This window comes from Malania oleifera, chromosome 2 (assembly GCF_029873635.1).
Source record: "Malania oleifera isolate guangnan ecotype guangnan chromosome 2, ASM2987363v1, whole genome shotgun sequence".
NCBI classification, from domain to species: Eukaryota; Viridiplantae; Streptophyta; class Magnoliopsida; order Santalales; family Ximeniaceae; genus Malania; species Malania oleifera.
Window position 1 is genome coordinate 116317330 of NC_080418.1, and position 144179 is coordinate 116461508.

The window sequence follows — 144179 nt, forward strand, 5'->3', positions numbered from 1 at the left end:
ATCCTAAAATACATCTTTTTTTCTTGAAGACCCATTTGTAGCCGACAATCTTCTTTCCCTTAGGAGGCTTCCCTAATTAATGTGATTTATGTGTTAAGACTCAAACTCCTCTTGCATAACTACTAACCACTATGTAGAATCAACACAAGAAATTGCTTCTAAATATGTCATGGGCTCTCTAGTTCCATTGGCTTCTTGTGCAAATGCAAAAGTGTAGCTAATAGGATTAGAATGATAAAATTGTACTACATTACTATACCTTGATGGTATTTTGATCTCTCTTCTAGATAAGTGTTTGACAATGCAATAAGATTCTTTGCATGACATTTTTCTACTTCATTAGTATTCTTAACTAGGGGTGTACACGGTTCGGTTCGGTTCGGTTTTTGCCAAAACCGCCAACCGAACCGAACTCCTCGGTTTTCAAAATGACTAAACCGAAACCGAACCGTATACCGTCAGTTTATAAACAAACCAAACCGTGAACTTCCCGGTTCGGTTCGGTTATTTTCGGTTTTACCGAATTTTAAAATATCAAAAAAATATTAATACTCGGGCCTGGGAGCCACAGCCCATCACGACACAAAACTCCTCGGCCAAGGCTTTAGTTGCAAAGCCCAAACCTTAAGACATGTTAAAAGAAGGATCCATATAAAATATATAAGGTGGGATCCTAGTTCATTTCCCATTTCCAAACGATGTGGGATGGGCCGGATGGCTAGCAGGTTCCTGCAGTGTGCCTTCGCAGATCTGCTTGCCCTTTTTGCAGTTCACCGGTGGCCACCGGCCTCTCTCTCTCTCTCTCTCTCTCTCTCTCTCTCTCTCTCTCTCTCTCGCAAACACACACACACAAACAGAGATGGAGGTGCGCACTGTGCACTGCACACCAAGACGGTGAAGAAATCTTCTCGGCAACCGGCAGGTGATCGAGAAATCCTCTCGGCAGTCGCATGACCCTGGATTTCCACACCAAGTTCTGGATCCGTTTCACCAACAAGAAGATCATCCAAGAAGTGGCCATTATCCCCTCCAAGCGCCTCCGAAACAAGATCGCCGGCTTCTCCTGTTCTCCACCCACCTCCGAAAACAAGATCGAAGGCAGAAGGGTTCTGTGTTGATTGTGTTCTGTCCGTCGTGTCCATCGTGTCCGAGGCATCTCTCTTAAGCTCGAAGAAGAGGAGCGCAAGCGTCGCATGGAGCCATGGACTTCGTCCCAGAAATCTCCGCCATCTAGACCGACCAGAGGTGGATTTGGAGGTGGTTTCTCGCCAGCGACTGCCAATCCAACACGGCAACACCAGCAGCATCTATAATATATTAATATATAATTATATAATTATTTTTATTAATTCGGTTTTCGGTTTTTTCGGTTCGGTTTTGGTCCGAAACCGAAACCGAAATTTTTTATATTCCAAAACCGAAACCGAAACCGCAAACCGAAAAACCGAACCGAAATGTGTTTCGGTCCGGTTTCGGTCCGGTTTTCGGTTTTTCGGTAAATTTTGTACACCCCTATTCTTAACTGAGTCAATCTAACTAGAAGCTATGTTCTACAAAGGGGTAGTGCCATCTTTTATCTCCACTTTCTTGATGTTATTCTTGATTTGGTTTACTTCTATAATGGTATCTTTCTCTTTCTTTAGGATAAGCATTATCGTCTCATAAAAAAATAACATCTATGCTAATAATAAACTTAGGTGACTTGGAAAATACTTTCTTGATGTTATTCTTGATTTGGTCTTTCTCTTTCTTTAAGATAAGCAATACCGTCTCATAAAAAAATAACATCTGTAATGCCCCGACCCTCTAGGTGGACCCGGAGTGCTACTATACATACATAATATGCATATCTCTAATACCATACATATACTACCCACCCAAATAAGGGAAAAGGGGTGTTTCATACTGAACTTCACATTCATACACAGCAGAAAACATAAACATACATCATCTAATATAGTTACCAGAGTTTCTAACTGTTTCCTCATATACATCCATACATACTAAAAATCATAACCTACCATTACAGTTCCCCAAAAGAAAACCTGGCCAAAGCCCGATACGCATATACAAGAATTTACATAAACTATCAAAAACACTACGCTTTAGAATCCCTCTAGAATACTAGGACCGGTTTCCTGTAGGACCTAAAATAAGATTTGTATATCGGGGTGCGACACTTCTTAATAAGGTAGATCACATTACATCAGTGTGTGACTACATGAATTTATTCAAGTAGAAACCAATTACTCATTTAAAACATTCATAAAACTGTAATATAGAAGATATATACAAAATTCCTGCATAAGATAATTCGGCTCATTACGAGCGAAAGTACCCAAGGTTGGGATAAGGTACAGGCCCATACACTGTACGATCCCTCGGCTCGGTACTCAAATGTGATGACCCAAAAATATATATATATATGATTAAAGTACAATAATAATAAAATAATAAAAATAGTCATTAAGTTAATATCAATACAGAAGTGTTTTTCTGTAGGATCCTTGATTCCATGTTTGATGCCTAAGAAAGACCTTGTCTTAGCGAGTGCTCAGAGATCATTGCGGCTCAGTCGCTCCCTGGAGGTCGGCCTGGTCAAAATGGAATTTCATAAGATAAACAGGATAGACACTGTTTGTACACGTAAATAAGTATATATACATAAAATAGTGTTTTGACAGACATAATTTGTAGAAATACATAATAAGATGATAATAATATAGGTATCATATGTGGGGCCCACAAGACTATGTGGGGTCCACATGAGTTCCGGAGCCACAAGACACTGTTTATGTACGTAAATAAGTACATAAAATAATGTTTTAACTGATATAATTTGAAGAAATATATGATAAAATAATAATAATATAGGTATCCTATGCGGGGCCCACAAGACTATGTGGGGCCCACATGAGTCCCGAAGCCGTATGGAGGTTTACACAAGTCTCAAAGCTATGTAGGATGCATAAAATCGTATAAGAGTTATTCAAGTTACGTAGGATCCATTCGGGTCTCGAAGTTGTGTGGAGCCCACAAGACCATGTGGGGCCCACATGAGTTTTCAAGATTTAAATTTAATTCTTATTCAAAAATAAATAATAAAATAAATAAATACTAAAAGTAGTTTAAAATTAATAACAATGATAATAATAATGATAATAATGATTAGAAAAAAATATATAATAATAATTAATTAACTAATTGATTAATTAATTAAGTAAGTGATTAATTAAAAATTAGTTTAATGGGAATGGTGGCAAGCACTCCCACATGGCCTCCATCCCCATCCCATACTCAACCCATACATTGCCCATCCCTTGCCCATTCTTTAATTTTTAAAAATTATAATTTCACCCATCTCCCCACACTTTTATAAATTCCATTTTTTTTCCAAAATTTTCCTATAAATAGGGAGCTCTCAACCTTCATTTTTCACAACAATTTTCTAAGAAAGAGAAGGATTAGTGAGTGAAAGAATTTGTGGTGGAGTGAGAATTTTGAGTAAGTTCTCACTCACCTACTCTTTCCGATCTCATATCTTAAAGATAGTTATTGTGTTCGTAGCACACGGTAAAAGAAGAAGGTAAGTAAATTTTGATTATGTTAGTTTCTTTTTATTTTAAATTCATACCCGAGTTTATTTTTTACATAAATTTTAATTATGTTACTTAGTTCCACAAAATTTCTATGAGTTTATTTTTACGCATATTTAATTATACCAGTTCTATCTTTAATATACTTGCATCTATTTTTGGGTTAAGAAATATTCCAGTAAATTTTCAGCATTTCTTTCTATTCAAAAATAAAATTATATATATTTTTAACACAAAAATTGTGTGGTATGAGTTTATTTTTACGTTGCATTTTTATGAAAATATGAGTAAAGATGAGATTTTCACGATATTATTTTTAAATTGCATAAATTATAATAAGATGATTTTAAAACCCCTTATGGCAACGAAAGTTCAAAGTTACAGATGCTCGGTACCGCAGCTTAAAGTTTATACGGATCAGAGTGCACCCACACTGTTTACAGAGTGGTTATTTATGTTAGTGGATTTCTCCTGAGTGCACACCTAGTTCCGGACCAGGACTTAATAAGGAAAATCTCACTTAAAGTTTACGTACGTTGATTTAGTTTGGTCGGCCAGCCAGCTAAGTCCAGTCTTCGGACCGCACAACCCAGTCATGGGGGTAAACATGACTTACGGCAAATAGGCCTAAGGGTGGTTTTTATAATATATGTTTATACATATTTAATTACGTGTACAAAGTTACTGATGATTTGAAGGAAAAGTGTAAGTTTACGTGAAAATGATCATTTTGGTGCTTAAATGACGATCTAAGGAAAACGTATAAGGAAAAGTATATGTATGTTTATCATTAAATATTTTTACAGTTTTAAAGTTAAAAGTTTAATTTAACAGTTATAGTATATGATTATAAAAATAAACTGTTGAAATTGATGACAAAAGTTTTATGCAGGAATTTTTAAATTTATGTTTATTCTAAAAGCAGTCTTGAAGTTATAGTATTAAATATTGTTTTACGAAATTCTTTAAAAGCTCATTTTGGCCACACACTAATAATAATCTTATTTACTTACTGAGCGTCGTCTCACCCCAATCATATTTTATTTCAGATAACTCTGAAGGACATGTCGGAAATCAGGCTTAGCAAGCATGCGGGTGGGGATTAGAAAAATAAAGATTTAATTAGAAATATAGTATGATTTCAGATATTTACGTTTGTGTAATTTTCTTCTTTTGAAATAAGTGATTGTAATATGAAATATTAGCGCTCTGGTTAAATAAGAATTGAGTGTATTTTGCTTCCGCTGTAAATCAGTAGTAAAAAGTTAATATCCCAGGCCCCTCGGGGTCGGGGTGTTACATTTGGTATCAGAGCAATAGGTTATAGGTTCTGTAGACTTTAAAGAAATAATTTTACCAGAGCATAGGATATAGGTTCTGTATAATCTAATATATAAATTTTATCAGAGCATAGGTATAAAATATGATTTAGGTAGGATTGGGTAGTTTAGAATATTTATTTTAGTTTGTTATATTATTATACGTTAATAATAGATTTATGATTTTAAAATAACATTTGATCATTATTTAAGAATGGATCCATAAGATAGTAGCATTTGAGGAAATGAGATTTACGTGAAGGCTTCCAAGGATAGGAAATAATTATAAATTCTCTAAGAAAAATAGTAGTATTATTGAAGACACGTTAATTAATTTAAATATGTTATTTATGTTTGTAGAAACACGTACCCATATTAATGATTTATAATTAATTGTCAAATGCATTAATAATTTAAATTTTTTTTATATATAAATATGATAATAATATCTGAGATTTAATTATTTTTACTGTTGTTATTTTCACTAAATATATAAGAAATAACCCATTAGACCCTACTGAATTTAGAAGTGCTACACATACAAATAGATACGAGCAAACGGTTTATTATGAAATCTGAATTTACCCAAAATATCTTTGCATGTATAAGTTGGATATGAATATGTATTTTTTTGTTTACATCACATATTCAGTTATCAACAGAACATTCAAGCTTAATTTAGGAAAATATATTTTAGCAAAATCTTTAATTTTAATTTTGTATTAATTTATAAGGAATTAAATATAATTTAAATATTATATATATTTAAATTCAATATATATATAATCCCTTAGCATGTGCAAGTTAAATATATCTATTTTTTTTTTCATTACATATTCAATTTCCATCAAGTATCCAAGTTTAATTTAGGAGTACAAATTTTGATGAAACCTTTAATTGTGTATAAATTTATAAAAGTTAATACAACTTAAAATTTTCTATATAAAAATATATATATTTTTTAATGAAAGCAATATAAAAATTTACTAATTTCTTTCAAATAACTAACCAATGTCAAATCATCAATTGGCTAAACATGCCCAACATATATTTGATCTAATAATAATAATAATAATAATAATACTAATGTTAATGGAATATATATAAAAGGGGTACTCTTGTAGTTATAAAAAAAAAAAGGAGCCTCACAGGTGGAAATCATCGGCTATAGCACTTACCCCCGAAGCAAGGTCAGGACATGAGACCACTTGGGCATAATGGGGACTCGAACCCGCGATCACATGGATGCACGGCCGGTTCCTTACCACTAGGCCACCCACCCAAGTGGTGATCTAAGGATGAAATTAATTATAGTTAAAGCATTAATAAAGATGTAAAAACATAAAAAGAACCTAGAGTTTGCAAATTTTGCAATACGTGTCACTCGCTTAATTTCTGCGACACATGTCGCTATCCCTCGATTTGTGCAAAATGCGTTGCTCAATATCCGTGACACGCGTCGCTCTCTCTCGATTCTCGTGACACACGTCGTTCTCCCTCGATTTGTGCAAAACGCGTTAATCGATATCTGTGACACGCGTCACCCCCTCTCGGTTCTCACGACACACATCGTTATCCCTCGATTTGTGCAAATTGCGTTGATTGATATCCATGACACGCGTCGCCCTCTCTTAATTCTCGTGACACATATCGTTCTCTCTCGATTTGTGCAAAACGCGTTGCTCGATATCCGTGACACACGTCGCTCTCTCTCGATTTCCACAACACGCGGTCATCCCCTTATAAAAAGGGTACGCCCTCCTCGAACTCTAAGCATCACAGTTTTCTATCATCTTGAACAATCACATTTCGGTTTGTAGTGATTAGCTCTTCCCAACTTGTCTCTTAGTTGTCTCATTACTCGAAAATGTTGCCAAATCACCCAACTCCCGAAGTTGCTGAGAGCAGCACTAGATCGTCGATTCAAAGATGGAAACCCGGTAAGGCACAGCTGGAGATTCTAGAGGAGGTCTTCCACAACAGTCAAGGGGAACTCCCTTCAGTGGAGCAGACTATCTTGCTTGCAGCACAACTCCGACGGTATGGTCCAATCGAGCCGAAAAATATACGCTTTTGGTTTGAGAACCGTAGGCGTAGGCGGGGATCAGTTGGAGAAGCCACTATCTCAACTACTACCCCAACAATTCTCCATATTACCTCCTCCGCCACTACCGACCCGAGCAGTGCCCCTGCCATTCTTCTAACCCTCTTCCCTATCGAGAATATTCCGACTGTGAAACTTACAACTAATATCTCACCAATGAGCCATATCCCTTACAATGGCAATATCGCAGTCACCACACTAAGGGTTTCGGATAATGCTGGCCTACTTCACCATTTCAAGGAAACCCAATTCGCAATGAGACTCATATATGGGCCACCAATAACTCGGGAAGAGAGCAGCTCTTCCTCCTTCGCCGAACAAATGGGCGTCCTCTCCCTTTTTCCGACCCAAGCCGACGACATTATAAGAGGTCAACTCTGCCAAGAAAGAACCCAAGCGGTTAGTAGTGACACCGCTAGTACTGCGATAGATGTTGACGTTGATCTAAGGCTCTAAAGGCCAGATCTCGTATATTTTTTTATTTATTTATAGGACATGTATAATATATATACATATATATAACTATCCTTTTCCACATCTTCTGAATTTCTTTTCCATTTCAACCACTATTAGACCGACGATTCACACTTCAATTCCCAAAATAAAATACTTAGTCAAATTGACCCTCAATCTATTCTAAGACTTAATTAAATTATTAATCAATTTACTCTTTCTAATAGCGCAAACCAATTATACAGTACTCATTTTAAATTAGCAAATTTCGAGGACGAAATTTTTATAAGGAGGGGAGATTGTGATGACCCAAAAATATATATATATGATTAAAGTACAATAATAATAAAATAATAAAAATAGTCATTAAGTTAATATCAATACAGAAGTGTTTTTCTGTAGGATCCTTGATTCCATGTTTGATGCCTAAGAAAGACCTTGTCTTAGCGAGTGCTCAGAGACCATTGCGGCTTAGTCGCTCCCTGGAGGTCGGCCTGGTCAAAATGGAATTTCATAAGATAAACAGGATAGACACTGTTTGTACACGTAAATAAGTATATATATATAAAATAGTGTTTTGACAGACATAATTTGTAGAAATACATAATAAGATGATAATAATATAGGTATCATATGTGGGGCCCACAAGACTATGTGGGGTCCACATGAGTCCCGGAGCCACAAGACACTGTTTATGTAGGTAAATAAGTACATAAAATAATGTTTTAATTGATATAATTTGAAGAAATATATGATAAAATAATAATAATATAGGTATCCTATGCGGGGCCCACAAGACTGTGTGGGGCCCACATGAGTCCCGAAGCCGTATGGAGGTTTACACAAGTCTCAAAATTATGTAGGATGCATAAAATCGTATAAGAGTTATTCAAGTTACGTAGGATGCATTCGGGTCTCGAAGTTGTGTGGGGCTCACAAGACCATGTGGGGCCCACATGAGTTTTCAAAATTTAAATTTAATTCTTATTCAAAAATAAATAATAAAATAAATAAATACTAAAAGTAGTTTAAAATTAATAACAATGATAATAATAATGATAATAATGATTAGAAAAAAATATATAATAATAATTAATTAACTAATTGATTAATTAATTAGGTAAGTGATTAATTAAAAATTAGTTTAATGGGAATGGTGGCAAGCACTCCCACATGGCCTCCATCCCCATCCCATACTCAACCCATACCTTGCCCATCCCTTGCCCATTCTTTAATTTTTAAAAATTATAATTTCACCCATCTCCCCACACTTTTATAAATTCCATTTTTTTCCCAAAATTTTCCTATAAATAGGGAGCTCTCAACCTTCATTTTTCACAACAATTTTCTAAGGAAGAGAAGGATTAGTGAGTGAAAGAATTTGTGGTGGAGTGAGAATTTTGAGTAAGTTCTCACTCACCCACTCTTTCCGATCTCATATCTTAAAGATAGTTATTGTGTTTGTAGCACACGGTAAAAGAAGAAGGTAAGTAAATTTTGATTATGTTAGTTTCTTTTTATTTTAAATTCATACCCGAGTTTATTTTTTACATAAATTTTAATTATGTTACTTAGTTCCACAAAATTTCTATGAGTTTATTTTTACGCATATTTAATTATACCAGTTCTATCTTTAATATACTTGCATCTATTTTTGGGTTAAGAAATATTCCAGTAAATTTTCAGCATTTCTTTCTATTCAAAAATAAAATTATATATATTTTTAACACAAAAATTGTGTGGTATGAGTTTATTTTTACGTTGCATTTTTATGAAAATATGAGTAAAGATGAGATTTTCACGATATTATTTTTAAATTGCATAAATTATAATAAGATGATTTTAAAACCCCTTATGGCAACGAAAGTTCAAAGTTACAGATGCTCGGTACCGCAGCTTAAAGTTTATACGGATCAGAGTGCACCCACACTGTTTACAGAGTGGTTATTTATGTTAGTGGATTTCTCCTGAGTGCACACCTAGTTCCGGACCAGGACTTAATAAGGAAAATCTCACTTAAAGTTTACGTACGTTGATTTAGTTTGGTCGGCCAGCCAGCTAAGTCCAGTCTTCGGACCGCACAACCCAGTCATGGGGGTAAACATGACTTACGGCAAATAGGCCTAAGGGTGGTTTTTATAATATATGTTTATACATATTTAATTACGTGTACAAAGTTACTGATGATTTGAAGGAAAAGTGTAAGTTTACGTGAAAATGATCATTTTGGTGCTTAAATGACGATCTAAGGAAAACGTATAAGGAAAAGTATATGTATGTTTATCATTAAATATTTTTACAGTTTTAAAGTTAAAAGTTTAATTTAACAGTTATAGTATATGATTATAAAAATAAACTGTTGAAATTGATGACAAAAGTTTTATGCAGGAATTTTTAAATTTATGTTTATTCTAAAAGCAGTCTTGAAGTTATAGTATTAAATATTATTTTACGAAATTCTTTAAAAGCTCATTTTGGCCACACACTAATAATAATCTTATTTACTTACTGAGCGTCGTCTCACCCCAATCATATTTTATTTCAGATAACTCTGAAAGACATGTCGGAAATCAGGCTTAGCAAGCATGCGGGTGGGGATTAGAAAAATAAAGATTTAATTAGAAATATAGTAGGATTTCAGATATTTACGTTTGTGTAATTTTCTTCTTTTGAAATAAGTGATTGTAATATGAAATATTAGCGCTCTGGTTAAATAAGAATTGAGTGTATTTTGCTTCCGCTGTAAATCAGTAGTAAAAAGTTAATATCCCAGGCCCCTCGGGGTCGGGGTGTTACATCAAAGCTATGACTTTGCCTATTTTATTTTCAAATCATTTATATGCATAATGAACTCATCTTAACTTTAAAACATCATAACTACACCATTTACTTCTCCCATGGCACGGGTTGTACGTTCATAATGCTTTGATCTAGACCTAGGGGCACCAAGCTAGTCACGCTACTTTCTCTAGCCCGACTTGGCCCACACCGCCCTGGTCAATGATCAACCAGTGGCCTTTCTTAGCAACTCAACTAGTACAATACCCACACTCAAGAATAACGTGTGGTTGCACTGTACCTTTCATGCTCGCAACAGTACCATGCATTCCTAGTAACAAGCTTTCTCAAGCGGTTCATATGTCATATATACAATTTATATTGAAAGCACAGTAACTTGTTTTCATTCATAAAGCATTTAAGCAGTTCCAGTATTTTTCACATTTCATTCATTCATTCTTTCATTCATTCATTGGTATAAATCGACACACACAGCTCTCGGTTTAACCTTGGTACATACATAGCTCGATATTTAACCGACATCTTTTTCTACATTTCTTGATAAACATTTTGGAACTCTAGTTCCCATATCTCATAATCATATTTCTCAGTTCATTATATTTCCATTTAACACCTCATGTCAAACTCATTTGGTTTAAAAAGCATTAACACAGTATATGATAGTAAATGGTTCGTAAAATATCATTTAAATTGAAAACAAGGGTTTCAAGCATCTCCTACTTTAAATTTAATACAAAGAAAGGAGTTTTAAGAAGATTGGAGACCATACCCCAAAACCCTAGTTTTTACCAAAATCGTAAAACCAAAAAATCGGCAATTCTACCCGGTGAAATTTTCCAAATAAATAGTCATATAGTACATAATATCATAACCTACAGTTCTAGTGGATTAGATTCCAAAAATAACTTATGTAAACAAATCCCCTTACCTTTTTTCTTGAAAAACGAATTCGAATGGCTCGAAATGGCAAAATCCTAGAACTTCTAACCGGTGAAAACACGCATACTTGCTCGACTAAAGGTGAGAGAGGCATCCGAGAAGCAAAGAAGAGCTCGGAAAGGCTTTTTGGTGAAAAGTTTTGAAACCCTAGGATAGAGGAGAGAGAATTGAAATTCTCAAAAAAAAAAAAAAAAAAGAAGAGCTCAAACCTATCTATAGGTGAGCAAGCCCAGAGGAAAACCGGTGTCGATTTCCCCTGTATCCACAAAACCGTCGCCGATTTTGTGGTTGACTGGGCCAGCTGACCCAAAATCGTGGCTGGTTTTCTTTTGGCTCACAAAACCGTTGCCGGTTTGGGTCCCCACTTTCCAAATTCCTCCTTTTTTTTTATTTTCCTTTATTTCTCTCTTTTATATTCATTTTCTTTTATTTTTTGAGTTTGGGTTCCTACAACATCTATGCTAATAATAAACTTAGGTGACTTGGAAAATACATTTCTTAGCTCTAATTTCCCTTCACTAACATATATATAGGTAGGACGCCAAAAATATTTTAGATTAGAATAATCAATAAATCTACCAAACCATACGTTTTTCGAGGTCTTGAACTCTAAAGTTGAGGCTGGAGAATGATTTTTTATTAGAAAGCAATAGAAATAATCTTTGCCTAAAAATCCCTCAACAAATCAGCATTGAGAGCATACAACAAGTGTAGAGACCCGAAAAATAGAAATAATAAGAAAAACATTTAAAAGAGGAAATCTGGTTTGGCACAAGCCAAACCATCGACGGTTTTGGTGGACCTCAGAAAACCATCGACAGTTTTGAGTTACCGCGGCTAGGTAAGGGTAAAACAATGAAAATAGGTTTGGTTAAAAACCAAACCATTGACAATTTCAAGAAAACCGTCTACGGTTTTGCTTTGGGTCTGTGGCCTATATAAAGCATTCAAGTCATTTTTTGGGATAAAAATTAAATCCTCTCCCTCTCTCTATTTAAAACTGCGGCCATCCCTCCTTCTCTCTTTGATTTTTTGCCGAACTTAAGCCTGAATTGAAGGATAAACAGAATTTCACGATCCCGACAACGTTTCTCCACAATTTCATCAGAGCAGTTTCGCTTATTAGGCTTTCCAAGCACCACTCCAAAACTAGGGTAAGTAAGATGTTTTAAAGTTTAATCGGTCATTGGGAATATGTGGGTTTAGAAAATATTAAAATGATAAATATTCTAGGGTTGAGTTGATTGAGTTAGGATATATGGATACATGGTTTGTGCGAGCGCCACAGATATAGTTATGGGATCCCTGCAGGCACATTTCCAAGAAACAAGTAAGAGGAATAGGTTATGTCAGGCGTTTTTAGAAATTATTACTGATTAAATTATAATATGTGATTTCTGAGTATATATATATATTTTCCTGGGTATACAGATTTGTGAAAATGCGAACTCTGGAAATGATATATGCATGTTTTGAAAAAATTGGGTTATTGAGTTGAGTAAAACCCTAGAGATAGTTATATCAATATTTTCAGCGGAAAAGTATAGTATAAAGTATCACTCAATCTGTGTGGCATGAGTTTGAATGTATGTATAAATAAATATTTCAGGTTTTATGGAGAAGTATATGCATACAGAGATATGATTTTATATAGTACAATTTTTATAGAGAATTATAACATCCTATAAAGGACTATAGTATAGATTTTATACAGCAATACAGCATCCTATAAAGGACTACAACGTTCTATATAGAACTACAGTACAACTTTTCTACAGTATTACAGCGTCCTATAAAGGACTACAACGTTCTATATAGAACTACAGTACAACATTTGATACAGAATTACAGAATGATAGTGTTCTATACAGAACTACAGTATGATAATATTTTATATAGAATTATAGTATTTCAGTGATTTTATACAAATTTATAGTATGACAGTTTATACTGATTTGTGAAATGAAATCATGTTACTATATTGATATAGAAATCGCATATGGTTTAAGAACCCTGATGGACCATAACTAAGCACGGTATCGTAACTTCACTGATACGAGTACAACCACAAATCTTAGATAGAGTGTTGGTGGTATACAGTCGATTGTGCCAGGGAAGTGTAGAGATTATCCCCTAGAGTCTGGACCAGCTGGGTAGCCCAATCATACTTATAGTTATAGTTACAGATACAGATACAGTTGACTTAGCCTAGTTAGGCCAACCATGGTTAGGTCCAACCTATGGGCTACACAACCCGGATCATGCGGGGTTAATACATGACGTTGTTGTTTATCCATCCAGGGTAGTTCTTCTATGCATATATGTGCATTTACTTATACAGATGATAACCTATTCCCACTTACTAAGTGGTGCCTCACCCCAAGATTTTTAAACATTTCAAGAAATACAAGAAATCAAGGTTAGAGTGCTCCAGGGCGAGATTTAGATAATTTTGTTGGAAGTAAGTGTCTGTGAGTTCTGATATTTATATAGTGATGTTTCATATATTATGGGTTGTAAATATGTGTATGGGAAGATACTTAAGTGTTGATGGTTGGTATTAGAACTCTAGTATTGTAGTTGGATGTATATATATAGTTAGATGCTTCCACTGAGTAGTGTGATATGTTTGAGAACTGTTGTTGTAGTCATCCAAAAGAAAAAATAAATAAATTAATAAAAATAAAAAATAAAAATTAATTAATTAATTATTATTAATTCAATTATATAATATATTATATTAATATATTAATATAATATATTATATAGGTTAACTAAAAGTATCCTAAAGCTTCAAAAGAAGCTTCAGGCAATTGGAATTGAAAAATTTGAGAAGCCCTGCACCAAGTCTTTGTTTCTCTTTCAGTGTCCCTCCATCACTCTCACTCCTTCGTCTCCATCTCTCTCTCTCTCTCTCTCTCTCTCTCTCTCTCTCTCTCTCTCTCTCTCTCTCTCTCTCTCTCTCTCTCCTTATTTTCTCGGTCAATATTCGACCGATCGTAAAACGAAAGATACCTCTAGATTCCTAGCTCCGTCACCAATATTCCTACCGGAGCAAATTTGTCATAGGAGTTGCTTAGGCACCACTTTTGGGATAAGGTAACATTTCCTTATTTTCTCAATTTCTCCTTAAATCTGCCGCTAAATCAACGATCAGGCACCGCCACAGGGTCCTAGTCTCAATCGTCATCATTTTGGCCGGAGTAAATTTTCAATTTGGGTTTCTTAGGCACTACTCCAAAACGAGAATGAGATTTGGGGAATTAAGTAAATTAGTTATATTTGAGAGTATAATTATTTATTTAGAATTTATGGGCCTAGAAAATGTTAAAATAGTATTTTATTTAGGGTTGATTTAACTGAACTAGGATTATTGAATCAGGGTTCGGGTGAGCGCTAGCAGGCATCTTTTTGGGGTCCCTATTGGCGTAGTTCAAGAAATCAGGTAAAGGGAAATATAAATTAAACCAGAATTTTATAAATTAAACAGATAAAAAAAATGGATAATTTATGTATATGTATAAGTTTTCTTATGGGTTAAAAATGTCAACTCTTAAATTATGATTTTTGAGCCTAGGGTTGTTTTATTAGTTATGTATATGTGGAAATGGATTGATGAAAGTAAAATATTTTTTAGAATAATTATATAAGAAATTAAAGGTATATTTCCAGTATGTGGACGTTAAATGTATGTTGGCTTATTTTGTAGGGAATATATATGAATTTTACTGTTAAATAATGTGACATGAGTAATAGAATTCTGTGTGGAATTATGTTATAACTACGAGATGCATGTTATACAGGAAATGCGATGAAATGAAAATGTTATATGAAATATGCTGCATGTGAGTGTTAATGCAACAAAGGAAAGAAAAACAGCTGAAAGATGCTGGGACTAATACAAAAACAATTGAAAGATGCTGAGACTAACTCAAAACAGCTGAAAGATGGTGTGTAGCAGACTAGCGCATTTCTATGTGGACTAACACAAAAATAGCTAAAAGATGCTGCGACTAATACAAAAACAACTTAAAGATGCTAGGTATATTATGAAATGAAATGAAAAATGAATGAAATGGAAATGAAAAAAGTGAACGATGTGAAATGGGAAAGAGCCACGTAAAGTGAAATGTTATGAAATGTCAAAGCTGAGAACATGAATAGATGAGAATTACAGAATAATGACAGACAAAATAATGTATTATGGTAGTTTCATTATTTATACTTGTAGAACATTTTACGTTTGGGCGGGGCAAACTCTTCGCCTGAGGGCTTGCTAAGAAAGGCAAGTGCCTTGGTTAGTATCAGGTGTAGTAGTAAGCTGCATAACGTACTAGGGCAGAGGGAAACTACTTGTATAGGCGGGTAGATTTCCCTATTCTCGGGAGCCTTCGTTGGTAAACCTTTGGATGAACTGTGTGAGTACGAGATTACTTCTTCACCTGAGGGCTTACTGAGTAAGATGAGTGTCCTGGTATGCTTCAGTTGTGACCTTCAGGTTGCCTAAAGTATCAGAGTAGAGGGGCGCTACTTGTATGGGCGGATAATCACCCCTATCCTTATGTTTTTCTCGTGGATAAAATATCTTGCATGTGATTGATCAGGTTCAAAAAATGATTTCAGAAATTATGTTAAAGATCTAAAAATGTTGAATATTATGTTGATTATAATCTCATGTTGGCCACACGCTGATTTAATATATTGTTTCTTCCCTTACTGAGATGGGTCTCACCCAAATACAAATTTATCTTTTTTAGGACCTCCACGAGATCGAGCTTAGAGAACTCGAGGTTATTACAGCATTTTTGGGTTATAGAAAAAGGAAAGAGTACAATTTTGATGATATTTTTGGGATGTAAATATTTTATTATTTATGATTTATGTTTTAAGTCTTCTAAGAATTGGATGGTTATGAATACTGGATGTTGGAGATATGCAAATATGTGAATACAGGTGGATGAAAAGTTAAGTTTGGTATATAGATAGAAGTAGAAAATTCTGGTATTATATTGTTAAAAGATTATATTCATATTTTCCATTGCATAAATGATATTAGAAAGTTGGTTAGCAGGTAAATGAATGGATTAGTAGCACTCCGGACCCACTTAGAGGGTTGGGGAATTACAGATGGTATCTGAGCAATGTCCAACCGGAAGTGTAATGAGATTCACATCACCTGGTTATGGAAATGTCAAAGTATTAGGTTTTGAGATTCTGAAAACCTAGGGATGATTTATACTAGAGTATAGGAATCAGTTAGGATAAGGATACTAGATGGATAGGTTAGGTTGGGTGTTGAGAAGTATAGGATTTTGTTTTGTAATTTAGAGGTGGACATGCGTCGACGATTTCCTGTGATTTTTCTGAAGTAGTTGACGGCCTCAAAAAAGCCACGGTAAACCTTAGATGATTTCATTTATGAGTTGTGAGACTAATCCTTATATGGAGAACTTGGATGTATATTGGATTTAAATTTAATGATTGTGTTGTTAAAGTTATGATATGAGATTCTTAATTCTTTGTTGTTCTATTTTCAGGATGGATCCTAGGGATAAGAATGTAGGGGCTGAAGGAAGAGATGACTCAGAGAGTTCGAGTGAAGAGGATATTGATACCTCTGTGATGCTAAGAGGAATAGCCTGACAGGTCAGGGTAGAAATGAGAAAGGATTCTAGAGAACAGAACTACCCAACTGCAAATAAGGGCAGTAGTATCAAGGAGTTTATGAGGTTGAACCCTCCTGCTTTTTAGGGAGGACCTGATCTAGTGACTGTAGAAAATTGGGTTCATCAAATAGAAGAGATACTGGAGGTACTCGGCTACACAGACTAGCAGAAGGTCCGTTATGCCGCATTTAGAATGACTGGTGATGCAAAATGCTGGTAGCTTTCTATGAAGCTCTAGAGGAACAGAGATTGGTAAAGATAGTTGTGGCCTGGGAGAGATTTAAGGAGCTATTCTTTGATAGGTATTTTCCTTCATTTGTCATAGAGGAAAAGATTGAAGAGTTCACTAACCTGACCCAAGGAAATATGACAGTCGAAGAATATGCGACCAAGTTTGTTGAATTGTCGCGTTTTGCTCTGTTCCTGATTCCGAATGAGGTAAGGAAGTCTAGGAAATTTGAAAAAGGTCTGAGACACAGAATCTACAAGCTGGTAGTGGGATTCTAGGTCCAAAATTTCTCATACTTGGTTGATAAGGTTTCGGTGTTGGAGAAAAGAATCTAAAGCAACACAGAGCCTGTAGAGCAGAAGAAGAGGTCTGCACCATCCAGTTTTCAGGTTGAGGTTAGTTAAGGATCAGGAAAGAAAAGGAAAGATCCGCTCGAGGCAGGAGGCAGGAGCTTGAGGTTATCCTGATTATCAGAATAGCCAGTCTTACCTCATATGCCAGACATGTAATAAGAGGCATAGGGGTGAATTCTAGTTTCAGGCTCCTAACTATTTCAGGTGCGGTAAACTAGGGCATGTCAAGAAGAATTGTAGAGAATCGTTGCCTGTTGTACCTGTACCGAACCAGGACAGGGGGAAACAGTAGATACCACTTGGCAGAGGTGGTCCAACACGAATTTATTCGTTGATTCAGCCTGAGCCAGATAATGTCAGGGGCACAGGTATGGGTTTATGATTAAGATAATAATGATTTAATTTGGTTATGGATGATTGAGAAGTTTATATGATGATTTTATTTCATTGTGGATAATGTACGAATTCTTTTGATATAAATATTGGGATATAGTGAGTTAATGAATGTCTGAAATGAGGAAATGATTGATTATTAAAGAAATTTTGAGAATGAAATTTTCTAGAGGGGAGAATGTAGTGATCCAAAAGAAAAAAAATAAAAAAATAAAAAATTAATTAATTAAAAATAAATAAATAAATTATTATTATTATTAATTAAATTATATAATATAATATATCAATATATTAATATAATATATTATATAGGTTAACCAAAAGCATCCTAAAGCTTCAAAAGAAGCTTCAAGCAATTGGAATTGAAAAAGCTGAGAAGCCTTGCACCAAGTCTTTGTTTCTTTTTCAACATCCCTCTGTCACTCTTACTCCTTCGTCTTCATCTCTTTCTCTCCTTATTTTCTCAACCAATATTCATCCGATCGTAAAACGGAAGGTATCGCTGGATTCCTAACTCCGTCACCGACATTCCTACCAGAGCAGATTTGTCGTAGGAGCGGCTTAGGCACCACTCCTGGGGTAAGGTAACATTTTCCTATTTTCTTAATTTCTCCTTAAATTTGCCGCTAAATTGATGATCGGGCACCACCATGGGGTCCTAATCTCAATCGTCATCATTTTGGCAGGTGTAAATTTTAAATTTGGGTTTCCTAAGCACCACTCTAAAACGAGAGTGGGATTTGAGGAATTAAGTAAATTGGTTATATTTGAGAGTACAATTATTTATTTGGAATTTATGGGCCTATAAAATGTTAAAATAGTATTTTATTTAGGGTTGATTTAATTGAATTAGGATTATTGAATTAGGGTTCGGGTGAGCGCTGTGAGCATCTTTTTGGGGTCCCTGTTGGCATAGTTCAAGAAATCAGATAAGGGGGAATATATATTAAACCAGAATTTTATGAATTAAACAGATAAAAAAATGGATAATTTATGTATTTGTATATGTTTTCTTATGGGTTAAAAATGTCAACCGTTAAATTATGATTTTTGAGCTTAGGGCTATTTTATTAGTTTTATATATATATATATATATATATATATATATATATATATATGTGTGTGTGTGAAAATGGACTGATGAAAGTGGAATATTTTTCAGAATAATTATGTAAAAAATTAAAGGTATATTTTCAGTATGTGGACGTTAAATGTAGGTTGACTTATTTTGTAGGGAATATATATGAATTTTACTGCTAAATAGTGTGACATGAGTAATAGAATTCTGTGTGGAATTATGTTATAAGTATGAGATGCATGTTATACAGGAAATGTGATGAAATGAAAATGTTATATGAAATATGTTGCATGTGATTGTTAATGTAACCATGGAAACAAAAACAGCTGAAAGAAGCTGGGACTAACACAAAAACAACTGAAAGATGTTGGGACTAATACAAAAACAGCTGAAAGATGCTGAGACTAATACAAAAACAGCTGAAAGATACTGAGTAGCAGACTAGCGCATTTCTATGTGGATTAACACAGAAATAGCTGAAAGATGCTGAGACTAATACAAAAACAATTGAAAGATATTGGGTATATTATGAAATGAAATGAAAATGAGAATGAAATGAAAATGAATGAAATGGAAATGAAATGTGAAATGTGAACGATGTGAAATGGGAAAGAGTCACGTAAAGTGAAATGTTATGAAATGTCAAAGCTGAAAACATGAATAGATGAGAATTACAGAATAATGACAAACAAAATAAGACATTATGGTAGTATCATTATTTATGCTTGTAGAATATTTTTTGTTTGGGCGGGGCAACCTCTTCACCCGAGGGCTTGTTGAGAAAGGCGAGTGCTCTAGTTAGTATTAGATGTAGCAGTAGGCTGCATAACGTACTAGGGTAGAGGGAAACTACTTGTATGAGTGGGTAGATTTTCCTATTCTCGGCAGCCTTCGCTTGTAACCTTTGGATGAATTGTGTGAGTACAAGATTACTTCTTCACTTGAGGGCTTACTGAGTAAGGTGAGTACTCTGGTATGCTTCAGTTATGACCTTCGGGTTACCTAAAGTATCGGAGCAGAAAGGTGCTACTTGTATGGGTGGGTAATCACCCCTATCCTTAGGTTTTTCTCGTGGATAAAATATCTTGCATGTGATTGATTAGGTTCAGAAAATGATTTTAGAAATTATGTTAAAATTTGCAAATGTTGAATATTATGTTGATTATAATCTTATATTGGTCACATGCTGATCTAATATATTGTTTCTTCCCTTACTGAGATGTGTCTCACTCGAATACAAATTTATCTTTTTCAGAACCTCCACGAGATCGAGCTTAAAGGGTTCGAGGTTATTACAACATTTTTGCATTATAGAAAAGGGAAATGGTATAATTTTGATGATATTTTTGGGATGTAAATATTTTACAATTTATGTTTTATGTTTTAAGTTTTTTGAGAATTTGATGGTTGTGAATACTGGATGTTGGAGATATGTAAATATGTGAATATAGGTGGATGAAAAGTTGAGTTTGGTATATAGATAGAAGTAGAAAACTCTAGTATTATATTGTTGGAAGATTATATTTATGTTTTCCACTACATAAATAATATTAGAATGTCGGTTAGCTGGTAAATGAATGGATTAGTAGCACTCCGGGCCCACTTAGAGGGTCGGAGCGTTACAATTGTACCTAGTGCCACTCAGGGCATCACACGGTACTATAGTGTATTTTATACAGAGGTTTTGTATGGAGTTTTACACAGGGTATTACAAGTTGGTATCAGAGCAAACTTATTTTATAAATAAATAAATAAATAAATAAATATATATATATATATATAGAGTAGAACTTTCGGGTCGTGACAACAAGCTCTCTCCAAGAGGGTTATTTTCATGCACTTAGCTATCCTTTGTGGTGTATATCTAATCGTCTTATGTTTGATAATGCCGTTATTTTTTCAAAATTCTTCAAAATTGATTGAGCAAAATTCCAAACCATTATCAACTCTGAAACACTTGACCTTCTTTTTAGTTTATCTCAATCATTGTTTCCACTACTTAAAATATCTTAACTCTTTGTTCTTATGCTTCAAGAAGAATAATCAAGTCTTTCTTAAGTGGTCATTAATGAAGGTAAGCATGTATCAAGCTCCACCTTTAGAAGGAACATGAGAGGATCCCTAAAGGTCGGAATGTATATAGTCCAGAGTACCTTTGGTTCTATCCATTCTAGTGTTGAAAGTGACTCTCTTTTGCTTTTTAATCACATAATGTTTGTAGAATTTCATTTTACATATACTTTGGTTGCAAAGAAGACCTCTTTTGCTAAGTAATGTTAGCCCTCTCTTGCTAATATGTCCCAACCTCATATATTGAATTTGGTAATATCAAAACTTGGTATATAGGATTGAGAATATTAGGATGTAATTTCTTTGATTTTTGAATAAAAGGACACCTTTGCTGATTTTCATAACTCCACCTTTAGTGGAGTACTTGTGCCTTTTTGAATCAAATTCTCTAAAAGAAACAATTTTTTTCTTCAAATCTAGAATATGTCGAAATTCAGTAAGTGTTCTTACAACACCATCGTGCATTTTGTTCCATAGTATTCCAACCCTAGCAATTTTACAAGCCGCATTGTTGCCCATCAACAAAATCCCACTAGAGATTGATTCATAAGGAAAATTAGTCTCTATTGGGACATATAGATAAAATGAGCATGCTAGATCAATCACCCAATGATTTTTAAAGCATGCATCACTGGTAGTGGAAAGAATAAATTCAGCACCTTCAAATTTGTTATCGACAACATATCTTTTGGCCTCTTTCTCATTCTTTCTTTGATTTAAGCCTTATTTGTTCTCTTTAGGCTTATTCTTCAACTTCTAACAGTAATGTAATGACCCAAAAATTATTCCATTTTTTTTATATCTAAATATTACTTAATATCCCTGCTATAGTCTCTCAGGCCTCAAATAGGCACTGAAGTATTTTTATGAGTAATGGGCACACCTATGCAGCGGAAAAACATAAATCACATAACCATATACATACATACAATACCAAAATTCAGTATTTTGCCCATGTCATAATTACATATACCAGTACCATCTCCCCAAAAACTCAACTTCCCTACACAACTTACCCTATTTACGGGACAGTCAAAGGGGTGTCTCTATCCGCGAGCCTGATTTGCTCGCCTAACTGGTTCACTTGAAAAATATTATAATATTGGAATGAGTTGACGTTCAGTGAGTGGAAATATGCTATTACTAGTGTGTGGCAACCAAGTTACATAACTATAATAATAACACTTGGAAACTGCATAAACTGGCAAATCAGTAAAAGTATATTTTACATTTATCGTAGCTTAAAATATAACTGTATCATCTGAACTTTCTATCTTTCATACTGCTAATATGATATTATATTTATCAAATGCTGTAAAACTGTATATATATACATAACTGTGTTTTTCCCTGAAAATCTGTATGTTATGATTTGACCTCTCATGATAGGGTTGTAGGGCCCGTAGGTGGGACTTAATTCTGGTTGGCCTACCAGGTAAGTCACTGTACACTACACTACCTCAGTCTAGCCAAATTGCATCCACTCCTATGCACGGAACTAGAAAAACTACCTCGTCAAATCGGACCTCAACCCAGAAACTAGGGAGCTGTATCCACTCCGAGCGCGATTGACGGTACCCTCACATTATCTGAGATATGTGGTTGCACTCTATTCTATAAATAGCAACGGTACCATGCTCTGTAAACTTTATCTGTCTATGATATTTTTATCAGGGATCTAATACTGTATAAATTCATATACTATAATTATCTTTACTATTTTCATCATGTTTCTAAAATAACCATAACACTATAATTTTGTACTGTAAATACTGTAATATCTGAAAAATATAACTGTAGCATCTGGATTCTATAATTGTATAATTTGTCTATATAAACTGTTTGTATAACTGTCTATATAATATGAGTGTTAGGGCATTAGGAAAACATGACATTCTGTAAATACTGTAATATACTGAACTGAATAAAACCTGTATAAATTTGTCTGTTAAATATCTATGAATATCTGTATATATACCGTATAACATGATATGCTGAAACACTGTATAAATTCTACATATCTACTTAGGCCACACATTCATTAAAAACTCTTATTCTATAAAAACTGAATAACAAACTGGTATACATATATATACATAAAATCTCTGACAATATGATTAAAACTCCTAGCATAGCATATTTCCCTTACTCGATTTTTAAAAGCCCCCTACTGAGCCTGGTCTACTCCCGCAAGGTTCCCCACTCAACACCCTGAAAACAACATTTTCCAGAATAAAATATCCTTATTTTTCTACGTATAACATTTTATATAATTATGGGAAAGACAAATTTCGAATAAAATGTCTTACCTTGAAATCGGGATGGAATTCAAACCACTCCCACCAACGATCCACTCAGTCGGACTTGTAAAGAACTTTCTCAAGAGCATCGTGGTGGCCTCAGATCATCGATCTGACGAGAAACAAAGTCAAGATCAAAGAGAGAAAGAGAGAGGTACGTTTAGAGAGAGAGAGAGAGAGAGAGAGAGAGAGAGAGAGAGAGTTTTGTGCCAATCTTTAGTGAGAAAATCCGAGATTTAGCTATTTATAGCCCCGAGTTCGTCGACGAGACACGTCATCTTATCGACGAGTCCCTGAAGAAGTTCGTTGACGAACCTTCACCCCTCGTCGATGAATTTCAGACTGCCCCAAACCCCTTCTCGGTATCTTCTCGTCGATGAGACGTGTCCTTGTCAACGAGACCCTCATGTATTTTCGTCGACGAATTCCCTGTGTTCGTCGACGAGACCCTGATTAATTTTCTTGGGTCATTACAAGTCAAACTTGATGTATCCTTTCTTCTCATAGTAATTGAAAAATTTTATTTATAAGTCTTGATCTTGATTTGAATCTGTGAGCTAAATTTCTTTCCATGGTCCTCCCTTGGCTATCAAAACATCTCCTTATCTTTCACTATTATTTCTTGTAATATGTTTCTCAAACAACTCTTTAAAGAATACTAAAACTTTAACATCCTTTAAAGAAAGTGTTTCTACTAAATAAGAAAGTTTCTATAAAATGCTTGTAAGAAAGGGCAAGAAACATAACAATAGAAGGGTTTGATCTTCTTCTTCAATTTTGACATCAATTGAATTCAAATCTATAATAATAGAATTTGAATTCATCAACATGGGCTTTCATAAACATACCTTTTATCATTTATAGCATATATAAGTGGTCTTACAAATATGATTTGTTGGTGCGGAACTTTTTCAAATACATACAATGACTCTAATTTAAACCATAAATTGGTAGTAGTGTTTTCCAAGAGGACTTCTCTCACACCGAAAGGAATAATTGGATTCTTGTCAAAGCTTTTTCATCCATCTCGTCTGTCTAATCATTTATCAAAGTACTCAACATTTTCTCTCTTCTCAGCAATGATTTCACTAAACCCTTTTGAATTGCAACAGTACAATTTTTACTTGCCAAAGATTAAAACTATTGGAACCATCAAATTTCTCATTGTCGTACAATGTCAAAGCCATTGGAAGCCTTGCTTTGATATCACTTGTTAGGATTGGTAAGTTTGACAATTAAGAAAACAAATGAATAATATAAGAATAATGCAAGAAAATAGACACAAAATTTATGTGGTTCGGCTTGTAGCTTGCATCCATAGGCGAAGATGGCAAGAGAAACTTCACTATTAGGAAAAGATAAAATACAAATTATCTAAGATGTTATACTTTTCACACACTTTCTAAAGACCTATAAAGGCACCTACATATAAACCTTGTCAAGAATAACTCTCCCACATCAAATTAATTCTCTGAAATTAGGGATGCAAATAAGTCCCCTTAAGGTCAACTCTTTAATTTTCTTTTTGCCAATACAAAAAAAAAAAAAAATTCTCTTTTTAACAAGATAATAGACTCTCAATTATTACAGGTAACTTCTATCTTGAATGAGAGACTTATTGTGAAGCATGAATACACTAATTAAGGCATAGGAAGACAAGTAACTCCTCTCTTGAATGAGAGCTTAAACTGAAAAATTTATTGTTAAGCATTCATTTTGGGTTGGTCCATCATTAACAATATTATACTAGAATATGGTTTGAAACCCATTAATTTCAAGAAATCTATTCCCAAATTAATATTTTTAGAAAAAAAATAATATATTTTAGAGATATAGCCTAGACATGCACGAAGCCATATACAAAAGTCCTTAATCTCAAAGGTGAAGGTTCAAGAAAGACGGACTTTATATTATAGCACTTAACTCCAAGATCACCATTGGACCACTCTATGCTACTCAAATTTAATTTTGAAAAAAAAAAAAAAAGGAAAAATGAAATTGGATAACTATATACATAACATTTCATTCTCTTTGCCATTATTGTAGCTTAAAAACTTTAGATTTGAGAGGAATTTATCTCACGATTTTCATCACAATGGAAGGTATGGGCTCATCTACAAAAAGTAGTTTTTATTATATTTGATACTTTGGACAAGCAATTCCATAGTTTAAAAACATTGATTTTTAAAATAATAATAACAAAATAAATACCCTAAGAGGCAAAAATAAATAAGTTGAAACATATTAAATTTTAATAAATGTTAGCGTAGTTAAAGAAAGCTAATGGCCTAATGCACATCCCGTTAGTGGCCAATAGTCAATTATTATTTGTATAAACACTTATCAATCAATTATTAACGTAGTACGTCATTAATTGATGTTTTAAGGGGGCACAATATTATGAATTAATGAAACATGTAATAATTAAAGACATTGTTACATGTATATGAAAATACGTGTAGGAGGCTTGTCATTTTGTATGGTACACTACTACATACAATTGCATCCAAATATGACCTTTTTCAATCACTTCACAATCTATTTGGTTTTAAGTATACATATGAATTTCATATGTGGAAGTGTTTGAGTTTGCAAGAGTTCATATAGCCCACTAGTGACTACCACTTTGAATGCATATAGTTTACTCTCAAATAAGAGGATGTTTATTTAGTTCTTCCACTTAGACTGCTATACTCTTGACAAAATGATAAATCGATGGACTAGCATAAGCAACACCCTTATATGAATAGGCAAGGGGAAATGATTCTAAAAAAATTACAATTTGTAAAATATCAAGCACTAATGAAAATGCATGATACACATAAGTAAAATGCTTTTAGAGAATAGCTCAAGGGACAAAGAAAAAGCCTATTTGGCCCAAGCTTTAAAGGGGTTCCAACAAATAAGGAGTAATTTTACTATTGAATCAATTTGCTAAGATGAAAAGGCCTACGCGACAAGGCTTGACTAAATGACCGAATCTAATAGGCTAGATAGGTCTACTTGGTAGAATGACCAATTTTAACAAGTCAAATAATTCCACTTGATAGAATGACCAAGTTTAACAAGTCAGATATGCCCACTTGGTAGAATGGTTAAGTCTGACATTTCAAATAGACCCACTTGGTTGAAGAAAGATAGGCTTGCACGACAAAACAACCAAGTCTAATAGGCTGAATAGGCATTTGGTAGAATGACCAACTCCAACAAACCACATAGGCTCACTTGGTATAATGGCCAAATCTAGCATGCCAAATAGACTCACTTGGGAGAATGCTCAAGAGAATAGATCGAGGAGCCAGCCTCTTTTTGAAATGCTAAGAAAATAAGTCATCTCAATTAAAGAGACAGGGGAGGTAGGTATCCTTTGGGAGAATGTCCAAGAAAAGAATGTGACATCAACCAAATAGACAAATGAGGCAACTTTGGAAGAATGCGCAAGAAAAGAAGGTCATTCAGCTAAATAAACCAAGTAGGTAGCCTTAGGAGAATACGGAAGAAAATTAGGTTATCTTGGCCGAATAGGTCGAGGAGGCCAATAAACAAAGGAGGTAACCTGGGACTTTAAAGAAAAAATGGCCACATTAGCTAAACAGACCAAGGAGGTACAAACTTTTTTTTGGGGGGGGGGGGGGGGGGGAAGGGGGGGGGGGGTTGACCAAGAAAATAAGGCCACTTCAGCAAATAGACCAAGGAAGTAGCCTTAGAAGAATGCCTATGGAAGAAAAAGTACCTAGACTTCGTAAACTAAGGAAGTCATCATGCACAACCTTAGTTAAAAAACAAGGAGCACCTCTGCTAAAAGAATTAAAAAAGAGGACATCTAAGTTTACTCCTTCAGAGAATATCCAAGAAAGAAAAGCACCTTTGGGTAATGTCCAAGGAAAAAAAAGTACCTCAATTCTAAAGGACTAAAGTGGTTACCTTGAACAACCTTTACTAAAATACAAAGAAACACGTTGCTATTGGTGTTAGATGAGAAATTAAAAGGATCTTTAAGAAGTGTAACCAACATAATACATTTATAATAAGAGGGTAATCCCCTATTGACATAGGGCAATTAAACCCCTTGGAGAGGCCAATAAGAAGGAAGTTAGGGTGAGAAGAAATATAGGTAATTGCAATGGTAACAGTATCTATTAGAAAAACGAAAAATCTTCCACGGGCCTTTCCTATTATATTTCCTAATTTCTTGCATTGAGTTAAGCATTGAAGAAAGCCCTTGAAGGTTATTGGGGGTCTATTAATCTATCTTCTTTCTTTTCCCTTAATTGTAGGTGATTGCCAATGTTATGAATATATGGATCAAGGGACAACTTTTAATGTCTAGGATTCCATAGATAGCTACTCTCCCCTCCTGCCTTTCTTTCCTGGTTGGACATTTGTGTGACTAAAGGAGAAGAATATGATTTAACTCTTGAAGTAGTCAAAAGATTGGCTACCCTCTCTAGTTTGCATGTTCCCCCCCCCCCCCCTTTTTTAATCAATCATGGATGGAATCCTTAGGTTTATGTACATATGTAATTTTTTATTTTTCGCCTCGTGTTTATATACGATTATAAAGATATCTTTTTTTATATTGGTCAATTAAACAATAAAATATTATTATGGTTTCCAATCAAGCATTAATTTTTTTTTTACCAACTTATTTTGTTGCACTATTTGTATGTGCGCTCGAGATTGATCACGAGATGGCGGCTCTCTCTCGATCAATCTCAAGTCCTGAGATGTTGTAGAGATTTGGTTTGGTGGGCTCAAAATGAGGTTTGTTAACCCCCTTAACCTTTCCTTAGCTAGCTTAAGTGTCACCAATGATACTTGGCATTTCCATATTGATTTTCGTTCTAGCGATGTGTCACTAATCATTGGATGACTCAAATTGTCTTTCACTCATGGGTCAAAACTTTATATATAACCATAATCCTCCCTCATTATACGATAGCCTCACCCCTAATTAGCACTATAATACCACCTTTCTCACCCCATTTGACAGAAAACTTTTCAACCCTCATTTCTCATTAGAGGCTTTCTCTATTTTAACTCTAGAACTTCACTTTGAAACTTTCATCATCTTGATCACCTTATCCTCCCGCCACACAACACTTGAGTTCCTAAGGATTACCGTTTCTCATCTCTTGGAAACTTCTACTACATCCCATTTTTTGTATGCAAAATTGCCTCCAATCTAGATACAAGAACCATTATTCACAAAGTACACACATGCTTTTTAGTAGCTTTAGAGAGTATACATGTGACTTCAAGAGGATTCTCAGGCCAACTAGAGGTGGAGAGTCATGTAAGAAACCTTGCAAGGAATAGTTCCTACATGTAAGATTTAATTGAAAACCACTAAATGTAAATATAACGTTAGCACTTGGACACATACACATAAAGTATATAGTTTGATGTGGATCCCAAGGGTTCAACATTACTTCAGTGGGTTTCAAATTCTAGTGGAACAATTGTGCCTTATTTCTCTAGTCTTGTTGAACAAAGACTGCATGATATAAAGTGTAACGGCCACTTCGACTCAAAACAAGCCAACCCTATTACAAATGTCAAGAGCTGCCAATTACACAACAATTTAGCTCCCTCAATGAGTAATTATTATGAAGCAACGACCTTCATCCCAATCTTATTCATTGACCACAACAACCAAAAGAGAGTCATTTGACCCCAAATTAGTGTTTTCCTATCTATAAATCCGTGCTTTAGCATCGGATGATTCTTCTAGATGGCCACCTCATTTATTCTACGAAACCCCTAGTGTGCCTCATCAGCACCAAAATCTTTTTCACCAGTTTACACAAAGGGAAGAAAAAATAAAACAATAAAAGGGAATTTTAGCATTGGTGCCGGTGCAAAGATTCAATGCTTAGGCCTTAAAAACTGGAAGTAGAAAAAACATAATGGGCAAAATTTATCCGTTGATGTTGGTTTACTCAATGATTTTTGGTTAAAAAATATTGGGTTTTCCTAGTCATATGACTCAAAAACTACTAAGATTCTTCTTGCTATGCCAAAAAAAAAAAAAAGTCAATTGACCTTCTGGAGTACTTTGAATTTTCTTTGTTAAACTTCAAAAAAGGGTCTATCCAAAACTCTATTCGCGCACTTGAATACTTCATGCACAATGGAAGCACAAATTAACCATGTTGGAATGGCAAAAAAATTGAAGCTACTTGAGAAAAGGGCTTTGTTTTCTTGTTTCTTTTCGGGAGGGTGCAGAGAGGGCAGGGAGAGATTAAACAGGTAAGCATGATGAAGAATTAAAAATATAAATATAAATACATACTTGTGCATGCATGTACAGAGGCATGTTGCCAATTAAAACATATATGCATGTGTGATATGGCAGAGAGAGAGAGAGAGAGAGAGAGAGAGAGAGAGAGAGAGAGAGAGAGTACTGAGATTGTATGCAGATTATTGTAAGCACATTGGGAAATCTGTTTTAGAATTGTTGATGCGCTCACTGAAAATGTTTCAGGACAGTACTTTCAAGGGTTAGAATAATATCACATTCACTGTAAACCATGAGCATATGACCCCATCCAGGCTGATATTGAAGTTGGAAGAATTAAGTTAACAATGGTGAGCCATGGCGAGCAAGCGATTGCAATCAAATACTCACTGCCCTAATATCCCTGTTCATTTTCTTGTCAATATACACTGAAGACAATATTGAACAGTTGAGGCTCAAATTCTCGTAAATGGTTAGGTCCCAGAAGATGAGACTACTCAAAGGGTTAGAAGATAAGACATCATTAAAATAATCACACGTAGGTGACTGTAAAAACAATTAAAGGAAATCTGCATGTCAGGGGAAAAAATAATAAATGCATTGGCTTCCACAGTTAAGGTTGCAACATTTAAGAAAGCTTAAAAGCAAAAAATGAAAAGAGATATGAGTACACTATGAAGTTTTGATCAAAGATATTTGGATCCTAAAGATGTTCTGGTTTGGGAGGGGGGGTGGTGTTCGTGGGCGGATGACTAATTCTCTGTTTTTGGTTTAATTTCACTGGAAAAAATTTCCACTACCGAGAGAAATTTGGAAGCTGGCAATCCCACTCTCAACTCAACCTATCTCCCTATCCTTTTCTTTTTAATTTCCATTTTCATCAATTACAAATGAAATTTACAAGAAGGAAAAACAAAAATCAGGATTCATTTGCTGTTGCTTGGTAGAATTGGAACAAGGAAATAGTACCGCAATGTGTCATCCAGTCATGTCGCTTCCAAAATGTCAAACCGCCTCAATAACTGCATTAAACAAGAGGGGAAACTGTGAGATTTTTCGAGTTGAATACTTGTATGACATAGTGCTTTTTTAAATGACACTCTAATGCAGGAAGTGTTTCAAACTAACTTCCATGGTGAATAATTCCTACATTTAACATGTAGCCAAAAGGGTAGTTCCCTATGAAGATATAAAAAGTAAATAATAAGTATAAATGCGCGCACACACTTTCTATCTTCTCTATATTATTTGTTCCTCCCTCACCCCTCAGAAGTCCAGTATGTTTGCTTTGCACTGGAAATGCAAGACATGCATTGCTTCAAGTTGTTGAGGTGGACATTACCAGAGATGTGCAGAGGAGTTCAATGAAAATGTTTCACATCTAATTTAAGTCAAAACTAGAGGCCACTTGTGCCTCAACTTGCATGCTTTTTTAGCCCTCATTGTCCTATGAATTGGTGCTGATTTTGACACAGGAGAGACAAAGTCCAAACGAAGAGAAATATCTTCCAAGTCAAGAAGCCTCACATACCAATTTGAACTGTAAGCTAAGGAGACAGGCTCTCATCATCTGAACTGGAATTATCTGTTCGCCTTTCTGCAATTGCAGGAAATAGTCGTTGGCGAATATCTGCAAGAGGTGTCTGATGAGGTTCTGAAGAAGGAGGCGCTGCTGCAGCCTCTTTCGTGGAAGTCCTCATTGGCTTGATCGATGAGTTTCTAACCTCTTTACAGGCTTTTTCTAACATTATCAAGAAGTCACGAACGATCATGAACAAACGCAAGCCTTCATCCTTTCCGGCATTCCCATGGAAGTAATCTGCTGTGCTTTTCACCAGAGCCATTATTCTCTTTTCTTCATCCAGCAGTGATGTGATCTCCTCTTCTGCATATGATACAAATCTGGCAAGTTTATGATGAAACTCACTGTTTTCCTCTATACCTTCCATCTCGGAGTTCAGAAAATCTCTAGTTTTCATCAGTGAACTGCCAAGTTTTGACACTGTAGCCGTCAGGCCATCAGCATCTATGACTGACGCCTTCCTTACATTCTCTAGCTCATTGCTTAAGCCTGAGACAACCTGAAGCCCAAGTCCACGATAGTAGTCTTCTGATTCATGAGTACAATCATCAGCAAAATCCTCTGATGTCATGCTGGAGAAGCTGTGGCTTTCTCTTAAGGTACGAGCAGCTCGTTTTCCTTCGGAACGAATTATTTCCTGTACAACAAAGTGCAAGAGGGTGATCTTGCCATCGGCTCCTTTAACATCAGAGAGCTTCAAGAGTGTGTCGAGCTTGAATGCTTGAGCGCCACCACGGAATGTACCAATATTCATGCGGTTACCAGTTTTGAGAACTGCTTCTAAGAGTTTCAGGAATAGCCTGCTGTTTCTGAGTTCCTTGCAAGCTACCTAACATTTGAAATTACAAAGCATGACTAAATGATCACATCCATCTGGCTATTGATCAAAGAAACAAGCCATAGCAACACAACATATTATTTCCAAGGTAAGTGTTTCAATCTCTTTCATCATTCTTGTTTTTTAATGCTTAAACAAATAAAGCCAGCAGCTGCTGTGTAGAAATGTGATATTAGGAAATATAGTCAGATTCAAAGCAATATCTACAATATGATAACATTTCAATGTAACTATGACAAAAGAAGATAGATGAGGGAGAAAACTGCAGGACAAATTATTAAATAAGAGACATGATTCAGATACTGAACATCTAACCTCTAGGGTTTCACAGGACTCTTTAGTGCTAGAGACATCCTCCTGAAGAGAACTCATGAAAAGCAATGATTCCATCCGTTTAAAAGAAAATGGGATATCAACCAATGCTTTGAGGAACCGCTCTGCAGGGCCAAGTTGGGAAAGTTCACCACTGAATAACCTCAGCTTCAGTTCTTCTTCTGCTGTGGGTGCCATCTTCAACAAAGTTTGGAGGAGCTCTGTTGGAAGCTCATTACCTAATCAAAAAGAAAAAAATGACTTCCACATTTATTACAGCCAACAAATAATTGATTCCATAATTCATATGTATCAACGCCGATAACAAAAATGTCAATACAGCATTCAAAACCATTCATGAAGGGTTTTCGTTTCAGCCAGAGCCAGAGGTCTATTGTTATTCTATTGGGGTGCATCTAGGAGCAATAATCACACACGAGCAAAAATACACAAACAAGAATGGAACACCAGATTTACATGGTTCGGTCCAACCTGATCTACGTCCACGGAGCACACACAACTTCACTATAATTTGGGAGAATAATACAAGGAGGAGGAGCCGCACTGCTCAACTCAAATATCTCTCTCTCTCTCTCACCACAACTTTCTATTCCTCACTCTCTGCACACTCTGCGCACAACACACCACACAACACTTTCTGCACACAAGAACTCTGTTCTTGTCACCAACACACACAGCCACACACAATTCTACATCTTGCCCCACTCACGGCACAATTCTTGCAGACACTCTGTTTTGCTCACACACACAGCCACGCCCAATTCTACATCTTGCCCCACTCACAATTACACACACACAAATCTCCTTTATATAGCCTTTAAAGGGGGGTGTAATTCAAACAAGGTGGGCAAGGTTGGTGGCTGCATTTCAACCATGGTAGGCAAGGTTGGTGGAGGGCTGCTGGTCTCCTCTGCAAAATCAACATAAGCTACTGGGGTTGGTGGCTTCCATCTCCACCTATGGCGCACAGCTCAACAATCTTCCACTTGGAGATGGAGACACCATATCAACCAGTGTGTAGATAAATGATGTGCTCACATCTGTCTTCAACCATGAAGACCAACTGAAGTTGAGCATAACTTCAACTTCTCTGCAGTCACCACCTTCGTCAAGGCTGATCTGGTGGTCGTCAACTTCACAACTGGTGCAAAGATGTCGATGTAGTCAACTCCTTCCTTCTACTCGAAGCCTTTGACTACCAACTAGACCTTGTAGTCAATTTCTTCCTTCTGCTCGAAACCTTTGACTACCAACTAGGCCTCGTACCTTCTGGAGCCATCCTGCTCCTCTTTAATCTTGTACACCCACTTGTTGTGAAGAACCTTCTTACCTTTAGGCAACTCAGCTAGTTCCCACATTCTGTTGGAGATGAGGGACTTCATCTCGTTCTTCATCGCAAGCTCCCACTTGCTTGTATCTACCACCAGACATGCTTCATCATAGCATTCAGGCTCTCATCCATTTGTAAGAAGTAAACAATCCATATACCTTTTATCTGGTACATTGGTGTCGTCAAACATCTCGATCTATGAGCTCTTCTCGTTCGAAATCTCTATTCGCCAATCTAGAGATGGAATCAGCTCAAACGGACAACACCGTTGGATCCCGAACGATCGAAAACCTTAGAAATGGTTCAAGTCGTTCGAAAACCGACCAGAAATGGCTTCAAAAAGCACGGTCAAACTTCTGGTCAAAACGGTTAATTTCTGTTAAACTTAACGGAATATTCTCACGCCATTACTGACGACGTTTGCTGACATGGCACTGTAGGGCCCACCTGTTGACTTGGTATCGGGGCCCACCTGCTGACGTGGCTTGCGGACTCGGTGCTGATGTGGTGAGTTGACATCAGCGTCTTCGACCTCCAGACGCTCGCCGGTTGATTGATGGCGTGTGGGAGAGCGTGAGGCCACCTCCCGACGTGTGAGACGTCGCTTGGCCATTAGTGGCGTGTGTAGGCACGTGCGGTCTCGTCTGAGCTCCATTCGAGCTCCAGTTACCGCCGTTGGCTTCATCTCGACGAGAGGAACACGATGGTGGTCTCAAAACGCAATTTTGAGATACTCAAAAGAGGCTCCAATCCAGAGATTTTGCTCCAACCTCGCTCTGATACCAATTATTGGGGTGGATCTAGGAGCAATATTACACACGAGCAAAAATACACAAACAAGAATGGAACACCAGATTTACGTGGTTCGGTCCAACCTGACCTATGTCCACGGAGCACACACAACTTCACTATAAACTAGAAGAATAATATAAGGAGGAGGAGCCACACTGCTCAACTCAAATCTCTCTCTCTCTCTCACCAAAACTCTCTATTCCTCACTCTCTGCACACTCTGCACACAACACACCATACAACACTTTCTGCATACAAGAACTCTCTGTTCTTGCCACCCACACACACAGCCACACACAATTCTACATCTTGCCCCACTCACAACACAATTCTTGCAGACACGGTGTTCTACGCACACACAGAGCTCTGCACACAGCTCTCTGCTGCACACACACACAGCCACGCCCAATTCTACATCTTGCCCCACTCACAATTACACACACACATCTTCTTTATATAGCCTTTAAAGGGGGGTGTATTTCAAATAGGGTGGGCAGGGTTGGTGGCTGCATTTCAACCATGGTAGGCAAGGTTGGTGGAGGGCTGCTGGTCTCCTCTGCAAAATCAACATAAGCTGTTGGGGTTGGTGGCTTCCGTCTCCACCTATGGCGCACAACTCAATATATTCTGAGAAAAAGAGAAATGAGAAAGCATCAAGAATCTAGCCTGCAGCTGGGATTAGCTCTGTGAATAGGAAGAGTGTTGTTCCCAAGAACCCGAGCCAACATTGTTCCAAGATACTTGATTTATTTATTTATTTATTTTACACTCTTGAGGGCATGCTGATTAATAATCAAATAACAGAGGCGCCCATCCTGAAAATCCCTTCCATGGAAGCAATATGACAAGAAAAGAAAAAAACACTCTCTTGGCATTAACTTCATTAGACACTACCAGAGCTTCAAAAATGTTCACCAAATTAATTATCATTTGAGACTAGCTGTATTGATGAATGATCAGTCAATCCAACCCCAGACTAATATAATACATGAGAAGAAAAATCTGGACAATAGTAAGAATATAGATTGTTTTGTGTTTTTATGTTGGGATGTGTGCATGAACTGGGGGCTAGATGTCCATATCATCTAGACACCTATAACTTAAAAAATAAAAAAATAGAAATACGTCTTGAATTATAGAATAACCATTGAAAGGGGTTTCGCATGTAATGAGCACAACCCTTCTTTTCCGTTATGATCAGTCAAAGAAAAAACTTCTTTTCTGCATGCTAAATTCTTCTGTGTGTGTGCATGTGTGTCTGTGTGTGTGTGTTTGTGTGTGTGTGTGTGTGAGAGAGAGAGAGAGAGAGAGACCTTCCAGGAGGGCATCACGGACTTCTTCGATTGTCACATTAAGTGCTCGTAAAAGAATTGATAAATTTTGTGCTTTCTTGGAATCAATTATCTGAATGTACGTCGAAGGTTCAAAGGATTGCAAATCCTTGCGCTCAATCTTATTTTTATCTGCAGCAGGGTAGCCAAATAGACTTTCAATCATCTCTTCATTGAACCTGTAAAATTTTGTATAAAAGTTCAGTGTTCACCAAAGACTGTCGCAATTCTCATTCATCAAATCAAAGTGAATTTTGAAATAAAACTATAGCCTTACTGGAATGACCCAGCACTAATCTCATGCCAGACCATTGACTGATCAGGTTTGGCAAGAACTTTATCCCAGAAGAACGGCTTCAACTTGGGTTTTGGAGCTCCAGATTCGTCCCCTCGATCATCTTCCTCACCAGGAGCAGAATGAGCTCGATTATGTGGTCCTTGACGTGAAGGTTGACTCAATTTTGCCTTTGGCGGAAGAGGTGGAGGATGAGCCCCTTTTGGGGGTGGTGGGGGCCGAGGACCAGGTGGAGGAGGAGGCGGAGCAGGGGATGGAGGAGCTGTTCTTCCAGGGGGAGGTTTTAAGGGAGGAGGCGGCATGGGCGTACTTCTTGGCACATCTGCAGTAGCTGCAGTTGATGCAGCTTCAGCTGGTGAGGATTCAGGAACATCAGCCACCACAGACAAATTGGTAACAAAAGATGGAGTCTGTCCCATTTGGTTAGAGTTAGTTCTTAACTCCTTGTTATTTGAACTTCCTAAACTAATAGACTTCTGTGAAGAACCTGAAAATCAAAGCTAGATTATCAAGACAGCAGAAAAAGAATAAGATTATGATGGCACAACCATAATCGGAATATTACCTGTAGAAAAATCACTCATGCTCAAGGTAAGAAGAGGCCTCTCATCTTTATTTTGCTTAGAACTACCACCTTTAACACAGCAAAAGCAGCATAGTGCAACGAGGACAAGTGCTCCTCCAACAGCAGCGGCAACAAGAACAACCGTTTCCTTTTGATCAGTGTCATGCTTCTTGGGCAGGAGAATTGGTGGAGACTTTTTACCAGCTAGAGGTGGCGGAGGTGAGTGAGCGATTTGTGTTGGGGGAAAGAATGGTTCTGGGGCTTCAGTTGGGGTTTGTGGGTTCAAAGATGGAGAGTTAGCGGGTGCCCGAATAGATGATGCGGGAGCACGAGAAAGTGATTTTACTGCAAGGCTTGGAGGAAAAGCTGGAGACAATGCCGGGGCAGGAGCAGGGCTGGCATCTATCCCTTGAACTGGCCGACCTGCCAAACATCTTCTCGGAACATAAGGCCAACCGAAAAGCAACTCAAGATGCTTCATCAACCAACTCCCAGAGACAGCCCCTCCAACCAAAACACGATGTGGAACTGTTTTCTTTCTCAAGCAATCCAAAAGACTGCGCTGCATTTGTGGAGGCAGAACACGAATAGCATTGTGAATTCTTTTTTTTGCTAATGATATTGAGTGTGGACTGTCATTCGACCCCCATGGAAAATATGGGACTGACTCTCCTTCAAAAATTTCTACCCTCTCCATCAATTCCTGCCTGCAATGAATCCACATCTGCTCGGCCTGCAGTTAGATTATTCTATCAAGTTTTGCTAGTACTTCATTCATTCTATCAATAAGCCATTGAACTAAACCCACAAGTCGATTCTAAATATCTCAACCACATTATATTCATGGTTATCTTTTTTGAGGCTTTGCATTTTCATTGCAGCTCCATAACACATTTACCCCTCAGACAAGATGACAAAACACATACTCAGATCTTAAAAAAATATATAAGTGAAATTAAAATGTGCGTTCGCAATCATTCACCTCAACGCAATCAATTCAAATTTGAAACTGCAAATTGTTTAAGCTTTGCAGATAAAAATCTCCAGTTACCCATGAGCAAACAACAACCCGTTGAGCAACTCATTCAAATTCAAAAAAGGAAAGGAATGTGAAGTACCCTTACCGTGTTCTCATCTATCTCCGGAGTGGCCAATCCACGCCCATTCCCAAAAAACATCTGCTCTGTTCTCCTTGTGCCTTCTGCGCTCCCCACCGCTAATGCGCAAAGAAATATTACAAAAATCATCCCACAACCCACCCTTCTCGCGTCCATTGATTCCCACATTGTTTTCTTGACATTCACGTATTACCCTTCTCATTTCATCAACAGCTGAATCCTTAGAAACTATGCTCACAAAAGCAAATATAATCAGCCTCCAACCCACAAAACAGAGAAGACGCTTATCTTCCAAGAACAACAAAAAAAATCAAATCAAATCGACAACCCAAATTTGAATGCGATATAAAAGAATGAAAATCGCATTCAAATGTTCATGCAAATGCTGATATAATAATGTGGATGGCTTCAACACAGGCATTCCAACGAGCATTTTCCGGACGACTGGATGAACATATCCTGCAGAGCTGTGACCCAATGCGGAAGCATGAACGGAATTAAATTTGAAGTGGGTGTTTAACAGAATTATCCAGGAATTCAAAAAGGATTTTGGCCTTTTCTTTCTCGGATTTTCTTTTTCGCTCTTTCGAATGTTTTCCTGTTTTTCGGGGGCGGAAATGAGATTGTCGGGGAAAGAAGACGTGCGGACAACAACGGGGGATGCTCATGGATATTTGTGCTTTTTCGGTTTTGAGCTCCATTTTATTATATATTTTCGCCTTTCCCCCCTAGAAGTTAATGTTATTTATGCTTAGCCCCGCACCAAGCTTTTTCACCAATGTCTCCTTCATCTATTGTTAAAGCTTGATATACATGATTGCCCACAACCTTTTAGATAAAATAATAATCTAACATGATATCAGAATCAAGTTATCAGGAGGTCCTGAGTTTTAATCTTATCGTCTGTCTTTATTTTGTGACATTATTTGTCATCTGTTTATCTCTCTACGTGCTATCGAGCTGCACGCGGGGGAGTGTTAAAGCTTGATATACATTGTTGGCCCACAACCTAATATCTTAAACTTTTAGGTAAAATGGTAATCTAACATCTATTGTCCTAGGAAGTACAATGGACTTGAACATTACATTGCCTAATGTGCAAAATTCTGTAATGGTAACTTTTGTAGGGGTCCTCCATTTAATCTTCGTTTTGGAAGCTCATCTTTTGGGATGAGTCTTGGTTCATTAATGAAGATCACTATTACTTCAAGGAAAAAAAAAATTATATGCACTTGTAGATGCAAATACCATTGCAAGTACAAATTCAATTATAGGAGTAATGTAATATGCACTTGTAGATGCAAGATTATTTGATTAAATTTGAATCTAAGGAAGTTCTTAATTATTTGTTAGGATAAGTGGGGAAGTATTAAAGATTCAAAGTGTAACATTAATTCTAAATCAGAATTTGAATTGATCTAAACAAATTCAAATTTCCTTAGAAAACTACTAACCTTGTGTTAGATTTGATAGGTTATGGTCACGTGATTGGAAACATAAAATTATATTATTTGTCTTTAATAAGAATTAGTAGTTGTTGAAGATTTGTTTGTTATGGGACGGGCATAGATCGTGGTGTAATGAGCTCTGTGTAAAAATGGTTCATCCAAGCTAAAGGGTTGATAAAAAAATACATACATCTTGGGAGAAGACTCGGTGTTGGTTGATATGTTCATTTCAAAATTCACATTGTATTATCCATTCAAAGTGTGCTCATTGTAATATTCTAGTAGTAAGTAAAGAATTGTGTTCTATATACTTGGAAAATCAGGAAGAGAAAATGTTTTTGAAAATAAGAATGTGAGCTAAAAAGGGATAATCAAGAAGAAGGGAAATTTAAAAAAAAAAAAAAAAGAGAATTGAGTATCTTGAAAATGAAAAAAACCATTTTGAAAAATCAAGTAAATGATATGAACCAAATTGTCAAGAAGTTTACAGATGGGAGTGAAAATTTAAATATTTTTTTAAGAAATCAAAAGTATGTATTCGAAAAGAGTGGTTAGGTTTAATTTCAACATCAAAAGAATATGAAGAATCTTCTACAGAACATTCATCAAACTTCATACAATGCTATTCTTGCAAAATGTTTAGGCATATTGAGAAGGATTGCATTGAGAAACTAAGGAGACTTTGGACTAAAGCAAAACAAATATGGATAGTTATAATGTTGATATTGAACCCAATTACATTGGTTATTATAATCTGATGGTTTATTTTCTTTTATGATTTCAAATAAATAGGAGTAGAATATATCCTTTAATAAAATAGGATAGAATACATTGATATAGAATATCTTGCATGGGAATAATCTGAAACATAGCTATGAGATAAATATATAGTAGAAATTATGTTGAGGATACAATGTGAAAGTTACTAATGATAGTCTACTGTTTAACATAGAGATGATAATGCATAAATATTTGGATTCAATTCTGATCGTTATATGCCTTTGGCACAACAAACTAGGGTGTCTAAATGCATCGAAGCATGGAATTGATTAAGGGTCTACTCTATTTGGTTCTAATATATAATATTATTGAGATATGAATATGGGAAAATTTTGAAAAATTTTGTATCTTCTTGCAAGTGCTTAAAGGAAGAAAACGCAAGGGGAAATGCTTTTAAACAATACTATCACGAGCAAAGCCTATAGAGTATTAATAAAAGAAGTGTTGTATAAATTGTATTTGCACAGCGGGATATTGAATCAATTAAATTCACCAATCAATGATAAACTAAGAGAACAACACAACCACGCAGTATGTATGAAAGTAATAAAAAACAACACAAGGAATTACATGATTTAGCAATGTCTACATCCACGTTAGCAATCGACAAAGAATTTTACTATTTGGTGTCAAAGATACTTACAACACTTGCAACATTACAAATACATCAAGAACAATGTATATATAAAGTTCCTAGAGGGTTTCCCTCCAAACTCCAACCAACTTAACATCCCTATTTCAAAATTGAAAAATTTATGTTGGGTTCCCGAACCAAACCATCGATGATCATAGTCAAACCGTCAATGATTTCCTTGCTGCTCCTCAGCACTATGATTTTTCCATCATGTTTTCTTCTTGTACATGCATCTCATTCAGTATATGAGCCATATATCAAAACAAAAAGTAATAGTAGAAGGTTTTTAATGTTAAAACTATCAAAGATATGCATCGAGGATTGTAAAGAGAATGCAGATAAAGAAAGGCATGAGCAAAATTGGAAAATAGATCATCTGAGAAGGATAAACGGATGCTCAAAAGATGAAGGAACAAATGTAATCAAATATGCAATAGCAGAGGCAACAACATAAGGAAATGCAATGCATTAGTAGGTGCAGGAGTAGACACATGAATAGATACAATCAACAAAAGAAAGAACATTCATTCGAGCAATCATTGACTCAAAAAGTTGCTCCTCAAATCTCAGTAAATATTGTTGGCCTTATAAGGCTTAAAATCCTATTTTGATGCTAACAAACAAGTGGAACTTAACATATTTGATTAAGTGATGATATTTCAGGTCTCACATAAGATAAAGCAAGGTCAAGTGCTTATATTCCAAAGAAAAATAATCATATGATTACTTGAATTTGATATGAGCTTTCAAATCTTTATTGCTTTAAGTTCTAAGTTTTTCCTTTAATATCAATGCTCTCATGATTTTCAAGCTTTAATCCATGCCTTAAGCTTCATATGATCTTCAAGGAGATTAAGAAATGAAGAGAGTCAAATAGGACGCACTTTGTAAGTACTTCAAGTATATCTCATATATGAAATTTCATTTTGAAGCTCATGAGGAATGAAGAGATTTAGAGACCTTAATTTTAAAACTTGGAACATATTTTTCAAAGAGAAAAAAATTGATATTCCAAGAATTAATAAGCAAAGAGAGTGAATACAAAAATATTTTAAAAAAACATATTTTTTACTTGATAGGAGTCTGACTGAACATAGTCAGTAGGCTGCCACCTTATAGGTTTTTAAAATGTACAGATAGAAGGTCGTTAGGCTACTGTCTGGGTCTTGACAGGTGCCTAACGATGCAAAATGAGAAGCCCGACCAGGTTTTATCAGGCTACTGTCACCCTTCTAACCATTTTTTAAAACAAGGAAATTCAGTGACAGGTGCTTGACCCCCAAGTGACAGGTGACTGCCACCCTACTGCCTGTGTATTTTATCTGTGTAATTCATTAACAAGCGACTAATGAGAACCCCTCAGGCTACTACCATGCGGAAGAATTTAAAATTATAACGGACATATTTTTGAAAAATCAATTACTAGGGCTCAAACCTGTTCAAAACTTGGACACTACAAATAAACTTGGGGAACAAGTTAGATACTTTTCTAAATCTATAAATATATCCAAGATTATATAATTCAAAAACCAAGTATCAAATTCAGCATTTATACTCTCTCAATTGCGCTGAACACTCAAAGGCTCTCTCACTCTCATCTTGTGTACGAATTTACTGAGGTTTTGTTGATTCTAAATCACCAATCTTGTGCTACAATTCTAAATTCTTTTATCCATTGAAAGAATCATTCGGTGATATACTCTTGGATCTTCAATTTGAATTTCATATTTGATTTGCTTTGAAGTATATAGCTTTGAATTTGTACTAATCATCTCTTTTGAGAGCAGCTCTTGTACACCTTCTTATACCTTGTCTTACATTAATTTTGACGATTCCAAGGTATTTGAATCGTTGGCTAAGTAAGGGGATATCTCTTAGAGAGGCGGGCTCTAACTTAATTGAAGGAGTGACCGAATGAGGGGATATCACTTGGAGAGGTGAGCTCTAATTACACGCTTAAACTGCATAATTAAGCATTTTAATCTGGACATTATGGCTTATATTTTAAATTAAATGCCTAATTACTCTCAATATTTTAAAAAAGTGTCCTATTTATAAATTCTGAGTTTTATTGAGTAATTTATGAATTTTTGGCATTTTTTTATCGTAGAAAAATTCTCGAGAGCCAAAACTGGCATCAGTTCATAATTCGAGCATAACTTTCCCATCCGAGTTTCGATCGAGAAGATTCGAATTTCTAGAGAAATATGAGAAGATTATCTACAACTTCTATGTTTTGAGTTTTAAGAGAAATGAGTTCTATAAGAGTCAAAACGGGTCGTGTTCGCGAAGAGAAAAATGAGAAAAAAGAAAATTAAAAAAAATATATATATATATATCATACTTGATGTGACTCGGCCATGCAGGCCAGGTCGGGTCGTGTATCTAGGTCATAGGGCAGCCCCTTTCCCCTTCTATTTATTGTATTTTTTCCTTATTCTGTGTGGTGCCCCGCGCACCCTCTCTCCCTCTCTACCCTTCTCTTCTCCTTCCTTACTCTCTCCCTCAGTTTTCTCCCTCAATCTCTCCCTCTATTTTTTGAGTATCTCCTCTCAGTCTCCCTTATTCTCTCTGTAACGACCTGCTTATTTTTCATACATTTTTTTTTTCATAATATAATAAAATCGGTGTAACACATCCAACAAATCATGATCAACCTGAACCTGTGGGTACCAGGGATACATCAAAGATATAATACGGAAGTGTAAGCAGCAGGAAACATAAAATTATAAACATCTCATAGTATCATACACATAATACCATCCATCTTAGTACCAGAGTTACTACATCCATTGTTTTTATATATACATCCCAAAAAGTGTCCCAGAGCCACTTCTCACCAAATCCAACTGACCCTAACAAAATACTTACCCTTCAAAAAGGGCAGGTCAGCTGTATCTGTCTCAGTGGAGCTTTATCCGCTCTCCTATCAGGGGCTCCTAAAAAGTTCATATAATTCAGGGTGAGACACCTTTCAGTAAGGGAAATAAACTAATACTAGTGTGTGACAATATAAGTTTTCTGTTATACATAAACCATATATAAACATATTTAGTAAACAATTGTATCGTATCTGGGAAAACATATATCATCATAGCATGGCAGAACATACTGCATTTTCACAACATAATTCATCGCATATAATAATAATACGAAAACAACCCTGGTAGGTTAGCTGACTGTTGTCATGTATTACCCCTACATGACTGGGTTGTGTGGCCCGAAAGCGGGACCTGACAATGGTTGGCCGGCCACTGCCAAGTCAAAAGTACAGTCTGTAAGTCCGATGGGTCTGCTAGACCTGGTCCGTACACTAGGGGCGCTCACACTTCTTAAAACCACATCGACTATCCATCCTTACGCTACTCCGTACAGCAGCGTTAACACAATATCGTGATGATCACGAACACATAGCATCGGTATCGTGCAAGTGCTGGCCTAAACCAAGCCAACTAGGTTTTGATAACATATACCTTATAATCAAACTGTGATACATAGATATTTCATACTATTAATTGTCAAATCAATATCATCACTTCATTTTGCATATTTATATACATCATAAAATCATCGGCCCGTACGCCGGCATTTCATATTTTACCATAGCTTGGCTCATGCGCATGCAAATCATATCCATAGCTCGGCCCGTACACCGACAAAACATATCCATAGCTTGGCCTATACGCCAGCAAATCATATTCATAGTTTGGCCCATACGCCAGCAAATCATATCCATAGCTTGGCCTGTACGCTGACAAATCATATAAAATTCTCGGCCCGTATGCCGATTTTTTATTTTAAAAATCTATATCTTTATCATATTCTCATAAAACAGTATTTCATTATAAATTCTACTCATGCCACACGAAATAGGTTTCATACATATTTAAACATATCATCTTTTACAACAGTATTTCCCAAACATAAAGCATATATAAATATATTTATTTTCCTGAAATCAGATGTTGTAATAACATACATATATTTTTATAAAATAACTAGTTTAGTTTATCCCCTTACCTGAGTCCTGAAAAACCCCTAAAATAAATAGTCCTGCACCCACAAGGTTTCCTGTTCAACACCCTGAATTCAATAACTCTCAAAACTAAACTTCAGTATTTTTTCATGAATAACATTTTCTAGTAGCTTCAGATGTGGCAGTAGTTGCATAATGTACCAGGGCAGAGGGAACCTATTCGTATGGGCGGATATATTTCCCTATTCTTAGGGCCTTTGTTGGTAAACTATTGTTGAATGCGTGAGTACGAGATTAATCTAACACTTGAAGGCTTACTGAGTAAGGTAAGTGTCATGGTATGCTTTAGTTGTGACCTTAGGGTTACCTAAGTATCAAAGCAGAGGGGTGCTACTTGTATGGACGGGTAATCACCCCTATTCTTGAGTAATCTCGTGGGTAAAACTTTGCATGTGATTGTTTAGGTTCAAAAAACGATTTCAATGTTATGTAATAATTTGCTAAAGTATTAAAATGATATATATATATACCTCATGTTGGCCACACGCTGTTTTAATATGTATGTTTCTTCCCTTAATGAGATGTTTCTCACCCAAATATGAATGTTTCTTTTTCAGGACATCCTCAAGATCGGGCTTAAGGAGCTCGAGGGTATTATTAGCGTTTTTTAGGACTATAGACACATGGTATATGTTGATAATATTTTGGGAATGGAAATGTTTATGTTTATGTTTTATGTTTTTACGTTTTAAGTTTATTGAGAACGAAATGGTTGTGAACATACTGGAATGTTTTAGAAATGTATGTATCTATGGAAAATGCAGGTGATGGATGGATTGTATGGTTTTATAGATATAAAATAGCAAACTATGGTATTATGGAATGTGGTATTATAGAACTATGTTTATGGAGATTATGGTTATGTTTTTCGCTACGAATGTATGTAAGGATTTATGATTGATCTAGTTATTATTAGGCTTAACGCACTGAACTCGGGTTTAGAGGGGTTCGGGGCATTACAATTTCAATACTGTCATATAAAACTACTGCCTTATTTGATTCAGGGGTAACTCATTCTTTTATCGCTTGAGAATTTGTTAAATTTTGTAGGATAGAAACTCAACCGTTAGGTATCAGTTTGTCAGTGTCTACGCTGTTTGGGGTTGTAGTGTTGTGTAGAAAGGTACTCAGGAACTGTTTAGTTTGGATTCAGGGGAGGTCTTTACTAGCTGACTTGGTAATCTTAGATGTGCATAGGTTCGAGTTAATTTTGGGAATGGACTGACTAGCTACTAACTATGCTAGTATAGATTGTTATCAAAGAGAGGTAGTATTCAGACCTCTAGGAGGACATGAGTACAGATTTGTGGGGTCATGTGTGTGCACCCCACTATAGATGTTATCTGCCATTCAGGTGAGGAGATTGTTGTTGGAGGGCTGTCAAGGATGTTTAGCTTGTATGAAGAAAGTATCAGAAGGAGAGTTTAGATTAGAGGATATTCCGATAGTGAGGGATTTTCCTAATGTATTCCCGGAGGATTTTCCGGGACTATCTCCTGATCGTGAGGTAAAATTTTCTACTGATCTGGTTTTAGGAATAACATCAATTTCTAAAGCGCTGTACAAAATGGCACTGGAAAAATTAAAGGAGTTGAAGGAACAGTTGTAGGAATTATTGGATAAGGGGTTTATCAGACACAACATGTCACCCTGGGGAGCGCCGGTATTGTTTGTGAAAAAGAAAGATGGGTTGATAAGAATGTGCATCGACTACATATTTTCATATTTCCATAAGTCAACCAAAATAGTGGGGATAGTTTAATCCAAAAATTTAGATGCCCATAAGAATGTAAGATACTAAGTGGGCAACAATTGGACTCTTATGTTTTGTGGAAATACTTTATTCCCTGGGAAGTGATGATATCACCATAACCTGAAAACAAATGTGAGAACAAGATGTCATGGGCATCACATTGCCAAGTATTCCAAAGGATCCTGTGAACTAAATAACCCCTAACAAAATCATTTTTAGCAACTTACTTAGAAGGAAAAATCATAATGATACTCAGACATTTAACAAAATGCTATCCAGAAGGAAAACCATATATGCTAGGACTTGGAGCTTTATCTTTTCGCGCTATCCAGCGCAAATCCTACTTTGCAATGGGACACCAATTTAACCGCTTAGGCATCGACTCGGTTGGGATTTGATTTGTATATAGCTTAATGTGAAATATTCTATTATTGTTTGCAATTGATTGTGGCTTTTGAAGCCATCTTCAGAATCTAATCCTTCTACTATTAGCAACTTTCTAGTACAAATGAATATCACCCTTTCCTTCTTGGTCCATTTCACACAAGATTTATGCTGTCAGACAATGTCGAATCACTGATCATAGCTGACTAAACAACTTAATTAGTATTGTATTCTATACTAAAAAAGTTAAGACACGTGTTTATTGCATATTTGTCCAGTCACTGGAGCAAGATCATGGTCGACTAGAAGTCAGTATATTAGGACTTAGACTTGCCATAATTACAATTCATGTTTTTCATTGAGGATATTTTCCAACTATGTTTTGATATTTAACGTGTGCCACCATAGGTTAGAAGTTGAGCCTTAAAATTGTTTAAAGCAAGAAAAAAAAAATCTAGTAACCAATTGGTAGGAAAATGTTAGTTTACCTAGATTTAAAAGTATAAGCATGTGCATTAGTTTGGCATTGAAAAGAAATTAGATGATTAGAATTTCAAGGAATGTTTGGAAGTTCATATAATTTTTTCTCAAACGAAATACAAAGTTATGATGAGAGTTTTGAAGTGCCTTTATACATTTAATCTGACAGGCAAATGATTCCACATCTAGGTCTAAGATGTTCCAGCAGGTATGGTTCTTAATGAATATGAGTTATCATTGCAGGTTCTCTGTTTAAAGATGAGGCTAACCATTGGTGGTTATCTATTTATCATACGCCTAGTTGAGTGTTTTCAAAAGAAAGTAGTGCTCAGAGATCCAAATGGAGTGATGATTTCCTTCAAACTAACAAGCTCCCATATTTGGCATCTTGAAAATTTGTGAAAGGATAGAATTTGGGCATATGTTTGGGGTTTGTAGCAGTAATGAAAGAAATATACGAGTTAATGAATCCCAAACTTCTTCACTCATAGGTGACGAATTTTTAGATATTCTTCTCAGATGATTTATCGGGGCTACCTCCAAGAGGAGATTGAATTTAATATTGATTTGGTACTAGGAACAGAGCTTATGTCAACTGCTTCATATATAATGGCATTAATTGAACTAAGGCAACTTAGGGTGCAACTAGAAGATTTTCTCGATAAAGAATTTGTTCAACCTAGTATATCATCATAGGATGCACCTGTGTTATTCACTAAGAAACGTAATGGCACCTTTAGGCTATATATTAATCATTGGGAGTTGAATCACGTTACATTAAGAATTGGTATCAACTTCTAGGGATTGGTGGATTATTTGATTAATTGGTAAAATCCCAAAATTTTTGAAGATTGATTTGCAATTAAATTATCACTAATTAAGATTTGGGAATTACACATCCCAAAGATAGAATTGAGTACACAATATGATTTCTATAAGTTTCTGATGTTATCAATTGAGGTTACCAATGCACCTTGCTTTTTTATAGATAGAATGAATCAAGTTATTCAACCATACTTGGATCAATTTATTATAATTTTTATGGATGATAATCAAAGGATAGTTATCTATTGACTTTTCTAAGGTTATATCAGTGTTAGATCTTTGGAAGACTAAAGATGAAAATTGAAGTTGTTTAGTATTGGCGTTGGAGCAAGGTGTATTAGGACATGGTGTATAATTCATCGATTTATGTTAGTTACAAGTTCTAATGGAGTGGTTTAAAAGATCAATTCAAAACTTGTTAGGTTAATAATGGATTTTACTTGGGGTCGTATTTAACAAATTTCGAGGACAAAATTTTTATAAGGGAGGATGTAACGCCCTAGAAAATGGTATGCTTGAGAGTGTAAAAAAATTAAAAAATAAATAAAAAATAAAAACTAAAATTAAAATTAATTAATTAAATTATTATTTTTACTTATTATTATTAATTAATTAAATAATATAATATAATATATTAATATATTAATATAATATAAGCTTCAAGAGTTAAGTATATAAATATATATATATATATATATATATATATATATATATATATATATGTATATATATATATATACTTAACTCTTGAAGCTTTAGGAAGCTTCAAGAGTAAATTCTTTCGAGGAAGCCGCTCCCCCTGCGCCTGATTTCTTTCTCTCTCTCAGGATCTCTCACTCTCTGTCTATCTCCTCGATTTTCTCGGCCAAACGGGCATCGATCGAAAAATGGAAGATACCCTTGGATTCCATTCTCCGCCACCAACATTCTTACCAAAGTGGATTTGTCATAAGAGCGTTGTTGGTACTACTCCTGAGGTAAGGTAATCTCTGTCTCTGTCTCTCTCTCTCTCTCTCTCTCTCTCTCTCTCTCTCTCTCCTCAATATTTCCTTAAATCTCTAACCAAATTGACGATCCTACACCACTACAGGGTCCTAGGTTCAATCCTTTTCATGTTGGTCGGGGCAGATTTTTAATTTGGGTTTCCTAGGCACCACTCCAAGGTTAGGGTGAGGATAGTGGAATTATATCCGTTATTTATTTTTCCAGTTTAATTAGCTATTGGGAGTGTGTGGACCTATAAAATATTAAAATAATTATTATTCTAGGACTTGAATTGATTGATTTGGGGAAAATGCAAATTTCAAGGTTTTGAGTTTTGTTTGCCGCGGGTGTGGGATTAGGTATTTTAGCAAGCCTCTCAATAAGCCATCTAAGGGAAATTAAATTAGATCAGGAATTTCTAAAAATTAATTTATTAAATTATATATGTGTGCATCAATTTTTTGACTTATCAAGTATAAACATATATATAAAATGGTAGTTTTGGAAATATCCAACGTATTACTAGATAAATTATTATATGGTTGGATATTATTGAAAATCTGTGTGGCATGAGAAATGATTGTGATTACTGAAAAATGAATCTATGAATATTTTATATGATGAATGGGGTTTATGATAGATATGAACAGATATGTTTTAAAAAGTTATGTTGATATGAGATTTAAACAAACATGATTTTTATCAGATATGATATGATGATTTGAGATACACACAGACGCGATAGTTTTATTATTACTGATATGATAAACAGTCATGAGTTACAGACAAGATGTGTTACCTACACATGGATACTCATGAGTTTAAGCGCTATGAGTTACAATTGAGATGTGTTACATATGGATACTTATGAGCATGAACATGTTTATGAGAATCAAAAGTTTTTGGGAAATAGATTTTTATGTATAATGAGTGATGGAAATGAGAACCCAGTTGGTTAATGATATGAGAGTATAGTACCGTTGCTAGCGATTAAATTAGTGCAACCACACAGCTCAAGGAGCGTGTAGGTATTGGAAGTCGATTGGGCCTCGAGAGATGTTGATTGTCCCTGGGTCCGGACCAGGCTACGGTGGGCCAATCGTACTACAGACAAGGTATTATGACTTAGCCTAGTAGGCCAACCAAGGTTAAGTCTCGCCTTCGGGCCGCACAACCCAATCATGTGGGGTTATTACATGACGATGAGATGGATGAGTCTCCTCATTACAGACGCAGTACACTCATATGATAATACTTTGACATATATGATACTCTGTATACTGAAATATTTATTGAGCATGATTATATTTTCAAAAAAAGTATATGGTTACAAATATACATATATGTTATGGATATGAGTACAGATTCCTATGATACCTCAGTTAAATTAATATCTTTATAAACATGATATGATACACTGAAACTCACTGCCACACACTGATAATAATTTATTCTCACTTACTGAGAGGTGTCTCACCCCATAGATCTTAAATATTGCAGGAAAGTCGGAACGTCAAGCGGAGCGAGCTCTGAGATAGAGGATACGTTGCCCTATAGTGCAGGGTATGTGGGTTTATTTTGAAAAACACGATTATGGGGGTATAAACCTTGAATTAGTGGTTAACTTATTTTGGGGGTTATGTGTATATTTTGGAGACATGTAGTACTCAGATGTTGTAAATAAAATTTAAATGTGTTATGTTTTTCGCTGCATAGATATAGTACGTGTGTGAACAAATGTATTCCCAATACCCCATTTTGGGTTCGGGTTGACTCAGTTGTCTTTATTATTATTATTATTATTATTATTATTATTATTATGGTATCAGAGGTAATTGGTTGAAAAAAAACAGGACGTCACATATCTAATAGGGAGATTAAAAGGATCTTGGAAAAACAGTGCATCCAAATAGAAAGGATTGGTCTCTAAGGCTAAATGATGCATTGTGGGCTTATAGGACCACTTTTAAGACCCCTATTGGTATGTATCCTTATAGACTTGTTTATGGAAAAGCTTGCCACCTACCGGTAGAGCTTGAGCATAGGGCATATTGGGCCATCAAGAACTTTAATTTTGAGCTTACACCTGCAGGTGACCTTAGGAAGCTCCAACTCAATGAGTTGGAGGAGATTAGAAATGATGCCTATGATTGTGCTAAAATTTACAAAGTGAGAATGAAACTAGTGCATGACCTTCTGATTCTTAGAAAAACTTTTACCATAGGTCGGCTTGTTCTTCTTTATAAAACTAGGCTTCATCTCTTTCCAAGCAAGCTTAGGTCAAATGGTCAGGCATAGTGAAACATATTTTTCCCCATGGTGCAGTAGAGATTGAGAGTCCTAAAGATGGTTCTGTATTTAAAGTAAATGACCACAAATTGAAACCATTCTTGGAGCAAGAGACGAAGGAGGTTGACTTCTACTTCTCACCGATCTGATCTACTCGAATTGAGTGTCAAGTAGTAGGGATTTTGTATATCAATTAGGTTCTCCTAGGATTTTTTTTTTTTTTTAACCTTCACAAAAGTTGTAGACTATGTATGTAGTACCATAGTCCATGAATGTAGAGGTGACTGATGGACCCATCGAATTTCGGTTAGTGTGTTTTGGTTTAAAGACCCAAGCAATTTGTGAAGGAAAAAAAAAATACTTCACACTTTGTGGGACACTCTCGTGTATGGTAGCCCCATAGCTAAGGATTGCAACAAAAAAAATTTGTTGTACCCTTAGTGTGGATAGGTGGCATCCCCATTTGAAATTGTTTGTGGTCGGGGAGACACGAGTTCTACAACCTAGGTGATGGTTGATTTTCTTAGTTTTTATCTAGTTAGGTTTTTTTTTTTTTTTTTGTCTTCCTTTTATTTTATTTATTTCATTTTATTTATTTCATTTTATTATTTTTCATTTTTTTTTTCATTTTTTCTTCAATATTACACTTGTGTGTTGGTAGTGTGTTTTTGATCTACAGGTTTCAAAGCAAGTTGGGGGGAGTTTGCTATGGGAATTTTTTTTTCCAGAACTGTGTTCATTCATGGATATTAGGTGTGCTCATTCCCTTCTTTATTATAATTGTTTCAATATGCTTTAGCATTATTGAGGACAATAATATTGTTTTAAGTTGGGGGTGAGGTTTGCACTTATTTTTTGCTAACCTAAAATTTCACTTTTGGCCTATTTATTGCATGCACACTAACAAATCAACACATAATTTTTCTTTTAATAAAAGCCTCTTTGGTGTGGTTTCCTAATGAAGAGAATGAATTTCAAGACAAACCCTAAGTTCTTTTATTATTGGAAGCTTTCTCATCATAGATGTAAAAATTGAAACCATATTATAGTAGTTGATGATATGATGGATATTTTATTGTACTCATTATTCTTTCACAATAGAGTTCACATATATTTTTCAGAGGATTTTATCACTTGATTACATGCTAGCATCCTTTTTGTTAATTTAGGTGTAATCCTAAGAGAGGAGGGGGGGGGGGGGGTGAATTGGGTATTTAAAAAAAAATTAAAAATTATTTACCACTTAATCCCTATTTCTCTATTTAACAAATTAATTGCAGGGGTTTGAGATTGATTTAAATTATTATATCAATGAGTATTTTCCTAATTAATTATCAAGTGCGTGCGAGGTTATTCAAACACACATACATGAAATACGAGTAATGAAATGCAGTGTGGAAAATAAAAAAGAGTAAGCGAAGAGAGAAGGCAAACACAATTTTTACGAGGTTCAGCCAATCCAGCCTACGTCCTCGTCTTAAGCAACCCACTCAAGGAATCCACTATATCCTTTCTCCTTTAACTGAGACGGAGCTTCCCTTACATCCGCTACTTACAAGAGGCACAGCTTCCTCCTCACCTGGTTCACAACCCGAACCGTGATTACAATATATAATTTTGAATTTGCAAAATAACTTAAGATTTGCTTCTAACAAAGCTAGTGAGTAAAATTGAAACCTAACACATATCCATATGATGAAACTTGAAGCTCAGTATATATGTAACGATACAATCGTTATATGAATGATATGCTTCAACACACAATTTCCCTTTTTATCAAATCTCCCAAAATAATAATATAAGTAAAAGCTTTGGAGAAATTAGGGTTCTAGTTCAACTTGCTAAATGATCGAATATCAAATGTGAACTTATCAAAAGATTTGTCTTGAATATTATAACGATCAAAATCAATAAACTTTCTTCCAAATATTCAACCACAATCTGATCTTTGTAATATGCAAATATATATATATATGATATGATTTCCAAAGATCAAAATCTAATATAATATTTTTTAGAAAATACCCTCAATAATATATAGAGTTATGAACACTAAGGGTATTCTATCAAGTAGTTTTGTAATATCGAAAATATAAAGTCTTTAAATGAAACCTTACTTGAATAAAAAATATTTAACCAATGGCTAAAGCTTTTCTCAAGTAGTGATCTTATCAAAATGATTTAATATATGCACACTCAAGATTAACATCTCAACAAATATTCAATAATGGATTTTGAGATGAAAATTTCTTTGAAAAATAAATATCAACAAGCAAATCAGCTTAGATGAAAAACTCTATGAGAATAACTATTAACAAGTAGATTGATTTACCAAACCTCAATACCAAAATGATTGTACAACAATCACAAGAAAGTCTTTTGAAGATCAACGTAGCTTTAGTTCAGATTTGAAGTATAAGATTTGAAATCCCAATCAAGAACTCAATAGTGTATTCTCAAAGTTGTGCTAATCTTACAATATGCTCAATAGTTTGCCAAAGGTTCTTTCTCTTCTTTCTCTCACAGGGCACTAGGGTTTATGTTGATTATATAGGTAGTCTTGCCCTTTGAATGAATCTTGACCATTGGATCAAAAAATAACTCGCTTGTTCTCTCATTAAAGATTAAAATTTTAAACTTTCCCATTGGTTCAGATGACTAAGGGTTAAAGCCCAGATGACTAAAGTTTTTTAGAGTTTTGAAAAATTAACCTGGACACAGGGTCAGACGACTGAAGTTGGGGTTCAGTCTTCCGAAGTGTCGGGTTCAGACGAATGAAGTCTGAGTTCAGTCTTTTGATGTGTTTCTACCAGGTTCTATGTTTCACCATTAATTCTTCAGACGATTGAACTTAATCTTCGGTCTTTTGAAGAAATTCTTCAGACAACTGAGTTTAACTTCAGTCTTCTGAAGTTAAATCTTCAGACGACTGAACGTGGAGTTCGGTCTTCTGAATTGTTCATTTCCTGGATTTTTTCTTTTTAGTTTAAAAATTCTACTTTTCTCTCTTTCTTTGCTCTTTTATAAAATATTTTCCAGGGTTTTAAAAATATATCTAAGTCCATAAATATCCCCTAATGATGTTCATGAGATGCATGAGTCTTAAGGTCAGTCTAGGGTATATTTTGAGCCTCAACTTAAATCATATGAAATATGTGAACACATTAGTTCTAAATACCCATTCCCATGACGATCTTGAACTTGCCACTTGCATCTTCATTCTTCAACTCTTTTAGTTCCATGAATTGTACCAAGATGTATATTCTTTAATCTTCATGGTTTCCATGACTTGTTATCCTTCCATGTATGCTAAATATTGTTCCTATTCACAATCTCAATACACATATCAAATATCAAGTGATTTGTCATTATCAAAATAGGATTGGACTCATAGAGTCAATACTTTTAAGTTGCAATGATAGGAATCTTGGTGTTAGTTCTGCATGTATTACTTGGATAGCCTTACAGTTAATATTTTGAGCCTTTAATGTTTTTTGAATATGAGTTCTATGAGTTTTAATATTGTTGTATGAACACTAACATTAATCCTTATTGCAAGGCATTGTACATTTGTTCAAATGACCAATTATAGCTTAGATATTTTCCTTAGTCACCGAGAGCCATTGTAGAGATGATGATGAACCTTGTGAGATTGCTTTTTAGCCTTTCTTGTTTTTTGGAGAGTTCTATATATAAACTTCGAGTTGATGAAACTCAATCTTCATTTCAGTGTACCATATAGTCTAGTCTCATGTATGCCTTTTTTTCTAACCTAAAGGTGACATCAAATGGGCAAATATAAACTTAGATCTTGTAACGTATTCAAAATATAATCACTAGGGTGTGTTTAGAGATGAGTACATATATGTTATGGATATGAGTACAGATTCCTATGATACCTCAATTAAATTAATATTTTTATAAACATGATATGATACACTGAAACTCACTACCACACACTATTAATAATTTATTCCCACTTACTGAGAGGTGTCTCACTCCAAAGATCTTAAATATTTCAGGAAAGTCGGAACGTTAGGCGGAGAGAGCTCCGAGATAGAGGATACGTCGCCCTATAGTGCAGGGTATGTCGATTTATTTTGAAAAACACGATTATGGGTGTATAAACCTTGAATTAATGGTTGACTTATTTTGGGGGTTATGTGTATATTTTGGAGACATGTAGTACTCTGGTGTTGTAAATAAAATTTAAACGTGTTATGTTTTCCGCTGCATAGATAAAATACGTGTGTGGACAAATGTATTCCCGGTACCCCATTTTGGGTTCGGGTTGACTCGGTTGTCTTTATTATTATTATTATTATGGTATCAAAGGTAATCGGTTGAAAAAAAATAGGGCGTCACATATCTAATAAGGAGATTAAAAGGATCTTGGAAAAAACAGTGCATCCAAAGAGAAAAGAACGGTCTCTACGGCTAAATGATGCATTGTGGGCTTATAGAACCGCTTTTAAGACCCCTATTGGTATGTCTCCTTATAGACTTGTTTATGGCAAAGCTTGCCACCTACCAGTAGAGCTTGAGCATAGAGCATATTGGGCCATCAAGAACTTTAATTTTGAGCTTACACCTGCAAGTCACCTTAGGAAGCTCCAACTCAATGAGTTGGAGGAGATTAGAAATGATGCTTATGTTTGTGCTAAAATTTACAAAGTGAGAATGAAATGAGTGCATGACCTTTTGATTCTTAGAAAAACTTTTACGATAGGTCAGTGTGTTCTTCTTTATAATACTAGGCTGCATCTCTTTCCATGCAAGCTTAGGTCTAGATGGTCAGGCATAGTGAAACATATTTTTCCCCATGGTGCAGTAGAGATTAAGAATCCTAAAGATGGTTCTGTATTTAAAGTAAATGGCCACAAATTGAAACCATTCTTGGAGCAAGAGACGAAGGAGGTTGACCTCCTACTTCTCACTGATCTAATCTACTCGGATTGAGTGTCAAGTAGTAGGGATTTTGTATATCAATTAGGTTCTCCTAGGAATTTTTTTTTTCCACCTTCACAAAAGTTGTAGACTATGTATGTAGCACCATAGTCCATGAATGTAGAGGTGACTGATGGACCCATCGAATTTCGGTTAGTGTGTTTTGGTTTAAAGACCCAAGCAATTTGTGAAAAAAAAAAATTACACTTTGTGGGACACTCTTGTGTATGGCAGCCCCATAGCTAGGGATTGCAACAAAAAAAATTTGTTGTACCCTTAGTGTGGATAGGTGGCATCCCCATCTGAAACTGTTCGTGGCTGGGGAGACATCAGTTCTACAACCTAGGTGATGGTTGATTTTCTTAGCTTTTATCTAGTTAGTTTTTTTTTTTTTTTTGTCTTCCTTTTGTTTTATTTATTTTATTTTATTATGTTTCATTTTTTTTATTCTTTTCTTCAAAATTACACTTGTGGTTGGTAGTGTGTTTTTGATCTACAGGTTTCAAAGCAAGTTGGGGGGGAGTTTTCTATGGGAATGTTTTTTATTTTTTTTTTCTAGAAATGTGTTCATTCATGGATATCAAGTGTGCTCGTTCCCTTCTTTATTATAATTGTTTATTATTGAGGACAATAATATTGTTTTAAGTTGGGGGTTGAGATTTGCACCTAAATTTTTGCTCACCTAAATTTTCACTTTTGGCCTATTTATTGCATGCACACTAACAAATCAACACATAATTTTTCTTTTAATAAAAGCCTCTTTGGTTTGGTTTCCTAATGAAGAGAATGAATTTCAAGATAAACCATAAGTTCTTTTACTATTGAAAGCTTTCTCATCATAGGTGTAAAAATTGAAACCATATTATAGTAGTTGATGATATGATGGATATTTTATTATACTCATTGTCCTTTCACAATAGAGTTAACATATGTTGTTCAGAGGATTTTATCCCTTGATTACATGCTAGCATCCTTTTAAGTTGCAATGATAGGAATCTTGGTGTTAGTTCTACATGTATTACTTGGATAGCCTTACAGTTAATATTTTGAGCTTTTGATATTTTTTGAATATAAGTTCTATGAGTTTTCACATTGTTGTATGAACATTGGCATTAATCCTTATTGCAAGGCAATGTACATTTATTCAAATGACCAATTATAGCTTAGATATTTTCTTTAGTCACTGGAAACCATTGTAGAGATGATGATGAACTGTAACGACCTGCTTATATACTCATATAATATAATTAAAATAAATAAAACAGTCAACCTGAACCCATGGGTGACGGGAACACCTGTCATTCATAGCGAAAACCTAAGCAGCAGTAAATATAAATCGCATTTTCAAAACCATAAAATATATAATACCAGAGTCTACTATAATTTCATAATACTGTGTTTATATACAATCTCCAAAAGTGCCAAAATAAACTTAGGATCATACAACAAAAATATCCTGATCCTAATACAAAACTTACCCTCCTAACGGGGGAACTCGATAAACTCAACGGCGGCCACGACCCGCTGGTCTCTCAGGATCTCCTGAAAAAATTATTAAATTCGAGGGTGAGACACTTCACAGTAAGGGAAAATAAACTAAATACAGCTGTGTGGCAACATGAATATTTATTGCAGTTGTAGATATTCAGTATATTTCATATATCTAAAAACATACATCATAACATGGTGGAATAATCATATACTTTCATATTTTCTAATAATTCATACTGATCATGAAATGTCTGTTATAGCTAATAATACTGAAAACACACCTAGGATGAATAGTTAGCTGATGTCATGTATTACCCTCCATGATGGATTGTGCAGCCTGAAGGCGGGTCCCGACAATCGCTAGCCGACCACTACCGAGTCAAAAAATGTCTGTAAGTATGATGGGCCCACCACACCCTGGTCCGGACTGCCAGGTGGACGTCCACACTTTACACTGAAAGCCACATCGACTATCCATCTCTCACCCCCTCGTGGGGTGGTCAGCACCAATCTGATCATAGATATTTGATCTATAAGCTACGGTACCGTGCTTCTGAACTGAACTAAACTAACATCCGGGTTCTGATAACATATAATATATGATATTATAGCATTTTTCATCATTTCATAAATACGGCCTCGCGCTGAAAATCATTTCATAAATACAACTTCGCACCGAAATCATTCCATATATACGGCCTCGTGCCGAACATTTCATAAATATATATATATACGGCCTTGCGTCGAACATTTCATAAATATATATAAACGGCCTCATGCCGAACATTTCATAAATATATATATACGGCCTCGCGCCGAACATTTCATAAATAAATAAATAAATAAATATATATATATATATATATATACGGTCTTGCGCCAAAATCATTTCATATATATCATTCTAAAAATAAATCAATTATCATGTATTTTCAACATCATTTTGTACTATAACATTTCCTATTCCTGAAAACTTGCTTCATTCGTAACAAAGTCATATCGTAATACATTTCACGTAAAATAATATTCATGCCACACATTTGCTGTATAAAGTCATACATTGTATTCTAAAAATCATAATTTATGGCATCTCATACATAGATATACATTTCAACATAATAGCAGTATTTTCCCAAACGTGCATTTCCTTTGTAATATACAGATATAATACATGCTTTCCTGAAAATAAGTTTACTTATACATAATAATAATTTGCATGGAAAATAATTGTTTTAATTTATTCTCTTACCTGACTACTAAGAAAAGCCCCTATAAATTCTGGACTCACTCCCGTAGGATTTCCTGATCAATACCCTAAAAATGAAAACTCTCAGTACTAAATTTCAGTATTTTCACGTGAATATCATTTCCTATAACTACAATAAGACCAAATTCGGCATAAAAAGTCTTACCTCAACTCAGGGATGATCTTCAACGGAGTTCCACCGACGATCCGCTTCGGCAGATATGCAGAGAACTTCTTCAGGAGCGTTGTAGTAGCCTCAGATCGTCGATCCGGCAAAAGACGAAGCCGAAATCGAAGAGAGAGGAGAGAGAAATCAAAGGGGGAGAGAGAGAGTGTGAGAGATTTCTTAATTTCTGCGTAAAATATCCAAGTTTCTACTATTTATAGGGTCAGATTCATCGACAAGACACGTCACCTTGTCGACGAGTCCTGTAAAGAGTTCATCGACGAACCTGCACTTTCGTTGATGAATTTCAAACTTCCCTAAAACCCTCTCTCGGTATCTTCTTGTCGACGAAACTTGGCTTCGTCAATGAGGCCCTTTTATACCCTCATCAACGAGTCCCCTGTGTTCGTCGACGAGGCTCTGATAATTTCCCTCGGTTAATATTCCCAAAGTGTAATGTCGTCGACGAACGCGAAGCCTTCGTCGACGAAGTTGACTACCTCCTTCTGTTACTGTTTCCATTTCCCTTCCTCTTTATTATTTAAATATCATTATTATTATTCGGGTCATCACATGAACCTTGTGAGATTGTTTTTGAGCCTTTCTTGTTTTTTGGAGAGTTCTATATATAAACTCCGAGTTGATGAAACTCAATCTTCATTTCAGGTACCATATAGTCTAGTCTCATGTATGCCTTTTTTCTAACCTAAAGGTGACATCTAATGGAGAAATATAAACCTAGATCTTGTAAGTGCGTCTAGAGATGACAATAAGTCAAAGTGGTGTTAGAAAGAATGCTAAGGATGACTATATAAATTTTTTTAAGCTAAGAGTTGGTGTTATTTTATTTTGTATGGCCACGGGAAAATTATAATAAAAAATAAAATATATTGAGAAAAAAAATAGCATTGTTCGAAAAAAAAATGTGAAAAAAAGAAAAGAGAAATCTTGCTCATTGAATGGCCAAATTTGTCATGTAAAGCACCACTCTAGTTATGTCATTATGGGCGTTGAAGACCCTTAGCTTCTGTTAGAAGCATTTCATTTTTGGACCTTTGACTTACTTGATTTAGATGAGCCTTAGTAGGATGTGGCGAGTAGGTGAGAGTGCGTTAGGGTGAAATACCCGACACCTTAAATATGGTTGGATTCTTTCTCTTAAGACTAGCTTCACTCCTTGCTTAATTTCGCCTTTTGTTTTTATATGCGAGATATTTATTCACATTTTTCCTCACATATGGAGGTAAAATGAACCAAATTTCATGAGTGATTTTGAGTATGTCTGTGAGGCTGAGTTGAGATGATGGTTGTAGGTGATTTGAGAGGTGTCTTAGCTATAAGTGGTCAATCATACACTTTGCTTTGCTACTTTATTCTTATGCTAGCTTTCATATAATGATGTTAACGCATATTATGGAATTGTATTTGAATGACTAAAGGTTATTTATATTCTGCACAATTGTAAGGTTATTGTGGTATGCATGTTTGGGCTACACTTGGTTAACTTTCATTGTATCTTATTCATTATTTTGAGCACATTCTTTTGATGTTTTCTAGACACTATTATTTGTGTGATTAGATATGTGGTAGGAACTTGAGTTGCACTTTATTGGTTGTCCATCATGGTAGGTGTTTGTGGGTATCACTTAGAAGCCCTCACAAGACTATAACTCGTCCACTAGGGCCACCTAGGGGTTTAAAGTCTTATTGCATATGGTAAATGCAATCGTGTTTCCGTAGAAGTGGAAGTAGTTGAGATTTATTTTTTTTTTTATTTTGTTTTGCTTGGGGACTAGCAAAATGTAAGTTTGGGGGTGTGATGTGCACCTAAATATGTATATTTAGGCTCGCTAACTTTGTTTGCTAGGATGAGCTTTATGGTCTATTAATGCATATTTATTATATTTTTGAGTTACTTTTGGTTTATCTTCAATTTTAGGTATCTTTAAGCTTAAACTAAATAATTGGGTGTGAAAACGTTGTTGCAAAAATATTCAATATTGGATTCATTGGATTGCTCGTTGAGCTTATCACAATGGTATCAAGATTGCATCATTACGAGTTCGGTGTTTATGGGTTATGAGAGCTTGACGGTGCATGGAGATTATTAGTTTATGTGGGCCCATAGAATTATTTAATTGGAAGAATTTGGTTTGAAGATTGACTATTATACAAAGTTGCAAAAGAAAATTGGGCTAACACAACCAAAAGGAAAATATGGTAGTGGGGCTCAAAATTAATGATGGCAAAGAAATAAGTTGTATATTCTTGCCTTAAAGTCAAGGTGAAGAAAGAGAAATGAGTCACCTTTATGGAAGTCATGTTTCTTTTTCTCATAGTGGGCTAGCAAGCACGAAACCCAACAACAAGACCTAAACCTACAACACAAACATAAAAAGAATAAAATGGAGAGAGGCCATAAGGAGTAGCAAGGGGCCGCACGAAGCACTACATGGAACAGAGAAAGCTACACATTAGATTTTTTATTCTCTTTTTCTCAATGTTTTCCCTTTCCAAATATATGATGTTTAACCTCATGACTGATGAGCAATTAATTTCATTGTACCTGAATTCGGATGAAGCGTAAATTGGTTCAATCCTAAACTGTTCCTCCATTCAATAAAAATTGATGTATTTATTGTTTAAATTGAATGTCTTGGCATGACTTTGATTTCTTGATTAGTTAGGTTATTTTATTCTGTGTTTACCAGAAGTTTAACAAAGAATCATACTAATTAGGTTGTTCTATTCTTTATATTTACTGAGAGGTCTAATAAAGAATTACTGCAATTCATAACATGTCGCCTAGATATTCATGCTTTTAGTACCTTGAATGAACTTTAATGTCATATATCTCCTAACACTAGATTAGCCTCTAGGTATTATGTGTTAGATTATTGAATGGATAACTATTGGGATTGACTAATTAGGTGGACTCTAAGATTTGAGTGCACATTTATATATTGTTTGTTATTAATTCTACTTGCTTTCCTTGTTTACCGCTTACTTTAAATTCAGAAAAAAAAAAAAAAAAATTTCAAAATTCTTAGACTAGCATTACGTAATTGGCCTATAAAAATTGTTCTCTTAAATCTTCTATCAAATCCCGGTGGAATCGACCTCGTAACCATTAGTCTACTCTAGATTTGTGCACTCCCGAGTTAAAACAAATTCAAAATTTAACAACACCTTTGTCTTGGGCCTACCTAGAGGCAAGACCCAACCGAGCCCTCCTGGGGGGATCCCTCTTTAAAAACAAAAGAGAGGCCTATAGCTTTATTATTTAGACATTGGACTCGTTCTATTAAATGGTCCAAACTTGCTAACAAAGAAGCCCCACCTTTCTCCAAAATGAGAGCCCAACTTTCCTCCCCTCATCTTCCCCGATTGCAACCCAAGCTGTCTGCTCGACACTTGCAGCGACTACCGGAGACCTAAGCAGTGCCTCATCTTGGATAATCTCCTCCAGACGAGCAACGAGAGTTGTTGCTCCAGATTCCTTCAAACACCACTTTCCCCCACACCGAAAACATAAGTTCTCTGATTTTGTACTGCTTACACAGCCTTCACCTACCTTCCCTTCGGAAACCTCCTCCCTCCATGATCTGGGAGCTGATGAGCTTGCAGCGCCTGCTCTGCTCCTTCAAGATTGAAACGAAACTCCTTAGCAAAATCGAAGAACACTCTCGCGAAGCTTGGCCATCCAATACCATTTACACCTCCAGGAATGAACGCCAAAAAATTCTTCCCTTTCCCCCTCACTCTAGCTCCATAAACTTCCCCACCCTCGTCCATCTAATCACCATCCAGCAAAGAAGATTTCCTTTGTGAATGCTTCTCGATCCCCTACCCAGCTGAACGAAAGTTTGCAATCCATCGACAACCCCGCGAAGCTGCCCCCTTCAAAAACTTAATCCACCTATTCCGAAAAATGTTGTTCTCTCAATCACACACAAAAATGGGGTTCCCCCTCCTCCAGACTCGGAGCAAAGGATTTACCTTCCACCTGCATTGAGCGCTTTAACATTGTCTACGGCTGCCACATCCATAGTCAATTTCGTTGCAAGAGTGAGAGTTGTTTCGCGAGAGAGAGACCCGTCGTTGAGAAAAAACCTCATCTTCTTCTCAAGATGTTGTCCAAGACTGAGACACCATATTCTCATGATGCATAAGTTTTGCTACAAAAATGCTATAACGAGGGGATTAGTAGCATTCTCTACTGAAGCTACTTTGTATATACTCGCATCACCTTTTCGAATGATTTCTCTAGAAACATGATAATGCTCTGGTTATGGATGACATGACTATGTAACAGTAGGAGTTGAAGGAATTAGTTCATCTTTAAATACTCTAAAAAGCACATTTGCAATTCCATACTTTTTAGGAATCTATTAAAACTAAAAGATGGAGATATAAAGGTCCCAAGAAAATTATGAAACACTTCAAGAAAGACAGAAATAAAGCTAATTCTAAGAATAACACAAAGTTGATACAGATAAGATCATAAGAGAGACTTGCACCCAACATCAAATACAGTGTGTGTATTATAATACATCCATCATAATCCTAACAGTCTCAAAACATTCAAGCTAAATTAAATATCTGAGAGTTCCCTCTTTAAGTGATTTTGTTTAGCGAGTTTGTTGCTCTGGTTTCCATGACCTTCTCAGATCAAGCTCCGGCGTTGACTTAACACAACTGTCATCAATGCTGACAGCTCGTGTGCGACCACTGAGCACTTTTGACATTCTATAGAACCATGGATTGACATCTCTTCTCGGCCAACTAACAAATTCCTACACCAAACGTACTCCCATTTCCTTCATTTTTTGAATTTTCTTGGAGCTATTCCCAGGGCATGGTCTTACAGTGACAGATTGGAGTCACTTTTGCTGATTGAAATCAACTTAATGTTTTGCTTGGCATCTGAGAAAGCTAAGGAAAAGGAAGGATAATTTTAATACATTGAATAGTACTTGGTACTTTTTAATGGCATTTGCTGCTTAAAATGTGCGAAAAGAAGAAAAAAATGATGAGGTATTTGCAATTAACTGCTGATAGTCACTCTGGACAAAAACTACAGAGCAGATCAAATAAGTTCTGGAACTTAAAACATCTCACTCGTTGATTCTTAATGGCTCAGATGAATTTAATAAAATAAAAATACTCCACAGGGTTCCAGCTCCATTCCATTTCATTCTATTTTCAATACCAAACATTGCTTGCTCAGTCCAAATGCAGAAACATGATTAAACTACAAAACAGAAAGTATTATGCTATATATCATGCACCCAAAAAAAGACCATTCCATTCTGCAGTATGACATAGGCTTCTGAGAGAGAGAGAGAGAGAGAGAGAGAGAAATGCATGAAGCACCTCATATTCAAGAAAATTTGTCAGTCAGATATCCTCATTATGCCAAACAACCTTTTCTAAACAACTCAATACACCATCAAAGGGAAACTAAACACATTCTGTCTTGCACGTTCTGTTGAATAAAGATGGAACAAAAACATTTACATGGGCTTCAACTTGCTGGGCCAACAAGAACTCCCTGTGCAGAACCTTCCTTCCGGCTGCTATCCTCCTTTACCTCATCATCAGATTTTCTCATCTGAATTTTGTATTTAGCCTCAAACTCGGCTATGTCCTTCATCTTCTTCTCTAAGGCCTCATTAAGCCTTCCAACCACTTCTTCGAGGCCCTCTTTATTGTGCTGGACGGCTGGAAGGATTTCCTAAATGTTTCTCTCCACCAGCACACCTCCAATAATCCGATAGCACCGCCGGGATAGATCAAGCAGCTCAATAGCTCCAATAACCAACGAGTGCTCACTCACTCCCATATCTAACTCCGTGATTTTCGAATATATTTGGGTGAGTTCCGCCCTCATAGCACCATATCAGTTGGCCACCATTTGTTCATTCATGGGTTCCTTTCGATCACCTTCACCTTTGCTTGCCATGATTCTGGGGGAAAAAAAAAACAGAAAGTGAATTATCTATGATTCACTCCCAACAGTTTTGCATGAACCTTTTAAGTAGCTTAGTGGATATCAAGACATTCAATTTTAAATACTAAACAACAATTATGTCAGCTGAAATGTTACAAGGTTCAGTCAACCATAAATTTCTTATGAATTATTTTGGGATTTTCATTTTTGTAGGTCTCTTAATGATAAGAAGGTGTTGGAGCTCACCTCTTTATTGTGTTTGTTGGAGGGTAGTTGTCCTACTTTTGGGACGGACTATCAGTCCTGGGGTCTTTGATTTGGGGGAATATTCTTGCACATTTTTTTTTCCCTCTGAGCATTTAGCCCATACAATTGTCTTTCCACTTTATTGTACTATTTGGAAGGCCAAAGTCCCCTCTAAGACTTAAAGATTTAATATGGTTAGTTGCTCTAATTACAGTAAACAATAACAATATGTTGCAGAATATGATGCCTTTTAAAGCTAAACTAAAGATGTTTGATCTTTATGTTTTCAGAATCTGTCTTTGTTCCTTCATTGTTTCCTCTCAAGGGTGTGGAATAATTTATTTGGACTATTTGGAGAAAATTGGATGTGTTGGAGCTGATGGAGGATCTATAGTCTATCCCATTTACAGGTTCTGGGAAGAGTAGAGATGATTTGGCTTTGTATAAGTGTGGGCTTTCGGCTGTATTCTGGGGTTTTGGTTGGAGCAGAGTGCACATATTCATGGGAAAATAATGTTTTTTGTCTATTGCTTTGGGATAGCATCCAGTATATTTGGAAGATTGTCTTTTTCAGAGTTCTGGCATGATGGAGGGCTGCACTGTTTTGGTTTTTTATTCTACTTTATTTTTTTTTTGTTCTTATATACTCTAAGGAGGATTTCATATGTTCTTTTTCTGTAGAAAAACACATATGCATTGTATCTCTTGACATCAGTTCTTAACTCAGGGAAGAAGAATTATAACAAAGGTGTGCGGTGACATGGTGTGTGGTGACCTAGTGTGCCCTCCTCTCTCTCTCTCTCTCCCCATACTCCAAACATGTCAACAGTCCAAGCCAGTTGAGATAAAATCCAGTGTGGGGAAAACCCAGTCCTTGAAATAGTTCTTAAAGCACAAGACACTTTGTTTTAATAACAGTGGACCTACCACAAGAATGAAGTAACCTATGACATAACTCCCAAACCAACCCAAGGAAACAGTACAAGCTAGAAATATAAAATCCTCCCAATGAATCTATGACAAAAAAAACATTTAGCGCACAAAAAATCCTATACCCCTAAAACTACATGAAAGCCTTCACACACTATTTATTACAAATACAAAATCCTCCACAGTATTTATAAGAAACCCGCTAACACATAAAATTACACAAACCCCTAAAACTACATGAAATTTAAAATATGTGCCAAAATTACATAAATATTACAAGAAAGCCCCCAAATACACATAATCCTATACTAGTTAAACTAAACACAAAATAAACAATTAACTAAACTCAACAATCCCTGGACACAATTCTTCTATATTAGTGTCCAACAAGGATCTACCCATGATTATCCTTCTTGTTCTACATCAAATCTTCCCCATCCATAAAAAATTTGGCCTCAAATTTTGAAATGTTGAGGATCAAAAGTAAAAAAGCAAACTTGGACTCTTCAAAAGCCAGTGCTTGAGTGATGCAACAAACCATGTTCCGGTGACAGCACGATAGACTTGAATTGAGAATTGGAATGTATGAAAGACTGATGTTTTCAAGCACAGGCATTTCCTTGCTTGTAGCGTCTTCAAGTTGAGTAACACTGACAGATTGTTTGTCGTAGTTGATTGGGGGGATGGACTTCAAAATTTCTCATTGTTATCGTGAAAGACATGCGTTCTCATGTCCTCGAATCACACCCAAATCATAAAACCAAGGAGAACCAGGGGTACATGACCAATATTCAGGGGTATGATTATATGAAACATTATCAAAATAGTCATTCATTTCGATAGAAGCCAGACATCTTTCACAAGCATGTGAAGTAGTGTTGTCATTCCAAGATATCTTATACAGTTCTAGGTGAGGTTCCAAATGAAGTTGTATACAAGTTGACCCCATTTATATAAACCACATTCATAGGGCATCTTCCATCAATGATGATTTGCAAACATTCTCTCCACATTTGAGAAAGGTGTGAAAATGCTTGAAATTGTACCCTAAGTTTGACAAATGGCATTCCTTTTTCCTATGTTACTGAATCTATATTGCATACATACATATAGACACACACTGCAACTGTACATCACAAAAAGTAACACAAATTGCCCAAAATTCTCAATCTACTTGTGTAAAACCACTAGCTTGATTCTCAATTTGTCAGGAACAATCTTCAATTACTGGCAGCAACATGTCTTGGTGTAATGGTCACAGTGGAAATTCTCAGAGTTGGGAAAAACTGGATAGGGTCCTCTATAATTCAACTCTTATTCAATCTTTGCCAAATATTTATTTTGAGTATGGAAATAGGTGGACTTCAGATCATAACCCATTGATTATTTGGTTTCATAGAAATTTGCATCGGTACGGTCCTTCTCCCTTCAGGTAACAAAATATGTGGAACACTCATCAGTCTTTTAAGTCTTGCGTGGAGGAAGCCTGGAGGGAGGAATCCCACGGCACGGGTTTAGTTAGACTCGCTGCTAAATTGAAGCATACGAAAGTTACAATCCGAAACTGGAACAAGCAGGTATTTGGACATGTGCATCAGAACATTAAAAAACTGAAGGAAAGTATGAAGGTTCTAGAGGCTCAGCTTCAGGAAGGGTATTCGCCAGAAATTGAGGAAGATTTCTTCCTTTCTAAACTCAAGTTGTAAGCTTGGGAAAAGAGGGAGGAGATTCGTATTTCTTAGATAGCCAAAAAGAAGTGGTTGGAGGCGGGGGATAACAATACAAAGTTCTTTCATGCATTTGTGAACTAAAAAAGGAAGAAGGCTATGATTCATTCATTAAAGCTTCCGAATGGAGAAGTGTTGGATTCTATGGAGGCTGTTCATGAGGGTGCAGTAAGGTATTTTCAAACTTTCTTAACAGGTGCAGGACCCAATCGAACAGCTTACCTTGATGATATTATATCTCCTATGGTTTCTGAAGAAGAGAATATTGCTCTTTGTCGTGCTCCGTTGAAAGTGGAGGTAAGGGATGCTATTCTTTCTACCCCGAGAAATAGTAGCCCAAGTCCAGATGGTTTTGGTTCGGCTTTTTTCCATGATTGTTGGGATATTGTAAAAGAAGAGGTGATCGATGCAGGTAGAGATTTTTTTGTTGGGCCTCCTCTTCCTAGATTTTATTCTGCATCTTACTCTCAAAAGTTCAATATTCCCAGAGTTTTGACAAGTTCAGGCTTATTAGTCTTTGTATATCTACAAAAAAATTTCAAAAATTATTGTTGCAAGGATGACAGGTTTATTGTCTGCATTGATTTCTCCAAAGCAGGAAGCTTTCATTCCCAGTAGAAGTATATTTGAAAATATTACATTGGCACAAGAAATGGTTCATTCTCTGCATAAGAAGTCTAATGGTGGAAATGTAATGATTAAAGTAGACATGGCTAAGGCTTTTGATAGGGTCGATTGGGATTTTTTTAACTTGGTTCTAAAAAGCTTTGGATTCTCCCAGAGATTTTGTGGTTTAGTGGCAGAATGTGTTTCCTCTCCTTCGTTCTCCATTATGATGAATGGCACTTATAAAGGTTTCTTTAAACCTTCTCGAGGGCTTCGCCAAGGAGACCCTCTATCTCCTTATCTGTTTATTATTTTACAGGAAGTTCTTTCTCGGCTTCTAAAGAAAAATTTTATGGAGAATAAGATAGGGGCTTGCTATCATCCTTGTGGGGCACCTTTGGTATCTTACCTACTCTATACGGATGACAATCTTTTTTTTGCCAATGGTAAGAGAAGTTCCATTCGAATGCTTATCAAGACTCTTAAGAAATATGAAAATTGGTCTGGCCAAATGATAAATAAAGATAAGTCAAGTATTTTTTTGTCAAAGAGAATTGCTTATGCTCGGAAGCGATCCTTGTTAAGGATGACTGGCTTGGCGAAAGGAGGGTTCCCTGCTACATACTTGGGTGTTTCTTTGATATCGGGTCATCTTACGGCCCGTAGTTTAGAGCCTCCAGTTGCTAAATTGAGGAAAAAGATAGCAGGTTGGAAATTTAAGCTTTTATCTCAAGGGGGCCGCTTAGTTTTAATTAAACATGTATTATCATCAATGACGGTTTATCAATTGGCGGTAATTGACATTCCTAATATTGTCTTCACAAAGTTAAATTCTATGTTATTGAATTTTTTTGGAGTGGAGTAAATGATAAAAGAAAAAGGAAATGGTATTCTTGGCCTAATATATGTAAGCTTGTTTGTGAGGGTGGTTTGGGTATTAGGGATTTTGAGGAAGTAAAAAAGTCATTGCATATGAAGTTTGTGTGGAGATTGTTAACTATGGATAATCTGTGGACTCAATTCTTTAAAGCCAAGTATTTGAATAATAGACACCACTTGAGAGAAATAAAGTCAAATAAAGGAACCAGATTTTGGAGATCGATTGCTCGGGTGATACCTGAAGTATTAGAGCATGTTCCTGTTCAAATTAAAGAAGGTCGGCCTCTTTTTGGTTTGATCGATGGTTAGCCTCCGTTCCCCTTTGTGCTAAGGTTCAGGAAATCAGAAACCATAAGCTACGAACACGAGATTGTTGGTATAGAGATGGGTGGAATGTTGATTAATTAGTGGATCTGTTGGGTGAAGAACAGGCTGAGGAAGTAATGAACTCTGCTCTTTCTTGCAAGGAGAGTCCAGATACAGTAATTTGGGAACCTTCAACGGATGGGAAATTTACCACGGTAAGTGCTTGGGAAATTATAAGGGAGCGTAAAGAGGAATTCTTAGTTTCAAAATGGATCCGGCATCCTATGTTGCCAAAACAGGTGTCAATTTGTATGTAGAAGTCTTGGTTCACTTGTCTTCTAGTTGATACTCATATTCAAGAAGTAGGTGTTCAGATGGCCTCTCGGTGTGATTGTTGTTCAAATGCCAAGATTGAATCTCTAGACCATGTGTTTTGCACGGGATCTTTTGCTCAAGAGGTATGGAAACAAGCAGCAGTGGTGTTGGGTGTTAGTTGTATGGCAACAAATACATGGAAAGCCAGAGTTAATTTCTGATTTAGTTGTGCAAGATGGGCCTCACAGTTAGCCATTTTGGTAGGTCTCATATCTAGTCTCATCATTTAGAGACTTTGGACTCGTCGATGTAGAGCCAGGATGATCAATTCATGATTCAGTGTCAACTGTGTGCGAATTGTGTGGCTTGATATTAAATATTGGCTGAGATCCATTTCGGACAAGTTAACTAAATGTGCACCTGCTTCTTGCACGGATATTACAGTCCTTCATGCTTTGGATATTCAAGTTAAAAATGTGAGGGTTTGCCTTCCTCGTGTAGTCAGATGGTGTAAACCTGGGATAGGTTGGGTTATGTTGAATGTGGATGGAAGTTGTAGAGGTAACCCAAGTAATTGTGGTGGTGGAGTGATAAGAGATGAAAGAGAAGTTTTTTCCTCATTACTGGGCTATGGAACCAATAATATGGCTGAATTGAAAGCGATTATTATATGTATTAATCCGTGCAAAGATCTCGGATTTGATCAAGTGGAGATTGCTTGTGACTCTGCTTTGCCGGTTCAATGGATTAATTCTGGGAAGTGTTCGGATTGGAACTCATGGGAATTGTGGGAGGAGCTTGTGTTGGCATTGAAAGACATACATTACAAAGTGGAACATGTTTATAGGGATGTGAATCAAAGTGCGGATTTCTTTACCAAGTAGGATGAATCTGGTATATCTCGATCATATAGTTGACAGGATGAGCTTCCACAGCTAGTCAGGGGAATGATTCGATTGGATTTGTTGGGATTTCCTTCCTTGCGCTCGTGATGCTTTGTGCTGGTGTTTGTGAAGGTTGGAGGGGTTGGTATATTCCTCAAGATCTTTCAGAGTTTTGTTTGTTTTCCACTTATAGTTGTTTAGTTCTTATTTATTTGTTTGGTTGTGGGTCATTGATTTATTGGTTTTGAATAAGTTGGTTATGTCAGTTTTAGATTCTTGGGGTTTGATTTTGTTTTCCCCAAGTCTCAAGATTGGAAACACGGTATTCCTCTGCCATAAATGAGCGGTTTTCTAATAAATATAGGAGGTTCCGCCCTCTTTTTCTTTAAACAAAAAAACAAAAAAAACAGAAAACAAAAAAGGGCAGAAAATGGCAGCAATTTTGTCTGATCCTTGATGTTGGCAGCAGGTAGATCCTTCAAAGTGTGTACCACAAGTAATCAACTTTTCCATCAAATAACAACAAAATTGCAGGTTTTTGTAGGAAAAAAAAATTCAACTTACAGTGGACGGAAGCAATATTTACAGTTTTGGAAGTTGCAAAACAGAAGGAGAATCTTCCACAAGAACGTTGCCGGCGTGTGGTGCGCGAGTCGCTTGCGGGGAGTCTCCGGGGATGAAACTCCACGCGAAGGTAGATAAGGGGTTGGTGAATGCAATGGTGGTGGTGATGTGATAAGAAAATCACAGGAAGTTAGGGATTCAAGAGGGGCTGATGGCTGGAAACTTTTCGGCGGCATGTGGGGCTTCACCAGTGATCAGATGGTGATGAAATTCAGAGGGTTCTGAAGGGTAATGTTTTCAATGGTATGGGTGGTGTTGCAAGATGACGTCTAGAAATTAAGGTCTCAAAATCAAGGGGAACGACTGTAATTTTTTGAGGAGTTGCAGTAAGCATACTTGTTTCCGTATGGCTGTGTGGGAGAACATTACAGGGAAATTTAAAAGGAAGTTACAGAAAATAAAGAGAATTGAAAAAGAGATTTGAGAAGAGAATCTGAGGAAGAGGAGAAGAAGAATTAAGAAGGAGAAAACTGCTGTAAGTAGAAAAGACAGCAATTATAACAAAGCAGAACAATACGAGAATAAGCAGAACAGAGAGACAGATTGAAAAAGAGTTAGAGACAGAACAGAGAAGAAAAAAGAAAAAAAAGAGGATGACAATTACAGAATTACAAGAGGAGAGACAGAACCAGCAAGGCAGCAGAGATTGCCAGACTGAACAAAGCAAACAGAAGGAGAAAAGAAGGAGAAGAATGGAGGAAGGAAGAAAAGAAGAATGATTGGAAGGAAAATGGGGGACTGAAAATGGAAGAATGGAGATCATTGTTGGGCTCTAATACCAAATTATGCAGATAACTTCAAGGATCTGCAGCCATGAGAGTATGTAGGAGAGTACAAGGAAAGAAAATTATAAAAACAAAGAAAATGCCGGAAGAATGGAGGAAAAAAGGTTAGTACCTTTATGAAAAAAAAAAAAAAAACAAAGGCGATATTCAAAATTGTAATAACTATCGTAGAATTAAGATTATTAGTCATACAATGAAATTATGAGAAAGGGTAATTGAACAAAGATTAAGACTAGAAACAAGGATTTTAGATAATCAATTGGGTTTTATGCTCAAGAGATTGGTAACTGAAGCTATTTATCTTTTAAGAAGATTAATGGAAAACTTTAGGGAAAAGAGGAGGGACTTGCATATGGCTTTTATTGACTTTAAGAAAGGTTAGAAAGCATATGATCGAGTACTTAGGGAAGTTCTTTGGTGGGTTTTACAAAAAAAGGGAGTTTGCAATAGATATATTAAGGTCATTAAGGATATGTATGATACAATAGTGAGTCGAGTTAGGACTAAAAGGGGGGTATCTAGAGATTTTCCACTCACAATAGGTGTACACCAAGGTTCTACTTTGTGTTCTTATCTTTTTACTTTAGTCATTAATGAACTTACTAGGAATATCCAAAACGAGATCCCTTGGTATATGTTGTTTATAGATGATAATGTGTTCACTGATGAAAGTAGGAGCAAAGTGGAATCTAAGTTAGAACTTTGGAGAACTGCATTAGAGTTCAAAGATTTTAGGAAAAGCAGGAATAAGACAAAATATATGAAATGTAATTTCAGTAACGTAAGGAGGAGTAGTGGAGAGAAGATTAAACTTGATAATCAAGAAATTATTAGTACTAATATATTTCGATATCTTGGATCTATTATGCAAGCGGGAGGGATAATTGAAGACGTAATACATAAAATTAAAGCAGGTTGGATAAAATGGAGGAGTGCATCAGGCATGTTATGTGATCATAGAATACCCTTAAAAATGAAAGGGAAGTTTTATAAGATAGTTACTAGGTCGACCATGCTTTGTGAGTCGGAATGTTGGGCAAATAAGAAACAACTGTTAAAATGTGAATATTAAGATGGATGAGTGGTATAACATTAAAAGATAAACTAAGGAACGAGCATATATGCAATAATTTAGGCATAGCACTGGTCACAGACAAGATAAGAGAGGGATGACTTATAGATAATTTGGGCACTTAAAACACAGGTCTAGTAGAGCACCTATGAAGAGAAGTGAGTTAATTATTGTTTCTAACATGAAAAGGGGTAGGGATAGGCCCAAAATAACTTGGAATGAGGTAGTCAAGAAGGATTTAATAGCCCTTAATCTAGTAGAGGAAAATGCTCTCGATCGAATGAATTGGAGGAAAAGAATTCATGTACCCAACCCTAAGTCGGACTTAGGCTTGTTGTTGTTGTCATTGTTGAGAAGGGAAGAAGAATAGTCAACAAGGATTTAATAGCCCTTAATCTAGTAAAGGAAAATGCTCTCGATCAGATGAATTAGAGGAAAAGAAGGAGATACTAGGGGGAATCATGCGTTCACTTTCAATTCAAATTCAACAACCTACTATTACAGTGCTTTCACACATTATTTATAAGAAAGTCAGAACACAATAAATTACACATATACCCCTAGAACTACATGAATTTATAAACATACCCCTAAAATACATAAACATTACTAAAAAGCCCCCCAAATACACATTATTTTATACTAATTAAACAAAACACACAATAAACCATAACTAAACTCAACAATCCCTTGACCCGATCCTTCTAACTTAGTCTCCAACAAGGATCTGCCCATGGTCTTGCTTCTTGTCCTACACTAGAGAACTACAGCAGGACCAAACAGAGAGGAAAGAGAAAGAGGAGAAGGGAAGAAGAAGAAAATGAAGGAGGAGGAAGAAGAGAAGAGAGGGAAACCAGTTCTGAAAATCCGAATTCTAATATGGTAACTGTCTAATATAGCACAATACAAAGAAAGCATTTATACTCAAATATATCTAAAACACATAATGCCTAGCAAAAAAAGAAACTAAAACACATATATGTTAACCGCAACATAAAAGGAAATTATACAACACACAAAAATATAATATAAATTCATAGTTTCCTAAATCTAAATTGAACCATATAGGGAGCTTAAATGATGTAGGCCATCATCATCACACTCACACAGCTGAAAGGAACTCAGCTCCAGAGAGTGTAACTCTGACTATGACCGTTAACAGCTCAGAAACACCTCACAACCAGTATCCTCAATAAGTCATGCAGCATCCAAATTGCGACGACCTCTCCACTGAACCAAGTACCGTCGAAAATCACCCTGAGGAGAAGTCTCGAACTCATCTTCGAGGATAAACTCCACTGTGTCCTGTGGCCAAGAAATGGAAGGAGCCTGAGGAACTGCTGACCCTGCATAAGTATTAGATGACGAAGCAAGAGGTTCAAAGGTGCTCCGGTAATGTGTCAAGTGCTCGACAATAAAAATTGGGCTAATGGTCATATGATTAGGCAAATCAAGTAAATAAGTATTATGTTCAACTTTCTCAAAGATGCAAACAAGGTCAATGGCACAGTCATGGAGCTTTTTAAAGGAATTTCTTGTTAGCATTCAGGTCTAATACAAACCATGACAATATCACACATTAAATTCTCTAACCTTACAATGTACATCTACAACAAGTTTGTAAATCCATATCATTCATGGAAAGTCTTCATCTAACCCTAGCATGCAACTCATGGTCATGGATGAACGAACAAAGACTGCTTTGAAATATGGGTGGCTAATGGTGCCAAAATGCCTAAAGAATTGCAAAAGTAGCTAAATCGTGAAAGCTATGAACCTTAGAAATAGTCCCATGCTTATGCCACTTCCTAATTGCTCAATTCTTTCAAGGATCAGTTGCTGTTCCTAGCAAAAACCACAAAACCAATAAAGAGCACACTGGCCCATTGAAAGTTTCACTGCTTAAGCTTAGCATACAATTTAGCTTCCCTCAAAGTGACAAAAAGCTGATGAAGATGAATCAAGTGATCCTCCCCTTGTATTACTATAGACCAATATATCATTGAAATATACCATTGGAATTTATCAAATGGCTGCAAAGCAGATGTCATAACCCTCATAGAGGTGCTAGGAGCATTAGAAAGTCCCAAATGCATGACCAACCAGTCAAATAAATCATGTTTTAAAGGCAGTTTTCCACTCATCTCCTGGTCTAATTCTATTTTGGTGATATCCACTACACAAGTCAATCTTCGAGTACCAACTAGAGCCAGCTAGCATGTCAAGCATATCCTCTAATCCAAGGGTAGGGAACCTATAATTGATGGCAATCTTATTGACAGCTCTACCATATACAGACATCCTCCAAGATCCATCCTTCTTCAAGGTAAGAAGGGCTGGCACTACACAAGGACCAAGGATATATCTCACAAATCCCTTCTTAAAGGAGTTCTCCTACTTGCCTATTCAATTCACGACACTCCTTTAGGTTCATTTTATAATGAGGCAAATTAAGCAACTATGAACCTAGGACCAAATCTATAGCATGTTGTCCTGCATGGACAGTAGCACAGTACGGAGTTCATTGGATACTAGACAAAAGAACTCAACAAACAATACTCACTCACCTGAGAAATCTATAGCATGTTGTCCCGCATGGACAGTAGCACACTATGGAGCTCATTGGATACTAGACAAAAGAACTCAACAAACAATACTCACTCGCCTTAGAAAACTTCCCAAGGTATACACGCTAAGAAACACTTGTTTTCTAAGTCATATCACTCAAGAGCCTCATATCTAAATATCTAACAATTGATTACTTATGTTAATAGGGACTACAGTGCTAGGTTGTCCCTAAACTTAGGATCCATGGTGTGACTTAGTAGGGGTATTCCCTACCATTTAGCTTGTTCCTAAATGATCTTATTATCTTTGTATCTATACACATAAGTGCATTCCCTATCATGATTGCTCACATCAAGTTCCTACAACCATAGGCATACTAATAGTCTAATAGGACATAGGCAATATCCATCAAGAGTACATCACAAAAAAATCTTACCTTTATAGTCTCGGATGGGTACAATGCACCTCTCAGTGATTGACAGATTTGTCCCCAACAAGCAGCTATGCAACCTCTAGTGGCAGCATTTTCATTGCACAAATGAGCTATTAACTTGAGAAATACTAGGCCCACTAAAACAAATGACATAACGGGAATCTACTTGTCTTGCAGTACTCTCTTTAGGGGTAAACTAAGGAATGTTAGTCGTTAGGCCTAGATTGACGAAGGGTTTGAATTAACGAGACTAACTCACTTGAGATGATGATCTATGAGGAATTGTAATAGCTTTCTAACAAATCACTTCTAGAGATTTGAATACAATTCAACCTCTCCGCTAACATGGAGGAGCATTAACTAAGACTGTGATGAGTACCCTCAACAATACCACCCAAAGCAAAAGCTCATCAAATCGCTCACTATAACTTGCTACAGTTGTGGTTTGTTGACGGTTCAAGAGCTCATTGATTCTTATAGGAAGAAGGGAGCTACTTCTCTTTCAATCATTGTGTCATCAATTCCCATCAAGTAATGAGAAGTTGATCTAATGGAGGGTTTGTTGAAAATTTTGCCAATTCTTCTTGGCTACTCATAGAAGTATTATCTCAACAAACTGAAATTTGTCCTTATATGCAGCACCACTCAAAAGTAATCCTCCATCTCTTCTATCCAATCTAAGGAGTAATTTGGACCTAGTTTTCCATCATACATTCGCACATCTTCCTTGACCCAATTAGTGATTTCTCCAAAGTCCTCCTAGTCATGCCAACGTGAATGTGGGTTATGCCCGTTTCTCCACATCATTGGCCTCATCAAAGCTACCATCCTCAAACCTAGACTCCACATTAACTTGAGGCTAGAGGTACTAAACTAGTAGATGGTCCACGGACCTGACTCATCCTGTTGAGTGCAGGTTCAGTGGTGATGATTTCAGTGGTTTTGTTAGTGGCCATAGGATAATGCAACATGACTACATTGATTCTAAGACTAAACTACAGGTGATATGGATCCTAAAACTACTACAATGCACACACATTAGGCTATTGAACATAATGCACGTGAATTGACATGGTTCTACATAGTATGACAACAAGGATCTGTGGGTATGAACTAGGATTCAAGCAATGAACTACCCAAAGGAACTCATACTATAAAGGCAGTTTTTTCCTTAGATGGACACAAGAAACTTGGAACTAAGCAGATTACTAATTTTACTAATAATTTAAACATTAACCAAGATAAAAGGCAGAATTTTGGTAATCTCACCAGTGACTCTATGATCAACTTAGTCACACACTTCTTTCAACTTAATTCCCAATTTCTTAAGTTTTCACAAACAACCCACAAAATGCAGCAAATAGGTCAAAACTAAATTCATCCTCCAAAATATGAATCAAACTTTTTCAATCAGTTTGCTATCAAATAGCTCCAAAATCTCAAGGCTGGAACCAATTTCTCGCAAGGCTGGAAGTTGTAGGAGTTAACAATGATTCACACACACGATGCCAATCTGTGGAGCATATGTGCAGCTGGCAAGGTTCCTCCAGAAATAGCCTTTCCGCTATTGGTGGATTGAGCGATGGTGAGTCCGTTGGTAGTGGTGTGTGCATTTTAGTCACTTTAGGATCCATACTTGTTCTCAAGCTTAGTCTTCCTCAGCATTATTGTACCATATAACATGTTGCATTATATCATGCCCACTAACAAAAGCACTGAATACCTCATCATCAAACCTGCACCAATTGGTACAAATATTTGTTTGTTCGATTAGACACTCTCACCAAAAATATGAGCATCTCACAAGACAATTTGCACAAGTCTTAAAGTTTCTGGATAAATGGCTAAATGCTAGACTCCACAAAAACAGATAAAAATACATTTATCAAGACCAAATCTGATCCGCCTAAACTGAATCATATTCAATCCTTAAATTAAATGAATTATATATAATTTTTGAAAATCTTACCCATTGATAAACGGGTTGGGTCATGTTTATCCAGAAGACACCTGCCTGATGCCTTAACAAACAAGTCCTATTACTATTTATTATTTACATAACCCAAGACCCGGGCCCAACTGCACAACGGCAAGGGTCCAAGCAGCCAAACCTGAAGCAACAAAGCCCCAAAGGCCAAGACCCAAAAATGCTAACCTGAAGTAGCAATTGCAAATCATGAAAATTGAAAACAAACTTATAAACCATGATGCTAAAACCAAACCTTCAATTCTTCATGGTTCATATTTGATAGTTTCAATATTTACTCTTGAATATGGCAAAATAGCAATGACAGGGACGACACCACTGCACTGGCACAAAACAGGCACAACTCCACCACAATGGCACCACACACGCACTTCAGTAGCCTAGACAATCAAATTCAGAACTCCACATCCTTCCTCACTCAGCTACTCAAGCGACTCCAATCTCTAAGGCATGTGGCAGCAGTCACAAGATCACGCACCTCTGCTGCTATGGCATCCAAGCATCAAACAGAACAATGGAATGGAGGAGACATCATGTGATTCCAGTATGCTTTTATTTTTAAGTTTTATCCAAGTTTATCTTGACCAAAGATTTAAGTCTTATCTTGGTCAGGTTGGTCTAGGTCAGTTGGTTGGTCCTTGGACTCCCGGATCTTGGCATTCTCTCAAATCTCCCTTGCTATAAACATGTGGTCTTCAATCTTTATATTATAAAATTTCACTAGTTTTATTTTTTTCAATATTGTCATGGCTCTATAAATGTGGGCCTGGAAAGGAATCAAAGGATTGATTTTTGCATTTGCTGCTACTGTTGCTCAGTTTGCTTTTTATGGGATTGAAAAATGAGGATTCAGGAATTTTTTTAATTATTTTATGTTTGCGAAATTTTGTTGAATAATTTTAGTAAAATTATCCTGACTTGAAAATTATGGACTTCACTCAACACTTATGATAATTTATGCTTGACTACACATTCTTTGGATAGAATTGGAAGCTTAAGAAAAAATATTGAGTTCTTCAGACATGCTTCCTTCACACACCAGTTTGTCACTTAATAACAAGGTGATGAACTTATTGGTGAACTCGTATTGATGAAAAAAAAATATCATTTTCTATAATGTTGGATACTCTTCATGCAGTGATTCCTCTGTAGACTTTTTGAAGTCTAATCTAAACTTGTGCTTTAATTAGGGAGATTTTTTTTCATGTTCATTTTTTGCATGCACATACTAAATCTCATCGTTCAAAATGGTCTAAAAATATCTGTCAGCAAAATACAAGATCATGTCAAACATGAAAAACAGCCTAATTATCGAAAGGTTGAATTTCATAAATGTTGTGAAAATGTGAGAATGCCACATGTACAGGGATTTCATCAACATTTTCCTACATGGTAGAACTCTGCTTATTTAATGCTTGAAAGTTCTTTGTATATAAAGATGCTATTTTTCTAGTTGCCAAAAGGAAATTGAGAAAATTACTAGTTTTTTTAAAGGTTTTCTAATACATGATAACTTTTTTTCAGGGCGTCTTACGCACTGGCAAATGTGTACTTTCAAGGAGTGTGGAAGATAAAATTAACTTTGCTTGATGCAAAGTTAGGTGATGATAGCTTTTCAAGGGATTTGGCTAGTGAAATAAAGAGGAAATTCAACAAATGTTTGTCAGATTATAGCATGATTTTGGCAATCCCTGTTATTTTAGATCCTCGACTCAAGCTGAAAATTTGTATTTTTTTGTTTTAAAGAGGTGCAGCCAATAACATAAAAATAATGAGCATAAATATGTAATTGCGTCAAGCTCCAAGGCCCCATCAAGATTTATAAAAGCACTTTCGAGCATTAAGTAGAGTTCCTTGGGACAATTTTGACGAACCCCCTTGCACTTGCACTATCACCTATTCACAGCATTCATGACATTCAAACTTTCAATGTCATAAATGTTTCACCCATATTTTATGGCAAAAGAAAGTTCCATTCATAGGGAAAGAATTTACAAGAGTGAGAATGAAACATCTCCTGAGAAAAAAATGGGACAAACTAGAAATAAACATTAAGATCAAGGAAGAGAGAAGAGATCAACAAGCCAGTATGTTCCTCCAATCTCTTTGTAACTCCTGAAAACTAGCCCCTCTAAAACATCCAAACCCAACACACCACACTGAAGCCAAGTACTGAATTTTGTCCAAACCAGCACCCACACAGAAAAATAATCATTGCACTATGCTCCATCCATATTCCCCATAAACTACAAAAACGCCACACTTCCATCATGCTGCCCTATCCTTCCTCCTACCAAAGCCTGCAAGAGAAATGGCTAACAAGTCTTCCACTGAAAAAGGGCATACCCAGCTCTCTCCCATAATACCAAAAGGCTTATTCCAAATCCTCCAAGCAATCACAGTGCAAAAGAAGATGAGAAGCTGTCTCATTCTTGAAACAAAGCACACATACATTGGAAGAGAGAACCTTCAAAGGTCTCTCATTTTGCAGCAAGTTACTAATATTTATTTTATTAAACACAACCAACCAAGTGAAAGCCTTAATTTTTGGGGGAGACTTGGCCTTCCACATAAAATGAAGAATTGGAACCATTACCAAACAATAATTCAAAAATAGATTTGCAAAATACACTCCCATCTGATCCAAAGACCAAGAACGAACATCCCTCCCCAAAAAGAGGTTACTCTCATTTAATAAAGATAACAAATATGACAACTCCACCATCTCCTTATCGTTAAGCGGTCTCCTAAAATGGAGATTCTAGGAAACCAAAGGACTTCTAAGATCACCAACAAAGAAATATGCCTGTATTTTGTTCAACTCAAACGAAAGAGACAAGGGAAATAAGTGGAGAAGGAAGGGAAAGAAGTTGAGAAGGAAGTGTTTTCTAGCCATAGGTCTTTCCAAAACAAATACATGAACCCCTCCCCGCCTCAAATTTAGTGTGAGGTGTGAATGAAGAATAAATCTGAGAAGTGGACCTCCATGGACTACACAAAGAACATCTTAAATTAACATTCATATCCCGCCCATTCTCATTGAACGAACTTACTTCTTACTACTTTATGTGATGCAGCGGCAGCACCAAGATTTTGCAGCTATGGGAGAATTTAGAAGAAATAGAGGAGAGGAAGGAAAGGAAACGAAGGAGAGAGGAGATACCCGGGGGGGGGGGGGGGGTGGACTCACATTCAATCAACAATTCAGTTTCATCAATAACTGCCTGCAACATGGCTTTCACACACTATTTATAAGAAAGCCTCTTCACATGAAATTACATAAAAGCCCCTAAAACTACATTACATTACAAACATACCCTTACTTTACACAAATATCACAAACAAACCCCAAATACACATAATCCTATACCCATACTTAAGAAAGGTATGGAAGGACTTGATCTTATGCTTAGAGTATGACAAAAGCCATTCATTTTTCCAGTATGCTGTCACCATATTGCTGGATTTATTCATATATACTGCAACTATATATCACCAAAAGCCTTAACACAATTTGCCCACAACCCTTGCTCTTAGTTTATCAAAAAATATCTTCAATTCACCTTTGATATTCATTGTCCTGCTGAAATGAAACGAATTCACAAAGAAAACTCACAAATTACAGCAGCGAAACCTATTTTTTATGCTGGCAGCAACAATTTCTAGGGTTACGTGCCAAATTATCACGCTTGCTTACAATATATTGTGTCCGTGATCAAAATATCAAGCTGCAGATCAAATTATCATGGAGAAGCTCAAAATATCATGGCTGCAGGCAATTTCTCACAAGACAGGAAATTGCAGAAGAATCTGGGAGACTTTCTCACATGCTTCGAAGGCATATGGGGCACATGAGTCGCCAGTGGCGAGATTCCGGTGATGAAACTTCAGGCGACTGCAGATCAGTGGGTGGGGAGCACAGTGGTGGTGGTGGTGTGATGAGAAAAGCACAAGACACTAGGGATTCTTGAAGGCCAATGGCTGGAGCATGTTTGGCCAGCGCATGGGGATTCCTCCAGTGGTCGGGAAAGCGATGAAAACTAGAGGGTGAGGATTTCGGGGGGTTCTGTTTGCAAGGTTTTGCAGGAAGGGGTCGGGAAGGTGGTTTTTTGAAAAAAAATGGGGGCACGGCTGGAATTTCTGAAAAAGTTCAAAAACTGCAGAACTGTTTTTCAGTTTTTTTTTTACTGAAATTTCACAGAAAACCAGGAGTTTGAATCAGAGAGATAGGAGGGAGGCAGAGGCATGGAATAATGAAGAGATCAGAGAAGAAGATAGAAGAAGGGAGAAGGAGGGAAGAGGAAGAAGAACAGAGAATCAGAATAGAAAAGAGAGAGTTCAGATCAGCGAACAAGAAAGGAAAGAGAACAGAGGGAACTAAGGGAATTATAGGGAGAGAAATAAAAGGAGGAGAAGAAGAGAAGGAGAAGAGAAACAGAGCAGAGGAAATAGGGCAGAATGCTGCTGTGCAGCAGGGAATTAAGGACAGAGCAAGATATCAGAACAGAGAAAAGAAAGAAAAAGAGAGAAGGGAGAAGAAGAGAAGAGAAGAGAAGACAAGAGTGAGGGAGAATGGGTGGACTGAAATGGAATAATGAAGATCATAGTTGGTCTCTAATACCAAATGATGCAGGGGCAGCATCAAGGTTCTGCAGCCATGGGAGAATTTAGATGAAATAGAAGAGGAAGGAAAGGGAAGGGAGGAGAGAGGAGATACTAGGGGGGAACTCACGTTCAATCAAAAATTCAAATTCATCAATAACTGCCTACAACATGGCTTTCACACACTATTTATAAGAAAGCCTCTTCACATGAAATTACTTAAAAGCCCCTAAAACTGCATTACATTACAAACATGCCCTTATTTTACACAAATATTACAAACAAGCCCCAAATACACATAATCCTATATTAATTAATACTAAACACATATAATAAACCACTAACTTAACCCAACAATCATCAATCCAATTCTTCTTGAGTAGTCTCCAACTTGGAGCTCTCCAAGGTCTTGTTTCTTGTCCTACATCATTATGCCAAAGTGAAGATTATTCGAGAAGCAAGCGCCAAAACCAATTAGTTAAAAGAGCAGTGTTTTATGACACCAACATACCAAGACCCAGCCCTCCCTAATTTTAGACCTCCCCCCCCCCGCCCCCCCCCCCCCCCCGCCTTCTCCCACCAGACAACAAAAATTTTCTCATAATCCTCTCAAGCTTGCTAGAACCCCCACCGTAATCTTAAAAATAGACTATATATATAAATGATAGAAATACAAGCTTGGATCAAGATTATTCTTCCCCCAAGAGAGAAAAGAGCCCCCTTCCAACCATCTAATTTGTCACCCTTTCCATCATCAGATTCCTAAAATCCACAGCTCTAGGATTCTCCCCCAAAGTGACCCCTAGGTAAGTGAAAGGCCAATCCATGGTGTTTCAAGATTTGTGTCATTGGGTATGTTAAAGTCATGTACTTTTTTTTTCCCCCAAATCAGTGTTTTAATGCTTAAAAATTAGTGCTGTAGTATCACAAAATCCATGCTTTCATGTTTTATGTTGTTTTGTGTTGCAAAAATAGTGTTTTGTGTACTTTTAATCCAAAATCTTGAGGTTTGTCATAATTATTATCATGCTAAAAACCCAAAAAAGGTGATGTTTGTATTTTCTTTTGTTATGATTAAGAAAAACAATTCAAAAAAATTGTGAAAGAAAAAAAAAAAGTTCAAATGGTACTAGTATTGCTCATTAGAAAAAAGTAAAACGATAGAACTTGTGTTCTTGTGCTAAAAATTAATTCTGTTTCCTCATTTTCAAATAAAAAAACAAAAACAAAAAAAAAAACAGAAATGTCATAGAAAATTTTCTGAAAATAGAATACCCCTCTAAAGCTCAACCTCTTGGATTTCTTATTGCATGACATTTTTTGCATATCACATCATTGATTTGCTCGTCTTTTGTATGCCTTTGCAATTCCCCCATGATAAATGGGAGATGGGAAATTTCATCTTTCCTAAAGCATTCGGTGCGTGTGCACTGCCGGGTGGTGGGGGTGTTATCTAGTTCCATCACCTCAAGATATCTTGGTCATTGTAGCAAAAAATCCGTACTTGTTTTTTTTAGTTTTGAAGCTCTTTCTTTCCAATATCTCTAATCCATCCAAAGATGGAGCTTGGAAGTGGGGTAATGACATCATTCTTGGCTTCTTGAGGTGAGAATGGCCTACACAACAACGGAGTTATTCGATATTTAAAGGTTGGTAATTAAATAAACATGGAAGATTCATGAATCATGTTTAATTGAATTTGAAGGTAATCATTGGATAATCACATATTGTTTGTGAAAAAGGTGTGTAAGGGGTGTTGGTACCTTTCCATCACATAATTGTACTCCCAAATCCTATTCTAGTAAAGCAAATTAAAAATGCACATCCCCTAGACCCAAGTTTAGCATATAGACAGAGAAACCTAATCTAACTGCACCTAAGTATATAACGGGTTAGTAGCAACTTCATTGAATTTTTGACCTATTATCTCATCACCCCACCACAATTAGCCACCCTATAAGTCGAGGTGTCGAACCCTCACGCCCAATTGCCCAAACATTACAATAGGCCACATTGAGAGAAACTAGTGATTGTAACAATCACCGTTGATCTTCTGCAAGATTGCAATTTTTCCCAAAATCACAACTACTGCCCTCAATTTCAACACTAATTTTTTTACATCCCTCTGCGACACTGCCATCACCATCAAAACAAAACCCCTTGAAAGGCCCTTCCCCAAAAATTTCATCTCCATCCACAAGGCATGTGGCCTTATGCACCATTAAAAATTTCCCAACCAGCACAGCCTCAAAAGCCCACTTTTGCTAAATTTTTCTTCACACATAACCACCATAAGGCGATTCACCTAGGGGTGTGAGTCAAGCCTATTCATGAGTCGTAAGCTACTCAAACTCAACTCGCTCTCTACTCAACTTGACTTGATTCTATTTGAGTTTAAGCTACTCGAGCATCTTCAAGAGTCGAATTTGAGCTTTGTAATACTACTCACGGACCTAATTGAGCCTAATCGAGCTTATTTATTTTATTATTTTATACTATTAAGATATATATTATACATATATTTAATATTTTATATAAATTATATATTTTATGCATGTTCAAATCGAGCCAAGTTCGAGTATCCCACTATGTCGACTCAAATACACCCCTATTGACCACCCCAGGCACTGCATGCTCTTCGAAAGCAGTGATCAACTAGGCTAGGTGAAATTGTCTATCAATGCATTGGATGCTAGATTGTATATGCCATGCATACAAAGATCAAGACGTGTATGACTTCACTAGCCCAACTCCACAACATATCTCAGTGAATCATAGCTAAATATGCTCAATAAGAAGAAATGATGTTTGAATTTTGATGGGACTCATGTACTTTCTTCCCATTTGCCATAGAAAAGCAATCAAAGAATATATAAATAAATTATAGTTGTATAATCATCTAGATTTCAAAATCACTCCAAAAAACAATAAGAAACTATTTAACCAGTTCATAACCTAAAAGGTTATGAACGATATTTTCTTGCCTTCAATTTAAACACTCCAAAGAAACTTACAAGAAAATTTATAACTAATAGAATAGGAACTCTACCCCACTATTGGCAATTGGCCTTCTGCGGTAAACATTTAGCCGCAAAAATGGCACAAATGTAAATTGGAGCAAACATTCATGAATGAAGCATAAATTGAAACAGTTTGTATAGTTCCAATTACTTAGTTCAAAAGGGAAAATAAAAAATTGTATAAAAAGATTTGGCTAATTCATAATTACAAAACAAAATCCAAAAACACAAGTGCACAAGCAACAGTTTAAATACAATCTTCTATCTTCAGCACCATCTCACTTGCTAACCCCAAACTTCACTAACCACTACATTCCATACATTATCTCATTTGCCATTTTCGATTATTATTCCTCTAGTCCGTTACCTGAATGACGGAGGAAAGCTGAATAAAATTTTGAAATCTGAGAACTTCTTTGGAGTTGCAATAGCTGCAATAATTTTTCTTGTAGAAATCATTGAACAAAGTGAAGCACATGAATTGTGCATCACCATCATAGCCCCTGCAGGGCAGAAGAATCTTACTATTTCTTTGCCATTGAAATCCTCACAGCATTGTCTATAAAATCACAGCCAATCAAATTGCATGCTCCTAAACTGCAAGAAAGTCAACAGCTTTCTTGGCTTTTCTTTGCTTGATCTTCACCTTCACATTAACACCATTATCAATGATTGACCGAAGCACGGTCTGTAGCTTCCCCTCTAATTTCTCCCCTTTTCTTGGTGTGTATACCACATCATGGATATCATCAGCCAATGCTCTCTGAGAGAGAACTGCGCCCACAGCAGCACAAGCAGTCGAATCCTTAGGTGAGGCCAGGTCGAATTTCATGTCCTTAGAAATGGAATGTGCCACAGCCACAACCTTGCTTGTCACTCTATGAATAATGCAGGCACGAATCGAGCTTTTCGATATGAAAATGTCCAAGCAAAATGGTTCATGGTAGGGCGCAGTAAGTTGATTAAAAGTGGGAGTCCTCAACTTCTTTTCCCCAACATAAGAACTCCCTGTTTCATTAAATAGAGAAGAAGATCTGCTCTTTACAAATTTTGGAATTTCTTCACTACTAGAAGACAAGTTTTGATCGGAGCCTTTCTTCTTTGTCCTGTCCTCCCGCTTATCCTTATTCTTCACAGATCTTTCACTTCCGGAAGCCACATTACAATTTAAATTCTCCTTATTTTTATTCCTCAAAGATTTCTTCCGGTGAAAATTGAAATTGTACTCTTCGAACTCTTTTGAATCCCTATCTAATTTATAAAAAAGATGGCCGTGAATTCTCATATCCTCAATCTCATCAAAGTCTGGGTCATCCTCACAGCGAGTGCAGCAATTGGCTGCATCATCAATATCTTCTTCAGATGCAGATCTTCTTTCCAGTGCCCCATATGCACCTCTCCATGCCTCCACTAAACCTGATGAAACCCGCCAAGTATCAGGGTCCACAAGCTCAATATCATATCTGCCCGTATGAAGCCTTTCACTGGAAAACAATGGTGAAAGATGTAACCTGCTAGAATAATCTGAAGAAGTGACACTGGTACTCTGACTAACCAACACCTGGGCAGTTTCGTGATCCTTATCAACAATCTTAGAGTCCCCCGTGCAAAAACTACAGAACCTTGAACATACGAAAGAGCTCACCACTGAAGACGCGACTGCATTTCTTCTTTTCAGCAACATCAGCAGCATATTCATTCAGGGTTGCTGCAATGAAAGAGAATTACTTGCCGCTATAACCCACTTGCATCAGGTGTGCCCGAATGATTATACAGAAGAATTGAGGTTTAGTGCGGGCAGCCAGGAGGTTTGTGGTAGGCTAACAGCAGCAACATGGGCCACAAAGAAACAACAAAGACAACATTTTTAACTAATTAGTCAAATAGAAAGAAAAAAAAAAACCCCTCTTTTTGTTTCTTAGTGAAGAGAGTAATATCTATTAGATAAAGATAACTCCATATATCAGATAAAGGGTAACTTACAAAGAGAAACCTATAAATTAGAATACAACAAAGAGTCAAAGACAGCAGCAACATAGGCCACCAAAGGAACACAACAAAGACAGCACCCAAGCACAGCCAGCCAAGTCAGTAGAAAAGACAAAAATGCTACTTCCCTTAATAATGGTGGATCTCAGTTCACAAGTGGTTCCTCTCCCAACTCTATGGAAAATTTGCTTATTCTCCTTAAAGCCCATATGTTGGAACTCTATTTTTGCGACTTATTCTTGGAGGAAACTCTTGGACTGGTACAATATGGTGAACAAAGACATGTTGTCTACATTAATGCAAAGTGAATCATGTTGGCCCATGAAGCTTCCAATGAATTTTGGCCATGATGAATGGCACGGTCCAATGGCAAATGGTGATATGGAAAGACTATTTTTTGAAGTTCAAAAACTAATGAAGAAAATTCTAGTCATACAAACATTCATTGCATGAAACTCAAATACATAAATTCAAATTTCAAAAACCCTTCCTTCCTTTGGAGTTATGAAGTAATTAAATATACATATGCAGCTATTGAATATCCATAAATTATTCACACAAAAATAAAAAATAAGAATAAAACATGTTGGATTCCCTCTCAACCTATATCAGACATTCTAACCCAATATGTGATACATAAAAATGGAACAGAACAGAATAAAATTGACATTTATATTATTAAATGTTTGGCATATAATTTTCAATTATTTCCATTCCAACGTACTAAACAAATCAATTTAGTAAGGATTTAAATATTCTAGGATTGATTTTTCAGAGCGACTAGTTTTCAGAAGTTACAAAGAGATCAGAGGAACATGCTGGCTTGTTGATCTATTCTCTTTGTGGATCTTAATTGTTTATATCTGGTTTGTCCCAGTTTTCTCTTGGGAGATGTCTCATTCTCACTCCTGTAAATTTTTTCCCTGTTAATGAAACTTTCTTTTGCTATCAAAAAGTTGGAAAACTAAGCACTAATTTTTGAAATAGTCACTTTTCAATACCCAGCACTAATTTTTAAGATATTACGGCACTAATTTGAGATACTGCAGCACTAATTTTACATAATCAGTGTTCTACAAAAGGTACGGATTTTGAGGTACTACAGCCCTAGTTTTACATAATCAGTGTTCTAAAAGCATAGATTTTAATATGCAACAGAACTAATTTTACATAATAGTGTTATAAAGGCACGAATTTTGAGATACTACAGCACTAACTTTGAAGCACTTTTTATAGCAAAAGGAGAGATTTCATTAGAAAAAGAAGAATTCACAAAGAGGAGAATGAGATATCTCCAATCAAAATTCTGGAAAAATCCAGAGAAAAAAACTAAAAGCACAAAAAAAATACATTGAAGTACCCCAAAGCAAAATATTCCTCCAATCTTGCTGAACATCTGAAAAGCTCGTTCCCTTAAAGCATCCAAAAAGGAAGCACCATAAAGAGGCCACATAATGAATCTTTTCCCAAAACAACTGCCTATTCAATTTTTTTCCCTGAAATAATCCGTGCATTGCGCTCCAAACACTAATTTTTAAGCATTAAAACCCTGATTTCAATTTTTTTTTTTTTTTAAAAAACTGACTTTTATTTACCCAAAGACATGAATTTTGAAACACTAAAAACACTAATTTTTGAAACATTACACTGATTTTCAACACTAAAAATGCTAATTTTTGAACACTAATCTAGAAAACTTGAAGCACTGAACACTAACTTTGAATGATAATCTAGAATTTAAAACACTGATTTCTACATACTAAAAACACTAATTAGCACACTGATTTGAAAAATTAAAACTAACTAGAGACACCAATTAGACCATTATTTTTGCAACTTGAAACACTGATTATAGAAGTATTAAAACACTGGTTTTTCTGAAAAGTTAAAAACACTTATATTTACATATTGAAATGACTAAATACACTAATTTTGAAAAAAAAAAAAAAAACACACACACACACTAGAGATATTAAGTAGAACTCTAATTTTGGAAACATTTAAAACTCTATATGATTTATAGGAATTTCAAACCCTAATTAAAAAATTGATCTCAAATTTGATTGACGAGATAAGGCTTTAATGTTAATAACATATATGTTAATGTCTTACAGATGTCTGAGATCCAAACACTATAATTCGTTCTTAATTCAGAATTATTGCAGAGGAAAATAGATCATTAGAGGTAAATGAAGTGAGGGATTCTTTATTTAGAATTATTGCAGAAAAAAATAGATTATTAGTTCAGTTGTAGTACTTTTTAAACTTGTGTGCAGTTGAAAAATCGTCATCATCTTCATCATCAGCTTTGTAAAAATGCTGCACATGCATATATTCCCTTTCCTGACCCTGTCATATGCAGTGTCGGGAGCCCTTGTTATTACAGAACAAGAACATTCTCAATTCTCAAATCACTTGAAATTCAATCAGCAAATCGCCTTCAGTATGGATATACAAGAAATATACTCAGCTTCCCACCCAATACAAAAAATAATAAATAAATAAATAACAAGAAAGCATCTGCTTTCAAATGAAATTGTCCCAAAACCGTCTCTGGAAGAGTCTCTGGTCTAGGCAAATCATGTGTGTGTGTGTGTGTGTGTGTGTGTGTGTGTGTGAGAGAGAGAGAGAGAGAGAGAGAGAGAGAGAGAGAGAGAGAGAGGACAAACATTACTCGCGAGTGCCGGCGTAAAGCGATCTGCGACTGCAGAATGAGGATCCGCAATCTGCCTTGTTGTGCGAATGCCGAATGCGGGCGATATGCTGTATGGCGGTAGAGGGAGCAAGCAGTGGTGGGCAAGAAAAATCTAAAGCCAGAAAGATCAAATCAAACTATAAAATCGAAGTAAAAAATCGATTAATTATTTTTCGATTTGATTTTGGTTTGGCATTTTATTTTTTTGGAATTAAAGGTTTGAAATTTTTTCCAATTTTAATTTTATTTTAATTAAAATTATCCAATAGCTTGATAGAACTTTATTTCTCAAATTTATTTGTCTCAAAAAAAATGATATACATTTTTTAAACAAAAGATGTTAGATGAGTAGTGTTTTTTACTTTAGGCATAATTGCACAGGTGACACATGCCTATTGAAAAACGCTACACCAAGTAGCATTTCTAACTAAAAAACACTGGTTGAAGTAACATTTTTTACATGTCTCATGCAAGGGGCACGTGGTCATTAAAAGTGCATCTTTCGCCGAAAGAAAAAATTATTGCATCCAACATTTTTTGCATGCCTCATGCAAAAGAGTATAAAATAGCGTTTTAAGCTGATAAATGTTAGATGAAAAAGCATTTTTCTTTTCCAATACTAAATAATGACAAAAAAATATCTTTGGATGAAAAAACCTTTTTTTCATTATTTTGATTGCACATAATACAAAGTTTATGAGTGAGTTGATTGATGTGCTTTAAAATATGAGGGTTTTGTTTTTTGTTTTTTGTTTTTGTTTTTGGCAATCTTTCGTGTATCTCTCTTTATTTGTCTCTAGGTATTTGATTTTCACTTCTTTAGGAGGACTTCTTGTCCTCCATCCCTTGTGATTGCTCCTTTTTGTTAATAATATTTTATTATATTATTGAAATAAGATTTTTCCTATTTTATTCAAATTAGGAGTTAAGATCTTATTAGAGGCACAAAAGAAGTAAACCAACATAATTAATTTAGACTTCAATAATGAACTTTCATTAACAATTTACTTGGATCATTAGTCATGTAAATTACGAGCTTATGTTACTATAAAATTTTGTAAGTACGGAAATAGTTTGTGTATTTGAATTGTTGATGCACGCTTTGCGATGACTTTACCACCATATTTTTCTACTGTATGAGTTGCATGTTATGATGTGCTAAGAATGGAGTCACATTTGTGGATTCTGCTAGACTGGTGGTCTTTACAACGGCAAGTTTGATGAGTTTGGTCCCTCTTCTCTTAGGTACGTTTTACAGCTTTCAGTATGCCCATAAATATTGCATGCTACCATAATATCTATAGAACTTTTTAAGGATGTTTAGTAGTTGAAAATAATATACGTTTTTTTTCTTATTTTCAATGAATTTATAAAGACACAAACTGTGGTTTCTTAAACACTCTCTTGTATCATAGTGATTGAATAAGATTCTTTGAATTGTAAATGACTAGGTACAACATGACATACTCACTTCTGCATTCAAAATAAAAATTACGTTTAACAGTCATGTAAATTAAAATAAAATTTGCACATTCATCATTTATATATTCAAATTCACATAAGATGAAATAAAACTCTAACCAAAAAAAATTACACATTAATTCATTAAACATTCAAATAATTATGAAATTAAATAAAAGCCCTAACAATAAAAATTCTTAGTACAAGGCATATGACTTCAAAATTGAAGTTAATTTAAATAATCATAGAAATTGATAATAACAATTTCATAGTCATCATTTGTAGATTCGCAAAAACATAAGATTAAATACAACTCTAACCGTAACAATTTACACATTGCTAATTAACCATTCAAAATAATCATGAAATATAATAAAAACACTCATATGAAAACTTCCCATTCAAACCTTCTTACTCCAAAATTAAAACTAAATTTAATATGCATACAAATGGATAATAAAATTTACATACAATGCAAAATTAAATATGCATTCAAAAATTTAATATGTATTCATTAATTATTCAAGCAAATTTAACACGCATTCATCATTTATACATGAAAACCCTCCTTTTTCTTAATAATATTTTATTATATTATTGAAATAAGGTTTTTCCATTCCTTTTTGTTAATAATATTTTATTATTTTATTGAAAGAAGGTTTTCCTATTTTATTCAAATTAGGAGTAAGATCTTATTATGGCACTAGAGAAGTAAACCAACATAATTAATTTAAACTATAATAATGAACTTTCATTAGCAATTTACTTCAAGCATAGGTCGTGTATCTTACGAGCATAGGTTACTATAAAACTATGTCAGTATGGAAGTAGTTGGTGTATTTGAATTGTTGATGCATGCTATGCAGTCACTTTACTAGCATATTTTTCTAGACGTGCATGATTTATTCTAATTCAATAGAGAATGATTTTTTATTTTCCAATTAGGGGGCGATTGTCGAGTTGACTTCTACTGAGTTGCATGCTATTATGCGCTAAGAAGGGAGTCACATTTGTGAATCCTGCCAAACTAGTGGTTTCCATCAAGGACATGTTTGATGGGTTTGGTCCCTCTTCTCTTAGGTACATGTTATAGTTTTCACTACGCCTATAAATATTGCATACTACCACAATATTTATAGAACTTTTTAAGGATGTTTAGTAGTTAAAAATTATATATATATATATATATATATATATATATATATATATATATTATTTTTAGTGAATTTAAAAGCACACAAACAAACTTAAAAAATCTCATAAATCAATTCATGTAATTTGACCATAATTGCTACAATTCTTGTTCATGCATTTATGATGTCATAATTAATTCATTCTTATGTAATAGGTTTTAGAGGATGAAAATGGAACTAAAATTGTGTTTGACTTTTTTCTATGCTAGATGTTTTGTATAAATTTACGAAATATAAATATTTTATTGAGCAAGTAATGCTACTAAACTAGTTCTTGGACCAATTTTGCTCTTCCTACTAGTGATGATATGGCAAGATCTCAGTAAGTAGCCAACTGAAAGAGACAAATCAGTTTAGTGGTCTCAACAGACACGTCATGATTAGAAGGTTTTGTTTTGTGGGACATTTAAGGGTGGCAGCGGGTCCTTGAAGGAAATGTTAGCCTTTGAATGCCTTAGCTCCAAGGGAAAGGATTGAGGGTGGAGGAGGGGAGGGTGCTTTGAAGAGATGTGAGAAGTAGGTTTATAGGAGAACTCAAAGAAATCAACCTCCAAACTCTCTCATCCTCCCTATTAGAAGGAACAAAATGATTGAATACAGAAACAAAGGTGGTTAGCTTTGTATTTTGTGATTTTATGCTTTAAAATATTTTATTGAATGCAAATCTTTAATCTGCTATTACCTATACAATGAATTGTATAAATGTTCATAATGGTAGTGCATTTTATGACTTCATACTGTAAAAATGTTATATTAAATGCAAAGTCTAAAGCTGCAATTGTGTATATAATGATATATATACCAGACATTTTATAAAAATTTCGGCAAAGCCTTCTCTTAAAATCAAGTATACCTATTTTTGACTATACCGGTTCAAAAAAAAAACAACTTTCATCTTCAAAAAATCACAAATTTTTTTTTCTTAACATTCATAAACATAAGTTATACATTGATAGTATGTGGAACTTTTATAAAACTTTCAGCAAAGTCTCCTCTTAAAATCGAGTATACCCATTTCTAACTGCACCTGCTAAAAATAACAAAAAAACTTTCATCTACAAACAATCACAAAGTTTTTTCACAACATTCATACACAAATGTATACATTCATACTATGTCCAACTTTTGTAAAAATTTCGACAGAGTCTCCTCTTAAAATTGAGTATACCCATTTATGACCATACTTGTTAAAAAAAAAAACAACCTTCAGCATCAAATAATCACACAGCTTTTTCATAACATTCATACACAAAATTTATACATTCATATTATGTCCAACTTTTGTAAAAATTTTGATAGAATCTTCTCTTAAAATCAAGTATACCCATTTCTGACCGCACCTGTTGAGAAAAACAAAAAACAACTTTCAATGGCAAACAATCACACAATTTTTTCTCAATATTCATATTCAAAATTTATGCATTCATACTATGTCCAAATTCTATAAAACTTTTAGTAGAGTCTGCTTTTAAACCGCACCTGTTAAAAAAAAAAAAAAACAGCCTTCAACAACAAACAATCACACAGTTTTTCACAACATTTATACACGAAATTTAAACATTCATACTATGTCCAACTTTTTAAAAACTTTCGGCAGAGTCCCCTCTTAAAATCAAGTATACCCATTTTTAACCGCACCTGTTAAAAAAAACAACTTTAATCGGCAAACAATCACAAAGTTTTTTCACAACATATTATGCTACCAGTATTTCCCAATCATGACATTTATAATATTAGTAAAGTTGTTCACTTTGTTCAACAAGTATACATATCAGGGACAAGAAATAAACATTCCCAATTATATAGAAGTAATGCAAGGAGACATGAAAGATTATATATAAGAATGAAACTAATGTACAAAACAATATACACATAATTACATATACAATTATGTTGCTGCTAAAGTGCCACATGTAGGTCGTCTCCTCTGTCATGCAGGCTACCGTCTGCATCCGCCCTATTCTCACTAGTCATCCCCATTAGGTCTCCTGCCCTGTCATTATCTTGTACCTCTACCATCTTTGCCTTGAGGTACTGCATCATCACTCATATAAAGTGGATGGGGAGATGATTGATGTAATGATGTAGGTCGAGAACGAGGTGGAAGGACTGGTGCTTCCACTTCCTTAGCATCTATACTCACGTCTAATATAAATGGTGTGGATAGGGTGGTAGGAGAGTCATAAGGTGTACTCCAATATGGTAGGTTGTGGGAAGGATGGGAGGATGAAGGTACATCAGCAGGATATGGTGTACTACTAGATGGCTCGACCGTGTGAGGCCCCATTGAACACGTATATGGTGCTAAAGGGCCAAAGACGTCTTAACTCTCTATGAATGGTGGTTGTTTAAAAGTTTCACTATGTCGGCCCCATGAACCATTATATGCATGTTGAGCACGTCCTCTATGAACTAGAACTGCTTGACCTCCAACTAGCTATTGGGTTATATTGACTTCAATATAACCCAATTCAAGGTACAAAATACTAATTTCTACTACAAACTAATAAAAATATAAACTCAAATTTCATAATCTCAACTCAAATTGCAAACTACAAGAACTAGATTTTAAACAACTTGATGTGGAAAAACATACCTCATTTTCGTTCCATATATATTAATTTCCCATCGTTCACTTGTACCTTATGGCAGAACATTTAGATTATACAATTCAAACAAAACATTCACCTGCAAAAATGGCATCAATGTCCATCCGCCTTTAGGCTCTCTTTGCTCTTTTCCTTTTGTGAATTGCAGACAAAGAGGAAGGAGGAAGATAAAATATAAGTGAAGCAAAACGCCACTTGGGATAGCACTCTTTAACAGCGATGGGTCCACCGGCGGTGGGGCTCACCCTGATTAAAAAATGTTGAATGGTACAGTGCCTTTTGTTTAGAAAATACTATACTATCCAACATTTTTTGGGATGCACCAATTTGGGAAATAAAGTTCTATTTTAATTGTTGTCAAATAATTGTAATTAAAATAAAATTAAAATCAGAAAAAACTCTAAAGGTTTGATTTTGGTTTTGATAGTTTCATTAGTTGTGGTTAACCCAATCGATTCAATAACATAAATATATAAATATATAATATTTATTATATATTATTTACTTTAAAACTAACTTTAACTTATAGAATAAAATTGTCAATTCTCAAATATTTTCTCATAGAATACTCTCAGAGCGTTTGATTCGCGACTGGAATTGGTATCAGAATCAAAATTAGAAAGCATCGGAAATGGAATTAGAATGATAAATTCTAGTTTCTTGTTTGGTTTGATAGACAAATTCTAGTTTCTTGTTTGGTTTAATATGTAGAGACCCAAATAAATTATAATGATTAAATAGTATAGAGGGAGGAGAGAAAAGAAATTTTAATTGAAATTCAACAGGGGTCTCGTCAACGAACGCAGTGCATTTGTCGATGAAGTAGCTTAGTAGAGTCGTCAACGGGGGCACGTCTCATTGACAAGGAGATACCGAGAGGCTATTTTTCAACTCTGAATTTCATCGATGATGAATAGCCATTCTTCGACGAACTTCCTTCTTGGCCTCATCGATGAAGTGACGTGGCTCGTCGACGAGTGCATGTGTATATATAGCTTAAACTTGGTTTTCAGCGCAGAAATTTCATGGGAGTTTCCTCTCTCTCTCTCTCTCTCTCTCTCTCTCTCTCTCTCTCTCTCTCTCTCTCTCTCTCTCTCTCCTGTTCGTCCCTTACTCCTTTTCTCTAAGATTTCGGGTCGGATTCTTACCGATTCGACGATCTGAGGCCACCATGACACTCCTAGTAAAGTTCTCTTTAAGTCTGCTGGAGTGGATCGTTGGTGGGACTGACTTGAACTCCATCCCAAATTCAAGGTAAGACTTTTTATTCAATATATGGCTTTCTTACAGTTATAGGAAATGTAATACTCGAAGAAATACTGAAATTTTGTCTAGGAAAATATTGCTTTTAAGGAATTGAACGAGGAACCCTGTGGGTGTAGGACTAGTGGTTTTAGGGGTTTTTCAGTAGTTAGGTAAGGGAATAAACAAAAACAGTAATTTTCCATGAAAATCATTATTATTTGTTAGCAGATTTATGTTCAAAAAACATGTATTAAATATGGGTATTATTGAGAAAATGTATATTTGAGAAAATACTGTTGTTATACATGAATGTATATTTTACTATGAAATGTCAAGAAATATGATTTCAGAACAGAATGTATGATTTTATTTAACATTGTGTGGCATGAATATTATTTTACACATATCGTATTATGTTAAGTCAGTGTTAAAGTTAAAGTATGTTTCCATGATTTTCAGGAATAGCAGTATGATGTAGTACATTATGATTTTAGAATATATGATAAATAATACATTTACTCAGATCAGTATGTATGTTATGTTTGGTGCAAGGCCATGATTGATAGTCGATGCAAGGCCATGGATTATGCATGTTTTCGGCGCAAGGCCGTAGTTATGAATATATTCGGCGCAAGGCCATATTTATTTACGTTATTACAGAAACCAAAAAATGCTATCAATCTATTTACGTTAAATAGTATATTATCATGTACTATATGTTATCAGAACCCGGATGATAGTTCAGATCAATTTTAGGAGTACGGTACTGTAGCTATGCAGTTCAGTTCAGTTCAGTTTAGACTTGTGCTAACCGCCCTTGCTAGTTGAGGAGTTGGAAGATGGATAGTCGATGTGGTTTTCAATGTAGAGTTGCAGACGTCCACCTGGTAGTACGGACCAGGGTGTGGTGGGCCCATCGTACTTATAAACATTTTTTACTCGGCAGTGGTTGGCCAGCCATTGTTAGGTCCCGCCTTCGGACTGCACAACCCGTCATGTGGGCTAATACATGACATCAGTTAGCTATACATCTTAGGTAAATTTCAGAATTATTAGTTATATCAGATGATTTCATGAACAGTTAAATACAGTATGAATTAGTAAATTTATGAAATTAATTGCTAGCATAGTTATGATATTATCAGTATTTTCAAGCATGTAATATGTATTGTATATTTACTATAGCACTTAAACATTCATGTTGCCATATAATTGTATTTAGTTTATCTCCCTTACTAAGAGGTGTCTCACCTCAGCTTAAACCATTTCAGGGAACCTAGAAAGACCTGCAGACCAAGGCCTCCATTGAGGCAGTACTTACTACCCCGCTAGGAGGGTGAGTGTTTCAACTAGGGTCAGTAGGTTTTTTATGTAAGATCCTAGATATAACTTTTGATGTTTTGGGAATTGTATATTTAAATAGTATATGGTGGAATGTAGGTAACTCTGGTATATTGTGTTATATGGTTGAGTGGATGAAATTTATGTTTGCTGCTGCTTAGATTTTCGCTGTGTATGACAGGTGTATTCCCGATACCCACGAGTTTTGGGTTGACTTTTTTTATATTGTTAGTTGATGGTATCAAGGTGTTTAACATAATTAATTATGTAGTAAGCAGGTCGTTATAATTTGGTATCAGAGCCTACGATGCTAGGTTTTGTAGACTCTAGAATGCAGCAATAACAATACCAAAGTATATGATATGGGAATTTGAGGTTTGGTTTTGTAGTCTAGATGCAGGACTTCCATGATGGTTTGTGTGTTTTTCTTGGGGTGACGATTTCAGGAAATTCATGGTAAACTATTGTTGTGTTGGGTATCTAGGTTGCAGGATCGAACCTTGAATTAAGATTAGAGATAATGGATTAATTAAGGATATAATATACAAGTTAGATGATATAATATGGTTATAGGGTCCTAAGTTTAGTTTTTTTTTTTTTTTTTCAGGATGGACCTTGGAGGTAGTAACGCCCATGCCAGTGGTAATGAGGGTGTTGGACCCTCAGCCGCTGCAAGTGGTGATTCAGATGCAGTACTGTGTAGCGTGGCTCAACAAGTCATGGCTGAAATTGCTAGGAGCTCTAGAGAGCAGGGTGGTCCGTCTGCAAGTCACGACAATTCGATTGAGAAGTTTATTAAGATAAATCCTTTGGCTTTCATAGGTGGAACTGATCCTGCAGTCGTTGAAAACTAGGTGCAAGAGATTGAAAAAGTATTTGCAATGATATAGTATACCGAGGAGCAGAGGGTGCTGTTCGCTACGTATAAATTGATAGGAGAGGCCGAGAGATGGTGGATGGCAGTGAAACTCCTAGAGCAGTAGAGGATAGTGCAAGATGACATGGGATCGGTTTAAGGAGATATTTTTCAATAGATATTTTCTAGCCTCGTCTAGGGAAGCTAAGATTGAGGAGTTCCTGAATTTGAAGTAGAGACAACAAACAGTGCAGCAGTACGTGGCGAGATTCATCGAGTTATCTTGCTTCGCCCCGTACATTATTCCAAATGAAGCGAAGAAGGTACGAAAGATTGAAAGAGGTCTGAGGAGAGAATTGTATAAGCAAGTGTTGATATTGAAATTGCAAGATTTTGCTGAGCTGATAGATAGGGCAACTATGGCAGAAGTTGGAGAGCAGTTAAAGGCTGAAGAGCAGAGATAGAGGAAGAGATCCACACCTTCTGGTTCCCAGCAGGGGTCTAGTAGGGGTTCGTGGAAGAGAGGTGGCTACTACAGGGATCAGAGGTAGGAGTCAGGGAATCGTGGTTTTCATGGTATGCAACCTTTTCCAGCTTGTCCGACTTGTGGGAAGAGACACCCGAGGGAATGTCGTGTTGGGCGTCATATCTGCTACTGATGTGGGGAGCCAGGACATATGATGAGGGATTATCAGACTCAGATTGGTGCTGCTCCCACTCCTAGACCTACTCAAGGAGACTATCAAGCACCACGAGGAGGCCAGTAGAGGAATATGGCTTCAGCCAGAGTTTTTGCTTTGACGCCGGGTGATGCTGAGACAGCCGGCGATGTGGTGACTGGTATGATTAGCATGCTTTCGTTTAAAGTTATTGTATTATTTGATTTAGGAGCCACACACTCGTTTGTGTCTATGGAGTGCACTAAATTATGTGGGGTAGAAACACAGTTATTAAACACTGAACTGTTAGTGACTACACCAACCGAGTCAGCAGTGAGGTGTAGTAGGATGCTTCGAGGCTGTCTAGTTGATATTCAGGGGAAAATTATGTCTGCTAATTTGATAGTGCTGGATATGCACGGGTTTGATGTTATATTCGACATAGATTAACTAGCAGCTAACTTTGCCAGTATAGATTGTCATTCAAGAGAAGTGATATTTAGACCTCCAAGAAAACCAAAATTCATATTTATAAGGTCGCGAGTGCAATCCTTACCTCAGTTAGTTTCAGCTATTCAGGCGAGGAGACTAGTCCTAAGTGGTTGTCAGGGGTTCGTGGCCTTTGTGAAGGAAATGTCAGGGAATGAATTGAAGCTCACTAGTACGCCAGTAGTAAAAGAGTTTACAGATGTTTTTCCATATGAGCTACCAGGCTTGCCACCTGATCTTGAGGTAGATTTTCCTATTGATCTGCTTTCAGGTACAGCGCCGATCTCTAGAGCACCTTACTGAATGCACTACAAAAATAAGGTTATTAGTGATGGTTTTAAACCGTTACTAATACTTAAAAACCATCATTACTAGTATTAGTGACAGTTTTATGAGTATTAGTGACAGTTTTCAATTAGTCGCTATATGTGTCGTTACTAATACTTATTAGTGACGAATTTTTCAAATCGTCACTAATAATAGAGTTTTAGCGACAGATTAAAATTGTCACTAAAAACCTAAGCCCGTCACTATAGATTCTACACCGAATCGACCAAAAATCGTCACTAAAGCCATAGTATTAGTGACGATTTTAAAACCGTCACTATTGCTCTATTATTAGTGACGGTTTTAAAACCATCACTATTGCTCTATTATTAGTGACGGTTGTAAAACCGTCACTAATGCTCTATTATTAGTGACGGTTTTAAAACCGTCACTATTGCTCTATTATTAGTAACAGTTTTAAAACCATCACTATTGCTCTATTATTAGTGACGGTTTAAAACCGTCACTATTGCTCTGCAGAATCGTCACTAAAACTTTTTAAAAAGGCTATTAGTGACGATTTTGAAGTCGACACTAATACTTAAATTGGACAATTAGTAGTGAAGTTAATTTTTTTTCCAATTATTAATTCCTGTAAAAATCTGTAATTAAATCACATTTTCTTATGCATAACATTAAACCATAATTGCAATAAAATTCATAAATTATTCAAAATTCTAATTCAAATTTAAATACAAATATATTATATAAATTCAAATTCAAATACAAATATATTATAAAAAATCAAATTTAAATACAAATACATTATACAAATTCAAATTCAAATTCAAATACATTTCATCTGTTCAGATAATAAAAAAAGTGAAAAGTTGCATCCGTAGTACATGGCATCGTCCTAACGTTGTCATAGTTGCAAACCCTACAAATTAAGAAAGTTAAAAAAATTAGTATACGCTTTTTGAAAAATTTTGGTAGCATTTCTCCTGTAAATATGACATTTTCCATAGAGATATGCTCCAAACCTAGGTGTTTACAATAAACAGTTCACAATAATCCAACTAGAATGAATTTTGCGAGTACACAGGAGCTTCATATAATAAGCATTAAATAATGTAACGTGTTCATGCATTCCATAAAACACATATATCAGAATATAGTGGATTATCCCATAAACAACATATTTCATAGAATAGACACAGTTGGTATGAGATTCACTATAAAATGAAAATCCCAAGAAAGAGAGCTCCTCTCCAAAGAAAAGAAAGAGATGATACGTACATTGTGAAGAGTGGAAATCTTAAGAAGATGAAGCATCATCTACTCCAACGACTGTAACCAAGCCAAGCATCCTCCCAAAATCAAACCCTATTGCCATTAGCTACTCTAAAATGAGTGGAAGGAAGGAACAAACAAGTAAAATGGGAAACAAATTTCTACAGACTTGCATGGGAAACAATGCCACTTCCTCTAGTGTTCATCCATTCTGATGGACCCTATATTACTTTTAATTTCCTTTTTTGGCAATTAACAATTAATTTTTGGTTGCACATAAATTAAACTTAAACCTTCAAACATAAATAACAGACTCCAACCAAAATTGGCATAATCACCAAGCAAGCAAGAAATCAAAGAAAAATTATATCATATAGTCCAAAATTGGTCTCTTTAGAATTTTTTCTTTCCTTTCCCTAAAATTTTCAACAAATTTTCAGCAGCATGCCGTCTATAAATAGAACATTTTCCAAACCTGCGAGTCACAAAAGCATGCAATTCACAATATTTTTGCATCATACAGATGCCATTTAGATTAAGACATGCAACAACCTAAAAGTATCTACTAGCAGGCAATACACATCACTGCATCAGCCATGCAGGTGGCGTTCCAATCAAGCATGCAGTCCTAATGTCCACTACCGGCATGTAGTTCACAAGATATACCAATCCAAACATGCAGTCCAGAAGTTAAATCATCTATTCCACTGAAGTTCGAACTTTATGACATAATATATAATTTTCCTATATAAGACAAGTTCGATCTAATATTACATGCAGTTGATTCCCAAGTTTTGTTTAATCACCCACACAGAAAAAAGGATTTAAAATTAAGAGACTCGATAAGAAGAAAAACAGCTTGATTCGCTCATTCTCTTGTCAATTATCATAAAAAAAAGTGAATTGAGTAACTATTCTATTTCTAACTTTGATTTAAAAAAAAAAAAAAAAACTTGTTGGATACGGGATTTTGACAATATTATGGATTTGGTTCTTATTCTCAGATTCATGGATTTCCAATCATAGGAGTTTTCAAAATTTTCATTACTTTGTAGTTATCCCTTTTCAAAGTAAATCTGTTTTACTATCTTAAACAACAAACTAAGGGAAGTTACTAGAGTATCAGACAAGAAAATTGAGGCAAGAGATAATTAACTATAAAGTGAGGCAAGAAATCACCTCATCTTCAGCTGCAAATTTTCTTAAACCATTTACTCTAAGGTTTGCTCATTCTTAGCTAAATATAGTCAAATACCCACGTTCTAGATTTTCAATCGACGTCCTTTTGCATTGTTTTAAAAATAATTTTTATTTTATAAAATAATTTATTTATAATCTACAAATGCATAATTGATTCAATAACGTACTTTCAATTAAAAACTAAAAATACTTTTATTCTATACACCGAAAAATATAAAGAGAATTATATAACAAATAAGCCAATAATAAACAAATATTTGACAGTTTGATAGTTTCACCAATTATTTACATAACCATTCTATACAAAAATTGAAAATAGTTAGATTAATGGCTCGTAAGTCATCCATGTAAGAAAATAAAAGGATAGTAACAGTCATATGTTCATGACATATGAATTATGTGACAAAAAGTAAATCAACGAACTATTTTAAAACTCGTTCGACCTTCTACCATGTAGGCTCGTAACTCAGGGGAGGGGAATGTCTTTTACGATCGTAAAATGGCTGTCGAGCAAGCCTGGAATAGTGCCACTGAGATTAAATTACCTTTTTCATGTATTACTTCGATTATTTTAGGTTTTTATGTCTAAGAGTGAGGTGGGGGTGGGGCTTGTTTATTTATGTGCTGTGCTGAAATATATTTTTTTAATATAAAAGTAGGTTGCTAAACACAACTCCCAGTTTGATGATGCTAACTACTAAATGAGTGTTTTTTGGCAGATGACAACTGCAATATCGATTGAAGATGTTCGTAGGGAGGTGAAAATATTAAAAGCTTTATTAGGGCATAAGAATCTAGTCAAGTTTCACGATGCATGTGAGGATGCCAATAATGTCTACATAGTCATGGAGTAAGTTTTTAGTTTTATAATGTTATTCAAGGCACCTATTTATGGGAATTATGGTCTAACTTGGCTAGAATTTCATTGAGATTCTTGTGTTTCTTTTTTATTATGGATATGTGAGTATGTGACTCATTGTTCTAATGATGTTGAAATTTATTAGCATTGATTTTTGAACCCCAGTAAATTATCTTAATAACATCCCCTCCCCATACCCCTCTCTTCATGTAAACACTTCTCAAAATGTTTGGGTGTGTTTTTCTTGATTTTTATTAGTGAAAAATTAAAATTGTTTTCATGGGATAAATCTATAAATGTGGTTGTGTTTCCTTTGCCAGGAAAACTTCAGATGCAGCTGTTTTTCCCATGGCACTTATTATCAGTTAAAGTTGATAGCTAGTATTGATGTATGTAGTCTTTTGTTTTTGTTTTCAGACTCTGTGAAGGTGAAGAATTACTGGACAGAATTTTATCTAGGTAAAAAGAGGATGCTTTATTTTCTACTTCTAGTAATGGTTAGTTTTATGCTTTACCTTGCGGATTAAATGGGTCTGTGTGGAGGCACATCTTACTATTCTCTTTTGGCAGAGGTGGAAGATACATAGAAGAAGATGCTAAAGCTATTGTTGTTCAAATTTTGAATGTGGTTGCCTTTTGTCATCTTCAAGGTGTTGTGCATCGCAATCTAAAACCAGAGGTATGGGATTAAAATGTACTTAAATGTCACTTTTTTATTTAAAATTTGTGATGTAAATGATTTTGTGTGGCAAGTGTGTGAATGTGGTTGTCTGTCTAGTTGTCATTCTGGCTTTAACAAATTAATCTGTTAACTTTGATTGCTTTGCAGAATTTTCTTTTTACCTCAAGAGATAAGGATGCTCCAATGAAGCTAATTGATTTCGGTATGATTTCGGTCTATCTGATTTTGTTAGGCCAGGTAATGGTTACATTTATTGAAGAGCTTCTTGATGGATCCATACCCAGTCAAAGCAGACGGCTACTGCTCCTTCAACATCTACGGCGCCGGCTGCTCCTCCGTCACCCTTTGCTGCTCCACCTACTCTGTCGGACATGTTGACATTAAGCCACCGCCCGTTGAATTTTTTGCTCCCCCTTGTATATATATATATATATATATATATGTGTGTGTGTGTGTGTGTGTGGAGTTGTATATGTGAGAAGAGAGAAGTGAGTGTGGTGAGTTGCAGCGTGCATAAGAGAGTTGAGTGAGAGTTGAGTGATTGTATCCTCCTCCTCCTCTGTATTTTTCCCAGTAAATAGTAATCTCTCGCTCCCGTGGACGTAGGTCGGAATTTGGCCGAACCACGTAACTCTGGTGTCAATACAGGTGTATGTGTGCTTTATTTATTTTTATCCATTAATTACTTGATCTGTAAAACCCCAACAAAGTGGTATTAGAGCGTATTATTGGAGTAGAATTTCAAATAGGAGAAAATTCCCAGATTTTGAGCCTCTGTCCAGTAGCTCAAAATTTAATTTTTGAGGCTACCATCGAACTCCTCTCATCCAGACGAAGCTAACAGTGTCAACCGAAGCTCCAAACGACATCATACGACGTCACACGCGCCTATACGCGCCGCCAACGTCCAGAGGATGTTTCCATGCTCCCACACGCGCCTCCACGTGCCGGCTACTAGTGTCATGCGCGTTCACGCGCTGGTGAATGTCCGACGCACATTCGCAGGAGGAAGACGATGGCCATGTCAGCGACACGTCACCCAGGACTCGCGCAGCGTCAACGTCCAGTCAGCCTGCCGCGTCAGCGCCACGTCACCCAACCACGTTAGCCGAGACCCACGCTAGTCAGCGACACGTGGCGCCTAGTTAGCAACCCGGGCAACGCCACGTTAGTAGCTGAGTCAGCGCCTCGTCAGCCAGCACTAGGCCACGTCAGCCGCACAGTCAGCAAGCCACTTCAGCACCGCGTTAGCTAACACGTCATCGCTGCCACGTCAGCATAGTTGACCAGTGTTGACCAAAGTTTGACCAGGCTTTTCAAAGCCATTTCAGGTCCGTTTTTCGAACAACTTAAGCCATTTCCAAGGTTTTCGACCGTTCCGGATGCAACCGTATATTCGGTTTCTTAAGATTCTACCCTAATTTTTCTGTACGAGCAAGTTAGTGCTTAAAAATCAATGGAGGAGTCTAATTTGGGTACTATGATCAAACTCACAGCCTCCAATTACACTCTGTGGAGGTCTCGGATGGAGGATCTCCTTAATTGTAAGGATTTGGTAGACCCTTTGGATTATAAAGGTATGAAACCAGATTCCGTCAAAGATGATGATTGGAGAAGAATGAATAGGAAAACCATTGGTCAAATCAGACAATGGATTGACCACAAAGTATATCATCACGTCGCACAAGAGACTGATGCTTATAGTCTTTGGGAGAAGCTGGAAAACATGTACCAGGCCAAGACTGCCTGCAACAAAGCCATGTTAATGAGACAGCTTGTTAATCTGAAGTTAAAAAGCGGGACCTCTATAGCTGAACATACTAGTGAGTTCCAAAACCTAGTAAATCAGCTTTCATCTGTGAAGATGGATCTTGGCGATGAAGCAGAAGCATTGCTGCTTCTTAGCTCCTTACTAGACAGCTGGGAGACATTGGTTATTACTCTCAGTAATTCAGCTCCTGACGGCAAACTTACCATGGCGATGGTAAAAGATGCCCTATTCAACGAAGAGGCCAGGAGAAAAGAAGCAGGTGCAGATCAGTCACAAGCCTTTGTTACTGAAACCAGAGGCTGACCTCAAGAAAGTACCAGTACCAGAAAGCGAGGTAGAGGCAGAGGTAGAAGCAAATCTAGAGGAAGATCCCAGGATCGCGGCAGATTCAGTGATGGTAAAAATTGGCAGAGAGGGAAAATCTCTTGTTACTATTGTGGCATTGAAGGCCACATGAAGAAAGATTGTCAAAAATTTCGGTGGGATCATGGTCAAAGCCACCAGCAACAAAAGAAAGAGGAAGGTGAGAACTCGGTCACCTTAACCCAAGATATATCAGTTTTTTCAATTGATGAAGATGCATGTTGTCATATTGGGAACCACGACACTGAATGGGTGGTAGACACAGCAGCCTCCTACCATGCCACTCCCCACAAAGAATTCTTCACGATGTATAAATCTGGAGATTTTGGTACAGTAAAGATGGGGAACACTAGTTCTTCTCAGATCGTGGGAATCGGAGACGTGCAGATTATGACCAATATTGGTTGCACCATAACACTAAAGGATGTTCGACATGTCCCAGACCTTCGGCTAAACCTTATTTCTAGGGCAGCCCTTGATAAACAGGGCTATGAAAGCTACTTTGGGAAAGGTGCCTGGAAATTATCAAAAGGTAATTTGACAATAGCACGAGGACGCATTTGCTGCACATTGTACAAAATGCAGGTGAAGATTTGTACTAATGCCATCAATGCAGTGGAAGATGAAGCATCACCAAACCTATGGCATAAGAGACTCGGACACGTGGGAGAAAAAGGGCTCCTTACGCTGGCGAAGAAGGCATTTATCAAAATCACAAAAGGTATTGCCTTAAACCCATGTGATCATTGCTTATTTGGGAAACAACATAGAGTTTCATTTAGTTCCTCTACGAAGAGAAGGTCAAAGCCATTGAGTTTGGTACATTCTGATGTATGTGGACCCATTGAAGTAGAATCAATCGGCGGCAACAGGTATTTTGTTACCTTTATTGACGACGCTTCAAGGAAGGTGTGGGTATATTTTCTGAAAACAAAGGACCATGTATTTAAATATTTCAAGGAATTTTATGCTATGGTAGAGAGGCAAACAGGGAAGAAATTGAAGTGCCTCCGGACAGACAATGGAGGCGAGTATACTTCCAATGAGTTCAGAGCATACTGTACTGAACGTGGTATTAGGCATGAAAAGATGGTCCCACGTACCCCACAACATAATGGTGTAGCTGAAAGAATGAATTGAACCATTATGGAGAGAGTTAGAAGTATGCTCAGTATGGCTAAATTACCTAAGCCATTTTTGGGGGAAGTTATTCGTGCCGCATGTTACCTTATCAACAGATCACCATCAGCACCACTTAATTTTGGAATTCTAGAGAAAGAATGGACCAGACGAAAAGTTTCTTACACTCATCTAAGAGTGTTTGGGTACAAAGCTTTTACATATATATCTAATGAGCAGAGGCAAAAGCTCGACGTGAAGTTCATTCCATGTATCTTTATTGGCTATGGAGATGATGAATTTGGCTACAGATTATGGGATCCAGAGAGGAAGCAGGTCATCAGATCAAGAGATGTGGTTTTCCATGAAAACCAAGTGTTTGAGGACTTTGAACCACAAACAAAGTCTAAACAGCCTAGTTCCAGTGCTCCAGTCATTGTAACAGATCCTACACCATCATATTCTCCCACAAACCATGGAGAATTGCAGGATGATCCTTTGGAAACAGATGTAGACGGTGTTGAGCAGGGGGAGCAACAACCCCCTTCACTAGAAATTGCAGAATCATCACATCAGTCAGATGATGAAGTATATCCTCCTCCAGAAGAAGTTGAGCCCAGAAGATCTGAAAGAGGTCGTATTCTGATTTCATCGAGAAGATATCCAGAATCAGAATATCTTTTACTCACTGATGAGGGGGAGCCATAAAGTTTGCAAGAGGTCCAGTCTCATACCGAAAAAGCCAAATGGATAGAAGCTATGAAAGCAGAGGTGAATTCTTTGCATAAGAATCAAACGTATGAACTGGTAAGACTTCCCAAAGGGAAGAGAGCACTAAGGAACGAATGGGTGTTCAAGCTTAAGAAAGATGGTACTGGACAAATTATGACGCATAAAGCCAGATTGGTCGTCAAAGGTTTCGAACAGAAGAAAGGCGTTGACTTTGACGAGATATTTTCGCCAGTAGTGAAAATGACAACAATTTGAGTCATACTCGGATTAGTAGCCAAGTTAAATCTAGAGCTTGAACAAATGGATGTGAAGACAGCCTTCCTACATGGAGACTTGGAAGAAGACATCTACATGGAGCAACCAGAAGGATTTGAAGTTCCAGGGAAGGAACACGTAGTCTGCAGGTTGAAGAAAAGTCTCTACAGCCTTAAGCGAGCACCGAGACAATGGTATAGAAAATTTGACTCTTTCATGGTGAGTCACGGATACAAGAGGACTGCAGCAGATCAGTGTGCATATGTTCAAATATTTCCGGATGGTAGTCTTGTCATACTACTACTCTATGTTGATGACATGTTGATCATTGGTCAGGATGCAAGCAAGATCAACAAGTTAAAGATGGAGTTGTCTAAGTCTTTTGAAATGAAGGACTTAGGCCCAGCTCAGCAGATCCTAGGGATCAGGATCCGTCGCGACAGGAAAGCCAGAAAGTTATGGTTATCACAAGAGAAGTATATGTCGCGACGTCCCAGGAGCTCGTGTGCCCCGGGCGGCGAAATTAAAATCAATTTTATGTTTTCAGGAAAAATATGGTGTAGGAGTCGCCACTAACCTTTTAGTGTGGTTAGAACACATGATTACTACCCCGTTAGGGGTAGAATCGGTCTACATTACCAGAGTTGGGGCCGGGAGTTCGGTTACTCGAGGGGAAGGTACGAGCACCCCCTACGCGCCCGTCCTTACGAACGGTACCTAATTAATTTAAAATTATCCCTAAGTTAATCTAATAATTCTTTAAATTATTCCTTTTTATGAATTTATAAATACATGTAAAATATAAATAAATAAATAAATATATACATATATATATATATTCCCTCAGAGCTTAGGGTACGTGAAGCCCAAAGGCTAATACCCCCCGCAATTAAATCATAGGGATTATAAAATCAAAATTATTTAAGAAAATACGCTCCCACATTTTAAAATTGTAAGTAAAAGTTTTATAGGAAAATATTAGTATGGGAGGTTTTAATAATAGATATAATAATTTAAACATAATAAATAAATAAATAAAATAGTAATAAACTAGAATATTAGGATACCAAAATACGTACTAATCAACATATATAATAGAAGCTAAAATATCTAACATATCAATAATAGTAGAATATAAACAATAATATAGACTAAGATAATGAGCAAATATTAAAATACTACATGTGCGTTATAAACAAAAATACTTAAACATACCATAATACACATAATTATGATAATAATAATAAATATCCACAAATAATATAATATGTAATAGATTACTATAATACTATATATACTAAACATACCATATAATAGCATGATACCAAAACACCAAAAATATTACCTAAAATATTAAACTTACCATAATAATTAATATCTTGTATATTAACATACTAAAAATATAATAATAATATATAATATTACCTAAAATGCTATATTACTAAATGTACACGGTCACCTAAAATACTAAATTAAATGTATAATGCTACTTACAATTCTAAGTTGCTAAATATAAATATTATTTATTCAAATAAATATTATAGCATTAAAAATTCCACAACAATGTTATGAACACGACAAAATGATAATACAATCGTATACAAGAAATAAATAAATAATAAACAATAATGAACATCAATATATACGCAATAGCAATATAAAGTAAATTAAATAAAACACTACTCAAAACCCTAATAACGTGAAATAGCCAAAACCCTAAAATAAAACAATAACCCAAAACCCTAAATGGTCGTATTATGAAAATAATGTAAATAATCAAAAATCCTAGATATGCATAAATATTACAATCATAAATAATAAACAAAATCCCTAAATACCGTATGAACAATAAATATGACAAATATCCTAAATACATAAAAAAGCCTAAATAATGTCTACACGATAAAACATCCTAAATAATATGTAACAATAAAAATAAGTATATTACAATGATTACAAAAGAAAAAAAAGAAAGAAAAAGAACCCCAAACATTAGATATTAGAACAAATAAAACAATAATAATACAATATATATACAAAATAACATTAAGAAGAAAAAAATATATATATAAACAAATTACAAAAACATCACTCGTGCATGTGTGTGTTTGTGTGTGTGTGGACAAGTTGTCCAAGAGATGAAACTCAAAGAAATTAATAAAATCAGTAAATATTAACAAGGGAGAGTTAGAAACAACCGAGTAAGGTTTCAGATTGATCAGATAAGAAATCGCCGCTCGATTGGCTTCATCTAGTTGAATGCGCATACACCGACGATTCCACTGCTGCGGTGGTGAGACAGTTGATAAAATTTTGCATTGATCGGATAAGAAATCGCCACTCGATTGCCTTCGTCTAGTTGAATGCGTAGACGCCGATAACTCCACTCGTAAAGTTTCACATTGATCAGATAAGAAATCACCGCTCGATTGGCTTCGTGTAGTTGAATGCGCGGATGCCGATGACTCCACTGCTGCGGCGGTGATACGGATGTGCAAGAAATTAACACGAAGGAAGAAAACTCAAAAAAAGAATTTGAACGGTGAAAATTAATAAGAAAGGGTTAGAAACGACCGTGTAAAATTTTGCATTGATCGGATAAGAAATCACCGCTTGATTGGCTTCGTCCAGTTGGATGCGCAGACGCTAATGACTCCACTGCTGCGGCGGTGATACGGCTGTGCAAGACATTAACACAAAGGGATAAAACGCAAAAGAAGAATCTGAACGGTGAAAAGTAAGATGAAAGGGTTAGGAAAGAGCTCATAAAGTTTTGCATTAATCGGATAAGAAATCGTTGCTCGATTGGTTTCATCTAGTTGACTGCGCAAATGCCAACGACTCCATTGCCGCCGCACGAGACTGCAAGGTAAGGTTTTTCTTTCTTTGGTCTGTGCCCCCTCCCCTTTGGCTTGGCTATGCCCCCCTTTTATAAAAAAAAATTCTGTAAACCCTAAAAAAAACTTCCTTTTTGATTTTATTTTTCTTTTTCTTTTCTTTTTTTTGCTTTTACTATTATGGTAATAATGAAAATAGTAATAGTAATAATAATTATTATAATAATAATAATAAAATCAATAAGGTAATAATAATAATAATAATAAATAATTGTAGTAAAAGTAAAAATAATAAAGATACTATCAATAAAATAATAATAATAGACTAGTAATAATAATAATACTAATAGTAATAGTAAAAATGACAATAATAAAATAATAAAATAATAATAATAATAATTATAGCAAAAAAATAAAAATAAAAATAAAAATGAAGTAATAATAACAATGTAAATAATAATAATAATAATAATAATAATAATAATAATAATAATAATAATAATAATAATAATAATAATAATAATAATAATAATAATAATCATATCGGGCCTGGGTAAAAATGGGGTGTCTACAGTATATTGAACGAGTAATCAAAAAGTTCAACATGGAAAGTGCCAAGCCAGTAAGTACTCCACTGGCTAATCATTTCAAGCTAAGCAAGAAGTTGTCTCACTCATCAAGGGAGGAAATGTCAATAGTCCCATACTTATCAGCAGTTGGAAGCTTGATGTACGCAATGGTGTGTACGAGACCAGACATTGCCCACGCTGTAGGCGTTGTGAGCAGGTTTCTTTCCAATCCAGGGAAAGACCATTGGGAAGCTGTGAAATGGATTCTCAAGTACCTGAAAGGTACATCGGGATTATGCTTATGTTTCGGGGAAGCTGAACCAATCTTGGAGGGTTACACTGATGCAGACATGGCTGGTGATCTTGATGGAAGAAAGTCCACATCAGGTTTTTTGTTCACCTTTGCAGGGGGAGCTGTATCATGGCAGTCAAAATTGCAAGAGTGTGTTGCCCTATCCACAACAGAAGCAGAATATATTGCCGTAGCGGAAGCTGGGAAGGAGATGTTGTGGATAAAACGGTTTCTTCAAGAGTTAGGAGTCAAACAGGAAGAATACAAGGTACATTGTGATAGTCAGAGTGCACTGGACTTGAGCAAGAATTCAATGTACCATTCCCGAACAAAACATATTGACATTCGCTATCATTGGATACACGAAGTGATGGAACAACAATTGTTGAAGCTAGTAAAAATTCATACTAAAGAGAATCCGGCAGACATGTTAACAAAGGGGGTAACTTATGAGAAGCTCCAGCTATGTAGGGATATAGCTGGGATGGACGTCAATTGAAGATTAACATATTATTCTCCTCCTATGGGTATGGAGGGGGAGAATTGATGGATCCATACCCAGTCAAAGTAGACGGCTGCTGCTCCTTCAACATCTACGTCGCCGGCTGCTCCTCCATCACCCTTTGCTACTCCACCTACTCTGCCGGACATGTTGACATTAAGCCACCACCCGTTGAATTTTTTGCTCCCCCTTGTATATATATATATATATATATATATATATGTGTGTGTGTGTGTGTGTGTGTGGAGTTGTATATGTGAGAAGAGAGAAGTGAGTGTGGTGAGTTGCAGCGTGCATAAGAGAGTTGAGTGAGAGTTGAGTGATTGTATCCTCCTCCTCCTCTGTATTTTTCCCAGTAAATAGTAATCTCTCGCTCCCGTGGACGTAGGCCGGAATTTGGCCGAACCACGTAACTCTGGTGTCAATACAGGTGTGTGTGTGCTTCATTTATTTTTATCCATTAATTACTTGATCTATAAAACCCCAACACTTCTGTCTTACATGATTAACATGGAGCTGTGAGTACACGAATTGAAGTTTTCACTAGAATATAAGACATATGGATGATTAATGGTTTTTATTGGTTTTTTTATTAATTTCTTACATGGAAACACACTGTTTTTTCAGTTCTAAAGTTCAACTGGAAACTCCATCTAATGCAGTGTCTCTTCCATTTTATTCATTTTTAGTATTAAATACTTTCATTAAGAGCTAGGAATTTACAATTCATCCATTAGCATTAGTAAGCCTATGACATCAGCTTGCCATTTGCTTTCCTATATATTTGGCTAGTGAAAATAAATATTTTTTCCCCACAAGAGTTATTTGCTTAAATTATGGAGCACATTCTCCATAAGGCTCATTGCTATGGAAAAGTTGCTAAGAAGTTTCATAGTATGGTATGAAGCTGTGTTCTTTTCTTGCTTGTGCTTTTTATGTATTGAATGATTATGACAACAAAATGGTTGCCAAATTAACAAAATGGTCCACATACACACTTAACATAGCATCTTTGCTGTAAGTGCAATTGAAGGAAATTGAGAGCTAAGAGGAAATGAGTAGCAGCAACTGTCATGCCAAAAATAAAAATAAATAGTATTGGCCCCATTTCCAACTACAAAGTGCATTAGAGTTAGAAATCCTCCCACCCATCCAAAAACTAGCCCCATAGGAATGCATGGACTCATTGGAAATGCACCCATTGTGATCGAAGTCATTCTTCAAAGCAATGATCTTTCTCCAAAGTACTCCTTCTTGTCCATGAATCTCCACATCCTATTACCGAAGAGGGCTTCATTTAAGAAAGTGAGATATTTAAGACCCTATCCATCTCATCGAATTGACTGCCAAATTACATCCCATTTAACTAAACAGAACTTAAAGACCTCCATTGTATTTCCCCAAAGAGTTTTTTTGAACGTCTTCCAATCTTTTGGCCACAGGACAAGGAATAAGGATGGACAATGGCTAGAGAGGGTGCTTTTGATGACAGTGGTAGCTATGTTTCCAACTTTTCAAGAAAGGTTCCCAAATCCTTTTTTCCTTGATCTTTGCACCAAGAGGGAGACCAGTGTTGTTCAAAGGAAAAGTACCCAACTTACAACCCACGATACCAGCCAAGAAATTGCAATCCTTCTCAATGCACTACAAAACCCTACCTAAATCGAATTCAGGCTCATACAGAGGATTGAAACGCAACAAAAGACATCTAAGTCTAGGGATGAAAAGAATTAGTGGCCCCTCGCTAGAAGCTTATCTAATTCATTAGACTCCAGGTATTTTAAAAGGGAAAAAAAATTAAGGGACGAAAGTTTTCTTTTATAGAAAAGTTAACTTATTAAGAGAGAAGAGTGTACATGGGCAACGAACTCCTCATAAAAAAGAGAAGAGTTTTCTTACCCTTGCTCTCTTTATTTGTAATATTTTGGCTTAAATTTATTTATTAGTGAATACTTGAAGTTTATGTCAATATTTTTCATGTTAATGCAAAATTGCAGACGTTTTTTTTAATAGTCATTGACCATAATATTGATTTTTAAATTGATATATTTTTAGGTTTGAACAATGTTACTAGTTCAGCACTAGTTGTTTCCTCTCTTTGGACCATTTTTCTATTTACGTTGTCACTTTGTATTTGTGATTCACTGCCCTTTAATTCAGTCAGTAATGCTATTGAATTTTTGTGTGCAATTCAGGATACACATCTAGAATACAATCTGTTCGGTACTATTGTGCATTCAGGCTACTCCCCGGAATCGGGACACTATTATGCATATATCAAGGTCTCTCTATGTATCATGCTTTCTTTTTAGTTTTGGTGTTCTTGATGCAAAATTTGACAGAGATTGTCAGTTACGTGTTTGCTGATCTCAATTTTCTACTCATCTGCAGGATGCGGTGGGTTGGTGGTATTGCTGCAATGATTCTTATGTCTCGCATTCAACCCTGCAGGAGGTTTTATCAGAGAAGGTTTATATTCTTTTCTTCTCTCGCTCTAATCAAAGGCCAGCACCTGCCGTCACAAATTTTCCTTCCAGCAGAGTAAAATATTGTGATTCAAATGGTATCAATAAATCAAAAGTCCCAAAAGCCACTCTTCCATTGAAAGCAGGACATACACAGCCACAAGTTGAGCATTCTTCTGGGAAGGCTATTTCTACCAGATCTAAATTTTATAGAGAGCCTAGTCAAAATGTGAAGCTAAGCAACTCCGGAAACCATTGTCCAAAAAGAGCCTCTACAACCAATGGGACAATTGATGTCTATAAGAAGCAATTTATGGGAAAGAATGGTGACGCAAATAACTCAATTTGTACAGAAATAAGTGAGAAAATTAAGGGGAATGGTGTTGACAGAAGTAAATATGATTCAGTATATGGTAAGAATAGCCAAACACCTGCATTAGCAAACCAAATTGGTAAAATTCAGAACATTCATGTCGATTCAGCAAAGCAGATCCGTGTGAAGGAAATGGTACAGGAGGTAGGGTGCCTGTTGGAAGAGGGTCTGACTGCCAAAAATTGCATAATGGTGGTGTAAATGGTTATTCTCATATCCCACCTTCAAGAGAAAATCACAAGACAAGGACTCAACATGTATTTTGCAGTCTAAAGATATTCATTCTCAAGAAATGCTTGAAGAACTGAAAGAAGTGTATGTTACACTAGTACCTCACCTCGCGTGCTTTTAAAATGCTCTTTACTGATTTAATTTCTGGTGTGTAGGGTCAGATCATGAACAGCACCGAAATTTTCTCTAATCTAATGATGTATTTAAATTTTATTTTCATGATAGATGTTCATGAAATGTCAAACTTGGTACTATTTTTGTTATATATCTGTATCTGGTAGTCTTTTTAAGCATTATGTGCACTTTTTTCACACATGCAATATGGGATCCAAAATTGTTCTTGATGTGCTGTCAGTTGCCCTTCAAAGCACAGGAAATATTTATTCTTTCTACATGCTGTATGATTGAGTTGGCTTTGAATGGGGGCTCCTGGATTTAGTGATGATGAAGATTGGGTCCAATACTAATTCCTAGCAATTATTCTATGTTAAAAGAATTCATTTATTTCGGTCTCTCTTTGATTAAATTATCATGGTTCAAATTTTGAGAGTTTTAACTTATTATTTGAGATAATATCTTGATATTTAAGTGGAGAAAGGAAGATGACAGATTCATTATTCCGGTAAATTAGTTGAGTATCCAAAGAGTTTCAGACAACCATAAAAGAGGGATGATAAACTACCTTTTACATACCTTCTAATGGACGGGATTGGCGCATCATTTGTTCGATTTGCACTTTCCAATTCTTCATGGCTTGCATCTCTGCTTCCCAATTCGACATGTTTTCTTTCAATTGCTAGTTCTTCGCTTCCACCATTTGCATCCGGATAACCATCTCCTCTGCTTGAGCCTCGGCGGCTCGACGCTCTCGGTCAATCTCAGCACGAGATGCCGCATTGAAAGAAGATGATGATGTTGGGGCGACGTATCCACTCCCAAGATCATTCAACCAGCCACCCGTTCATTGCCCAAGCACCTGAGTGCAGATCTCGTCATCCGTTATCGACTGACTGCCCTCTGCAATAGGCGCATCCCTCAGCTCAAGCATCTTCGCCTATTTTCGGTCATGAAAATGATGAAAATGAAGAAATAAGAATACAACTGACGTTTTGAATAAGATAATGAACTAAATAATTTGCTTGACTTACATGTTTCATCTATGCACCCTGGCACTACTCCCCCGATGGCCTCTGATGTGTTCTTTAATAAAGATTCGGCCTCGACTCCAGGTCACTAGTGATGGGATCACACTACATTATCATATAAAAGTTCTTTAATATTAATTCAACGGTGTCAATATAAATAACACTTGTTAGGTAATGGTCAAATAGTTTCGTAGCAATTACCTTTCGATGATTGATGAATAATTTCGAGCCACCGCAATGCGTCGTATCTAGTTTGCTGCGATTCACAACATTTTTTTCACAGATAGCCTACAAAATAGATGTAATGACTTTTTATTATTCACATAAATATGAAAAAGTAGTTATTGTAATTAATAGAAACACATCACCTGATAGTTAGGGTCGTGAAAATGGCGACACACCACCCGCCAATCCTCTAGGGAGATCTCATCGTATGGATGCGCTTCTGCCTCATCTCCTATCTCCCTAAAATGGTTGCGCATTTTGCTACGATAGGTCTTAAATCGAGAGCACAACTGCGTGTTCACTGCCTTTTTGACATGGTCTGCAGTGAAAATGTCCATATCAAACTCTTCCTACATATGAAATATATATTGAATGTTAGAGAATCTTTTGGGTAATATAGTAAAAGTGAAAGAAATGTTTTAGTGTTACTTACCAAGATGCGCTCATATAGAACCAAGCGCTGAGCCTCTGTTACCTTTGGCCAGGTGAAGCAGGTGTCTGGAGCATATTGGCGACATATAATGCCAAGCTCCCGTGACCAAGCTGTGCACCAATCATCAAGCAGGGCCGTAAAGCCTGTAAGAATGTCGATACGGATCCACCACCCAGTCCTCTCCAAGCGCTTCTTTAGCGCAACGTTCTTCGCTACACCACAGCTTGAACTCGTCTGCGTCATAGAGGTCGATGCTAAAAGAAGAGTTAAAGAACAATAAGATAATCATACACGTGAAATGACAGTAAATATAGTATTCTAAATCAAATACTCGTAACCTTACCAACGCTGCTCATTATAGTCGGCAACTTACCCTGGGCTTGATCCCCAACTAATGGATCCATGTTTGGCTGGGGCCCTGAGGGCTCAGATGGTGCCGCATCAGCACCGATGTGCTCAGTCGCTCTTGAGGATGACCCATCATCCTCGCGGGATGATGTCGTCGATAGCCTAGACTGAAGTAAGTGACGACGACCTCCTAGTGCCATGTCTGCAAAATAATTCACAAGTAAATATAAGAAGATTGGATATTAGATGGATGCATAGTAAATATATTTTCACTTATTTTCACATGTCAAATACACGATGACAACATAACACGCTTATCCCCTATACGTCCTCAATATCAGTATCATCCTCACTTTCTAGAGTGTCTTCCTCTTCACTGCAGTACTCAACCATAGTTTCATCTTCCCCATCAATTTCATCACTGTCGATGAAGTCAACATGTACAGAGGATTCAATTCTAATGTCAGCAGTTCCTACGTGTTCTGCTGTGGCACCAACCCTATTTAATGGTATAGGATCGACTCCTTCCTCGGCAACATTGATAGCAGATTGCGTCACTACACTAACAGATGGCTGATCTTCTTGTAAAGCATCATCGTTGACACTTTTCTCCCCATCTGCGACTTCTGTAATATCATACAAACTTCGAGGAGGAATTTTTTGGGCCACATACCATTCACCCTTTAGTTTTGTGTCCTTAAGGTCTAACACTTGTTCTGCCTGCGTCGCAAGCACAAAAGGGTCGTTTTGATACCATGTTTTACTGAAATTGACACTAGTAAAGTAGGCATCCATATATATATATCCCACTCTTTTTATTGCTAATGTCCCACCAAGTACACTTGAAGATGTGGACAAGTATATTAGCTCCATAGTGAAGCTCTATAATGTCATCCAACACACCAAAATAGTCAATTTCCTCATCTCCTTCTGTGCCTAGCACCGTAACTCCACAAGTTTGGGTTCTTCTATGCAGTTCGAGGGACTTCGTATGAAATCAAAGCCGTTGACAATGCAACTGCTGTAGCGGTTAACTCGTTGATCGGGGCCATATGCCAACGCGTACAAATCTTTACTTGTTGTTGGTTCTTTATTATAATACATGACTTTCATCTATTAATTACAAAGGACTTTAGATGAGTAAACCATCAATATTGAAAATGTACATTGTAGCGAACTCAGGTTGTAGTTGTTACTTACACAGCACCCAAACCAATTGACAAATTTCTTCTTATGTCTTTCGTCAACATTCCTTTCATTTTGAGCCAAAAGTTTAGCTTTATGTTCGCTATATGCAACAATAGTACATGTTAATGTCAACTAAGTATATATGCATATGTAAATACAATGCAAAGTAAGGAGTTTTGAACCATGTACTCGATATATGGAATAATTTCATCAAAATTGTTGAAAAATTAAAAATGTGCCTTTCGTAGGTCATCCATATCAATGAAATTGTAAACTCGTGCACCGAACGACCGAACATTTCCTCGAAATATAGAGCTCCTCGGTTCTTTATCTTCGGCATTAATAGTGTCACGCCCCGAACCCCGAAATGGGACCTAAGGGTGAAAATATAACTAACCAATCTCTGTATCTGATAAAACATCCAAAGATACAGTACAATGGATGAGGGTCTGACCTCGTGGGGTTCCCAGGCACCCTAAACACATCTAATCACAAACATATATGCAGCGGAATAAGGTCATCTATATACACATATGCAGTACCATAGCAAAGTCTATACAAGAGCAAAATATGGCTCTATCAAAACGTACAAAAGGGTGCCCAAACATATCTCAAAATGGCAACCCACCAAAGATACAGTCCTAACACTTACCCAAACACTAAACACAATACACCGGCCACTACGCTCCCTACACCAGGACGCTAGTTTCGGTTACTCGAAGGACCTGTAAAAATGTATATACAGCAGTGGTGAGACACCTCTCAGTACAGGTTATATCAGTGTGTGGCATTTGAGTGTTATCATGATACAACATACACACAGTTAATGCATTCCGATACTAGTTTATAGAGTGCATACACGCACACACAACACATGATCAGCAATCCTGATGTCGTCACACCCTTCGGCCCGAAGCCGATCTGTGACAATCTAGTGTTGGCCAGTAGCCAACCCGCGAAGCACAGCGCCACCGGCACATGGCTAGTCCCCAACTCCCATGGCATCGTACTGGCGCTAACTGGTGGATCCACACCCTTCGCCCTGATCTGCCGATATAAGCTCACGCCCTCGGATATAGAGCTGGATACTCTCAGTACCTAGAACAATTTCAGAACCCAGTTCCTACTAGCATTTCAACATATCACACACACATGCATACTCATATAACCAAACAAACCACACCCATTTGGTAATCTAAAACATAGTTTTTCAAAAAAATACAGTTTAAACAAGTCAAGGCACGACCATCCCAATATCATAGTATAAATCAACATATACGCTCGGTTTTCAACAAAACCTGGGATGCAGCTAGTCACCCCCTTTTCCCAAAACTGTAATAAAGAAAAACCCATAGTTTTCCCCATTAGATCCCCCCAAATGAGTAGCCAAAACACACACAGGACCGTGAACCACAGTTCCACCGAGTCCGATTTCAAAAATAACCAATACAAACATAGTTCCCCTTACCTTTTCCTCGAATACCAAATCTCGAACTCCAAAGCTCCTAAATAGCAAGCTGAGTTCCAAAACCTACAAATCATAGTACAGAATATGCTCACAAGATAGTTACCTACAAAACTACTGGATCAGAAATGAAAACCGAGCCTTACCTCGATTTTTTGCCGAAACCTGAATCTCCAAAACGAGATTTCGATCTGTAGAAATTGTAGAGAATCCTTCCACGATCCTCATGGTAACTTCAGATTTTCGATTCCATCAACGATCGGCGAAGAAATCTAGAGAGAGAGAGAGTATATGGAGAGTTCTAGAGAGAGAGAGAGATAGGATTGAGTTTTCTTAATGAAGAAGTAATGAAATTTTCTATTTATAGCTCTTTGACCCAGCCCAATTCATCGACGAAATGGTACCTTCGTCGACGAATCTTCCACTAACCTCGTCGACGAATCGGTGGTCTAATCGACGAAATTAGGATCACCGATTTGTTCGAGACTCCTCGGCTTCTCCTTGTCTACGAGTCTCTGAATTTCATCAATGAGAAGAATAAAGGCTTCGTTGACGAAATTTGGCTTCGTTGACGAAATCTGGTTTCGTTGACGAAATATGCCAAATTCCCAATTTGCCCCTCTTTAATCATTTTAACCCATTTATCAAGATTTGGGTTCTTACAACCTCCTCTCCTTACAAAAATTTCATCCTCAAAATATGTCATCTCTCATTCCCAGATTCATACATACAATCGAATACATAGGCACAACTCAAGCGAAAACTGGCGACCACTACAGCGTAGCCCCATCATACACATACACATATATACCCTCACTTTTGGCGGAGGAATACCTTGGTTACATATACAACTGTCTCTGGAGTTCACAATACACACACTCCCGACGACTAACCACCTATCCCAACCCATAGTAGGATCATGTACAAGTGCTCAAAACAACTGTGGATACTTCCGACGTATTTCCGTTTCCAGTTCCCAAGAAGCTTCCTCAACCTCATGGTTCCGCCACAATACCTTCACTGACGATATTTCTTTAGTACAAAGCTTTTGAACTTTATGGTCCAAAACCTGAAGAAGTATCCCCTCATATACTAAAGTATCCCCAATTTCCAACTCATCATAACTAATAACATGTGAAGGATCCAACACGTACTCCTCAACATGGAAACGTGAAACACATCATAGACCCTCGAAAGTGCTGGAGGTAATGCAACTTTGTAGGCTACCGGACCCACTTGCTCAAGTACCTCGAATGGTCCAATATACCTCGGGCTCAACTTGCCCTTCCTCCCAAATCTCATCACCCCTTTCATCAAAGCAATACGCAAAAATACCTTACCTCCCACTTCGAACTCTAAATCATGGCGGCGAACATCTGCATAACTCTTCTGCCGACTCTAAGATGATTTAATCCTCTCCTGGATCAAACCCACCTTCTTAGACGCCTACTGCAGAAGTTTAGGTCCTAACACCTGACGTTCACCAACCTCTTCCCAACACAAAGGAGATCGACACCTCCAACCATACAAAGCCTCGAATGGTGCCATCCCGATACTAGAATGGAAGTTGTTATTATAAGTGAACTTTACAAGTGGCATAAACTATATCCAGCTACCACCAAAATCTAGCACACAGGCTTGCAACATATCTTCCAAGATCTGTATTGTCCTCTTCGACTGTCCATCAGTCTCAGGGTGGAACGCTGTACTGAAAGTAAGCTTCATCCCCAATGCCTCCTGCAAGCTCATCCAGAATCGGGAAGTAAACCTAGGATCCCAATCCGATACTATGGACACCGGTACTCCGTGCATTCTCACAATCTCATGCACGTACATGTTAGCTAGCCTACTCAAAGGATAGCTAACCTTCATTGGTATGAAATGAGCAGATTTCGTCAATCTATCCACAATCACCCAAATAACATTCTGCCCATGAAGCGCTGGCGCCAATCCGGTCACAAAATCCATGGAAATATGCTCCCATTTCCACACTAGAATAAGCAAAGGCTGCAACGGCCCTGCTGGCCTCTAATGTTTAGCTTTCACCTGCTGACACGTCAAACACTGCTCCATGAACTGAGCAATCTGCCTCTTCATACCAGACCACCAAAAGGTCTCGCGCAAGTCCAGATACATCTTTGTACTACCAGGATGTACCATATACATAGAACGATGCGCCTCCTTTAGAATCGTCCTTCTGATCTTATCATTATTTGGAACACACAGTCTGGTCCCAAACCTCAACACACCTCTCTCAGAGATGTTAAACTCCATAGCCAGTCCCTGTTATACCTTTTCCATAACCTCTGTCAACTCTGCATCACTAGCTAGTGCGACTTTTATACGCTCAAATAAAGTCGGCTGAACCACCAAGCTAGCAAGATAAACCTGATGATCACCCACCACCAACTCTATACCTGATCTTTCCAAATTCCGTCTGATGTGACACTAAGTTACAACCGTAGATACAGCCGTAGGCCCTGACTTCCGACTCAACGCATTAGCCACCATATTAGCCTTCCCTGGGTGATAACTGATCATGCAATCGTAGTCCTTAATCAACTCTAGCCACTGCCTTTGCCTCATATTCAACTCCTTTTGTGTGAAGAAATACCTGAGGCTCTTATGGTCAGTGAAGATCTCACACTACACCCTGTACAAATAGTGTCGCCAGATCTTCAGTGCATACACAATAGCAGCCAACTCCAGATCATGCGTAGGGTAATTCTTCTCATACTCCTTAAGTTGTCGAGAAGCTAAGCTACCACCTTACCCCGCTGCATAAGCACACATCCTAGGCCTTTCAGAGACGCGTCGCTATAAATCACAAATCCACCATCCCCCGAAGGAATGGTCAACACTGGAGCAGTAACCAGTCGGTGCTTCAACTCTTGAAAGCACTGCTCGCAATCACTGGTCACTCAAACTAGACTCCCCTTCTGGTCAATCGCGTCAGAGGTCCAGACAGTTTAGAGAAAAACCCTCTACAAACCGACGATAGTAACCCGCCAGTCCCAAAAAACTCTGAACCTCTTGCACATTCTTCGGCCTTACCCAGTCGACCACAACTTCAATCTTGCTAGGATAAACTAATATACCATCCCTAGTAACCACATGGCCTAAGAACGCAATCTGACTCAACCAAAATTCACACTTCTTCAATTTAGCATACAAATTTCCTGCAAAATCTGTAACACTAACCTCAAATGTTCCACGTGCTCTTCCGTACTCCTCGAGTATACCAGAATGTCGTCAATGAACACCACTACGAATCGATCTAGGTATTCATGGAAAACCCTGTTCATCAGATCCATGAACACCACCAGAGCATTCGTCAACCCAAATGGCATGACTAATAACTCGTAGGGGCCATATCTGGTTGGGAAAGTTGTCTTCGCTACATCCTCCAATTTGACCCTCACCTAATGATATCTTGACCGCAAGTCGATCTTCGAAAAGACTCGCGTCCCCTGCAACTGGTCAAAGAGATCATCTATACGCGGTAAAGGATAGCGATTTTTCAAAGTTACCTTGTTAATCTCATGGTAATAAATGCACATCCGCATTGACCCATTCTTCTTTTTCACAAACAATATTGGAGCTCCCCAGGGCGAGACACTAGGTCGAATGAATCCCCTGTCTAGTAATTCCTGCAACTGCTCTTTCAACTCCCGAAGTTCTGCTGGACCCATCCAGTACGGAGCTTTAGAGATCGGTGCCTTACCAGGTAGCAACTCTATCGCAAACTCCACCTCATGATCTGGAGGTAAACTGGGTAAATCATCTGGAAACACATCCGAGAACTCGCTGACGACCCGAATGTCCTCGAGTCTCAACTCATCCCACGACGGTTCCTTCATATAAGCTAGGTACCCCTGACATCCGTCCAAGAGTAGCCTCCTTGCTTGTAGAGCCGACAAAATCTGTGGCGCTGAACGCACACACGATCCCACGAATTCGTACTCCTGCTCCCCAGAAAGTCTGAAAACTACCACCTTCCTACGACAGTCGATCACAACATAACTGGAGAACAACCAATTCATCCCCAGAATAACATTGAACCCTGACATGTCATATACAACAAGATTCACCGGTAGTAGCTTTCCCTGAATTTCCACTGGGTAGTCTACCAACATCTTCTTACAGAAAGATACACTCCCAAATGGCGTAGTAACAGATAACACCTCATTCATGTCTTGGGTCTCAACCCCACATCGTCCCACAAAATTCACAGATACAAAGGAATGGGTTGCACCTGAATCAAACAAAATAGAAGCTTTATTCGAAAGCAATAATAGGGTACCTGTCACTACGTTACCTGCATGCTTAGCATCCCCTGGAGTAAGAGAGTATATTCTGGTCGGAGCTGTATTTTTCTGAACGGTTCCTTGAGGTATCTGATTGCTCCCTCAGTCCCCACTAAATGCAGACACGTCTCACCTCGGTGCACGACAATCATGAGCCATGTGACCAGGTCGACCACAGTTATAGTAGTTACCATCAAAAGACCGACACTCACCCTTGTGCAGTCTGAGGCATTTGGTACAATGACCACTAGTCGGGATCCCTTGAGAATCCTTGCGCTCGGTATTCTGGCGATAGCCCGAGCCCTTGTTCCTCTTCTTCCACGATCCCTGATGAGATCCTATTTGAGAACTAGAAGGTACTGTCCTTTTCCTCGATTCCTGATCCACCTTGTCCTCTCGGATACTAGTCTCAATCACCGTGGCTTTATCCACCAACATCGAGAACTCGTGAATATGAAGCATACCCACTAGTCTGCGGATATCCTTCCCCAAACCCTTCTCGAACCTCCGAGTCTTCTTATACTCGCTCGAGATCAAATATGGTGCAAAGCGGGACAACTTTATGTACCGACCCCTGCACCGTCATACTCCCTTGAGTCAGAGTAAAAAACTTATCTACCTTCGCATCACGTACAAAAGCCGGAAAGTACCTGTCAAAGAACACCTCCTTGAAACGGCTCCACATTAGCTCCTCAAGATCACCTCTCTACTTCTTCAGCAGACTCACTACAGTCCACTATTGACCCGCCTCCCCAGATAACTGGAAGGTGGCATAAAGGACTCGCTACCTATCCATGCAGTGTAGGACCTCCAAGATCCTCTTAGTCATCTCCACCCAATCCTCTGCTATCGTCGGGTTAGGTCCTCTAGAGAACGTCGGAGGATGCATGCGTGTGAACCTATCAATGGTGCACCCTGCAGTAGTAGGAGAGTGCTCGCGTCTTCTCATACTCCGCCCGATCTCCCGTAACACCTGCCTCATCAAACCTCGAGGCACAGAAGGAGACTTATCACTCAAAGTCTCGTCGGAGCCACTTCCTAGGTCATTATCCTTAGGCTCCATTCTGCAGCACAATAGGAATCTATCAGTATCCTTACGACATACAGTTAACACAATGATTTACACTAATCGTGTTAACTACTCCCAGCCAGGTCTAGGTCTGTCCTATCACACCGATACAAAAGTCATCATTGACCTGCCATGCTTTTACTGGAATTGTCATCCCAGGAAAAACACAGAATACCATCGACAAATCCTGGTCCAGCAACCAAACAACCCTTAACCAACTCTACCCATATCCACATCCTATACTCTGGTATGTACTCACAACTAAGCCTAACCAAGTCTACAAGATCTAGTAACCTGGCTAGCTCTGACACCAAGCTGTCACGCTCCGAACCCCGAAATGGGACCCAAGGGTGAAAATGTAACTAACATGTCCATGTATCTGATAAAACATCTAAAGATACAGTTCAATGGATTAGGGTTCGACCCCGTGGGGTTCCCAAGCACCCTAAACACATCCAATCACAAACATGTACGTAGCGGAATAAGATCATCTATATACACATATGTAGTACCATACGAGAGTCTATACAAGAGCAAAACATGGCTCTATCAAAACATACAAACGGGTGCCCAAACATATCTCAAAATGGCAACCCACCAAAGATACAGTCCTAACACTTACCCAAGCGCTAAACGCAGTACACCGGCCACTACGCTCCCTACACCAGGATGTTATTTTCGGTTACTTGAAGGACCTGTAAAAATGTACGTACAGCAGGGGTGAGACACCTCTCAGTAAGGAAGAACACAGGTTATATAGATGTGTGGCATTTGAGTGTTATCATGATACAACATACACACAGTTAAATGCATTCTAGTACTAGTTTACATAGTGCATACACGCACACACAACACATGATCAGCAATCCCGGTGTCGTCACACCCTTTGGCCCGAAGCTAGTCCGCGACAATCCGACGTTGGCTCGTAGCCAACCCACGAAGCACGGCGCCACGGGCACATGGTTAGTCCCCGACTCCCATGGCATCGTACTAGCGCTAACTGGTGGATCCACACCTTTCGGCTTGATCAGCCGGTATAGGCTCACGCCCTCGGATAAAGAGTCGGACACTCTTGCCTACATGGCAGGCAATAAACACACACCCTCGGATATAAAGCCGGACACTCTCAGTACCTCGAACAATTTCAGAACCCAATTCTTACTAGCATTTCAACATATCACACACACATGCATGCTCATATAACCAAACAAACCACACCCATTTGGTAATCTAAAACATGGTTTTTCAAAAAAATACAGTTTAAACAAGTCAAGGCACAGCCACCCCAATATCATAGTATAAATCAACATATACCCTCGGTTTTCAACAAAACCCGGGATGCAGCCCATCACCCCTTTTTCCCAAAACTGTAATAAAGAAAAACCCATAGTTTTCCCCATTAGATTCCCCCAAATGAGTAGCCAAAACATACATAGAACCGTGAACCACAATTCCACCGAGTCCGATTTCAAAAATAACCAATATAAACATAGTTCCCCTTACCTTTTCCCTGGATACCAAATCCCGAACCCCAATGTTCCTAAACAGAAAATTGAGTTCCGAAACCTACAAATCACAGTACAAAATATGCTCACAAGATTGTTACCTACAAAACTACCGGATCAGAAAAAAGTCGAGCCTTACTTAGATTTTTTGCCGAAACCCGAAAATCTCCGAAATGAGATTTTGATCCGTAGAAATTGTAGAGAATCCTTCCACAATCCTCGTGGTAACTTCAGATTTCTGATTCCATCAATGATCGGTGAAGAAATCTAGAGAGAGAGAGAGAGTATAGGGAGAGTTTTAGAGAGAGAGAGAGAGATAGGATTGAGTTTTCTTAATGAAGAAGTAATAAAAATTTCTATTTATAGCCCTTTGACTAGGCCCAATTCGTCGACGAAATGGTGCCTTTGTTGACAAATCTTCCTTTGACCTCGATGACGAATCGGTGGCCTCGTCGATGAAATTAAGATCATTGGTTTTTCCAAGACTCCTCAGCTTCTCCTCGTCGACGAGTCTCTGAATTTCGTTGACGAGAAGAACAAAGGCTTCGTCGATAAAATATGCCAAATTCCCAATTTGCCCCTCTTTTTAATCATTTTAACCCATTTATCAAGATTCGGGTTCTTACAAATAGCATGAACGTCTACATTTCGCTCCTCACGAGTGAACCTTGTTTCAATATCATATAGATACATTGAGCAAAATGCAAGACATTCACTGTCAATGTATGCCTCAATGATTGAACCTTCCAGTCGTGCCTTATTGCGCACATACCGCTTCAAAGTGGATAAAAACCTATGCATTTTACACAGCATTAGTGACTTGTACACACAAAAAAAAAAAAAAAATCGAGGAAATCACGAGAACTTTGTAGGACTTTATAATTTACCTCTCAATAGGATACATCCAACGATATTGGACCGGTCCTCCAATTATGGCCTTCATTGGTAAATGGATGGCTAGGTGGACCATCACTTCAAAGAATGCTAGCGGAAATATTTTCTCTAGCTTGCATAGTATGATCACAATGTCCTCCGCTAATCATTCAAGTACGTTTATGCTTAATTTATTGGAGCACAACTGTCGAAAGAAGATCCCCAATTCAATTAGCACTGAGCGAACATCTTCGGTCAAGTTTCCACAAAGGAAAACAGGCAGAACTTGTGGCAAAAGGATGTGACAGTCATGACTTTTCATTCCTAACATCTTCCCTTCCTTTGTGCTTATGCATCGGGATATGTTCGATGCATATCCATCAGGGAACTTCATTGATTTCAACCACTTGAAGAAATTATTCTTCTCATCTTTCGAAAATGTGTAACAGGCTGATGGCATGAGAAGTTTGTCCCCATCACGAATCAGATGCAACTCAGGTCGTGTTCCCATATCTTCCATATCTCGACGAGCATTTGCGTTGTCCTTTGTCTTCCCATTTATATCCAGCAATGTACAAATGACATTCTCATAAATGTTCTTCTTTATGTGCATGACATCCAGGTTATGGTGTAGTGGAAGATCTTTCCAGTATGACAACTCGAAGAAGATGCTTCTCTTTGTCCAATTTAACTCCCACTCAACAAGTTTCCTTTTTCTACTGATAGGTGATTTCCCAAATTTCATATCTCTGATCAACCTGAGCTGGTTTAATATCTCTTCCCTACTTAGTCGGTTTGGTTGCAACCTTCGTTCAAATTTTCCATTAAAGCTTCTGACACCACAAGTCCTCCAAGGATGTCCAGTTGTAAAAAACGACGATGACACATTAAACATAACTTGCATCCATACTTTAAGGATAAGGACCCAGCATCCTTATTACACACTGGGCATGCTAAGTAACCTTGCTCTAGCCCGAAAGATTGCCGTAGGCAGGAAATCATTAATTGTCCACAAAAGTACAGCATGCATCTAGAATGTTGTCCCGATTTCCACATAAAATGTCTCCACTCCTTTTTCCCATAGTTCTTTCAACTCATCAATTAATGGCCTTAAGTAAACATCAATATCATTACCAGGTGCCCTCGGTCCAGGAATAAGCAGAAACATATAAATGAAGGGTTTTTCATACATCGCCATGGCGGCATATTGTATGGCATCATCATAACTGGCCACATGCTATACAGGTTGTTCATGTTACCAAAATGATTGAACCCATCTGAAGCAAGGCCAAGTCTGATGTTGTGACAATCACTAGCAAACCACGGATGCATTTTATCAAACTCAGCCCAAGCTTCTGAGTCCACTAGATGGCTAAGGGTGTTTTCCTTTTGAAGATGTTTCTCTTTATGCCATCTCATATCTGTAGTAGTCTTTCTACACATGTACAATCGTTGCAATCGTGGTATTAATGGACAATATCACAAAAATTTTTGGGGGATCTTTTTACCCTTCTTCTGATTAATTGTATACCTCGGTTCATGACATTCTCGACACTCATTCATATTTTCATGTTCACCATAAAAGAGTGCATAATCATACCTACACGCATGTATTGTAGTGTAACCGAGACCCAATTCACGCATGTATGTCTTTGCTTCATAACAGGACTTTGGACGTGTTTCACCATCAAGTAGTGCTGCCTTAATGAGGCTTAAATGCATGTTGAATGCGCTCTGAGATAACCCATGCATTGTCCTTGCATGAAGCAACTTTATCAGGAACTCTAATTTTGAGAACTTTGTATAGTTTGGATATAAGGGCACCCGTGCATCCCTCACGAGATTAGCAAATGGTTTACCAAATCGATTTAACATACTAGGATCACAAGGTATGGTACCTGCTGAAGTAGTTTCATCACTAGTATGCGACACACTGACGTCTTCCGTGTCCACTGCAATCCCCCTTTGTAAGTCACCTAATATTTCGATTAACCCTTCCGAATGTGTATCACCACCTACTATATTTGCCCCTTTATCTTCATCATCATCATCATCACTCTAAACTGTGTAATCTTCACCGTGGAACACCCATCTTGTGTACCTTTTCTCCATTCTAAAGTCTAATAAATGTGAATGGACCAGATTAATGTGTTTGAATGTTATGTTTTGGCATTTCTTGCAAGGACACCTTATTCTACTAGCACCGTCAGCACGAGGACGCACGGACTCTATGAAATCATGTACTCCTTTCACGTATTCTGGCAAAAACCTACCCCGAGCGTTCATCCAACTCTTATCCATGTTCATTAATTCCCTATAACATGTTCAAGTAAATGGTGTTGATTACATTGTGAGAATGTTTATGACGCATGCATTGTGAATCCTATAAACAACCACCTTTCGTCTAAAGGGTACGGATCCTATCCCATTCAGGAATGTTACAATTACATTGCGATCAATCACTCAAATTCCTTCGTCGTAGTCATTTTAAATTCCAGCAGCATCTCCCCATGGCTCTCCAAGTACACGAGATGGGGGAAGTGCACATCACCTGCTAGTTTCCCATCACTAACAAATTGTCACCACACCCCACTATGCACCTAGAAAACACAAGTAGAGACGCGATCGAAATATATAATGATAACGACGAAAGCGTGAACGATGACAAGAATGTAAATACAACTTCCTAAACTATCCACATTGGACAATTCAATAATGGTTGAAATACAAACATCACTAATCGTAAATGAAACAAATAATCAACATGTTCAATTGATTATTAGTCTACATAATATGACTAATAATCAATTGAATTTTAACAATTGATTTGTCCCACATGTACGATGAGGCATGAATGTATAGTAACCATTCTTGAACGGGTCTAAGCTTTAATGCACACATGAAATGACAATAATTAATTTTGCATAAGGAGCTTGTGATACGTAGGCAAGGCATAAGCCTTATAGCATTAAGGTGTAAACCTTTTGAGAATTTCAATTTTTAGATAAAAATACATAAATAAATTACATGTACTTTAAAAATAAGGAAAAAACTACATAATTATAAATGCAATGTAAAAAATAAATATACTTTTTAAATTATTTTTTAGTCATTCAAAATACTAACTTGAATTCATTAAGTAAATCAAGTCAAGAGAAAGTTATAAAATTGCAAAGTTCATATTGTTGACCTTATTGGTCATGCCCGGTTTTGATTATGACAAATACTTATTGCATCTAATGAGTATTTGAGGTTTTGTGCAGGAACTAAGGGTGATAAGATCAAGATGTACACAAAGCAAGAAAAGCTTGAAGACCAAATCATATTCATTGTAATATATTTATATTGGTCTGTAATAGTAAGTAGGTATTCAGTTTGTGATAAGCACACACATCATATGCATGATTTATTTTGTAAGCTTAAACCAGATACAAACCAAAAATAACCATAGAAAGACCTTAGGGTTTTCCTTTAAGTCGACCTTTGGTCGACCGACACCGGACTTTTTCGGTGTTTTCAAATTGGACCCCAAGTACCCCTAGGACACTCACACTTTCACATATATTTGTTAGGCACTTAAATAGGACTTGATTGTGTCAAGACAAGAACGAAATGCACACTTGGTGCACTTTCGGTCGACCGGCCAAATCAATTCATTTTTGGCCTAGTCGACCAAACCATAACTTGGTCAACCGTTGACCAAGGTCCCGGTCGATCGAGACCCTCTAGTTCATTTGACTCCGATCAACCAAACCACCTGGGAGTCAACATTTTGACCTCCCGGTCGATCGAGCACTTTTTGTACTCCAACTACCTAGTCGACCGAAGGGTCTTGGGAGAATTCCCAGCGGCTTGGTCGACCGAACCATGCAGTTCAAAAAGGGCCCGGTCGACCGAACCTCGGAAGTGTGGGAAATCGCCCTCTCCGGTCGACCAAGCCTTTCAGTTCAAAAGTCCCCTAGTCGACCGAGTCATTTGAGTCCTGGTCGACCAAACCATTTCTGGTCGATCGGACCTCTCAGGTTGGCCTGATTTTTACCGCAGTTAATACTTTTTTAAACAGGGTTAAAATGCTTTAAACATCATTAAACTTTTCTAACAATACCCAATAGGTCCCCAACGGTCATATTTTCTCCCTTGCCTATATATATGAGTTCATTTGAGAAAATCAATAGTGATTAGCCATCTTGATTAGGGAAAATTCTTTGAAAAATTAAAACCCTATAATACTCATTTCCAAGCTCCACACACTCAATCTTACCTTCCCATATTGCCTACATCATTTGTAAGTTGGTTTTGAGTGTTACTCTTGATTGGTTTGCTCTCCTATCTCTGGATTGTTTGACTTATTTTGAGAGCTAAACTTTAAGTATTCTTAGGGGACTTTGTTAATAAGTCTCTCCTAAGAAGACTTATATAAAACTTCTGAGTATTGCATATTCATTGCAATATCTTAAGAAGTTTGTATTTGTATTTTGGTTGCAAAAACATTTTCAAATATCTACTTTGTTTTTATCTTGAAAATATTTGATGAGATATTTGTTTATGTGATAAAATATTTGTTGTAATATTCGTTAACTCATATATCCTTTGCTGAATACAAAGATTGAATATCCTCTTGCAAACCAAACATATACACTTTAAGAGCATCATACGAATGAGAAAACCCGCTTTTTGAAATATACACATATATTGCTTAGCTAGTATCTTTGTGTAAACATCTTACCTGAATATCTTGTGATACAAAGATCATATTGTTTGTCATTCTCACGTATGCATTACACTGATAGAAAATACCTTTGAGAGTTGAACCATCTAGACCACATTGAGCTTACATATTGAATCATATTGTGGTGTATGTTATTGCGCGCATCTGGGTACATATCTGCTTTACACGAAAGCACAATCACTGTACCATTTGATTGTAATACACTTTGGTTGTATTTTCAAGCACGGGCTTGAAGAGGGAGACTAGCCTTGGAATAGTCCCGGATTGGCTTAGACCTGGTTAGGAAAGCTAGGTGCGTCATCCTGTTAAGGCGTGTAGGTTGAGGTCAACCCCGCTAATTGACCTGGTTAAGGTTGAGGTCAGCCCTGTGTTAATTTGACCTGGTTGTAAACGGTGCCGCTCCACCCTTAAGTGAGCTATTAGTGGAATCCTCCAGCTTGCGAGCTTGAGGCGGGGACAAAGGACAGTTGGCCGAACCCCGATGACATATTGTGTGTTTGTTTATATTCATGCAGTTTATATTTACCGCACATGTATGTTATGGGTGAATGATGTGTATGACTTAAATTCCACATTATATTCATCTACGCATTTGGAAATTGAATAGATTGACCCTAGGTTGTGTATATACTGTTGTAGGATAGATTAACCTAAGAGAAAAAGTTTAAAATTCCAATTCACCCCCCCTCTTGGGAATACACCAATTCTAACACATATTACTTTCAAGATTTATGATAAAACTCCCAATTATTCCTATATTGTTTCCAAATTTCATCCAACAATAAACCTCCACCTTAGTCAAAACTTAAATCATCACTTTCTAATCCAATATATCTCCCCATTTCTTAACCTTTTTTTCTTTCCTTTCCACATTGATGCACCCAACTTCCTTCTTAATAGGAGAATCTCATCCAACAGCAACCTCCCACCACAGTCAAATTTGCCAAAATTCAGACACAAGATATCATCAATCTCCCCCATAGTTGCTCATGGGTTTTTGCATCTTACCTCTCCATTTTTCAAACACTTCTAGCTCCAAACTATTAATATTCTGGACATGTACCAGAGTTCGATCAGCACGATTTGAAGTTTGGAGTACTGGACTCTGAACGTGAAGTCTAACCTCCTCCTTAGTAATACTATTTCTTTTGCACAAAGTGTTTTTTGTGGGAGAGAGGCAGATTGTGTATGCTATTTTTAGTAGACATTGAAGTGGTAGGATGTTCGTCGTACAAAGAAAAAGGGCATTGTGTTCAAATTAGATTTTCTGATTTTGGGAAGGCGTGTGATTGAGCTAATTGGGAGTTCTTGGATAGAGTGCCTTTGAGGAAGGGGTCAGGTGTTACATGGAGGAATTGGATAAAGGATTGTTTATCTAATGGCTAATGCTTATTTTTTGTGATTATTAATGGGTACAATAGTGGTTATAGATCTTCCAGCAGGTTTAAGCAAGGAGATTCTCTTTCCCTATTTTTATTTGTTTCTTATGGAGGATGTTTTGAGCGAAATGATAGAAAGGGCTGCTGATAGGGAGTTGTGAGGGGGATCAAGGTGAGCAGAGAGAAGGTGGTACTGTCTCATTTGCAGTTCACTCATGATACAATTATTTTACTTGATGGCATGTTAACACATTTTTTAACATCCTCACAATTCTTCAAATTTTTTAGGTCCGCGGAAAAAAAAAAAAAAAAAAAAAAGTGGTGTTGGGTCAGTTAGCTTAGCTCTGAAAGGATTGTGTAGCTGACTTCGTAGCTAGATGTGGTATTTTATATGACGTTCTGTATAAACTGAAACAGTCACTCTTTGAAAAAAAAAAAAAGAAAGTCCCATGACGAGGAAGAATTTAGACCCTAAACATATGTGAACCACCAATATGGATTGGAATCTCTAAAATCAAGCAAAACTAATATAGAAAACAACCCACCCTAAACATATGTGAACCACCAATATGGATAATCTTTAAAATTGAGCAAAACTAGTATAGAAAACAACTCAACTAGCCAATCCTTAAAAGAAGGTCCGCTTGTGTCCCAAATCATAATTTGACTATTTGATGTACTCGAAAAGGGTTCCTAGATTCCCATCTGCTTCTAATAACAAACTAAATGTAATTAATAAAGCAGATATCACCAAAAAGTCAAGGGGGGTGGCTCATTATATACACACACACAAACACAAACATATGTATATCAATACCTAAAACAATAGCAATGTTAATCATTTTGCAATAATTTCACGTGCTTATATCATAAAATTTATATCCATTCAGTTAGTAACTTTGCTTTTTATACCATAATATTTTATTGAATGTATCAATAGTTTTACTTTGCATCCTAAAATTGCAACATTGACATATCAATAATAACCCATCAAGAAACAACAATAGCATCTTATTGTATCCCAAAAACATGCATTAGTAGGGCTCAATTATAATGAAACTCAACATGCTACCAGTAACAGAGAACCTAAAAAATAAAATAAAAATTTGCAACTCACCTCCACGGCTCCACCTTTGGTCCTCTGCGTCTGTGGATCGTGAAGGAGCTTGATTCGTGAGGCTTGAGGGAGCTTAATCTTACCGTGGAGCAGCTGGAGGCTGGAGGTGTGGACTCAAGTCGTCTGTGGAGCTGGGGATGACTGATGCCTGTGGCTGTGATTCGTGGAGCCTAAAGGAGACGACGACTCGAGCTGGGGATAGTTCGCACTTCGTAGGCTCGTAGCACCGGCAGGTCCGACACGTAACAGAGCACTAAAGGAGAGGAGAGGCGACTTAGGAGAGGAGAGGATTGAGATTTGAGAGAGTGAGAGCTGAGAGGTCAGAGATGAGGAAAGGGTAAGAGCCGCGGCACGGATTAGGGGCCCTTAGGGTTTTTTTGTGTTAACTAAAGTCTGAAGTAGTAGTGACAATTTCAAAACCGTCACTAATACCCCCTTATTAGTGACGGTTATCCCAAACCGTCACTTATACCCTTAACTATTTCTTTTTTAAAATTTTTTAAATGAAAACACTAGAAGTGACGGTTTCAAAATCGTCACTAATACCCCCTTATTAGTGACGGTTATCCCAAACCATCACTAATACCCTTAACTATTTCTTCTTTAATATTTTTTAAATGAAAACACTTGTAGTGACAGTTTCAAAACCGTCGCTAATACCCTATTTTCGTGCGAAAATTGTTTACTGCATTGTTTTTAGTGACGAAAGTATTAGTGACGATTTTAAAACCGTCACTAATAGTGTCGTATTAGTGACGACTGCTAAAACCGTCACTGATACCAACTTTTAGTAACGAAATTGAATTCGTCACTAATACTTTCGTCACTGAAAATCAGTTTTTTTGTAGTGATGGAACCAATAGAGTTGGCAAAATTAAAAGATTAGTTGCAAGATTTGCTTGATAAGGGATTTATACGGCCTAGTGTATCTTCGTGGGGAGCTCCAATATTATTTTTGAAGAAGAAAGATGGGTCCATGAGGATGTGTATAGACTATAGGGAAATTAATAAGGTGACGATCAAGAATAAGTATCCTCTACCCCGTATAGATGATTTATTTGACCAGTTCCAGGGTACACAGGCATATTATAAGATTGACCTCAGATCAGGCTACCATCAAGTGAAAGTAAAGGCAGAAGATGTATCAAAGACGGCCTTTCCGACTAGGTACGGGCATTATGAGTTTTTTGTTATGCCTTTTGGTCTAACAAATGCTTTTGTAATATTTCTGGATTTGATGAATAGGATCTTCCACCAATATCTAGACCAGTTTGTTATTGTTTTTATTGATGATGTACTGGTCTATTCAAGGAGCTATGAGGAGCATGAGACGCATTTGAGGCAGGTTTTACAGATGCTCAAGGAAAAGAAGTTGTACGCCAAGTTCAGAAAATGTGAATTCTGACTCAAGAAGGTTGTGTTTTTGGGGCATGTCATCTCAGGGGATAGAATTTTTGTGGATCCTAGTAAAATTGACGCGGTAGTGAATTGGGATAGACCGAAGAATGTCCAGGAGATCAGGAGTTTCTTGGGGCTGATTGGTTATTACTGTCATTTTATTGAAAGATTCTCAGTGTTATTAGGGCCTCTAACGCGACTGACTAAGAAGAGCATCAAGTTTGAATGTGATGACAGCTGTGAGCAGAGTTTCCAAGAATTGAAGCAAAAGCATCTCACGGCACCAGTGTTGATCCATCCCTTCAGGGGGTGAGGGTTATGTTATCTATAGTGATGCGTTCTTAAAGGGACTTGGTTGTATATTGATGCAACATGGCAGGGTGGTAGCATATGCTTTCAGGCAATTAAAAGAGTATGACCCATGATCTTGAATTGGCTGTAGTAGTACATGCATTGAAGATTTGGAGGCATTACCTGTATGACGAGCAATGTGAAATCTTCTCCAATCATAAGAGTTTAAAGTACTTTTTCAATCAGAAGGAACTGAACATGAGGTAGAGAAAGTGGTTGGAACTTATTAAAGACTTTGACTGTACTATCAGTTACCACCCAGGAAAAACAAACGTGGTAGCTGATGCGTTAAGCAGGAAGTCCATGAGGCCAATGTTGACAACTATGGAGATTCAGTATCCGATCATGATGGATTTGGAAAGATTTGGAATAGAGTTGGTCGAGAGTGATCCTCAAACATGTATTGCCAGTTTAGTGGTATAACCTACTCTGTAGGTGTCATGCCCTGAACCCGAAAATGGAACCCGGCGGTGAGAATGCAATCTAACCTGTCCCTGTATCATACAAATCATCACAGATACAGTACAAAGGATGAGGGTCCGACCCTGTGGGGTTCCCAAGCACCCTAAACACATCCAATTATAATCATATACGCAGCGGAAAAAGTCATTCTATATCAACATATGTAGTACCATACCAGAGTCTATACAAGAGCAGAATATGACTCTAACAAAACGTACAAACTGGGTGCCCAAATACAACTCAAAATGGCAACCCAAAAAAACTATAGTCCTAGCACTTACCCAAGCACTAACGCAGTACATCGGCCACTATGCTCCCTACACCAGGATGCTAGTTCCGGTTACCCGAAAGACCTGTAAAAATGTACGTACAGTAGGAGTGAGACACCTCTCAGTAAGGAAGAACATAGGTTATATCGGTGTGTGGCATTTGAGTGCTATTATGATACAACATACACACAGTTAAATGCATTCCAATACTAATTTACACAGTGCAGACACACACACATACGACGGCCATTTATACGTTGCCCCGTCACAATACATACACATGATCAGTAATCCTCAATGTCGTCACACTCTTCGGCCCGAAGCCGGCCTGCGACATACGGCGTTGGCCCGTAGCCAACCCTCGAACACGGTGCCACCGGCATATGGCTAGTCCTCGACTCCCATGGCATCGTACCGGTGCTAAATTGGTGGATCCACACCCTTCGGCCTGATCTGCCGGAATAGGCTCACACCCTCGAATATAGAGCCGGACACTTTTGCCTACATGGCAGGAGATAACACACCCTTAGATATAGAGCCAGACAGTCTTAGTACCTGGGACAATTTTAGAACTGCGTTCCTACTAGCATTTCATCATATCACACACACATGCATGCTCATATAACCAAAAAAACCATACTCATTTGGTAATCTAAATAATGGTTTTCTAAAAGAATACAGTTTAAACAAAGTCAAGACACGACCATCCCAATATCACAGTATAAATCACACATATACTCGGTTTTCAACAAAACCCCGGATTCAGCCCGTCGCCCCCTTTTTCCCAAAACTGTAATAAAGAAAAACCCATAGTTTTCCCCATTAGATCCCCCAAATGAGTAGCCAAAACACACACAGGACTGTGGACCACAGTTCCATCAAGTTCGATTTAAAAAATAACCAATATAAACATAGTTCCCCTTACCTTAACCCCATAAGCAAATCCTGAACTCCAAGGTTCCTAAACAGCGAACCGAGTTCCAAAACCTACAAATCACAGAATAGAATATGTTCACAAGACAATTACCTACAAATATACCATATCAGAATTGAAGATCGAGCCTTACCTTGATTTTACTTCGAAACCCGAAAATCTCCGAAATGAGATTCCAATCCATAGAAGTTGTAGAGAATCCTTCCACGATCCTCGTGGTAGCTTCCATTTTCCGATTCCGTCAACAATCAGTGAAGAATTCTAGAGAGAAGGAGTAGGGAGAGGTTTAGAGAGAGAAAAAAAAAATCTAAGTTTGCTTAGCTTCAAAGAAATGAGAATTTCCTTTATAGCCCTTTGACCTGGGTCATTTCCAATTTTGCCTATCTCTTAATATTTAAACCCATTTTTCATATTTCGGGTTCTTACAATCTCCTCTCCTTACAAAAATTTTGTTCTCGAAATTTGCCATCTCTCATTCCTAGATTCATACATACAATCAAATACATAGACACAACTTAAGAGCGAACTAACGATCATCACAGCGCAGTCCCATCATACACATACACATAGACACAACTCAAGAGTGATTTGGCGATCACCACAGCGCAGTCCCATCTTACACATACACATACATACCCTCACTTATGGCGGAGGAATACCATAATTACAAATACAACAGTCTCAGGAGTTCACAATACTCACACTCCCGATGACTAACCACCTATCCCAACCCACAGTAGGATCATGTACAAGTGCTCAAAATAACTGTGGATACTTTCGACGTATTTCCGTTTCCAGTTCCTAAGAAGTTTCCTCAACCTTGTGGTTTCGCCACAATACCTTCACTAACGATATCTCTCTGGTACGAAGCTTCTGAACTTTACGGTCCAGAACCTGAACAGGTATCTCCTCATACGCTAAAGTATCCCCAATTTCCAACTCAAGATAACTAACCACATGTGAAGGATCCAACACGTACCTCCTCAACATGGAGACGTGAAACAAATTATGGCCCTCGAAAGTGCTGGAGGTAATGCAACTCTGTAGGCTACCAGACCCACTCGCTCAAGCACCTCAAATGGTCCGATATACCTCAGGCTTAGCTTGCCCTTCCTGCCAAATCTCATCACTCCTTTCATCGGAGAAATACGCAGAAATACCTTACCTCCCACTTCAAACTCTAACTCGACGTGGCGAACATCTGTATAACTCTTCTGCCGACTCTGAGCTGATTTAATCCTCTCCCGGATCAAACCCATCTTCTCATACGCCTGCTGCACAAGTTCAGGTCCTAACACCTAACGTTCACCAACCTCATCCCAATACAAAGGAGATCAACACCTCTGACCATACAAAACCTCGAATGGTGTCATCCCAATACTAGATTGGAAGCTGTTGTTATAAGCAAACTCCACAAGTGGCATAAACTGTATCCAGCTACCACCGAAGTCTAACACACAAGCTCGTAACATATCTTCCAATATCTGTATCGTCCTCTCCGACTGTCCATCAGTCTGGGGGTGGAACGCTATACTGAAAGTAAGTTTCGTCCCCAATGCCTCCTGCAAGCTCATCCAAAATCAGGAAGTAAACCTCGAGTCCCGATCTGATACTATAGACACCGGTATCCCGTGCATTCTCACAATCTCATGCATATACAAATCTGCTAGCCTACTCAAAGGATATCTAACTTTCATCAATATGAAATGAGCAGATTTCGTCAATCTATCCACGATCACCCAAATAGCATTCTGCCCGTGAAGTGCTGGTGGCAAACTGGTCACAAAATCCATAAAATATGCTCCCATTTCCACACCGGAATAGGCAAAGGCTGCAATGGCTTTGCCAGCCTCTGATGTTCAGCTTTCACCTACTGACACGTCAGACACTGCTCCAAGAACTGAGTAATCTGCCTCTTCATACTAGACCACCAGAAGGTCTCGCACAAGTCCCGATACATCTTTGTACTACCAGGATGTACCATATACATAGAACGATGCGCCTCCTCTAGAATCGTCCTTCTGATCTCATCATCATTCGGAACACACAGTCTGGTCCCAAACCTCAACACACCTCCTTTAGAGATGTTAAACTCTGTAGCCAATCCCTGCTGTACCTTTTCCATAGCCTCTGCCAACTCTGCATCACTAGCCTGCGCGGATTTTATACGCTCAAATAGGGTCGGCTGGACCACCAAACTAGCAAAATAAGCCTTATGATCACCAATCACCAACTCCATACCTGAGCTCTCCAAATCCCGACTGATGTGACACTAAGTTACAACCGCAGATACAGCTATTGGCCCTGACTTCCGACTCAACGCATCAGCCACCACATTTGCCTTCCCCGGGTGATAACTGATTGTGCAATCATAGTCCTTGATTAACTCTAGCCACCACCTCTGCCTCATATTCAACTCCTTCTACGTGAAGAAATACCCGAGGCTCTTATGGTCAGTGAAGATCTCACACTGCACCCCGTACAAATAGTGTCGCCAGATCTTTAATGCATACATAATAGTAGCCAACTCCAGATTATGCGTAAGGTAATTCTTCTCATACTCCTTCAGTTGCTGTGAAGCATACGCCACAACCTTACCCTGCTGCATAAGCACACATCCTAAGCCCTTCAGAGACATATCGCTATAAATCACAAATCCACCATCCCCCGAAGGAATGGTCAACACTGGAGCAGTAACCAGCCGGTGCTTCAACTCCTCAAAGCACTGCTCGCAATCATTGGTCCACTCAAACTGGACTCCCTTCCTGGTCAATTGAGTCAGAGGTCCAGACAGTTTAGAGAAACCCTCTACGAACCGACACTAGTATCCCACCAGTCCTAGAAAACTCTGAACCTCCTGCACATTCTTCGACCTTACCCAGTCGACCACAGCTTCAATCTTACTAGGATCAACTGATATTCCATCCCCAGTAACCACATGGCCTAAGAACGCAATCTGACTTAACCAGAATTCACATTTCTTCAACTTAGAATACAACTTCTTCTCTCGAAGAATCTGTAACACTAACCTCAAATGTTCCACGTGTTCTTCCGTACTCCTCGAGTATACTAGAATGTCATCAATGAATACTACCACGAACCGATCTAGGTACTCATGGAAAACCCTGTTCATCAGATCCATGAACACCGCCGAAACATTCGTCAACCCAAAAGGCATGACTAAAAACTCGTAGTGGCCATATCTGGTTCGGAAAGCCGTCTTCGCTACATCCTCTGCTCTAACCCTCACCTGATGATATCCTGACCGCAAATTGATCTTCGAAAAGACCTGCGTCCCCTGCAACTGGTCAAAGAGATCATTTATACGAGGTAAAGGATAACGATTCTTCACAGTTACCTTGTTAATCTCACGGTTATCAATGCACATTCACATCGACTCGTCCTTTTTCTTCACAAACAGTACTGGAGCTCCCCAGGGCGAAACACTAGGTCGAATGAATCCCCTGTCCAGTAATTCCTACAACTGCTCCTTTAACTCCTGAAGTTCTACTGAAGTCATGCAGTACGGAGCTTTAGAGATCGGCGCCTTACCAGGCAGCAACTCTATCGCAAACTCCACCTCACGATCTAGAGGTAAACCGGGTAAATCATCTGGGAACACATCCAAGAATTCACTGACTACCCGAATATCCTCGAGTCTCAACTTATCCCACGGTGGTTCCTCCACACAAGCTAAGTACCCCTGACATTCATCCAAGAGTAGCGTCCTCACCTGTAGTGCCGACAGAACCTGTGGCACTAAACGTACACACGATCCCACGAACTCGTACTCCTGCTCCCCAGGAGGTCTGAAAAACTACCACCTTTCTACAACAGTCGATCACGGCATAACTGGAGAACAACCAGTCCATCCCCAGAATGACGTCAAACCCTGACATGTTGTATACCACAAGATTCACCGGTAATAGCTTTCCTTGAATTTCCACTGGGCAGTCTATCAACATCTTTCTACAGAAAAATACACTCCCATATGGTGTAGTAACAGCTAATACCTCATTCATGTCTCAGGTCTCAATCCCACACCATCCCACAAAATTTACAGATACAAAAGAATGGGTTGCACTCGAATCAAACAGAACAGAAGCTTTATTCGAAAGCAATAATAAGGTACCTGTCACCACGTTACCTGCATGCTTAGCGTCCGCTAGAGTAAGAGAGTATACTCTGGTCAGAGCTGTATTCGTCTGAGCGGTTCCCCAAGGTATCTGATTACTCTCTCGGTCCTCACTAACTACAGGCACGTCTCACCTCGGTGCTTGACAATCGCGAGACATATGGCCTGGCTGGCCACAGTTGTAGCAACTACCCCCAAATGACCGACATTCTCCCTCGTGCCACTTGTGACATCTAGTACAACGACCACCGGTCTTGCTCATTTGAGAGTCCTGGCGCTCGGTATTCTAGTGGTAACCCAAGACCTTGCTCTTCTTCTTCCACGATCCTTGACGAGATCCTGTCTAAGAACCAGAAGGTACCGTCCTCTTCCTCGAT

At 37.0% G+C, this 144179-nt stretch overlaps 3 protein-coding genes and 1 pseudogene across 8 annotated transcripts; 1 reads left to right on the plus strand and 3 right to left on the minus strand.

Moving 5' to 3' along the window:
- Positions 1 to 30116: 30116 nt before the first annotated feature.
- Positions 30117 to 38389, minus strand: LOC131148728 (formin-like protein 3). Its single transcript, XM_058098623.1, has 7 exons — positions 37730 to 38389; positions 36606 to 37338; positions 36023 to 36527; positions 35728 to 35924; positions 32276 to 32511; positions 31072 to 31951; positions 30117 to 30562 (listed from the first exon to the last, which is right to left on the minus strand). Exons 1-6 carry the CDS (start codon positions 37889 to 37891, stop codon positions 31088 to 31090), a joined length of 2697 nt encoding a protein of 898 aa, XP_057954606.1. The 5' UTR covers positions 37892 to 38389; the 3' UTR covers positions 30117 to 30562; positions 31072 to 31087.
- A 26151-nt stretch (positions 38390 to 64540) lies between these two features.
- On the minus strand, positions 64541 to 65151 carry LOC131149270 (prefoldin subunit 2-like; annotated as a pseudogene).
- LOC131149269 (uncharacterized) lies at positions 64541 to 91144 on the minus strand. Of its 6 annotated transcripts, none has more exons than XR_009135185.1 (3): positions 90782 to 91061; positions 86491 to 87943; positions 64541 to 65155 (listed from the first exon to the last, which is right to left on the minus strand). XR_009135185.1 is itself a non-coding variant. In XM_058099573.1 (3 exons), exon 3 carries the CDS (start codon positions 87820 to 87822, stop codon positions 86716 to 86718), a length of 1107 nt encoding a protein of 368 aa, XP_057955556.1. In that variant the 5' UTR covers positions 87823 to 87943; positions 90370 to 90461; positions 90782 to 90915; the 3' UTR covers positions 86275 to 86715. The 6 variants fall into 6 exon arrangements, 4 of the variants coding, with proteins under 4 accessions (XP_057955556.1, XP_057955557.1, XP_057955558.1 ...); XR_009135184.1 differs by having other exon boundaries at positions 90787 to 90915; XM_058099573.1 differs by lacking the exon at positions 64541 to 65155 and adding an exon at positions 90370 to 90461 and having other exon boundaries at positions 86275 to 87943; positions 90782 to 90915.
- Positions 91145 to 99264: 8120 nt separating this feature from the next.
- Positions 99265 to 107035, plus strand: LOC131148323 (uncharacterized). The gene is made up of 8 exons (XM_058098038.1): positions 99265 to 99348; positions 104140 to 104270; positions 104697 to 104738; positions 104850 to 104958; positions 105109 to 105163; positions 105246 to 105377; positions 106458 to 106738; positions 106826 to 107035. The coding sequence occupies exons 1-8, from the start codon at positions 99265 to 99267 to the stop codon at positions 107033 to 107035; spliced, it is 1044 nt and encodes a 347-aa protein (XP_057954021.1).
- Positions 107036 to 144179: the final 37144 nt, after the last annotated feature.

What these genes read in the sequence shown, in the direction of transcription:
- LOC131148323 (XM_058098038.1), top strand. Translation starts at nt 99,265, where the DNA reads ATGGACCTTGGAGGTAGTAACGCCCATGCCAGTGGTAATGAGGGTGTT. An exon ending in TGAATTTTTTGCTCCCCCTT is followed by an intron (nt 105,378 to 106,457) that starts GTATATATATAT and finishes TCAAACTCACAG; the next exon opens with CCTCCAATTACACTCTGTGG. An exon ending in CCATGTTAATGAGACAGCTT is followed by an intron (nt 106,739 to 106,825) that starts GTTAATCTGAAG and finishes TCATCTGTGAAG; the next exon opens with ATGGATCTTGGCGATGAAGC.
- LOC131148728 (XM_058098623.1), bottom strand. Translation starts at nt 37,891, where the DNA reads ATGTGGGAATCAATGGACGCGAGAAGGGTGGGTTGTGGGATGATTTTT. An exon ending in CATGAGTGATTTTTCTACAG is followed by an intron (nt 36,528 to 36,605) that starts GTAATATTCCGA and finishes TTTGATTTTCAG; the next exon opens with GTTCTTCACAGAAGTCTATT. An exon ending in CCGTGATGCCCTCCTGGAAG is followed by an intron (nt 32,512 to 35,727) that starts GTCTCTCTCTCT and finishes CTTTTTGATTAG; the next exon opens with GTAATGAGCTTCCAACAGAG.
- LOC131149269 (XM_058099575.1), bottom strand. Translation starts at nt 87,822, where the DNA reads ATGAATATGCTGCTGATGTTGCTGAAAAGAAGAAATGCAGTCGCGTCT.